Raw genomic sequence first — 144,179 nt, forward strand, 5'->3', positions numbered from 1 at the left:
GTAAGTTGTGGGGTTGTGTTCGGGATGGATTTTTAGGGTTATAACCCTAGGATATTATGGTTCTTTTTGGAGATGAATATATGTGTATTTATGGACATAGTAGAACTCTAGTATTGTATATATATATATGGTTGTGTAAATTATAGTTTTCGCTGCATAGACGATATGTATGTATAACCAGGTATATCCCTAGTACCTATGGGTCCAAGTTGACTTTGACTTGGTTAGTATATTATGACATCAGAGTTATTATGATAATTATTATGTGGAAAAAAAAATATAGCAAAAATTTCGAGTCGTTACGTTTACTTTTTGGATATTCTGTTTCTTCATCACCCAACATTTTGATCCATATAACATAACTGGTATTATAGCTGTCCTATAAAACTTTCCTTTTAATTTTAAGGGTATTCTACGATCACATAGCATACTTGAAGCATTTTACCTAACCTGCTTTAACTATGTGCATTACATCATCTTCAATTTCTCCTTCAAATTGCATAATAGATCAAAGGTATCGAAATTTACAAGTGTTATTTATTTTTTTATCATCAAGTTTAACTTTGTCTCCGATATTCCTCCTACCATTATTAAAATTACATTTCATATATTCAGTTTTATTTCTACTTATCATAAAGCCTTTATATTCCAAAGCTTCTCTTCATAATTCTAACTCAACCTCTACTCCGTCCCTATTTCATCAATTAATATAATATCATTTGTAAACAACATACGCCATAGAACATCCTTTTGAATACTCTTAGTCAGTTGGTCCATCACTAAAGCAAAAAGATAAGGACTCAAAGCATATCCTTGATGTACACCTATGGTGATTGGAAATTCTCTAGTTTCTCATCTATAGTCCTTACACTAGTCATTACTCTATCGTACATATCCTTGTGTTTAGAGAGTAAAATAAATAAATTATATTTTAAACGAGTGACCCGTTTATGACCCATTTATTAAATAGACGGGTTTGGATTTATGTAGCAGTCACCTATTAATAAACGGATCAACCCGAACCCGAACCCGTTTAACTCCGACTTGTTTATAACCCGCTTGAACACAGCTCGTTAACTCGTTTTGCCACCCCTAGGTAGGATTAAGGCTACAAATGAGTATAGTTGAGTTATGGTTAGTCCGAGCTCGACTCATTTATTTAAAAGAGAGCTCGAGCTTAGCTTAAGTTTAAAGTCTTTGGTTCAAACTCGATTTGTTTATCATATATTATAACTTGAGCTCAATTTGAGCTTAACTTGACTAAAGCTCATGGAGTGAGACTTTCTCTCACACTTAATAATTGACCACCAGTCCCTTCCACAACCGATGTGGGATAATCCCAACAAATTGCACAACCTTACTCACTATATAACATATGTTACACTCTAGTCGGACTTATATTGTAACGACCTGCTTAATTAACTGACTTTTTTTTTTTACACTAATATTCTACATGCTCTAATACCATGCTGGGGGTAAACCCAACCAAAACCTAAGCAACAAGAAGCGGAAATCATATAACATAACTATAAATCATTACATACAATACCAGAGTTCATAAATGTTTTCTCAAAATATATACATATCACTGTTTCCCCAAAACCCTCTACTAGCTAGGGCATACAAAATCATTCCCAAAAATGTACTCACTCGCTGTCAGGGCACTATAGAAGCCCTTCTATTTGCGAGCCTGGTCTGCTCGCCTACTTGGATCACCTGAAAAATATTTCAACACTGGAATGAGCCAATGCTCAGTAAGAAGAAATATGGTATTACTAGTGTGTGGCAAATGAGCTACTATATATATATATCATGAAATCTGTTCTCATATAAACATGATTAACTAAATATGAAAGCACCGCACAAATAATAAAATACACCACCCCTTTTCCTTATTGCTTAACATAACAATATTATGGTTATAATTCAAAGTACTTATAGTGTACATAAGTATAGTCCCTGTTTCCGTAAATCTGTACGTATGTAATAGTAACTGAAACTGTTCCCTATGTCTATCTGTGTGTCATGACTTGCCCCCCCTCATGACAGGGTTGTGCGGCCCGTAGGCTGGATTTACTCTAGTTGGCTAACCAGGAATAAATCACTGAACTCCATCAATCGATCTGCCCACCTCAACCCATATCTGGATGGGGAGCCTAACCTCTTCAAGGGCCTAGGTGATCAACCTTACAACGTATTATCTAAATAGGTGGTTGCACTAAATAAGTAACATAATATCTGTAGCAACGATACCGTGCTCTGTAACTGCAAGTCCAACAGGGTTTGATATCATATAATATATTTCTATATATATTTATCTGATTTATCATGATTCTGAAGTAATCGTAATAACCATGATGCTGCATAAACTGTATTGTAAATCTGAGAACTGTATAATCATAACACTGTAATTGCATAATCATAATACTGATATTCGTATAATCATGGTACTGAGATCCGTATAATCATGTTACTAAAGTCCATAAAATCATGGTACTGAAATTTGCATAATCATAGTACTGAAATTCGTAAAATCATGAAACTAAATTCGTAAAACATATCCCCGTACCATATACATATTCACAAGCCACACCATACTAAATACATAATTTTCATAATTAAATAAACTGTATCATATTTTAAGAAATGTCTAGCATAACATATTTCCCTTACCTGACTACTGGAAAGCCCCTAAGAACTACTAGCCTAACACTCGCAGGGCCTCCTACACAACACCCTGAAACCAACATATGCCAGAACATAATATCAGTATTTCTCCGCCTACATTATTTTTTATAATTGCCATAAGGTCAAAAAGGGACTAAAAGACCTTACCCTGAATTTGGGATGAAATTCAACTCTATTTTTCCGACGATCCGCTCCGGCAGATTTGCAGAGAACTCCGCCAGGAGTGTCGTGGTAGCTTCGGATCATCGATTCGGCGACTGGTGGGGCCTGAATCAAAGAGAGAAGGGAGAGGGAGACGTAGAGAGAGAGAGAGAGAGAGGAGAGAGAGAGGCGCGATGAAAATGATAAAAATCCCGGGTTTCCATTATTTATATGACCAAGTTCGTTGACGAGACACGTCACCTCGTCGACGAGCCCTTCATAAAATTCGTCGACGAGACCTCGTGTTCGTCGAAGAAATTAAAAGCAGCCCGAACCGTCTCTCGGTATTTTCTCGTCGACGAAATCTTTTATACCTTCGTTGACGAAACCCTGTGTTCGTCGATGAAACTGGATAATTTCCTGAAATTATATTTATCCCCAAAATGGAATGTTGTCGACGAATGTCCTCCTTTTGTTTTTGTTTCTATTTTCTCTCCCTCTTATTATTACTAAAATGCTATTATTCTTCGAGTCACTACATATATATATTTTAATTATATTTTTATTTTTTTAATAAGACGTTGTATGTGAAAAACACACATGAGATGAAATGTCAAATGAGTAATGCTATTCTTTGTGATTACGAGCATGAAGTGAGGGTACAAGCGAGACCCACATTACTTCTTTTTATTAGCTATTATTTCGATTTACAACATTAATTGGTTTGTGACTTTTTGTAGATTCCACCTAATAAAATAGGACTCATGTATTGTAATGGTGAGCCGTTCTTATTTTATGTAAGGTTTATTATTTTTCGGAGTAAAAACCATTTTAGTAAAAAGATATGAACATTTTTCGAGATTTAAAAAAATCTCATGACCTTTTTTTGAAAAAAAAAATTTCACATACCCCTCATAAGATTTATTAAAAAGATATATATATATATATATATATTTCTTATATTTAAAAAAAAAAAAAAGCCTTTTGAGGGGTACAATTGTATAAGTATCCCAAATTTATGAATTTTTCAAAATTTTAACAAAAATCATGTTCTTTCGCTAAATATTATAGCGACTATTGTGTTTTATCCAATTTTTTTAATTTTTAGAAAGCGTTTATTCAATAAACTAATTCCACGTTTCCACGCATTTCATAAAATCTTACGTGGCGCGATGCTATTAGATGGTTACTTACACACGCGGGGAAATGGTGTGCATTAGGTTCGAATTTCGAAACATATAAACCCCAAGTTTACAAAATTTACCCCGCTTTTTTCGCCAAGCCATCTTGGAGGATCGAGCGTCGCCTTCCTCAATCCTTTTCCTTTTTGCTCTGTCTCTTTCACTGTGCTCGATCGATTAAGGGAGTCTCTGTATCTCGATAAAAGCATTGTTCCAACAGATGATTCTTCTCGAACTCAACCAGAACTTCAGTCGATTAGTAAGAGCATTTCTCATCTCGATCACTTCCCCCTTGTTCGACGAAGTAATAAGTAGGTCTTAAGGTTCGAGAGCATTTGTTCAGCCTGCATCATATTTCATGTTTTAGCAGCTTGAAACATTCTTCAAAACTGCAACGTTTATTTTTATTTATTTATTTATTCTTTATGGTTGAACTTCTGAATCCAAGATTCAAATTTTTTTCTCCGGAGATTTCCCCACCTTGAACTCCTGATTTAACGGCTTTGAACATGCTTCAAACTAGCAATTTTTAATAGATGAACACCTGAATTGAATAAGTTTTTCGCAGAGGCTTATTTTCACGAATTCCTGCTATAGCATTTTCAGAAATGCTTGAAACTGGCAATATTTTTTATGGCTGAACTTCTGGATCCAAAATTCCCGTCTAATTTTCCGAAGAGGCATAGCAAGCACTCTGAACTCTCTCTCAGATTTTTTTTGTGATGTTTGGAATGAGTGTTAGTTACTGTACTGGCTATGTTTCCTGTTAAACTAATAGACTATGATGAGTTGAGTTTTTGTTATGTGGTTCGTGAAAAATAGAGACTTCGGCGCTCATAATCAAAGTACTATTTATTGGTCAATATTGTAACTACTGCTTCCTTCCACCTCCCCACCCCGGACAAATTTCAATTATGTTCAAATTTTTATTCTTCGTTTTTTTTTTGATTTTTCGCAGTTCAATTCAAAGGTTTAGATCAGTTAGGGTTTTTTGTTCATTGCCTTCTCAGCACGTTTGGTGAGGCCTTTAGTAACTTCCGCACATGCTTGTGTTTGTATTTACCTATCCAAAAGAGGAAAAAATATCTACACTACATTTTTTCTTGCATATTGATGTTGTATGTATTATGATTCTGCAAGAGTTACTCTATTCAAAGCAATGTTAATGAAGCTATATATATCACACATTATTCTTAAACAAGTTATGCCATTTAACCCCAAAATGACTAAAAGTCATTTAGACTGTACTTTACTTATTTCTGTAAAATATCTAGTTTGTCTTTAGATCCTGTCATTTTTATAAAATTTCTAACTCCTGCCAAAGCTTGCTGCTTTGTGATGTTTTGGGTTCTATAGATCAGGGATAATTGTATTCTTCATGATGTTGCAATGGATGGGAGGATCAAGGCGGAAAGTGACTACTGTAAGCATGACCTGAACTTAGCTTTCACTGTGCTTTCTAAATTGTGACATTAAGCTGATTTAGAATTGAGTATTTTTAGACGATTAATAGGTACGCAATGGTTTTATACAATTAATTGTGTTTTATAATGTGTCTCATCAAAATGCCTTGGTGTTGGTGTGAAAACGCTACTGGATATAATTTTTATAGAGATTATTAGATATTTTCCAGAAGGTATTGCTGCAACTTTCTGCAATAAGCTGCTACCATAAACAATATTTCATATGCTTGTGCAAATTTTCACAATTACGAACATTAGTAATGATTAAATTAGAGGGTTATAGGGCTAAAGCTTTTCAACATATTAGCTGGACTACTACTTGATGTTTTATACAACCAATTTCTTTTCAGGGAAGAACACCTAATGAAAGTAGGAAGTGAAGGCTGGAATTGGCAACAGTTCTTTATTTGTTTATGAATCTCATACTAAACCCTAAGGAGATCATAAACTGGATATATCACCAACCCCACTAAAATATAGTGCTCCTTTCCCTTAAAAATATTAGTAAAAAAGAAAGGTGGGAGAAGGAAGGAGTTTAGAAGCCATGTTACTATCTTCAATGTACTTTCCCTTAACATTTGGGATGGCAAATGTGATGTATTGCTCCATGCCATGGTGCTACTGAAGTGTTCTCTTCTCATTTTGCGTTGAATTTTGTAAATTCTTATTCATGTGTTTGAATGAAAAAAATAATATTCTTTAATTTTTCATCAATAACTTGAGATGGATTATATCATTAAATAGACTGTTCTAACTTATATATGAACATGCTATTCTAGATTTATATAGCAAGTTCAAAAATGAAATAAGCCATTATGGTTGTGAATTCACTTACTAGGGATTATTTTCTATAGAGTATGTTGGATTCTGTTCTGATATGGGCATACTTTTTTGTGCATGGAATATTTTGATTTTGCTGAGATGTGGAATAATTTAGTCAAGAAAGTCAACGCAAAAGAGGTATAGAGACATTTCATGATTTTTTCCCCATTTTTACAAATTAAATTCATCTAGTGTGAAATGTATAATTATGATACCATGTCTACAATTTTGTTTCCAAGCTTATGTCAAAAATGGAGATGCATATGCTGTAAATCAACCTGTCCTAACCATGGATTCTTTAATTTACAAGACAAAAGCAATATTTTGAACAAAAAAAGCGGCAACAGCAACAACTGTTGACAACTGGGATGGAGAGCTATGCTGATCGAATGAACACATCCAACCAACATCACAAAAAACAGAGATCGCTGGATATTCTTAGCTTGCTGAATCTGTCAACAGTTGCAAAAGAATGTGAGTCCAGTTGCCCAAATCTGGATGGTAAGTTTATTAAAATTTTTAACTGCTTGCTGGCTGCTCATTTTCTTTTTCTTGCCTGTTTTGAAAATAAAATTGGTTGATATTATGTATAAGGCTGGATTGCATTACTTTTTCATACGAATGGTTCTACATATTATGTTTTGTTGAACTGATGAAGCCCTTACATTTTCCTGCAAACTGCTCAGATGGTCAGATTTAAGCCGTGGCACCATTCGTTCCCCTCAGAGAAAACTGAGCAATGTTTCTTTGTCAAAATAGAGTTGATATGTTCTAGTTCATACATCCTGACTCATAATCAAAAAAGGTTGACCGAATTCGTTGGCCTGGGAAGGTGGATGGTAGGTTGGCTCACCCCCATTTTCAGAGGGTCTGGGAAGGTGGATGAGCACTTGCCATCATTCCCTGATTTTCAAATACGAGCTTTATTTTTTCTATAGATTAAACAGTTGACAAAATTTTATTTCAAGTGTCAGTTTCTTAACTGAGACCCTACTTTACTTTAAATGGTTAGCTTAAGATAGTAAATTTAAGGGCATGTACATTAGACAGGAAATCATTTAGTGGGAATCTTGTTAAGAATTTCAGTTGTGAGTATGTCTCACCTTGGAAAAATAGAGTGAAGGATGGGTTCTTTGTATACATGGTTGAGCCCAAGACCCAATCGGCATAAGTTTTCAGCCAAGTTGGTGCACATCCATGTATATCAAAGCCTCCATGATGAATCCCCCGAATTCTAACAGGTAGTATCAAAGCCAATATTTCATAACTCTAGGCAAACAACATCGTAAAATTGAGGTGTGTAGCTAATTCTCTTGATATGCTAATAGTTGGAGACAAAGTGTTTGATTGAGGCCAATAAGGATAATCTAGGCATAATAGAGGGATTCAATTAGGATCAAGATATGGGAGGTAGGATTGATTTGGAGGCATGTGGAATGCAATTCAAGGCACATAAGGCATGGGGGTAAGGCCCACTTGAGCAACTTTTGGAGAATTAGGCTTGCTCCTACGAGGAAGACGATGTCTGCTCAAGGGGGAGTTTGAATCGGGCTTGAGTTGTTCATGCATGTGTTCCTACGGATTTAGACCCGTGGGAAAGGAGCAGTGCTGAGAGAACTCCCATGGTTTCATGCTCTCTCCCATGGTTGAGTAATGGCTACTAATTGTTTGCGTGAAAAATAATGTCTTTTGCTCAAGGGGGAGTGGTTGGAATTCACAAGTGAAGGGGAGATTGTTGAGAATTTCATTTGTGAGTTTGTCCCACATTTAAAAAAAAAGAGTAAAAGATGGGGTCTTGTATTCATGCTTGAGCCCAAGACCCAATAGACTTAAGCTTTTGGGTCAAGCCCCTATGAAGACTCCCCCAAATTCTAACAAGTCTGAACACAGTTTTGGTTAGGATGCTCTCCCACATGTTAACTGCAGTTGTTTTGTTAAATATCAGTTTGATTCATTACACATTTCATAATTTTTTTCCTCTTATTAATTTGTGATGTTCAAAATCTGCATTTTTTATTTAAAAATAAAATAAAATGAAAAACCCATTTAAAATTTATTATAACCATGTTAGTGATGAAATTTAAAGTGCAATGCTTTGACAGTGAACAGTTGCATCACGAAGGGTTCACCGACAATAATTATCAGCAAGGTTACTGCTGTGGGCTCTGCTGACTTTGGGGAAGCAAGTATGTTTTTGTAATTATTTGCACAGCTGTGTAAATTACCAAGTTTTTTTAGCTGTGAGATGCCATGTCTCTCTCACTTTCTTAATTAGATATGGTTGTAGTATGTTTGATGTTATATGTTGAAGCAGGAGCTCCAGCTGACCACATAGAGAAGTTGTCCCCAAAGAAGTGAGTTTGTAGGCACAAGCAGATGTTATTATGGATCATTCACTTACACAAAGGCGCACATAAAACTCACCACCATTTGACAAATCTGTCTCCCGTCTTTTAAATGACACAATATTCTCACCAAGCAAGGAGAATGCAATGCACATCTGTATTTCTTCCCTACTTGTGGTTGCATCGAGCTGATTTCTACAGTTATATGATCAGTTTTTTGTTTCTGTTATATATGATTCTGCGCATTGCTCTACAATAGTGCATGTGGTCCTTGTGTGGAATTGATCATATCTTTGCCATCTAGGGTTCCATTTTGTGCACCAGATGGTCCTAACAATGCTTCCATTGGAAACAGCGATAAACCTGATTGTTGGAAGATTGCTGGTGAACACCGTAAGTGGCAAATATTTCTTGCATCAAACTCTTAAAAGTTTTTTACTTTCTATGCATCATATGTTTGATTTAGGGTCTACCAAAAATACGTCATGGAATGCTCGGACAGTTGAATTTGCTACAGCTAGCTTTGTTATTAATATTCTCTCAGGATCCAATTCACTTTAACATTTCATCCTTGCTGTATTTTGTTTACTCCAGAGCTATCTGTCATTGATCTGCTTGATGATGATGGGTCCAATAGTGAATTAGGAGGAAGTCCAACATGTGAACCTCATGCTGCATTTACAGTCGAAGGTATGCTCTCATTAATTAGCATTCAAGATCAGGTCTATATGTTCCCTCATTGTGGAAATGACTTATAGCTCATCATTCTTTTGAAGATACATGTATATACGTGGAGGTCTCATTTTATTCGTTACTAGTAGGAGGGGATTGCATGTTCTCAACTATTTATATCTTATATAATTTTTTTTTAATTTCTAGCTAAGAAAATATTCTTCCTTAGACTTGTAATTGATTCTTGTCACATAAAGAATCACACAAAACAATACTAAAAGGACGACAAATATTTAAGAAATATTTGTGAAGTTTAATTGATTAGAACTATGTTTGGTATGTAAGTGAATTCATTTGCAAATGAATTCATGAGTCTAGGATACCATAAGTTAAAATGTGGATTCATATCAATGCTCATAAAACATGATTTTAGCGAAAATTAATTGTGATATCTATTTTGTGAAATTCATTTGCAAAGCTTATGTAATGACCCAAAAAATAATATGTATGGAAATGTAAAAAAAAATAAATAAATTAATTAAAAAAAGTATTAATTAAATAATTAAATAATAATTATTAATTTAAATAATATAATATAATATAATAATATAATATTATAATAATATAAATATATATTAAGTAAGTAACCTGAAGGATCCTTCAGGATTTCATTTTAAAATCAAACAACAGAGAGCCTGTGCGCTCTCTCTCTCTCCTCCGTCCCTCCTCCCCTCTTTCCTTGATTTTTTTGGCCTAACAAGCACCGATCGGAAAACGGAAAATACCCCTGGGTTCCATTCTCCGCCACTGATATTTTAACTGGAGTGGATTTGTCGTATGAGCGACGTAGGCACTACTCCTGGGGTAAGGTAACCTCTCTCTCTCTCCTTAATTTTTCCTTAAATCTCCAGCCAAATTGACGATTGGACATCACCACAGGGTCCTAGGTTTGATACTCGTCATGTTAGCCGGAGCAGATTTTTAATTTGGATTTTCTAGGCACCACTCCTAGGCTAGGGTGAGGATAGTGGAATTATATTCGTTAATTATTTTTAAAGTTTAATTAGTATTGAGAGTGTGTGGGCCTAGGAAATATTAAAATAATTATTATTCTGGAGAGTTGAATTGATTGGTTTGGGGGAAATGTGAATTTCAGGGTTTTGAGTTTTGAATACCGCGAGCGTGAGATTGGGTATTTTAGCAGACCTCTCAGTAAGTCAGGTAAGGAGAATAAATTATAACAGTTATTTTGAGAACTACTGGTTGAATTAATACGTAAAAATGAGAACATGATATTTTGCCTGAAATTATTATGGTACAAATATCAGATAAAATTGGGTGGCATATGATTTATACTGAATTGTGATGTTTTGGGATTTGAAATATGGGAAATGATGAAAAGCAGTAAATAAAATTATTTTATTGAGAATGATGAATTATGTTATACCAACGTGTATTTTACTTGGAAGTGATGGAATATGAAATATGAATATGGAAATATTTTCTATGATAAACGAGGAAATAAGGAATTTCGATATGCTTTATTGAGAAATGTTGAAATATGTGAAATGAGACATATACTATTATGAGAATGGAATGTGTACTGAAAAGATGAGAAAGAAACAAAAAATGATGAGAATATTGAAATGTGATATATACTATTATGAGATGAGATATGAATACTGAAAATGTAAATATTGGCATGAGAATATTGAAAGGCAAATTCTGAAATGTGAATATTGAGTTGTGAATATTGAAATGTGAATATGAAAATGTGAGTATTGTAATGTGAATACTGCAATGTGAATGTTGAAATGTGAATACTGGAATGTGAATGTGGAAATGTGGAAATAAGAATCCTGATGGAAGATTGTTGATAAAGAGCACGGTACCGTTGCTAGTGGGATGATAAGTGCAAGCACATGGTCTCTCGTGGACCAGGGATAGCTAGGCCAATTGTACTATAGACGAATTGATGGATTTCTTATTTTGATCTAACTGAGTGGGCCACCGTAGTTTAGATCCAACCTTCGGGCCGCACAACCCTTACCATGGGGGGAAGCATGACGTGGAGAATATCCTCAGGGCGGCCATGAGTTACAAACGACACATGGATGGGTTACAGTGGACACTCATGAGCTAGATGTGAAATGAAAATGAGAAATGAAAGAGTGTGAGTTTAATTACATAAATAACTAAGGCGAAGTAAAACTCTCCGTCTGAGCGCTTACTAAGTAAGGTGAGTGCCTCGATAAGTATCAGTTGTAGTTGCACCCGAACTATATGGGTAAGGTTACAAACGATATTAAAGCAGAGGGGAGCTACATGTATGGACGTGTAATCTCCCATATCCTTGGGAGCTTTCGCTGATAAATATGAGTTGTATGCGCATAAATTTGAGAAATGGAATAAAACTTATAAAAGATTGTGTTTTATATCTATATGATTATGAATACGAATCTGTATATTTTCTCAAATGGTATTATCACTAAAATGAGTATATTATGATATAACGAAACTCATACTGCCACACACTGTAAATGATTTATTCCGTCTTACTGAGATGTGTCTCACCCAAATATCTAATATTTTAGGAAACCGTGACAGATCAGGTGATAGAGTTTCGTGATAGAGGGGAGCTGGTACCCTGATAGACAGGGTGAGTGTTTTGTTTAAGGATATATGATTCCTAGTGTATATTGTGGGTTTTTGGGGATGTGTATGGTTGTATAGAATTCTGGTTAATTGTATTCTAGATGGTTTGTAAATATTGACTTCCTTTGTTAGGTTTATTTGTATGAGATAGATTGATTACCCGGTACCCTATTTCGGGTCAGGTTATGTTGATATGGTATCAGAGTTTGTGACATAGCAGATGATTGATTTATGGTTTATTGTTTATAAAAAAAAATGTTGTATGAAAAATCAGGGCGTCACAGCTTATTCATTTTGATTGGATTTGTAATAAGAGGATTTTTTAGTTAAGATTCAAATCCTTGATTTGTATGTGTTAGGGATCTAGGAACAACAATCACACAACAATTAAAATAAACAAGCAAAATAGGAACACCAAATTTAATGTGGTTCGGTCCAATCTGACCTACGTCCACGGAGCACACCGAATTTCACTATAACTTGGGAGAAAATACAAGAGGAGGAGGAGGCACCACTCAACTCAACTCACCCTTTCTCACACTTTACTCTCTCTCTCACCTTCAGCACAATTACTCTCACACTCATATATCACATTCACGCACACACTTCTCCATTATATAGTTGAATAGGATGGATAGTAAAGGAAGGTATTTAATGGGATTCAATGGGATGGATTAGCATCGATATTCTCACTCCAGCGCATCAAAGCTGGCTTCTTAGCAACTCATCCTCATCCGTAACTCATCCTCATCAAGGCTCTTCAAGACTCATCAATACTCTCCGTTTCCATTTTAGCTTAACAATCTCCAACTTGGAGACGGAGACACCATCTCAACCAGTATATAGATAAATGATGTGCTTAAATCTGTCTTCAAGCATGAAAACCAACTGAAGTTGAGCACAACTTCAACTTCTCTGTAGTCACCACCTTTGCCAACATATTTGTTGGATTCCTACTACCTTGGATTTTTTCAAGTGTCAACACTCCGTCCTCTAACAGAGATATGACGAAGTGATAACGTAGTCCAAGTGTTTGGTTTTGGAATGAAATGCAGAGTTCTTTGCCTGATGTATTGCACTCTGATTGTCGCTGTGCAAAACATTTCTCTCCTACTTTATTTCGAACTCTGTTAACAAACCTTGAAGCCAAATCATCTTTTTACTTGTTTCTGTCACTGCTACGTACTCAGCTTCTGTAGTGAATAGGACAACAATATTCTGTATCCATGACATCCAACTAACAACTGTTGTGTCAACAGTGAAAACATATCCGGTGGTGCTTCTACGGTGATTAATTTCACCAGCAAAATTGGCATCAACATACCCTTTAATTTTCAAATCTCCTTTTCCGAAACATAGGCACTTATCAATAGTGCCACGTAGGTACCTCAATATCCATTTCACTGTTTCTCAGTGAGTCTTCCCTAGATTTGACATGAACCTACTGACAGCTCCCACTGCTTGGCCAATGTCTAGTCTAGTACTAACCATGACGTACATGAGACTTCCAATGGCTGAGGCATAATGTAACTTAGTCATGAAGTCCTTCTCTTCATCTGTCTGAGGAGTCTGATCCTTAGAGAGGCAGAAGTGATTGGCCAATGGTGTATTTATTGCTGTGGTGTTGCTAATGTTGAATTTCTGTAAAACACAGCTAATATACTCCGACTGAGATAACCGCAACGTTCCCTGTTGCTTATCTCTGGAAATCCGCATCCCAAGTATCTACTTTGCTGAACCCAAGTCCTTTATGTCCAACTCCTTTGACAATTGTTGCTTTAATTTTCTGATCTCTTCTATATCTGGTCTTGTGACTAACATGTCATCGACATATAGCAATAGAATGATATAGCTAGATTGATACCTCTTGAAGTAGCAACAGTGATTGACATTGCACTTATGAAAATCTTTCCTGCGCATAAAGCTATCAAATTTTTTGTACCATCGCCTAGGAGCTTGTTTGAGACCGTACAAGCTTTTTTTCAATTTGCAAACAAGATCTCTTTACCTTTCACTGAGAATCTTTCTGGCCATTGCATGTAAATCTCCTCATCAAAATCACCGTGAAGAAATGCCGTCTTCACATCCAACTGCTCAAGATGTAGGTCCTTCGAGGCAACAATGCTCAAGACTGATCTGATGGTTGTTAGCTTCACAGTTGGTGCAAAGATGTTGGTGTAGTCAATTCTTTCCTTCTGCTCGGAGCCTTTGACTACCAACCGAGTTTTGTACCTTCTGGATCCATCATGATCCTCTTTGATCTTATACATCTACTTGTTGTGAAGAGCTTTCTTACGTTTGGGCAACTTAGCGAGTTCTCACATTTTGTTGGAGGTGAGGGACTTCATCTTGTCCTTCATTGCAAGCTCCCACTTGCTCAAATCTCTTGCCTAACATGCTTCATCATAGCATTCAGATTCTCCTCCATCTGTAAGAAGTAAATAATTCATATACTTTTTATTTGTTACATGGAACCGAGAAGATCTCCTAAGCTTTGAAGCTGGAGTAGGAGGTGGTGGTGCTACGATTTGCTCCACAGGTTCCTTTGCTTGAGGATTCTCGGTGTTTCGCTGTTGTGTCTCGACACTTTCTAGGACATCATCCAAGTCTACATAGGTTGTTTCATTCTGAACTGGTTCTGTGGGTTCTGTTGTATGTCTGTCCTTGTACATCACCTTTTCATTGAAGATCACTTCACTGCTTTTGATCACCTTTTTGTTGTCATCGTCCCAAATGCTATACCCATACTCATCTTCACCGTAACCGATGAAGGTGCATTTTTGGGACTTTGGATCAAACTTGTTTCTCACATGATCACTGATATGCACATATGCAATACAACCAAAAACTTTCAAATGTGAAAGCCTCACCTCTTTTCCACTCCATACTTCTTCTTGTAAACTGTGGTCCAATGGTACTAATAGATTCCTATTAATCAAGTATGCTGCTGTGCCGACTGCTTTTGCCCAAAATTGCTTTGGTAAGCTTGACTGTATATGCATGCTTCTGGCTCTTTCAGTTAACGATTGGTTCATCTGCTCGGCTACGCCGTTGTGTTGGGGTGTACTTGACACAGTTCTTTCCATCTTAATACCATGCTCATAGTAAAATTTCTTGAACCTGGTGTCTTCATACTTACCACCGTTGTCGGTTCTCAGCTTCTTAATTTTTACATCAGTTTCATTTTCAACCATTGCTTTCCAAATCTTGAAAGCATCAAAGACATCTGATTTATGTTTCAGAAAGTAAACCCATACCTTCCGAGAATGATCGTCAATAAATGTCACGAAGTAATTCCCTCCACCTGTGGATGAGACGGTTGTCGGTCCCTATACATTTGAATGGACTAGTTCAAGTCTCTCCTTCTTTGGGGTACATGTGTATGTATGGAAATTAAGCCTCTTTTGTTTCCCGAGTATGCAATCCTCACACAAATCAATCTCTGCTAACTGTAGATCATTCATCTTTCCCTTTGTGTGCATTACCCTGAGTCCCTTCTCACTCATGTGACCGAGTCGTTGATGCCAAATGTTGCTATCATCATTTCCTATAGCAACTCAAATAGACATGTAGACAGTAGAGGTCACATAAAGTGTTCCACTTTTCTTACCTTGTGCAATTGTTAGTGCACCCTTTGAAATCTTCCATTCATCGCCAATGAATGTTGTGGTGTATCCTTCATCTGCCAATTGTCCAATTGAGATTAAGTTCTTTCTGAAGTATGGAATATATTTGACATCCTTTAGCTTCCATACGGACCTGTTCATCTTGATCTTTACAATTCCCTTGCCGGCTATGTCGCAAGGTTGATCATTGCTAAGGTATACCTTACCGATGTCACTTGGTATATACTCCTCTAGGCAATCTTTACTGCAAGTGACATGAAATGAGGCTCCAGAGTCTAAAACCCAAGACTCCTTGCTCTCCAAAGAGCATATTAACATATCATCTTTTTCTGAAGCGACATTTGCTTTTATCTTCGCTTCATATTCTTTTCTTGGACCTTTGCATTGATTTCTATAATGTCCGGTCTTTCCACAGTTCCAGCACTCAATGTTCTTTGTGCCCTGGAAACCTCTAGAATTTCTGGATCTGGACCGCTTGGACCTAGATCTGCCGCGATTGTTTGATCGTCTATGCTCACTTCCTTTCCATGAATCTTTCCCTCAGCTTTCCACATTCAAGGCTGAACTTGAAGTGGAAGTATTGTTTGACTGCATCCTCATCTCTTCCGTCAAAATCATGCTGATGACTTCGTCATTCTTCAGCTTTGATTTTCTTGTGGAACTACTGATTGTAGTAACAATAACTTTCCAACTCTCAGGCATCTGACTAAGAGCAAGTAAGACACGTATTTCATTGTCAAACGTGATTTCAACCGAGGCAAGTTGATCCGACAGCTCGTTGAAATTGTTCAGATGTCTACTAAAACTTTCACTTGCAGACATGTTCATAGTAAATAACTTTTTCATTAAGTGTACCTTATTGGCGGCTGATGGCTGCTCGTACATCTTAGAAAGTGCATTCATAAGAGACTTGGTGGTTGTCATGTGCTTGATATTGAAGGCAACAGACTTTGCTAGCGTCATCCTGATAGCTTTGAGAGCTTTCCGGTCAAGCAACTCCCACTCGTCATTCTTCATAGATTCTGACTTTCCCTTCAATGGTAAGTGTAACTCCTTACCAAACAAGTAGTCCTCAATTTGCATCTTCTAGAAACCGAAATTGGTGCTGTCAAACATCTCGATCTTTGAGTTCTTTTTGTTCGACATCTCGATTCGCCTATTTAGAGATGGAATAAGCTCAAACAGACAGCATGGTTGGATCCGGAATGGCAAAAAACCTTAGAAATGGTTCAAGTCGTTTGAAAAACAGACTTGAAATAGCTCCGAAAAGCTTGGTCAAACTTTCTGGTCAAACTGGTCAACCTTCTGTTAAACTTAACGGAATATTCTCCTATTTAATGGAATATGCTGACGCCGTTACTGTTGACGTGGCAAGTGGGGTCCAATTGCTGACGTGGCTAATGGTGTGGCAGTTGACGTGTCACGGTGGGTCCTGACTGCTGACGTATTGGCTGATTGGATGCACGTGGCGCTGACGCGGCCGGTGACTAGGTGCTGACACGGTGCTGATGCGGCTATTGATAGAGCACAAGCCGTGAGCTGTTCAGCATGTGATGGCGCGTGGAGACGCTGCAGAATCCTTGAAGCATGTGTGAGCTCGTGGGACCTCCGTTCGAGCTTCGGTTTGCACTGCTGGTTTCGTCTTGTCGAAAGGAATACGATGGTGTGCTCAAAACTCAATTTTGTGGGCAGTGGCTCTGATTTGGCGATTTGCTCCGATCTGGCTTTGATACCAATTATAATGGATCTTGGAACAACAATCATACAACAATTAAAATAAACAAGCAAAATAGGAACACTAGATTTAATGTGGTTCGGTCCAATTTGACCTACGTCCACGGAGCACACCGAATTTCACTATAACTTGGGAGAAAATACAAGAGGAGGAGGAGGCACCACTCAACTCAACTCACCCTTTCTCACACCTTACTCTCTCTCTCTCACCTTTAGCACAATTACTCTCACACTCACTCACATATCACATTCATGCAAACACTTCTCCATTATATAGTTGAATGGGATGGATAGTAAAGGAAGGTATGTAATGGGATTCAATGGGATGGATTAGCACCGACATTCTCACTCTAGCGCATCAAAGCTGGCTTCTTAGCAGCTCATCCTCATTCACTGCTCATCCTCATCAAGACTCATCAATACTCTCCGTTTCCATTTTAGCTCAATAGTATGCTTCCAAACAAAGAAGAATGTAGATTGGTAATGAATTTTTCACAAATTTTATGGAACTCATTTATTACATATAGAGCAAAATTTTGGAAAATTTTCACTTCTTTGAGTTATTTCAAATAGAGTTTAAGGTTCTATTTTGAGAGTTGTTAGGTTTTTCTTGTATTTTCGTTTCATCTATATATGCAATATATTTGGTTGACCTTTTAAGCATTGATTTGTACCTTAAATTGGAACATAGTCGATAAGCTAAGTCTCTGAGTTCTGTTTTTTCTTAGGTAAGATATCGAACATAACTTATCAAACAATTGATGTGAATAGATTTTATATATTATATGAAATTCTTTGAGGTTTGCATATGCCTTTTTCTCTTTGGTAGAACGGTTATTAGATTTGGTTCTTGAAGCTTGCAGTTGATTTTAAGAATTGACTAATCAATTCTGTTTGTCCCTAATGATTATACAGCTTGGTGCTATAATCTGGAACGAGTCAACCAGGAGAGAAACTCACATTAAAAAAATATATTTAAAAGAACGTACATGCATTTTTTCATTTTAATTTGGCTTCTCATTTTCCACCAAAAAAACAAAAGAAAAAAAAATAAAATTGATTGCAACCTTAGGACTCCTAAGTTGAGTTGCAACCCCGTGATTCATGTCTATTTTTCCGACTCTTAATAAGTTCTTTATGCCCTTCATTTGCTAACAAGAAACCTGCTAGTTGCAAACTGGGAATTCCTTTAACATGGTCACCCATCCCTCCTGTAGTAGACAACTTAGTAGTCATCTATTGAGCATAGTTTTGCACAATACATTGTCAATATTTTTATTATAGACTACCTCATTTACATCATAATTATAAAAGGATCTTGGACTCGCTTGTTAGATGTCAACAAAGGTAGGGACTACCAAAAAAGGAAAGTCTCTTATCGAGATATTTATTTGTGTATTTTATTTATTTTTATCTATTAAACAAATGAAAATTCAAAAAGTATATAGAAAAAAAGGATCTCCTCTTCAATTATTATTATGCATGCAATGTACCTGTAAACACATATTTGTAAGCATTTTTACCAAATTAAGGGTTATGCTTATAGGAATAGGTGTATTTGGAAACTATCTAGAATTGAGGATGTGTTGCGACATAGCACAAATTTGGATTTTCAACTTCCAAATGTTGTTATTTTAAAAATGTGATATTTAACACTTTGTAAATTTAAAACATGAATCTAGCTAATTTTTATTTTAATTTATTTTTAATTTTTTTTTACAGTGCTCTTAGAACCAAAAAATCAATATTTTTGTATCTTATATTATTTAAAAATCAAATTTTTTTTTTCAAAAAGAGAAATTTGAATTTTATGGATTTTTGAAAAAAAATATAATATCTCATTTTTACATTTATTTTGATTTTTAAAAATGAAGAAAATATGGACATTCTTGAATTAAAATTTTACAATAAAAATTGGGGTGTATAGTTTGATCAAAATAAAAATGAAAAAAATTTAATATGAGTTTTTTCTCTTAAAAAATGAAATGCGACATTTTTATGTTTTAAAATTTTTCATATATGTTTCATTTCAATTTTGAAAAATCAAGAAATGTAATTTTTTTCATTTAAGTTTTTTTAAAAATAAAATAAGATTGAGGTTTGAATTTTAAAAATATTAAAACTTCCAATGGTTACATTGTAGGGGTGCCAAATAGGCAACATACATTTATAAACCACCCATACTATTTATTTCCACCATCACCAACTTCATATATAGAGATTTTTCGAGAAACCCAAAAAAGCAATCTCCAATGATTACATTGTAGGGGCAAAGCAAGCTACATATAAGTCATACTTCCCCTTCCTTCATTTCTTTACCTGGAAAGCCCATAAGAAATGACCTCAGATAAATTATAGGGGCAAAATGGATTAAATGCATTTATTAACCATCTTGGCATCTTCACTATTCATTTCTTTTTTCTGCTCTTTTATATATAGAGAAAAGATAAAAAGTGATTCCCTTGCTACCATTTATTGCTTGAATTTTGATGATTTTCTGTTTAATCTCTTGCAAAAGATATCTTTGACGCTTGATAAGTTTTTAACATGAAGAATGGCGTGCTTGGTAGCACAGCCTAAAAAGCTTCGGCTTGGTTAGACTATGAGACCTTTGGTGCCATTTCTATTTCACATTTTTCTGTTTTCATTGCAGTATAGTGAAGAAACATGTGGGAGTAATGCATTTGTTTCATTGCTTGTTTTCAGTTTTTGTTGTTGATTTTCAACAGTTGTAGCAACAACTGAAATCTTGATTTTTTTGTTCACTTCTGTGGATTAAAATTGGGAAAAAAATAAAATAAAAATGATTCAACAATATTTTCACTAATTTTTTAAGCTTCCTGTATAATCATAAATTTAAACTAAAATGTGAGTTTAAAAATAATTAAGTTATTCCTATTATAATTATAATATATTTTAATATATATTTTCAATTTTTATTATTCCAATGATATTTTAGTTGATTTGAGCTTTATATTGATAGTGGTCTCTTAAATTTCTTAGGGCTTGATGCTAAAAATTTTGATGGCAATTGAAGGATATGGTATGATAAGAATTTGTAATTTTATTTAAGAACATTTTTTTTTAATAGGCACCCAGGAGCAAAATGAGCATGCTTTTTGTTTCAGTTTTGAAAATATAACCAATCAGGCTTGCCAATTGTTATTTTTGAGTGTCTGTTTTTGGCTTTTGTGTTCAGAATTATTGACCAAGAACCTCTAAGTTTTCCGAGACAAGTATATGTATAAGTTATTCTTGTTTTCTTCAAAGTGCAATATGGGACTATTTTCACTTGTTTTTGGGGTATCGTATCATCTTTTGAAAAAAATTAAAAATTGTAACCTAGATGTGATTACTGAGAGAATTTAGAAGGCAAAAATAGTGAAACTCCCAAAGCGGGGGAGTGATTATATTACTGTGAGGAATTTTTGACCAATCTTGAACTGTCAGGAAACTGACCAACCTTTTACATTCATTTCTTGTGAGTCACTTCTCCATGATAATCCATTTTTTCTACCTAGAGGCGATATTATGTAGTCTTCACATGGTGCATGTGACCATTGCTCATGCATCTCCATTATCACATAATGAATTCTTCACTTATATGCTTTTTCACTTTAACCTTCTGCTTAACAATTATTATCACATATAATCAAATGATGTTGCTTTACCTAAGAATGATATCAATCAATCTTTATATGTGGCAGTCGTGGCTTCTACTGTTTTGGCATACATAAGTGTGTTAATAGCTTGTTTTTGCTCATCAGGTTTAGGTAAAGTTGGAACCGAGACGCCAGTTAATTCACCGCCACAACAAGTCAGGTATCTGTGGTACATTCATATTTGAATTCTGAAGATTTTTATTGGAAAATTGAACAAAGAAATGAAGTTGAATCATGCATAAGCAACAGATTGAAGGGTGATTTCATCTTAGGAATGAAGACTAATGTAGAGTATGATTGTATGAGGGGACATTTGTTGGCAGCAATATTCAGCCAGCTCCTACAGCCTAGATACCCTGCATATTTTAAACTGGTGATGCACTTTTAGGCAGGGGGACTAGCCCTAGTGCAAGTTTGTTACGTTTTTGGAGGATTGGAAGTCAACCTGAAACTATTGGAATTCTTATTTCGCTAATCACTGAATTCATTTAGGCAATTTCAGAAATGATGAAATGACTTGTCTGTTGAGCTTATTCAAATTGATGTGCAGAATTTAAGTTCCTAATTTTGTAATGTTGAATGAGACCTTCTGGAGCTCAGTTTCTATATATATATATATACTAAATACACATGCGCATATGCAATTATTTTGCTTGCAGCTACAATGCTTTTAAACTAAGGATACATTAAAAAAAAAAAGTTAGGAGATGGGCACTTCTATGCATTGACATTATGGGCAGGATATGCAATTGTCTGATGCCTGAATCAGGTGCCATTAGTGTCAATTGTTTTTTAATTATAGAAGACAACATTATTAAACCTGATAGTCAGAATACATGATTTAGAGGACAAGGAGTCCCCCCAAACAAACTAGTAAGACATAAGAAAACTATAATATGACGAGGAAAGAACAGAACAGAAAAAAAAAAGAAACATTATGAAAAACCATTACAAAAGCGCTGCCCTCCAATCGCTGATGAGTTTGGAAAGCAATAGAGCCCAAAAAATTCCCAGAGTGCACCTACAAGGAGGCTAGGAAAGTTACTTTATCCCACAAAATATGTGAGCAAGTTGATCAAACTTTAAAAATCCATGTGTTCCTCTCAACCCACAAGGTCGGAAGATGGTGAAAACAGCTGCACACGAGAGAGCTCTGCCGTTTCTGTTCTTTCCAAAACCTCTGGAATTAACCAAAAGCAAGCCTCTAACCTTACTTGGAGCCACTCACTCTTCAGCCAATGAAAAAAAGGCATTCCAGAGCTGCGATGCCATCTTGCGATGCACGAAAATATGGGCTTTTGACTTGTTGCTTTCACAACACATGAAGCACATGTTAGGATTAAGAGCTTTATAGGGTCTTCTCCTCCAAGGCACTGTTAGGGGGGGGGGGGGGATCTAGGAACAATAATCACACAAGCAAATATAAACAATAAAAAATTGGTACACCAGATTTAACGTGGTTCGGTCCAATCTGACCTACGTCCATGGAGCACACCAATCTCATTATAACTGGGAGAAAAATACAAGGAGGAGGAGCCACTGCTCAACTTAACTCTCTTTCTCTCTCAACACAATTTTACTCTGTTCCTCTCACTTCTTTTGCACAATTCTTGCCACAGATTACACACTCACACATCTCCTATATATAGCCATGGATGGGGGGTGGAAGTCAAGAGTGGTTCGCTTAATTTCAACCATGGTGGGCAGGGTTGGTGGAGGTGGCTGCAGGTCTCCACTTACTGCAGCTCAACATTCAATGGAAGCGGTTGGGGTTGGTGCTATTGACGTCTCCACCTACTGTAGCTCAACAATCCCCCACTTGGAGATGGAGACACCATCTCAACCAGTGTTTAGGAAAATGATGTGCTCACATTTGTCTTTAAGCATGAAGACCAACTGCAGTTGAGCACAATTTCAGCTTCTTTGTAGTCACCACCTTTGTCAACATGTCTACTGGATTCTTGCTACCTTAAATTTTTTCAAGTGTCAACACTCCGTCCTCTAATAGAGATCTGACGAAGTGATAACGAAGTCCAATGTATTTGGCTCCGGATTCTTTGCCAGATGTATCACACTTTGACTATCGCTGTGCAAAACATTCCTCTCTTGGTTTATTCCAAGCTCTGTCAACAAACCTTGAAGCCAAATCATCTCTTTGCTGGCTGCTATCACTGCTACGTACTCAGCTTTTGTAGTGGATAAAGCAACAATATTTTGTATCCGTGACATCCAACTAACAGCTGTTATACCAACAGTGAACACATATTTGGTGGTGCTTCTGCAGTGATCAATTTCACCAGCAAAATTGGCATCAACATACCCTTTAATTTTCAAATCTCCTTTGCCGAAACATAGACATTTATCAATAGTGCCACATAGGTACCTCCAGATCCACTTCACTATTTCCCGGTGAGTCTTCCCTAGATTTGACATGAACCTGCTGACAGCTCCCATTGCTTGGCCAACGTCTGGTCTGGTACTAACCATGGCGTACATGGGACTTCCAATGACTGAGGCGTAAGGTACCTTAACCATGAAATTCTTCTCTTCATTTGTCCGAGGAGCCTGATCCTTGGAGAGGCGGAAGTGTCCAACCAATGGTGTATTTATCGCTTTGGTGTTGCTTATGTTGAGTCTTTATAAAACACAGCTAATATACTCCAGTTGAGATAACCGCAACGTTCCTTGTTGCTTATCTTTGGAGATCCGCATTCGAAGTATCTGCTTTGTTGAACCCATGTCCTTCATGTCAAACTTCTGTGACAATTGCTGCTTCAATTTTCTGATCCCTTCTATATCTGGTCCTGCGATTAGCATGTTATCGACATATAGCAACAAAATGATATAGCTAGACTGATACCTTTTGAAGTAGCAACAGTGGTCGGCGTTCCACTTTTGAAAATCTTTCCTGTGCATAAAATTGTCAAATTTTTGGCACCATTGCCTGAGAACTTGTTTTAGACCGTACAAGCTCTTCTTCAACATGTACACAAGATTCTCTTTACCTTTCACTAAGAATCCCTTTGGCTGGTGCATGTAAATCTCCTCATTTAGATCACCGTGAAGAAGTGCCGTCTTCACATCCAACTGCTCAAGATGTAGGCCCTCCGAGGCAACAATGCTCAAGACTGATCTGATGGTTGTTAGCTTAACAGTTGGTGCAAATATGTCCGTGTAGTCGATTCCTTCCTTTTGCTTGAAGCCTTTGACTACCAATCGGGCCTTGTACCTCCTGGAGCCATCATGCTCCTTTTGATCTTGTACACCAACTTGTTGTAAAGAACCTTTTTACCTTTAGGCAACATAGCTAGTCTCACGTTTTGTTGGAGGTGAGGGACTTCATTTCGTCCTTTATCACAAGCTCCCACTTGCTCGAATCTCCCGTCTGACATGCTTCATCATAGCATTCAGGCTCTCCTCCATCTGTAAGAAGTAAATAATCCATATAACTTTTATTTGGTACATGGGGCCGATAAGATCTCCTAAGCTTCGGAGCTAGAGTAGGAGGCAGTGGTGCGGCGATTTTGTAACGACCTGCTACTTCATGCCAAACTGCAACGACCTACTACTTCTTTAACAATTTTTTTTCTTTGTATATCATAAATGTCATCTGTCTGATATACTATTGATAAACTCTAGCTCAAGGGAGCACTGAGAAAACTCTATACGTCATACATAACTAAGCAGCGGAGTACAAAATTGGGAACTACTATATACAATACCAGAAAACTATAATGCTCTGAAATATATTTTTACAATACCAAATACCCAGTGACAACATTAAAATCTGGAAACTATCCCCAAATCACTAATACCAAAACACACTTACCCTTCCAGTAAGGGCAGCTCCGGTCAATCTCTACCCGCGAGTGTGACCTGCTCACCTAGCCGGATCTCCTTAAAAACAGTAAGTCACTGGGATGAGACGACGCTCAGTAAGTGGAAATATACTATTACTAGTGTGTGGCGGCTAAGTTAAACATTTAAAATACTAAAATAATACTGATACTATAATATGAGAAAGCTGATAAACTGTACAGAATATATATATCATGTAATTTTAAAGTACAACTATGTATCGGAGTTTGCTATTTGTACATACTGCTAATATAATAATATAAACTGCTGCTGTGTGATATATCTATACATTGGAACTTCTGCTATACCCTGGGATCTGTGTATCATGATATAACCCCTCATGATAGGGTTGTGCGGCCCGTAGGCTGGACTTACTCTGGTTGGCCTACTAGGTAAGTCAATCTATATTTGTACATCCGCCAATCTTGCCCACTGCAATCTCTCCGGGCAATCTCCAAACTCTAACATCGTCTAACCGGCCACCTCAACCCAGCTTGCTGGGGAGACTGCAATCTCTCCTGGCGCGGCTAGACGGAATCCACATACTATCCGAGTTATGTGGTTGCACTTTATTCTGTACTAGCAACGGTACCGTACTCTTCTGTTTATCTCTATCTGAAATTTTCATAGGGATTTCTGATATTGTGTAATACTGTATACATATGTAAATATATATTTATCTTGCTGCCTTTAACATGATTTCAAAAACAACCATAACACTATCATTCTGAGCTGTAATATCTGAGATATTTGACTGAAATATATATATAATATCTGTCTGTATCATCTGTAATTTCTGTTTGTACTATCTATATAAAACATTTGTATATAATATCTGTATACTTTGTATATAATATCTGTAATCTCTGAATAATCTAATTATAGCATCTTGGTGCTTTAATTGCATAATCTGTCTGAATAATCTGTCTGAGTGTTATGGTTTAGAAATCATGTTTTTCTAGGAAATATTATCAGTCTCATTTCTGCTATTCATCTGTAGATCTAAATATCTGTAATGTTACATGATCAACATACCATATTGTAATAAACGCATGCCACACATTTAAATACTAAAAATCTCATGCTCAATTTCTGTAATTTTTGCTGTAACATAATATTTATAATATCATGGAAAAATAACCTAATTTGCATGCTTGTAAATATACAATCATAATCTTATGAAATATATAACAAAATCTCTAGCATAGCATATTTCCCTTACTTAGATTATGGAAAAACTCCTACTGAATTCTGGCCCTATACCCACAGGGTTCCCAGCTCAACATCCTGAAAATAGCATCCCTCAGAACAAAATATCAGTATTTTTCTGCATACAACATTTCTTATAATTGTAGGGAAAGCAAATCCTGAATAAATTGCCTTACCCTGGAATTGGGATGAATTCCAAACCAACTTCTCCAACAATCAGCTCCGGCAGACTTGTAAAGAACTTCGCCAGGAGCGTCATGGTGACCTCAGATCTTCGATCCGATGAGAAATGGGTCCGAGATAGAAGAGAGAAGGAGTGGGGTGCGTTTTAGAGATAGATAGAGAGAGAGAGAGAGAGAGAGAGTTTGCGCCAGTTTTGATGGAAATATCCGATTTTCACTATTTATAGAGCCGGATTCGTCGACGAGACACGTTACCTCATCGACGAGTCCTGTAGAAAGTTCATCGACAAACTTGCACCCTCATCGACAAGTTTCAGTTTGCCTTAAACCCTCTCGGTATCTTCTCGTCGACGAGACGTGTCTTCGTCGACGAGATCTTGAAGAACTTTCGTTGACGAAATCCCTGTGTTCGTCGACGAGGCTTGGATAAATTTTTTGGGTTATTACATTCTCTCCTCATAAAATTTCGTCCTCGAAATTTACTATCTTTGTTAATCGCTATCCATGTAATCTATCATCCCATAGAGGCAAATGGTCTACTTATTTTATTACTTACCCTTACTTATGGCGGAGGAATACCGTGGTTACATACTATATTCTGGGAGATTACACATATAAAACTAAAAGACTACCTATTAATTAAATCAATACATGTACCTGTAAAAGAAACTTTATCTAACTACTTATCTTTTACCTATTTACCACTAACCTTCTTGGAACATCTGCGGGTATCTTTGTCTTATCTGTTCCTCGAGCTCCCAAGAAGCTTCCTCTATAGAGTGATTTTTCCACAAAATTTTAACTAACTGAATTTCTTTAGTGCGCAGTACTTGTGTCTTCCTATCTAAGATTTGAATTGGTACTTCTTCATAAGCTAATGGATCATTAAGCTCTATTTCTGCATAGCTAATTATGTGGGACGGGTCTGGGACGTATTTCCTCAACATAGCAACATGAAACACGTCATGTATTCTTGATAAAACTAGCGGCAGAGCTATCCTGTAGGCAATTGACCCTACTCTTTCTAGTATCTCAAAAGGGCCAATATACCTAGGGCTCAACTTGCCCTTCTTTCCAAATCTCATAACCCCTCTCAGAGGAGCTACCTTTAGGTATATACCTGATCTCCCACATCAAACTCTAACTCTTGGCGGCGAGTGTTTGCGTAGTTTTTTTGCCGAATTTGTGCTGCACTGATTCTTTCTTTAATTAGTCAGACCTTATCATACGCCTACTGAACAATCTCTGGACCCAAAACTCGCCTCTCCCCTACTTCATCCCAGAAGAGAGGAGAACGACATCTCCTACCATATAATGCCTCGTAGGATGCCATACCGATACTAGCCTGGTAGCTGTTAGTATAAGCAAATTCAACTAGTGGCATAAACTGAGTCCAAATACCCCCAAAATCTAGCACGCATGCACGAAACATATCTTCTAATGTCTGGATTGTCCTCTCGATTTGGCCATCTGTTTGGGGGTGAAAAGCAGTGCTAAATGCTAGCTGTGTACCCAGAGCCTCTTGAAAACTTTTCCAAAATCACGAAGTAAACCGAGGATCCCGGTCTGAGACTATGGATACTGGTACACCATGGACGCGAACTATCTCCTGAACATATATTTCTGCTAGTCTGTCCATGGAATAACTGACTTTAATAGGGATAAAATGGGCAGTCTTCGTTAGACAATCAATAATCACCCAAATTGCATTCAATCCTTATCGCACTGGTGGTAACCCCGTAACAAAATCCATAAAAACATGATCTCACTTCCACTCTGGGATAACCAGTGGCTACAACTGTCCTGCTGGTCTCTGGTGCTCAGCTTTAATCTGCTGGCACGTTAAACACTGCTGTACAAATTCAACAATTTTCCTTTTCATCCCACTTCACCAGAAATACTCTCGCAGATCCCGATACATTCTAGTACTACCGGGATGGACTGTGTATAGGGATTTGTGAGCCTCCTCCAATATAGTTCTCCTGATCTCAATATCCACAGGAACACATAGCCTGGTACGGAAACGTAGGGCTCCATCATCTGAAATGCTGAACTCCTCTCCCTATCCATCCCGCACTCTAGCCATCACCTCTGCCAATTCTGCGTCGTCACCTTGAGCGGCCTTAATTCTCTTATATAGGGTAGGCTGTACAACCAGGTTGACAATAAATGCCTAAGGACTATCTTCTACTAATTCTATGCTAAGTCTCTCCAAATCCATCAGGACCGGGTGCTGAATTTCTATAACTGCCAGTGCTGGTCCCACTGATTTCCTGCTCAGAGCATCTGCTACCACATTCGCTTTCCCTAGGTAGTAACTAATAGTGCAGTCATAATATTTAATAAGCTCTAGCCACCTTCTTTGTCTCATATTCAATTCTTTATGGGTAAAGAAATATTTCAGACTCTTGTGATCCGTGAAGATTCGCATTTTCCACCATACGGATAATGCCTCCAAAATTTAAGACCGTACACCACTGCAGCTAACTCCAAATCATGCACAGGGTAATTCTTCTCATATTCTTTAAGTTGTCTAGAAGCATACGCAATAACCTTGCTGTGCTGCATCAATACGCACCCAAGTCCCTTCAGGGACACATCATTGTATATCACAAACCCATCCTCCCTTGATGGGATAGCCAATAGTGGGGTAGTTACGAACCTCTACTTCAATTTCTGAAAGTTTTGCTCACAGTCATCAGTCCATTCAAACCTCAAATTTTTCCTCGTGAGTTGCGTCAACGGACTTTACAAACTGGAGAAACCATCCACAAAGCGCGGATAATAGCCTGCTAAATCTAGAAAACTCCTAACCTTTTGAACATTTCCAGGCTTTACCCAATTCACCACTGTCTCTATCTTACTCGAGTCAACAGATATACCTGCCTCAGAGATCACATGGCCAAGAAAAGAAACCCGCCTCAGCCAGAATTCACATTTCTTGAACTTTGCGTATAACTTTCTCTCTCTCAATGTTTGCAATACTAGCCTCAAGTGATGCACGTGCTCCTTAAAACTCTTTTGAGTAGACCAGTATATCATCAATAAATATAACCACAAACTGGTCTAAATACTAATGGAACACTTGATTCATTAAATCCATGAACACCGCTGGTGCGTTAGTCAACCCAAATGGCATCACCAAAAACTCGTAATGCCCATATCTCGTCTGAAAAGCCGTTTTGGAGATGTCTTTTGCCCTCACTCTCACCTGATGATAACTTGACCGCAGGTCGATTTTAGAATAGACCTGGGTCCCTAGGAGTTGATCAAACAAATCGTCGATCCTGGAAAGAGGATATATATTCTTAATTGTCAGCTTATTTATTTCCCTATAATCTATACATATCCTCATGATTCCATCTTTGTTTTTCACAAATAAAACTAGTGCTCCCCAGGGCAGCACGCTGGGCCTGATAAATTCTTTATCCAGTAATTTTTGCAATTGATCTTTTAACTTTTTTAACTCGGCTAGGGCCATTCGGTAAGGAGTTTTAGATACTAACGCTGACCTTGGTAGAAGATCCACAGTAAACTCAACTTCATGGTCTGGTGGCAAGCCAGGTAATTCTTCTGGAAATACATCTGAAAATTCTCTGACCATAGGGATATTAGTTTGTTTAAGCTCTTCTTTTGGCAATTACTTAATGTAGGCAACAAATCCCTGACATCCTTCTTGGATAAGTTTCCTTACCTGAATAGCTGACGCAAGTTGTGGCGAAGAACGAACCTGTGAACCAAGAAATTTGTATTCTGACTCGCCTGAAGATCTGAAAATCACTTCTTTCAAATGGCAGTTAATAGTAGCATGATTAATTGCCAACCAATCCATATCCAGAATTATATCAAACCCCTGCATATCTAATATCACAAGATCAGCTGGCAATATCTTTCCCTGAATAGTCACTGGAAAGTCCCTGAGTATCCTCCTACATTTCACTACTGATCCAGTCGGTGTAGCTACAGCTAACCCAACATCCAACAATTGTGCCTCACATGGTTTGAAATCGCGGTCGCGGGTAACGTCGCGTAACGGTCCCGGGTGTCACGGGACGCGGGAGATGCGGGTGTTACGTAACGGGAAGCGGGCGTAACGGTCGTGAATTTTTTTCATGCATGCCCAACCATGCCAAAATCGAAAAATAAGCATGAAATCCATTAATACATGATTTTTAATAAATTTTAAAGGTCTTCATTCAACCTACAAATGTTTTTTAATAGGCATTATGATTTTTATAATAATTTTATTGCGCTGTTTACAAAAAAAAAAACATATTTTTTAATAATTTACTTTACTTTAAAATTTACAATTTAACAAAATAAATATGAAATTGTAAATCTCACAATTTAATTATTTAAATGGTAATAGACTTGAACTTGAGTCACTTAAGAGTTGAGACTTGACTAATTGTGTACAAATTAGAATTTATTATAAATTGTAGATCTAATATTAAATTATTAATTGTCAAGGACCTCAAGGTATTAAAAAAAATAAATATGTAGAATATTAGTTAATATTTTTTTTACTAAATTTGTACTCTAAGTTTCTAAGTTCTAAGTTCTAGGTTCTAACTCTCTAAGAGTCTAAGTAACTCAATAAATTTTATATTTTAAAAACTTTATACTAATTTTTTTATTTTAATTAAAAAATTCTACTTATACAATCATTAATAATTTGCAATTGTTAATTTGTATTCTAATTAAATAATAAATAAACTAAATTTATATACTAATTATATTTACAAACTGAAATTATAAAACAAAATTTACAATTTATATACTAATTAGTAATTAAATAAACTGAAATTTATAATTTATATAAATTATAAATTGAAATTATAAAACAAACTAAATTTAAAACTGAAATTTACAATTTATATACTAATTAAATGAACTGAAATTTACAATTTATATACTAATTAAATAAACTGAAATTTAAAACAAACTGAAATTTACAATTTATATAAAGCAATAAAGCATAAATTGAAATAATAAAACAACAGACATACTACATACCACTGGCCACCACCCACTTCCCAGTTACCACTTACCCACTCCTGACTCCCACTCCCACGGAAGCTGCGACCCTGCGATTGCGAGAGAGCTGGTGGCCTGCTGCAGCTGCAACCTGCAAGCCTCCAAATTTTGGAGGAATCGAAGGTTTCGAATGGAGGAATCGAAGGCTTGCTGATTTTTGCGTTCTTGGACGAAGAAGACGAATGACGGACTGAGGGAGACGAAGCTGTATGAAGCAGATTTTGGGGTTTTAGGGATTTCGAAGCTTCAGATCAGTAGATCGAAGCTGTACATATGAAGGAGACGAAGAATCGAAGAGTGATTCAAGTGAAGAGGGAACTGAACTCAGCTTGCGGACGACAGCTGTAAGGGTTCGAAGGCTCAAAGCTGCGTAACGAACGTTACGTTCCGTAACGTTAGTGTAACGGCCGTTATGTTTCTGTAATAGTTGTTACCCATGTGAATTTTTGGCTCGCTGCTAATGCGGCCTGAAACGGTGTTGGAGACTTGTTTTTCCGTTACATAACGACCGTTATTTAATACCATGGTGCCTCATACTCCGTTAATTTAGCATATACCGATAAAATAAAAGAGTGGGTGACACCTGTATCAAATAAAACAACAGCTGTATATGAAGAAGCAGTAAGGGTACCTGTAACCACGTCTCCAGCTGCATCAGCATCACCTGATGTCAACGCGTACACTCTCGCCGGTGCAATATTCCTCTGCTGGCCTCCACGGGGCGCCTGATAACCACCCCGATATGGTCTGGGAGCTGGTGCTTGAGCTGACAATCCCTGAAACGACCAAGATTTGTGCCTAGGTCTCCCGCATCGGTAGCAGACGCCCTCCCCTATCCTGCATTCACCTGGATGTCTGTGGCCACATCTAGGACAGGTAGCAACAGCCCGTCCACTCTGAGAACCACCGCGGCTCGTCATCTGTCCCTGACTACCTCCATATCGATCTCCTCTCCATGTCCCTCTGCTAGAACTTGCTTGTAAATCCCGAGTTGCGGACCTCTTCCTCTGGTTCTGAGCTGCAACACCTCTCTGCATACTACTCTCAATAATAGCAGCTCTATCCACCACCTCTGCAAATGTCTGAGCCCTGAAGCCAATGACTTGCTCAAATAATTCTGTCTCAGACCCTCTTCGAACTTCCTTACTTTCTTTTCTTCATTTGGTGCTAAGTGTGGGGCGAAACGTGACAACTTAATAAATCGTGTAGCATACTGAGACACTGTCATCTGCCCCTGAGCCAAATGCAGGAATTCGGCTACCTTTATGCTCCGAACGATAGCAGGGAAATATCGCTCAAAGAATAATTCCTTGAACCGACTCCATGATACTGACACTGGATCTCACCTCTGCTCCTTAATCAAACGCACTGATCTCCACCAGCGCTTTGCCTCTCCAGTCAACTTAAACAGCGCAAATGCCACTTTCTGCTCGTCTGTACAGGCCAGTACTGCTAAAATTTTCTCCACGTCCTGAACCCAGTTTTTAGCTATAATCGGGTCAAGTCCCCCAGCAAAGGATGGAGACTTCATCTGCGTAAACTACTTAATCGTACAACCACGCTCTCCTCCGCTCTCAGCTATCTCAGTCATCACCTGCTGAGTGACGCTGCGTAAAACGATATCTGTATCTCCACCTGCCATACTGGAGGGTCTTGGTCTATCACCTCCGGCATTTGTACCACTGCTAATTGGATCCATCCTGAAAATACACAAAACACTATTTTAAAATCCTATACAGATCTACTTTACTCCATCCAACTAAAACCTCAAATTCACTGTCAACTATTTCCCTTGTTCCTGCCCCAAAATCCAATCTTGCAACCCAAACACACGACTCGTTGATAGTTTACTATAGTTTTCTTGAAATCGTCACCCCAGGAGAAACACAGAAACCACCATGATAATCCTGTATTCAGACCATAGAACAATTCCTTAAATTCTTTTCCTATATTCTGGTATTGTATCTGCTGCATTCTAGAGTCTACAGAACCTAACAACTTAGGCTCTGATACCAAACTGTAACGATCTGCTACTTCTTTAACATTTTTTTTCTCTATATATCATAAATGACATCTATCTGATATACTATTGGTAAACTCTAGCTCAAGGGAGCACTGAGAAAACTCTGTACGACTTACATAACTAAGTGTCACGGTCCGACTATTTTCACACCCTTGTGAAGGGCTGTGCGGCGCTAGTTAAAGCACTCTTGTTTAACTAACTAGCCTATTGTTTACCAACATTCATCCACGAAGCACTTTCATTAACATTCATTTAGATAGCAGCGGAAATAGTAATCAATTCATGAAAGTCGTGGTAAGCAAGCAGTAAACATTGAAGCAAACGTAATTCATTAACAAATCCTCCGTTGACATGGAGTACTTAGCGAGGGAGGCAAGTAGGCTAAGCACGTTGACAATTGCTAGTGAGTTTTACAATGACCGATGAACACTCACCTTCCCCTAAAGAGGTTTTTATGTAATTATCATCCTGGCACTAGGAAACATCAAAGTGACCGAGGAGTCATACTGCCTTATTTGGCTTACAAAGAATCTACTAGCAGAAAATAACCCTACACTAGTATTTACATGATGGAAACCCATCCCAAGCACACGAGATAAGCGGTCACAGGTAAGCATAATGCCCTGAACAAGCTTAGCTCGTGACACTAAGCAGCGGAGTACAAAACTGGGAACTACTATATAGAATACCAGAAAACTATAATGCTTTGAAATATATTTTTACAATACCAAATACCCGGTGACAACATTAAAATCTAGAAACTATCCCCAAATCACTAATACCAAAACACACCTACCCTTCCAGTAAGGGCAGCTCCAGTCAATCTCTACCCACGAGCGTGATCTGCTCGCCTAGCCAGATCTCCTGAAAAACAGTAAGTCACTGGGATGAGACGACGCTCAGTAAGTGGAAATATGCTATTACTAGTGTGTGGCGACTAATATTGATACTATAATATGGGAAAGCTGATAAACTGTACAGAATATATGTATCATGTAATTTTAAAGTACAACTGTGTATCTGAGTTTGCTATCTGTATATACCGCTAATATAATAATATAAACTGCTTCTGTGTGATATATCTATACATTGGAACTTTTGCTATACCCTGGGATCTGTGTATCATGATATAACCCCTCATGATAGGGTTGTGCGGCCCGTAGGCTGGACTTACTCTGTTGGCCTACCAGGTAAATCAATCTATATTTGTACATCCGCCAATCTTGCCCACTGCAATCTCTCCGGGCAATCTCCAAACTCTAACATCGTCTAACCAGCCACCTCAACCTAGCTCGCTGGAGAGACTGCAATCTCTCTTGACGCGGCTAGACGGAATCCACATACTATCCGAGTTATGTGGTTGCACTCTATTCTGTACTAGCAACGGTACCGTGCTCTGCTGTTTATCTCTATCTGAAATTTCCACAGGGATTTCTGATATTGTGTAATACTGTATACATATGTAAATATATATTTATCTTGCTGCCTTTAACATGATTTAAAAAACAACCATAACACTATCATTTTGAGCTGTAACATATGAGATATTTGACTGAAATATATATATAATATCTGTCTGTATCATCTGTAATTTCTGCCTGTACTATCTGTATAAAATATCTGTATATAATATTTGTATACTTTATATATAATATCTGTAATCTTTGAATAATCTAATTATAACATCTTGGTGCTATAATTGCATAATCTGTTTGAATAATTTGTTTGAGTGTTATGGTTTAGAAATCATGTTTTTCTGGGAAATATTATCAGTCTCATTTCTGCTATTCATCTGTATATTTGAATATCTGTAATGTTACATGATCAACATACCATATTGTAATAAACGCATGCCACACATTTAAATACTAAAAATCTCATGCTCAATTTCTGTAATTTCTGCTATAACATAATATTCACAATATTCTGGAAAAATAACCTAATTTGCATGCTTGTAAATATATAGTCATAATCTTTTGAAATATATAACAAAATCTCTAGTATAGCATATTTCCCTTACTTAGATTCTAGAAAACATGGTTCGAAATCGCGGTCGCGGGTAACGTCGCAAAACGGTCGCGGGTGTCGCGGGTCGCGGGAGACGCGGGTGTTACGTAACGGGAAGCGGGCGTAACGGTCGTGAATTTTTTTCACGCATGCACAACCATGCGAAAATTAAAAAATAAGCATGAAATCCATTAATACATGATTTTTAATGAATTTTGAAGGCTTTCATTCAACCTACAAATGCTTTTTAATAGGCATTATGATTTTTATATTAATTTTAGTGCGCTGTTTACAAAAAAAAGCATATTTTTTTATAGTTTACATTACTTTAATGAGTAAAAAGATGTAGAAATGTAAGAATCAATTAATTTAAGTCATAAAGTTACTAAAAATGAATCAATACTCAATAGACTTGATACTCAATATACACATTACACATACATGAATTTAAAAAGTGATTAATATCAAATATCAATAAATAATTGAAAATACATGAATACAATATTACAAATTTATAATATAACACATGTCACCACCAAAAAGAATGACGTGGAGGGTCTTCATAATTTGCATCTGTATCTTGAGATTGGGATGGGAAATTATCTCCCCATCCTTGTGGAAATACATAGTTGAATGAACCCAAGTTTGCATCATTTTGTTGTTGCTCTTGAAAATGTACTGGTGATGAAAATTCTCCTGAATAATGTCTATAAGTTGGGGCAGGGGCTGGCTCTGGGTAGTGTGTAGAAGAAGACTCACTAGATCCTGAGATTCCTAATCCACTGGGATAAAAATGTGAGTCACGAGATGCATAATGTGGATATGCTGGATGAGATCCAAATGATTGTGATGATGAACCATCTAAACCAAAGTCGCCAAAACTACGAACCACACCATATGAATCTTCAGTAGAATCGCTAGGGTCACCACGAGCACTCCTCCTTCTCCTGGGTTGTGAAGATTGGTTCCCTGGAGGAATACCCAAGTCATAATTTTCAGGTATGTCATGTAGTCCATAAGGATCAGAAGGATATATATCCCTTCCAAATGATGTCCCTGTATCATATCCATAATTATATTCTACACCGCCGCCTCCACCACCACCACTGCCACCCCCCCAACCCCAGCTCCAGCACCACTATTACCATCATCATCACTTGGTGGGCTCAAACCAAGATTGTCATCACTTTGTGTACGTTCAGGGCTTGAACCTGAATCATCATGTGCGTTTATTGGTGGTTGATCACCTCCTTCTGTAGTACCACCAACCTCTTCATTTAACCAATTTGAATTGTCCTGACCATCGAGTAGTGGTGTCTCTCTCTCCTCTAACCATTGACTTAAAGGATCATCTTCTTCGAAAATGTAGTCCAAATTGATAGGATTGAAACCCTCTTCAATTTCTCGTTGGCTTCTTCTCATTGTACGTCTTAACTTTAACCTCATGTTGTAATGTACGAAAACAAGTTTTTGTAGTCTCATATACTTTAATCTATTTCTTGTTTTCGTATGGATGAGGCTAAAGGTGCTCCAATTACGCTCACAGTTCGAAGCTGATGTGGTCTGGCTAAGAACTCTAATTGCTATTCTTTGGAGCTCAGGAGCACACAAGCCATAATGAATCCACCATTCAGCTGCATGAATAATTAAAAAGAGTTTTATGTTAGTATAGCGTATTTCAAAAGTCAAATTTGAACACAAAGAGAGAAAATAGAGTAATTTTCCATTATTTAGCTATATAGCCATATTTACCAGGATTTGTTTGTTTCACTACCCTTTGAGCCAACGGGGTTCCAAAAGTCTCCTGCCTATCTCGATATAGCAACAACTAAAAAATGATGATTGTGAAATATAATTAATTAATTAGATGTATTAATAATTATTCTTGAAAGTATTACAGAATACTAGAACAATTCATTATTCAATTTAATGGAACCAATACTTACTTGATTAATAGCCCGAATTTGAGTATCTATATCGGGTACCAACTTGGTTATCACTTTTTTAACTCCATCCATGACTTCTCTAGCAACTTCAGGAGAGGGTGGGGCACCATAAAGAAATTGTGGGTTCAAAAAATACCCTACAATTAAATTTAGAAACATATTAATCAATAGTTTTCTAATGCAACTATGCATAATTTAAAAGTTAAAATAATAAGAAATTGTATTTGATTTACACTTACCAGCAGCGTGCAAATCTTGGTGCAACTGAAAACTCCACCGGTTGTCAATAATTTTCCAATAGTCTTTGTAAAACCGGCAATCTTTTTGAATGGCCAACTTCGCCCTATCAATTGCCTCGTATATGAAGCCCATGGTTGGTTTTTCATCACCATCAACCAATTTAAGAACTTTCACCAAGGGTTCTTGCACTTTAATTATATCAGAGGCCTTTTGCCAAAACTCTTTGCCTAAGATAATTTTCTTTGAATCATATGCTGGGCCTGATTTTGCCATTCCAAACCTTGAGTTTTTCCAAGCATCAGATGTAAACATTTCCCTTAGTGCTTGTTTATGCCTGACAATAGTCTCCAAAGCAATGAAATTTGTGGCAAATCGAGTGATGGCAGGGCGAAGTAACTCTCTATTATTTGTGAATTTCTTCATGAAATTCACTGTCCATGTGTGGTTGTAAATAAATGAGGTTATTGTTCTTGCATCTTCTAAGACCTTCTTCAGGTTACTTTTCTTACCAATATCTTCAAGAATAAGGTCTATGCAATGAGCTGCACATGCTGTCCAATAGAGATTGGGCCTCTTCTGCATTAATAATTTTCCTCCTGCCTTCATTGCAGCTTCATTATCAGTCACTACTTGGACAACATTCTCCTCTCCAATTTCTTCAACCACCTCATCCATTAATCTGAAATGAAATTATATATTCAATAATTACTACTATTTAATTAAAAACATGCAAGTCCATAATACTATTTGTATATACAATTAAAATTAGAAAATTACCTGAAATAATATTCAGCTGTTCTGCTTGGCACATCAGAGGCATCAACTGATTTATGAAACACGGTGCCTCTATCACAATAAACTAAAAAGTTTATAATGTGTTTTCTAGTTGGTCCTGACCAACCATCACACATAAGTGTTACACCTCTTTCCTTCCAAATTCCAGCAAAAGAAGCTATATAATTTTTCATTTCTTGATACTCTTGCTCCAAATAAATTTCAGATATCTCATAGGGTGATGGACCCTTCACCCCCTTTCCAACCTCTGCAGCAATATCAAGCATAGGCTGCATAAATGGAGAGTCAGCTACATTCGCTGGAATCCGATTATAAATTAGGAATTTTCCAACCGCTTTTCCTAATTTACTTCTTAAACCTTTCAGTAACTTTGTGTTGAGTTTTGGTTGTTTCGCACTCTTGCTTCTTTCTAAAATAGGATCCATTGCCTTTAGTCTAGCTTCAGGGGCATCAGGATTGATCCATTGTCGTCCACTACCTCCAGCTTCTCGACCACTATAAGATCGAGCTCCTGCTCTATTGAAACCACTGGTAGCACCACTGCCAGAGCCACCTCCCTCTTCATAAATATTACCCCTTCCAGTTGTTCTTGCTCGAAATCTTTGTCTATCTTCCCATTGTTGTTGTGATCGCATGCTTTCTTGTCGAGCAAATCTCATACTTTCTTCTTCCAAGTCTTCTTCATCGCTCAAATTCTCAAAATCTCCTCTAATTTGGGCTTCTGCTTCTTCTTGCCTTTTTTGTTTATCTCTTTTCTTCTCAGCATACTGTTGTAGATGTTTCATCATTTGTTCTCTTACTTGTGTGGTCACATTTGAGCATCCAGCTACTTGACCCTTTTTATGTGCCAAGTGTTGTTTCAAGCGTGTAATGCCCCCTTTGATTATCTTCCCACATAATTTACACATAATAACATGTCTATTACCGTCTACCGCAGTACCAAAATGCCATCCAATATCTTCACTAGGTAAGTTTTCATTTCCTCTATCACGTGACATATTGATAGACTTAATTTGATGATCTCTACACAAAATATAAAGAAAATACAAAGTTACAACTTACAACCTTCCTACAATGACAGGAATAATATAATTAGTAATTTAGTAAATATTAAATAATAAGTACTAAATAGTCCTAATTTTAAATACTTATTACGTAAAAATAAGTATAATATTTGATTAAAAATAATAAGTAATGTTTATTATTTTTATATTTAAATAAACAAAATTATAAAATATTAGATATTTTATTACAAAAAAAATATATTCCTTTATCTTTAAAAGATATTTTCATTATTTTTTATAGCTTGATTTTATTTTCATTTATAACTATAAGAAATTAACAGGTGAAAAAGATTTTTACTCTATTTTCATATACATCATAGCATCACAAATAGAGATCCATACATTACAAATTGACTATTTAATTTTTTAAACATTTTCTCAGTATATGGATTAAAATTAAATTTTTCTACAAATTCTAGTAGTAATTAGTAAAAATCAAATTTATTAATGTATTAACTATTAGATTAATTTTTTTTTATTAAGTTATTAATTTTTACTTTATTTGATAACTAAAAACAAAAAATAGATGTAAACATTTATTTTACCTAATTTTAAATTTAAGGTCAAAATAATGTTTTAAAACTTAAAAATATTAATAAACAGGGTCAACCTACTCAAGAAATGGCAAGTAGATACACATGTAACATAAAATGGGTGACAGATGTTATTTAATTTTTTTTTCTTTTATAATATGAATATTATTTAATATTTTTTTCAATAGATGGGAGTGAATATGATATCTTCTTTATCAAAATGACCACTTTATCCAGCTGACATAAATAGTATGTTAGCCAATTGGTGCCATGAATTAATTTTATTTCTATAAGTTTGGCAAATCCTAAGACTAAATATTATAATAATTGTGCAGAGTATTCCTTGGAATTCTTTAAGAATGGTGAAAAATAGAGCTCAATTAAGCCTAGATAATATAAAATGCCATCACATGGATGTCTTGTGTACATACATTATTTTAATGCTTTGTTTAGATGGTGAATGCAGTAGTGGATTATTGATATTCAAATATTATTATAAAAAAGGCTTCAATTATTATTGGTAAATATTAATTATTTACTAACCTTAAAAAATATTAATTATATAATATTAATAATTGCTTGCTATGTCATGGAATTAATTTTCATAATTATCTTTTAAAAAATATAATACAATTAAAATATTTATAAATTAAGAAAATTTTATTTTACATAATTATTAATGATTTCTAATTTTTTACTCTATTAAATTACTTTTTTTTTAATTCAATTTAACAAACCTATTTTACAACAAAATATAATTTAAAAAAATAAACAGAATGAAAGGAATGAAAAGGGCTGTGGCCTGTGGTGCAACAAAATATAATTTAAAAAACAAAAAAAACATAATGAAAAGTGCTGTGGGTGTTAGAGTGTCTCATACGCTGAGGCCTGTAGTCGAGTCAGACCGAGAGAGAGGAGGGATTCGAGGGAACTCAGAGGAGCCTCGAACAGTCGAAGGAGCGAAGCAAAAGCAGCGAGCCAGCGATGACTCCAAGCTCCAAGTCTCCGAAGCTGAAATTGAGAGGCTGGCTGGTGCGACTGCGACGACTGGCGGAGGAAGGTGCCGACTGCGATGACTGACGGAGCTGCTGCAGACCTTTTTCCGTCGCCGGTGACTCGCCAAGTTGCTGGAACTGGAAGCCTGGAACTGCAAGTCTGCAATTCTGAGTAGATCTGCTCGGTAGCCTCGAAGCCTTCTTATTGCCGAAGGCCAACAAATTTTCAAGGTCAGTTTGTAACTTTCCTTTTTAGCCTTTGAATGGCAGATGGGTGTGGGGACTGGGGAGAGGGGGAAAGCAGCGTTGCTGCCTGCTGCCCGTCAGCGAATATGCTACCTGTCGGCCATGTAACGGTCCGTAACGGACGTTACGACATGTAACGTTGGAGTATCGGCCTGTATCGGTTTCGGGCCCTCTGATTTCCGTTACGTATCGGCCGTTACGCTACGTAACGGCCGTTATTTAAAACCATGCTAGAAAAACTCCTACTGAATTCTGGCCCTATACCCGCAAGGCTCCCAGCTCAACATTCTGAAAATAGCATCCCCTAAAACAAAATATCAGTAAAATTTCTGCATACAACATTTCTTATAACTGTAGGGAAAGTAAATCTTGAATAAATTGCCTTACCCTAGAATTGGGATGAATTCCAAACCAACTTCTCTAAGGATCAACTCCGGCAGACTTGTAGAGAACTTTGCTAGGAGCGTCGTGGTGACCTCAGATCTTCAATCTGGCGAGAAACGGGGCCGGGATCGAAGAGAGGAGTGGGGTGCGTTTTAGAGAGAGAGAGAGAGAGTTTACGCTAGTTTTGATGGAAAAATTCGATTTTTCACTATTTATAGAGCCAAATTCGTCGACGAGACATGTCACCTTGTCGACAAGTCTTGTAGAAAGTTTGTCGACAAACCTGCACCCTCGTCGACGAGTTTCAGTCTGCCTTAAACCCTCCCTCGGTATCTTCTCGTCGACGAGACATAACCTTCGTCGACGAGACATGTCTTCGTCGACGAGATCCTGAAGAACCTTCGTCGACGAAACCTTTGTGTTCATCGACGAGGTTTGGATAAATTTCTTGGGTTATTACAGATTTGCTCCACTAGTTCCTCCGCCCAAGGATTCTTAGCATTTTGCTGTTGTGCCTTGACACCTTCTGGGACATCATCCATGTCTACATAGGTTGTTTCATTCTGAACTGATTCGGTGGGTTCTGTTGTTTGTCTATCCTTGTACATTACATTTTCATTGAAGATCACATTACTACTTTTGATCATCTTCTTGTATTCATCATCCCAAATGTGATACCCATACTCATCTTCACCGTAACCGACGAAGGTGCATTTTCGGGACTTTAGATCAAGCTTGTTTCTTACATGGTCACTGATATGCACATATGCAATACAACCAAGGACTTTCAAATGTGAAAGCCTCACCTCTTTTCCACTCCATACTTCTTCTCGTAGACTGTGGTCCAATGGTACTGATGGATTCCTGTTAATCAAGTATGCTGCTATGCCGACTGCTTTTGTCCAGAATTGCTTTGGTAAGCTTGATTGTATATGCATGCTTCTGGCTCTTTCAGTTAATGATTGGTTCATCCGCTCGGCTACGCCTTTGTGCTGGGGCGTACTTGGCACAGTTCTTTCCATCCTAATACCATGCTTATAGCAAAATTTCTTGAACTTGGTGTCTTCATACTCACCACTGTTGTCAGTTCTCAGCTTCTTGATTTTTAAATCAGTTTCATTTTCAATCATTGCTTTCCAAATCTTGAAAGCATCAAAGACATCTGATTTATGTTTCAGAATGTAAACCAATACCTTCCGAGAATGATTGTCAATAAATGTGAAGAAGTAATTCCTTTCGCCTTTGGATGAGATGGTCGTCGGTCCCCATACATCTAAGTGGACTAGTTCTAGTCTCTCCTTCTTTGGTGTACGGGTGTATGTCTGGAAATTGACCATCTTTTGTTTCCCGAGTATACAATCCTTGCACATGTCAATCTCTACTGACCATAGATCACTCAACTTTCCCTTTGAGTGCATCACTCTGAGTCCCTTCTCTCTCTTGTGATTGAGTTGTTGGTGCCAAATGTTGCTATCGTCATTTCTTGTAGCAACTGAAATAGACATGTAGGCATTGAAGATCAGATAAAGTGTTCCACTTTTCTTACCTCGTGCAATCGTCAGTGCACCCTTCGATATCTTCCATTCATCGCCAATGAATGTTGTGGTGTATCCTTCATCTGCCAGTTGACCAATTGAGATCAAGTTCTTTCTTAGGTCTAGAATATATCTGACATCCTTCAGCTTCCATATGGACCCGTTCATCTTGATCTTCACAATCCCCTTGCCGGCTATGTCGCAAGGTTGATCATTGCCAAGGTATACCTTGCCGAAATTACTTGGTGTATATTCCTCTATGAAATCTTTACTGCAAGTGACATGAAATGAGGCTCCAAAGTCTAAGACCCAATACTCTTGCTTGCTCTCCAAAGAGCATATTAGTGCATCTCCTTCTTCTGAAAAAAAGGCAAGATTTGCTTCAGTCTTATTTTCCAACTCCTCCTTCTGGGATCGACATTGATTTTTGTAGTGCCCAATCTTGCCACAATTCCAACACTCGATCTGCCTTTTGCTCTGAGAGTTGTTGGAATTTCCTAGAGCTTTTGATTTGGACCATCTAGTCCTAGACCTGCCGCGGTTGTTTGATCGCCCGTACCCCTTTCCTTTCCCTTGGCTTTCCACGTTCAAGGCTGAACTTGAAGTGGAAGCATTGTTTGACTACATCTTGATCTCTTCCGTCAAAATCATGCTAATGACCTTGTCATACTTCAGCTTTGATTTTCCTGCGGAGCTACTGATCACAGTAACAATACCTTTCCAACTTTCGGACAACTGACTAAGAATTAGTAAGGCACGAATTTCACTATCAAATGTAATTCCAATTAAGGCAAGTTGATCCTTCAGCTTGTTGAAATTATTCAGGTGTCTACTAAAACTTTCACTTGTAGACATGTTCATGGTAAATAACCTTTTCATTAAGTGTACCTTATTGGCAGCTGATGGCTGCTCGTGTATGTTGGAGAGCGCATTCGTAAGAGACTTGGTGGTTGTCATGTGCTTGATGTTGAAGGTAACAAACTTTGCCAACGTCATCTCGATAGCTCCGAGAGCTTCCCGGTTAAGCAACTCCCACTTGCTCTCCTTCATGGATTCTGGCTTTCCCATCAATGGTAAGTGCAACTCTTTAGCAAACAAGTAGTACTCTGCATCTTCCAGAAACCAAAATTGGTGCTGTCAAACATCTCGATCTTTGAGCTTTTTTCGTTTGACATCTCGATTCGCTTATTTAGAGATGAAATCAGCTCAAACGGATAGCACAGTTGGATCCAGAACGGCCAAAAGCCTTAGAAATGGTTGAAGTTGTTCAAAAAACGGATCTAAAATGGCTCTGAAAACCTGGTCAAACTTCCTGTTCAAACTCCGTTAAACTTAACGGAATATTCTCCTCTTTAACAAAATATGCCTAACGTCGTTACTGATGCTGTAATTGATGTCGTTTGCTGACGTGACAATGTGGGACCCACCTGTTGATGCGGAAAATATGGGTCCTAGTGCTGACGTTGCACCTGACGTGGTAGTGGGTCTTGGCTTTTGACCTGTGAAAGACGTGTTTGGTGGGTCCCGGTTGATTGGACAACACGTGGCGTGACGCGGTGCTGCGGAGTGCTAACTCGGACGCTAATGTCAGCCTTCTTCAACCTTCTGCTCTCGCTGTGAGCTCGCCGGCGCGTGAAGCTATGCGCCGACTACCTGGGGGTGCATGGAGGCGCGTGGAAACAACGACTTATTGTCGGTGGCGTGTGTGGGCTCTTCTGACCTATGTTCGAGCTTTGGTTTGCATCGTTGGCTTCGTATCAAAGAGAGGAACACGATGGTGGTCTCAAAACTTAGTTTTGAGATATTTGGCAGAGGCTCTGATCTGGTGATTTTGCTCTGATCTATCTCTGATTCCAATAGTTGGGTTAGGATCTAGGAACAATAATCACACACAAGCAAATATAAACAATCAAAAATTGGAACACTAGATTTAATGTGGTTTAGTCCAATCTGATCTACGTCCACGGAGCACAGCAATCTCACTATGACTGGGAGAAAAATACAAGGAGGAGCCATTGCTCAACTCAACTCTCTTTCTTTGTCAACACAATTTTACTCTGTTCCTCTCACTTCTTTTGCACAATTCTTGCCATAGATTACACACACACACATCTCCTATATATAGTCATGGATGGGGGGTGGAAGTCAATGGTTGGCTTAATCCATGGTGGGCAGGGTTGGTGGAGGTGGCTGCAGGCCTCCACTTACTGCAGCTCAACATTCAACGGAAGCCGCTGGGTTTGGTGCTGCTGACGTCTCCACCTACTGCAGCAACAGGCACATCATGCATAGTAATACTTTCTAGGATTACGATCCACAGAAAAGCCTGAATCTTCCCTAGCACCTTAGCCTCAAAAGAAGCTGTTCAAAGGAAAAGGATTAGAAGTGCAGGTTTTTAGAAGGTGAGACAGTAAGATTTGGAAATAGAGGCACCTGAAGAATCCCCTTTCCACACTTTCTCATCCTCTCTAGAGGAGGGAATGTGCTGGTCCAACAAGGAAATAAGGATAGCAAGCCTGACCTCTTGTCATCAAGATTGCTAAAGAAATGGAAATCTCAAGAAGAATGGGCCCCCTCAGAAGAAATAAAGGAGCTGATGGGAGCATTGTGAAGCGATGACAACTTAAAATGACAGGGAACCTTAAGATCTAACAAAGTCTCCCTCAACCGCACATCTTTCTAGAAATGGACTTTTTTGCCATTACCCACATTGAACCGATAAGAGGAAACAACTGACTTGCTATGAGGGAGACAAATCTCTAGGGGCATGTTTGACAAATGATGCTGTTACCCCTTGTCTGTTACCCATTCAATCCCATACTTACTCTTAATCCCCTTACGCCATAGGGATTCAATTTCTAGGGGGAACCTCCAAAGCCATTCACCAATACCCAGGCCCCCCTTAGAATTAGGTTTACTAACCACTTCCTACTAACTAGATGGTCTCTCTTACCCTCCCTAGGACCTGACTAGAAAAAGTCATGCATCATCCTCTCTAAAGATTTGTCTACTCTTAAGGGGATTCTAAGCAAGAAGAGATAATAAATTGGGATATTAAAGAGAGAAGCACTAATGAGAGTGTCCCAACCATTGAGAGAGAAGTAAGTCTGCTTCCAACCCTCCAATCTCCCAGCCACCTTTCTAGAACGGGATCCCAAAATGATTCGGAATTTGGGTTTCATCCAAGGGGGAGGCCAAGATAGGTTAGGGGCCATTGAAGGGAGTCACAACCTGCACTTAGTTTGACATTGATGCGCCCTCTCTCCTATTGGGCTCAAGGACCACCCACACCAAATTACAATAAATAAAAAACACAAAAAATTTACGTGGTTTGGCACTAGGCTTACATCCACGACAATCGGGCAAGAATTTAATTACTATCAAGGTGTAGAGAAAATAAAACCATCTCTCCAAAATTGTGAAAACTACAACCCTTTTCTAACCCAAGAAAATATAATTTGTGTAGGAGGAAGAACCCAAGGTGAACCCCTTTTACAATTTACTCTCTCAAGTCTCATGAACTTAAACTCCCACTCTACTCCATCTCACACATCACATGACAATGAAACCCCACTCCTTATATAGGGATTACATGTATATAATGTCCAACCACCCAATAGATGGCCATGCCACAGCTGTCAAGACAATTGCACCCCCAAAGTCAATGCATGACTCTAAAAATTCACTCTTGCATGCTTGGGAAGTTAAGTCATACGCATCAACCAAGGATTCATCAAAGAAGAACCCATCATGTTGCAAAAAGTTAATCAAGTATGCCATCAACCAAGACTAATTAATTAGCCTTGAAATCAAGCTTGGTATTTTTTTTTTGATAAACAAAGAAGTTTATTAGAAGAGATAAGAATGTACAACAAAAGAAAAAAGCGGAAAAGAAAGGAAAACTTGAAGCATAAGAAATCCTACCTTTACAACAATAACAAAAATTACAACAAGAGATCATCATAATTTGAAAGCCAAGTCAATGAAGCTGAGAAAATCAATCGTGTTGTAGGTCTCCTAGAGAAACGTGGCGAAAACAGCCGTAATCTGTCACCCACAAAGATGCAAGATAACCACTCTACTCCAAATCAAATTATTAGCTGTGACTGCCCCTTCGAAAATTTGGGCATTTCTCTCCAACCAAACACACCAAATAACAGCCATAATAGTGCAACTTATGGCTTCCTTTTTCCAAAATCTCTAAATGTGATAGAGCAAAAAGCCTTCAAAGTGGAGCGAGATATAGTCTTCACCACATATATCAAATAATTTATTCCAGATAGCCCAAGTAGAGGTGCAATGAAGAAACAAGTGTAAGCAAGTCTCCAAACTACTCAAACAAAGGACACAAACATCAGTGATAGGGCGTAGTCCTTCTCTTTTGAAGCACATCATTAGTATTAGTTCTATCCAGTATCGTAGTCCAAATAAAAGCTTTTATTTTTGAGGGACCTTTAGTTTTCCAAGTCAAAGAGTACAAACCAAAAGGATCCCCATCAAGGTTATGAGTCAAATACAAGAAAAAAACATTTACAACAGAAATCCATAGAAGGATCTAAAATCCAAATACTTTTATCATTCCCCAAATGAACGTGAAAAGAATCAAGCAAGAGTCAACTTCCAACGCCCTTCTGCCTTCCATTTTATTTTATTATTATTTTATTTATCTTTTGTTTTAGTTAAATCCCACCACATGGGTGGGACCATCCCCACATCTCCTATGTTGATGCTAGCTATACCACTCTTGGATAGGTTGATTTTTAAATATTTTGAGCAATAGAATGGCTTTTCTAAATTTTGCTAAACTGTTCTCAAGAAATAACAGGGTGTCATTGACAAATTGAAGGTGTGAGATCTCCACTTCCTCTCCACAAACATGCCTTTGATCACCCTCTAGCTTGAGCATGGAGAAACAAACTCCTAAGCGTGTCAACTACTAAGCTGAACAGGAAAGGGGATAGAGGAACCCCTTGTCTAAGACACCTAGAGGTCCTCAACCAATCTCTTGGTAGACCATTAACAATGGCAAACATGTGGGATGAAGTAAGACAACCCTTGATCCACTTCCTCTACAAATCTCCAAAAGCTTTTCTACTCAACATCTTATCTAAGAAACCCTAATTAACCCTATAGTAGGCATTTTGAAAATCCACTATCAAGAGAATCCCCTTTTTACGCCTCTTCGATGAAAATCTACAAGGACTTTAGTCAGGATTTTGCAAAGGCTAGTAACAAGGCTAATCGATTTCAAATCTTTGCCTCATCTAGCTTCTACCTTTTTAGGGATAAGGTGATAAACATGGAATTTGCACTAGTGTCACCTCACCACACCCTTACAATAAAACTATTAAATTTTAGGGTATCAGCATCCAATACGCCCCAATTTTCTTAAAAGAATGCTATCGAAGAGCCATGTGGATTAAGAGCCTTGTCTTTGCTCATGTCAAAGTTTGTTTTTCAAATTTCCTCAACCTCTAAAGGCCTTTCCAACCACCAAGTAGAGTTCTCCTTAATGGGACTCCAATCAAGGCCTTCCACAATTAATCTATTTGGAAATTCCTCATAAAAATTGGATATTAGTGATCTCGACTATTTGGCGACTTGACTAGAGTCCAAGATCAACTCCTTGATGTAGCCTTTCCTCATGTTTGCAACTTTGTGGAAGTAACCAGAGTTGCAATCCCCCTCCTTAACCCACTTCACCATAGACTTTTGGAACCACCACAACATCTTCTCTCAGTAAGATAATTTCTGACTCGTTACTAGGATTGACCCTCCTACTCCTACCCTCTTCCTTGAGATGACCACACTCATCTAGCCTATCTAAAGCAACAATATTTGATACGATTTTTTTTTTTGCAGATGTGACATTCTCAAAAGTCTCCGAGTTCCACTTTCAGCTTAGATTTTAGGAATTTGAGATTCATTATTAATTAAAAACCCTCCCACCTCGCCACCAGATACTCACTCCACCAACTTCTAACCTTCACTTGGGAGGAAGGATGGGTTAACCACATGTTCTCGAACTGAAAAGGAGTGAGCCCCCCATTGCATAGGGTTGGATTCAAAAAGAAGAGGGCAATGGTAAAATGCATCCTCCTTGTTCCTCCCACTCATTAGTGAACAAAAATTTGTCATTATGGGAGCAAGCCCTTCTCTTCCCAAGCCCCCCTAGCACCCCCCAAGTAAAACGACCATTGTCCATAAGGATATTTCTAAGCCCACAATGCGAAATAAAATAGTCAAACTTCCTTCTGCTCATGGAAGTCATAGGGCTCCTCAAGATTTCTCTAGAACTACGAACCACATTGAAGTCCAGCCGCATTACCATTGAGGGCTGGACGAACAAAAAATGTCTCCCAACTCCTCAAGGAATTGAGTTCTCAAAGAAGCAAGCCCACACACCGAGTTAAACCACCACTCTCTTACATCTCTAATATCAAGGAGAACAGAGAGGGGAAAGGACCTCTCAAAGACTTCCTTAAAGGACGCTACTCTAGAGTCCCAAACAATTTTTTGGCCCTGAATGCCCTAGTCGAAGGAAGGCACACCTAGTTTTATTTCTAATGTCTTAAACACTTTTAATTAGGAACGAATCAAGATCCCTTAGCTTGGTTTTTTTTTTTTTTTTTAATTATTATAAGAGCCGGTAGTCCCACACATAGTGGCCCCGTCTCAAGTTTATTGAAAAACCCTCACATACAGTGGAGGAATACCGTATTTACAACCTTGAGACTTGGGGATTAACAAAATCAAACCCCAAGAATCTAAAACTGACTTAACCAACTTATTCAAAACCAATAAACCAATGACGAACAACCAGACAAATAAACAAGAACTATACAACTATAAGTGGAAAACAAAACAAAACTCTGGAAGATCTTGAGAAATAAACCATCCACTCTTCTTTTACACATACTACCTATAGACCTCTCACATTCCAAGAATGGAGCTTCATTTTGAGTGCAGAAAGGCCTTGGATGGAATTCCACCCTTGTCACATTTAATTGATGACACCAACCTCCTCAGCTCCCTCAGTTTTTTAGCCTTTTTTCTATCCCCTGAACTCCCCTTTTTTTAGCCTGATTCTTCCCCACCTTGAGTTAATCAAACCTAGGTCCTAGGCAGTTAGGTTGTCCCTCTCATCCTCTAATAAGTCCAAGGAAAATGAAGAAGCCTCCTTCAATGGATCCCTATGGCAAAGAGGTGCATTCAAGCTATTCTGAGATACCAATGGAACAAGTGGATTACTACCTGTTAGCCATGACAAGTTCCATTTTTTGAATGTTGGTAGTGATAATTGCTAGTGCTTTGGTAGTTTTTTGAGTAAGGATAGTTTAGATCGTTTTGTTTGAATATTTATACAAGTGAATCGTTGAGTAATGCTTATGATTTCCAGTCCCTGGTTTTTATTATGAGGATGCCTTCTTATTTGCTTTAGACCTTTCGTTGACCATGTCGCTTGACTCGCTTCATCAAAATCTTTTGTATGCCATCTTGTCTAAATAAGAATATCAAGACCACATTCAAAACTTGGATTTTGTAACTTCCTTTTTATGGATGAGTTTGATTACAACCAAGGGTCACCTTGCAATTTTTTTTGTGAATGCTGGCTCGCTCAATCTTTGGTTTTCTGTGCTGCATGCAAATCTTATATTCAAATTGATTTTATGCTCCTTAGCAGTAGAATATTTTGCCATTAAGCTGAAGATTGAGTTCAAAAGAAATATTGGAACTTTATCTGAATATATCTTAATTGTTGTGTTGTCATAGAATATCCTATGGTTGCTCATTGCCACTGAATGCTGCAAGGAGATCTTGTGCATCCAAGAACCATAAGTTTGTGCTGGATGACTGTGATCTTGGAGTGGTGAGAGCATTACAGAATGCCTACCACCTAAAATTTCTGCAATTGACTATTTTCAATAAGACTATGCTGTAGCTATATGTTTGTTATGGGTGCCACTGGCACACAGTGGTTTTCTTTGAAGCATTAATCCTTGCATATGGGGATGCAGTTTATCTTCATATAGAAATCCTTTTATTTTCATCCTCCTTTCTTTTTCTTCCTTGTTTTAAACCTTATGAGTTAATTAAGCTATCAATATTTCCAAATCTTATGAGTTAATTAAGCCATCAATATTGCTGTGTTTGAATCTTTCAATCAACGTAGCTCCAGCCATTTGGTAGCGTATATGCACATTCTGTCACTGATGGTTTTGCACCCTTAAATGCATGCATGTCAAATGCTTTATGCACACACACACAATGTAATGTGTTTGGTGAATTATTTATTCATAAGCCAGCATTCAATCGTTTTTACTCTAACTGAATTGAGTGTTAGTGAGGTCATATTGCAATAGGAAATTGTGTTGCTTTTTGCTAGGGTGTTTTCTACAGCTGAGATGTTGGAAAAGGGAATGAAAATTTTTTGTTGTTACAAAACATGAGTGAAGAGTGCAGTAAAGTACCTTGCCTGACTTGAAAAAATTTTTGTTGTTGCAAAACATGGGTGAAGAGTGCAGTAAAGTACCTTGCCTGACTTGAAAGGTTTGGTTGGGATCTTTTGCCCAACAGCACAACATTTGTGCGGTAGGGTTCTCTTCTGTTTTGTGCACAGCCCTTGGTTGGGAGAAATGGCAATATGGCCAGTGATAATAAAGAAGATACAACTCTAGATAACTTAACCTAGATGGTGAAATTGGCAAGTTGGACCAAAGCTTTGTTGAGATGAGCTAGGTAGCCTGGGATGAATTGGTGAATTCAGTTATAAAAATAAAGTTGATTTTAAAGTTTTAAAATGAAATGATATTTGACTAAAGTGATCAATTGGTTAATCCTTGAGGCCTTGACAGTCGAGTTTGCATGAAAGGGATTTTTAGATGGTTGTGCAATTAATTGTTGGGGGTTATTATTATTATTATTATAAATAAGAGAAACTTGAGAGAACTTGAGGCTTTCATGTGCTTGATGCAGGACAAATAAGGGAAAACCAGGAAATTTATTTAGGGTAGATGCTGGGGTTGAAATTGAATATAGGCTAGAAAATTGGGGATTCAATCTGTTCTGGAGGCTATTAATCAAAGAAACAGAGGTAAGATAGCATAAAACTATTAGCATCACATTATTGGGTTCTAGGAATCATTCCTAAGAGACAGAAGTCTCTCACCTTCTAGGGTTTAAGGTTATCAACTAATGTAGATAATTCTCATTAATATATGCCTCTGGTAGCCTAACCCTGAGTATAATTGATCTCGATTATCAGAACTGCACTAATCTTGACCATAAAAATTGAATTAGATAAAATAAAATAAAACTCTAGAAAAAATCGAAAATAAATACCCAAAATACCCCTTAACATAAGAGCCCTAGTGGGAAGTGGCTGTACACCAAGTTCCGTACATATATGATTCACCTCATTTGTGCGTTCCAATCAACGTGCTGCCTTACACGCAATGTTTGCCCACCTTGCATAAACTCCTCTCATCATGTTAGCATGAAAAAAGGGCGTTTTTTCATCCCCCTCCCCCCCCCCCCCCCCCTCTTCTTTTTTTGGGTTGGTTGCAGTAGGTATATCAGGGCCAACAATTCTGCAAGTCTCAGTAACTAGGTCAACTCTAATGATTACCTAGCTATATAAGCTTTGATTTTTGATGACTGATGAGCATGTGCCCTTTTTTGTGCACTTGAATCAAAAGAACTTGAAATGCTCAAACTTCAATGCACTAATTTTAAATTACAGTTTTGAGTATAAAATTTTTATTTTGTTGTGAATTCAAAGTTTTTTCCTTGTTTGTTTGTATAAGGGAGTAAATCTGAGTTTAAATTTCAGAACTGAAATGTACTTCATTACTTCCACCTGCAACTCCGTCTCCCCACAAAAACAACCAAAACAAGAAAGAACTCCTGGTTCAATCCTTTAGAACATACCAATGATGTCTATGTTGAAGTGTGAGTTGCTGCAATGAAGGGAAATTAGAAAATTGATATGTGGTTAAAAGAAAGTGATGCTTATCAGCTTATAGTCTAACTAAAAATATGATCCTTTTTAGGCTGGGATAGGGAGAGAAGGTTTGTGACGCTCTTAAATAGCTGTAAAATACACTGCTGATGAGGTTCACGTAAGGATTGATTCCCTTATTTTAATTTTTAACGGAGCACTATGATGTGTATGATTCATGCTGTTTTATCTCAACTGATTGTGCTATATACCTCCTTGTGGTATATATGCTATTTTTTTGTTGCTCTATTGCCTGGACTGAATGCATTCTATGGTCTGCAGTTTGTCAGTGTGTAATTTGGTGAATTACTGTTAACAATTGAGACTATAGTGTGATGGATCAAATGCAGGATGCAATAATGCAAGATATCAGTATGCTCCCTAGTGGCAGCTCTTTGGAATCACCTTCATACTCAAGGTGCAATCTAAAACAAAAAGTATCTGCGGTTGAAGACTTGGTGCAACTTGATGGCAGTGGTAATAAGATCAGGAGCTCTTTTGATGATGAAATCTTCTTCAGTACTGAAGACAAAAGTGAAAATATATGGGATGGTAGGTTTTTCCTTCCTTGTAATATTCCCCTTAAATACATCTGGTAGTTTCACACATTTTTTTCTTTTCTAATATTCTGTTCTTATCTCATTTTTTGGGATTGGACTGCCAGGTAGGTCTAGCTTCCTAGATGATAATTTTCTTGAGGAGATGGAATATGATAATTCTTGGAACTGTCCGCATCGAATGGATGATGACTCTGCTGAATTTTTGGAATTTGAGACGTCGGATTTTGTTTTTGAAGATTCCTATCGACTGAAACCACGGTATTCACTTAGAAACTGACCACTTTTCCCTGTTCTGGAAAGGTCTCGCTATTTGGTGCTTGACCACGTTGTTATACGTGTGCAGCAGGGGTGCTACAAACCTGAAATGCAGTTTCAATATCTTAGGTGCTTCCTTTCTCTACAAATTTATGAAGTATTTGCTATATTCATTTTTTTGAGCTTTCATTCTTAAAAAAATTGACAAACAATAAATGCTTACACTATTATTTCCATTTTCTTAGTTCCCAAGTGTATTTTAGATTGTTTGTTCTGCTGGGATGTCATGTACAAGAACACATGTTATTTAATCTTTTGGCAAGTTCGGCCATACTTTTTCCCATTACGTTTGTAGGATTACACCAAATTCAATGAAATAGTGGTAGTTGGTTTACTTTTTGAAAGAGAAGTGGTGGTATGAGCAGACTTTTGTGTGTACCTTCATCCCTAATTCCCTATCTTGATTTGACTGTTCCATCTGCATATCATTGATTAAGAGATAAATGGATAATTCTCTTCTCCTTGGCATTCTAATATTTAAAAAAATGGTATCCTTGGGGACAGAAAGTTGAATATTACAGAGTTAAAGGAAGATAAAGTTTATGGTACAGCAGCCTTCTTAAGGCCTGAGTCAAAAGAGGATCAAGTTTATAATGCTGGAGACTTCTTAAGGTCTTTTCAAAGAGGTTTCTCTCTTTTAGATTCCTTGGAAGAGTATTTTTTTGGGTATCATGTGCAACCTTAAGATTTAATTTGTTTTTAGAGATGGTGGATGTTAAGCAACCCCTTTACGTAAAAGCTTAAGCTGTTAGATTGTGGGCCAATAAAGTATATCGAGCCTCTACACTCCCCCGCATGTACAGCCTGATTGCACAAGGAGAGATAAACAAACAATAAATACAATGCATTACAAGGAATAAGATAATTTTAACCACTATACAATAAATGTAGGCAACGAGATTAGAACCTAAGAGTTCTTGGCAACCATGTGTCTGATAACCATCTCAAGGAACCACTTAAAAGCTCAAGCTGTTAGGTTGTGGGCCAACAATTCACATCGAGCCATAACTGGGGGAAATCTTAATGAATTAGTTTCTCCAATATGATGAGCATAGGATGTAAACTGTTATTATTTTAATGTCATGAACTATGTCAATGTTGAGGATCACACAGCTCATCACACAGCTCCATCAGAGGCTTCCCAAATATAGATTCATTGACCCGTGATTGTAGCTCATTATATTGATTCTAGGAGATTAGTATCCATTATATTTGAGATATCATTTAATTGTGATTATCTTCTGTAATTATAAATATAGCATCCACACCCACGTTTAAAGTGTGGTGGTTTCTCAAACCATAATATGGCATCAACCTCACCGATCATTCCTATTTTCGTTTAGCGCAGGAATTTTTTCCTTTCCCCATGCTCGTGTGCACGGCAACACACTCACCTGCCCACACACAACACCCACGTACACAGAGAGTGGGACTAGGAGCAATTGAAATGATGTCGCTGAATAGCAGCCTACATGCCTACATTATAAAGCTGCAACCCTTGCGAAGAAAAATGGGATGTAAGGAAGTTAATTTAAGAAAATGTATGTGTGTGTGTGTGTGTGTATTTGTTACAGTAAATCAATAATTTTTTACCGATAAATAATTGCCCATAAAACCATCCACTGAGTTTTTAAACCTACAATAAATTAAAATCCTTATCAGGAAAAAAAAAATTGAAAAAAGTGGGATGGGAAGAACCACTACAATCTTGCATCTATTTTTTGTTTCAGCAGTATTTGGATATTTCTTCATTTATACTTAAAAGCCATTCTGAGATGGCAAGGATCAAACTTTTTTGAGAATATTGACTTGAATTGTGCAGAATAGTCGAAAAGGTTTAGTATAGCTGAACCCACCTAACGCTTGGTTGTTGTTGTTGTTGTATGCATAACAGTCATTTTTCATTATCAAGTCTTTAGGTCTTTCAGTGAGTTTGTACATATTTCATAGTCAGGGAGATCATTGGCTGGTTCATGGACTTCCGTTGATATTTTGCTGTCTTTGGTAATCAGATTCACCTGTTCCTCATCCCAAGCATCAAAGATCAAAAATCATCAATAATTTCACTGCTTCCGATGGGGCAAGGTATCTGCTTTTTGCTGAAGGATTATGTCAGTAACCTAGGTATTTATTTATTTGAGAATGTGTTGTATGATGGTAGGTACCCCACAGAAGAAAGATGTAGTGATTTTGGAGGCATAGCCAACCATCCAGCTTGGTCAAAATTTATGGTAGAAGACACCAGGGATAGTTTAAGCTTGGTCAGGTGAAAGCTTTCATTGTTCCCTGATGATTCTGCTCGTTCCTTGTTTTCCATGTAAACTGATTTTATATTTTCTTTATTGTTTGCAAACTTTGACAGTGAGGAGTCATGCTCGTCCAGTGCAGGTTATTTTAATTCATTAAGACAAATGGTTTGATGATGCAAAATAGTTTTTTTTTTGTTTCTCCATTAAACTGAAGAGATTTTTTAATCCACATTACAAAACAGTGAGGGGCGAGGCAACTACTGATTTACCGAAAAATTCAATTGCTGGAGAGAGTATCGGAAGACATATCAATGATTTTGGCAGTGGAGGACACAAGCATGATGTAAAACATTTATATGACGAGGAAACAAGGTACAGTAAGAAGGATGTAATTCGAGAGCAGGAGAATGTAAATGGATCAAAAAAATATTCTCAGATATCAAATCTGACAAGGTCAAAATTACCGTGTGGCTCGAACTTTAATTTCTGGAAAAAATCAGAGAATGAAAGTTGGTTTTATGAGAATGCATCTCTTGACAGAAATTCAGGCATCAATTCTTTTGGCCGAACCTCAGAGAGGGTATCCTCAGGTTGGACTGATACCTTTGGTGCATTCCCCATTCCTGAATTACATAATAGTGCCAAATTGCCTTCTGATAGATATAAAGATAGTAGTACTATTGAATCCTCTCCATCTGGGCACCTTTCCTCCAGAGAACGATCATTCCACCAACCCTTTGGTCATCTGCACTCTCATAATTCTCCTATTTTCTCAAACATTGGGTTGGGGCTGGGAAAGCCAGATTTATCATCAGGTTCTAAGATGGCAGGCATAGCTCCGGAGTCATCCCTGTCTGCAGATCCTCGTGAAGATGCAGAGTTCCCTAATGTAATTGTGCAGGAAAGTCGTAGCAGTGAAAATAGGAAGAGTAAATCAAATATCCCGCCAACCAACTGCCAGAAGTTTGAATTGGAGAATGAAGCTTTCATGGAGCACGCCAATGTGATTTTTGAAAATGCAAAGCCAGTGGATGCTTGTGAAATAATGGACATCGGTGGCGAATGTGAGAAAGCAAGAGAGAAAACTCCGGAACAGATAGAAAGTCCACCGGTAATGGGGAACCCCAAAGTAGCGCAATTTTCTGAACGTACAGAGGAGACATCATCTTCATCACTGAAGGTTCATGACACATTTTGCACGAGTGTTGATGAAAAGAAGTATGTAGACACATAAATTTATCTTCTGAATCTATTTTGTTTTCTTCTCAGTCTGTCTGCATTGTTTATCAGGTATCATCATGATTCTCAAATTTTGGTTCCATTTCAAGATGGGATTAAAGGTGATTTTTTTATTCAACTTTGCATTTGGAAGCAGAGAATTCAAACCTTCGATTTTAAATTATGTGAATTTGGTTGAATGTTATTCTTTTCACTTTTACTCCCATTGATTAGTTTCTCTGTTTTCATTGATTTGTAAATGAAGAGAGAGGAGATCCTGGGCCTGGAAACGGAACAATAGTAGTCAAGGGGCAAAAGAAATGCAGCGACTCAAGTCACCAAGTGATGATGCTTGAAAGCTATGTTCTTCAACTTCTTTGTGTGCAGAAGGTATTGAAGGAGGCATCTGCACAGGACACCTTGAAGGAAGTATGACTGCCCTTCCTCAAATTTAAAAGCATTTTAATTCTCTGAAACTCGCCCATCAAGACCTGAGAACACGATTATATTGTTGGCTGTTGGAGCTGGCGGCAAAATTGGCTTGTAATTTCAGTTGTTTCGAACTTCTTAAAGCAACCAAAGGGTTCGAATAGCATACAAACACATGAGATAACATGAAGGGTCCTGCCCCCTCTTAATGAAAAAGCTTACAGATTTACTCTGAACATAAAGGAAGAGCAAAAGCTAATTGTCTGAGCAAAATACAACCCACTACTGTTGGTTAACTGCATAATAAAAAAATTTAAAATGTAAACAAGATTTATGATGTAAGGATCGTATACAAAGGGTTTTCAATACATCTATCTCACAATGTTCTTGTTAAAAGGTTTTGATGTGTTGTTTGATTTCTTTTCTCCTGTGGCCTTGGCTGATCCTTTTAGTGCATGTTCTCTTTCACTGTAACAAGTGGGGGGCTTCGTTTACCTTCCCATGCAAAGAGTTCCCCGGTTGCCCAAATTCATAATGTGACATCTCAACTTCTTCACATCCGATTGCTTTAGAGGCTTGAGCATGAACTCTTGCGCTCCCTCCTCCAAGCACCTGTTTGGCACAACCAAACCAAATTTGAAACTAGCATGAGCAAAAAATGACCTGTGCGCGCGAACTAGTTTTCAACTATGGGTAAACAACCCCCACGACCCTCAAAAAATAAAAACAAGGAAAATGGTTTGAAACATTGATTACTTTTTGATTCTTGTGGGAACGTTTTCAGATGAAACAATCACTACTGGTATCTCTCTCATGGTGGATGATTCCTGTTTTGCAGTTAAAAAGACAAAAGAATCAGCATCAATTCGTACTTGAAATGCCATATGGAAACAATGATAAAACTGAGCTATCAATTACTTTTCTATGCAAGGTATGGTTACTCTATTTACATTTTTATTTTTTCATTTGGAAAAGGATGGATGCATGCGTAGCACTACCTTAATTTTTTTAAGCAGATCATATCCTGTCATTCCAGGCATACAATAATCAGTAATTATCAAGTTTACCTTTGTACCCTGCAACAAGATATAAAACCCTTTAAAAATATGGGAAGAGTGGTTTAAAGTTTAAAATCAACTCCGAGAAAAATAGCAAAACTTACGTTATTCTGCGATACGTGCTGGGCATGATCTCCGAGGCCCAACAGTTCTAATGCCCTATGCCCACTCTCCGCTGTTGTCACTGCCAAACACATTAACCCTCAACATTTTAACAATAAAATCAAGCCTAAGTCCACCAGATGGAATCAGCATATTAACAGTTTAATTATTTTTATTTCACATATTAATTACAATATGATATCTAAGATTATTTAAATACTTGATTAATTACTATATTTATTGAGATGGTCTCTTATGTTTAATGTTTGTTCACTTAAAAATATATATTTTTTATTTTACTTAAAATGTTGTAGTTTTAAAACTTGAAAATTTAACATACATTAATAATTTTTTTTTTTTTTTTAAAAGAAAACTTGATTTCACCAAGTGACTAATCTTAGTGTTAAAATTTGATATACATTGTTCCCACAAACTAATAGCACAAACTGATAGCCCAAACTTTTAGATAAAAAGTAATAATCTAACATGGTATCAGAGCATAACTTATCCACCCTAAATTTCTTTTTGGTGGCGCTGCTGCAACCCTAATCTCTTCCTCTCTCTAAGCTGTCGTCGCTGCACCAATCTCCCACAATCCCACTCGCAATCTCCCAATAATCTCCTTGGTGTGCTGTGTCAGTGGAGATCCTGGTGTGTGCAGATTGTTGGATTATCGCACATCAGTTGTGGAAAGAACTAATGGTTAGTTATTGGTCTTCACTCATGAGCTAATTTTTGGGATTGAGAAGGTTCTAAACCATCCAGCGTAGGTATCAGTACCAATACCAAGAGGTCCTGAGTTACGTCTTAGACCGACAAACCTCACATGCTTTGGACGTGGGACCGCGGACGCGCACTCCCAAGGCTAAGAAAAATTTGAAATTCAAGCTAAAAAGTACAGTAATTATTAAAATTCTACTATTATAAAAATGCAAGGCGTCATTGCTTCCACACGAATACGCCATTTCTTATTTTCTCATCAACACATTACACATGCATACGGAAAAGAGACCAACTTTGGTTACATCAAACAGCCTGATCTCTTGGGAGATGAAACCATAAAAAATTCACTTTTAGAAATAAATAAGAAAGAAGAAGTCCCATGAAAGATAAACTAATGAAGAAAACTTAACCCCGCAGGGATGGATTCAGAGAATAGAGACATGCGATTAACTGTTCATAAAAAAACAAAATATACCCACAAAACAAAAACAAGAAATGAAGAACAGAGGGAACTAATGACGTAAAAAAAATGGAGGGAGGACGGGTGAGAGGGGAGGGAGTACCTTCGCAAGAAGAGTTGGTGAGGAGCTTTTCGAGGAGTTTGCGGTCGACGAGACTGTCATCGACGGCCAGCACATGAGGTTTCTCCTCCTCATCATCCAATAACCCCATTGACGACAAAGAGCACGAAGCCATTTCTGTTTTTCTGTGATCTCAGAAATTAAGATCCCCACACAGCACGAACACAACGCAGCAGAAAACCCACCTCAGAAAAAACTCTTAACGCCCAAATAGAAGAAAGAACAAAAGCAAATTCCTCTCTCGCTCTCTCTCTCTCGCTCTCTGACGCAAACACCAAACAAGTAAGAGCCTATAAATAATATATATATATATATATATATAATGATGATGGTGATGAAGGAAGACTGCCGTGAGGAGATCGACAGAACTAGAAGAGAAGAATATCTATGGGGTGCGGGGGCGTGTTGGTAGTAGCTTGTACATGGCAGATGAGACCAGAACTGACCACGTACAATGGATATCTCAGCCGTTCGTTTTTTTTTTTTTTTTAAAGTGAAATTACCTGTTGGACCGGGAACCCCCTTGCCTAATTAGCGACACACCCGAGAGAGGAGAGAGGAGAGAGGAGAGAGGAGAGAGTCAGAGAGAGAGACGACATAAAGAGCTCCAAATTTGGGTTGGTTGGTCTGATTTATTTGGCAAATTCCATTCTCCAATTTAATGCTTTGTTCTTAGTTTTAATTAAATTTTTTATTACATTATAATGTGCTTTTGTTTTTATGATTTCGTGTATATATTACTTTAGCTTATATTTGATTGATATAATTTATTTGAAAAATTCAATTCTCCAATTTAATGTTTCGTCTTTATTTTTAATTAATTTTTTATTACATTATAATGTGATTTTGCTTTGACGATACCTTAGTACGACATAAGTATATGATAAGATTGGTTTAGATAGAAGATCTTGACTTATTTACTTATATAATTGTGTAAAATTGATTAATCTTCTTTTTTTTTTTTCCTTCCCGACTATCTAAAAGTATTTAGGCAATTTAGACAATTAAAAATAAATAATTAAACTAGACTATCATTTAATTTTTAAAGATATTTTTAGTCCTTAGATGAAAATTCAACCTTTTATAGAAAACAAATTGACAATCCAAATGCAAGATGAAATGTATGACTATGGAGATACTATTAACATTTCAAATTTTTTTTTTCTCACAAACGACAAAATGACATATCTATCTACAATTTTTTTCTTTGCCTTATAATTTCATCTCTCGTAAAGTGAAAGCCAAAGACAAAAGTAAAAATTAAAAGAGTAAAATTATTATTTAAAATATTAAAAATAAATGTAAAGTATTGATAATATTTCTTAAAATCAATGTACGGGTGATAATGGCTTCATTTTTCTAGTTTAGTGTTACTTGGGTGGGTAGGACTTGTCCATATTGAAGTTTTGGATCACAAATTTTTTTTTTAAAAGAAAATATCAATAATACTTCTCAATAGCTATTATAATTCGTCCATTTGATTAGTAAATTCTAATCATTGAAAACAAACACGCATTAAGCATGTAAGGAGAAGTTAATTAATTATAAAATTAATTGTCTTGTTACTACCAATTTCTTAGAATTTCATGACAATAAAATGAAGAAAAAGGGCTATCTTAGTACGTGGGGCAATATAATTACCTACACTCCAGACCTATGGGTTGCTGTCCTTTGACTTCATCAAAATCTTTCTTTAACATTAACACGTATGATCAGTAGTCAGGGAAAGGATATGTAGAAAAATAAATCAATGCGTGTATATATATATATGGGGAGGGAGCAAAAGCAAAAATTAAGAAGTGAAAGTAATATCACAGAACGAATTTAAGGCATGCTTGCCTGCACATATATATATATGTATATATATATATTGCCTAGGAGATCGGAGGGATCACACAGTCTGTCTGTCCCTGTCACAGATATTCCGTGATCTTCTTTGTGTCTTTGTGATTTGATTTCAGAGACAGCAGCCCTCCTCCCTTCACCACCCAAGTCCACTTATTCCTTCCTCTCTCTCTCTCTCTCTCTCTCTCTCTCTCTCTCTCATCAGTATTAATTAAAGTGGATATACATACAAATATATATAGATATATATATGTATATGTATATGTATGTATCTTATTCTTCTTCTTCCCCAATCCCCGATAATATCCTCTCTCGGATCACTCCCTCAGTAGGCACAGTACTACGTGCTCTCCAGCGCAGCTCAGTCTTCAGCTAGCAGCCTCCCCGGTCAGCTAGCTCTCCACCTCCACTACGTAACTAGCTTGTACTGCACTTAACTTTTTCTGCTCCCCATGCATATATATATATATATATATATATATATATATATATATATATATATAGTGATCGTCTTAATTTCTAATTCTAAAATATTCATTTTTGAGTTATGAAATATATAATATGACTGAATTGGAGACAATTATTTTAGGAATTAATCTGTATAAAGATTTCGAATTTGATCAAGTGTAGATTACATGTGACTCTATTTTATTGGTTCAGTGGATAAATTCTGAAAAGTGCTCGGTTTGAAACTTATGGGAATTATAAGAAGAACTTATGCTAGTATTAAGAGGCATATAGTTTAGAGTGGAACATGTTTACAGGGAGGCGAATAAAAGTGTAAATTTCTTTCTCAAATATGATAAATCTGGTATTTCTCGATCATATAGTTGTCAAGATGATCTCCCTCAGTAAGTTAAGGGAATGATTTGATTAGACTTGTTAGATTTTCCTTCTTTGCGCTCATGATATTTTGTGTTATTACACTTTTAGTGGTTTAGTTTTCTTAGTTTTTTGGTTACTGGTGTTTGGTTTTTTGATTTGGTTTATGTTGGTTAAGTTAGTTTTAGGGTCTTAGAATTTGCTTTTATTGTCCCATAGTCTTAAAATTGTAACCACGGTTTTCCTCCGTCATAATGAAAGGTTTTTTAATAAAGTTAGGAGGTGCCGCCCTCTTTTACCAAAAAAAAAAAAATCCCTAGCCTATACCCTCCAACTTTCCAATATTCTTTATTTGTCCGACTAATTACACAACTTCAAGCATTCGTGTTTGCACCAAAAACCCATTGCATGATATTCACCCCTATCCGATCCCTATCCCTTCAATTCAGTACGCTGATCCAAAATATCAGTCATGGTTTTAAAATAGTAAGTCTAATTTAATCACCTTAGGTATCGTTCTGAATTAATTTGTGAGTTTTTTTCTTTGTGTTGGCTCTCAAGTTTTAAGTTATATTACTATTGAAAATCAATGATTTTTTTTTTCACATTATATTACACTGTTGTGTTTTAATTGAGATAGTATTTTGTCGGTCTGTTCATTTTCATTTCAGTGTCATGGGATCATTTTTCTTATCCTATTAGTGTATCAATATTAAAGCATTTAATTTTGAGTTCATAGTAATTAAAAAATGTCTATTAATTCATTACAAGTACATGTATGTGAAGAAGAACAAAAAATAGAAATCAACTTATTGATGGGCCTGTTTGAGTTCTCTGCCATTGAACATTGGATAGTAATAAAATGAAGTAAAAATCAACTCAGTTTTATGAAGAATATGCCCGCCCAAATGAAAAGAAGACAGAATAAAGAAATAGTATGGAATTTAATAAGCGATTGTTAATCAGCGATTGTTAATCAATGCCAAGTGCGCTTGGATTCACTATTATGTTGATTATATTCCATTAGCCTTACGATGTAATTAATAAATATGATTTCATGGAATTGAACGAGTCATTTAAAGATGTTGAACTAGTAAAATATAATCCTCTTATTTATATGATGACGGCCAATTAAATTAAGTACTATATACTAAGATAGCCATTTTTCTTCATTTTATTGTTGTGATATTTTAAGAAATTGACAGAAACAAGACAATAAATTTTACAATTAATTAACTTCTTCTTACATATTAATGCGTGTTTGTTTTCTATGGTTAGGATTTACTAATCGAATGAGACTGATTATAATGGTTATTAAGAAGTGTTACCGATATTTTCTTTAAAAAAAATTTATGATCCGAAACTTTATTATAGGCAAGTCCTACCCACCCAAGTAGCACCAAACTAGAACAATGAAACCATTATCACCCGTACATTGATTTAAAAAAATATTATCGATACTTTACATTTATTTTTAATATTTTAAATAATAAATTTTACCCTTTTGATTTTTTACTTTTGTCTTTGACTTTTACTTTACAAGAGATGAAATTATAAGGCAAAGAAAAAAAATGTAGATAGATTTGTCATTTTGTTGTTTGTGAAAAATATTTTTTTGAAATGTTAACAGCATCTCCAGAGTTATACATTTCATCTTACATTTTGATTGTCAAATTGTCTTCTATAAAAGGTTGAATTTTCATCTAAGGACAAAGTACGTTTAAAAAATAAATAGTAGTCTAGTTTAATTATTTATTTTTAATTGTTTAAATTACCTAAATACTTTTAGATGGTCGGGAAGAAAGAGAAGATTGGTCAATTTTACAGAGTCATATGTAAGTAAATGAGTGAAGATCTTCTAACTAAACTAGTCTTATCATATACTTATGTCGTATCAAATATACACTAAGGTATCATCAAAACAAAAACACATTATAATGTAATTAAAAATTTAATTAAAAATAAGAACAAAACATTAAATTGGAGAATTGAATTTCCCAAATAAATTATACCAATCAAATACAGGCTAAGGTAATATGTATTCCAAATCATAAAAAGAGAAGCACATTATAATGTAATAAAAAAAAGTTTAATTAAAAATAAGAACAAAGCATTAAATTGGAGAACTGAATTTCCCAAATAAATTATACCAATCAAATATAGGATAATATATATTCCAAATCATAAAAACAAAAGCACATTATCATGTAATAAAAAAAATTAATTACAAATAAGAACAAAGCATTAAATTGGAAAATTGAATTTTCCAAATAAATTATACCAATCAAATATAAGGTAAGGTAATATATATTCCAAATCATAAAGACAAAAGCACATTGTTTTTTTTTACTCCCAAAGTGTGGTTTAAGTGATAGTGCAGGCTGCGGGAGTGCCTCTCATGAGGTCAGGTATTCAAACCCTCTCGGGTTCGTTTCCACCCCTAGATTCCTGAAATTTACCTCCATTTCAAGTTGTGGGATCGGTTTCAAGGGGCGCGGGATTAGTCACGTGAACCGTAAAACGGACACGAGAAAATTCGATGCGTAATCCAGAAAAAAAAAACACATTATTTGTGGGTGCATGTTGTTTTTTCATGAAGAGTTAATCACATGTCTCTATTCCCTGAACCCATCTCTAAGGATTAAGTTTCCTCCATTAATTTATCTTCCATCGGATTTCTTCTTTCTTATTTATTACTAAAAGTGAATTTTTTTTGGTTTCATCTCCCAAAGATCAGGCTGTTTGAACTTACCAAAGTTGGTCTCTTTTCCGTATGCATGTATGTATTTGTGTGGTAGCAATGACGCCCTGAATTTTTATAATAGTAGGGTTTTAATAATCACTGTACTTTTTAGGTTGAGTTTTGAATTTTTCCTAGCCTTAGGGGTGCGCGTCCGCGGTCCCATAGTCCGAAGCACATGTGACCGTGTGAGGTTTGTCAGTCCCACCTGATCTAATTTTTGTTTGCCGGCATTCTTGACGATTTCAATTGTATTAGATTATCATTTTATTTAAAAGTTAAAATGCTCGCTTAATAATATATATCAAATTTTAATATTTTTTATTTAAAAAAATAAATACATGATAAATAACACTTATTATAGAAAAGATAATAATCTTTTTTTTAAATACCACAATAAATACAGACAATAAGACTTAAATCGAAAATCTCCTAGTAATCAACTCTGATACCAGTATCGGGTGATTTAGGACTTTCTCAACCCCAGTGTTGGGTGCTCTAAGACTTTATCAATCATAAAAGTTAGCTCATGGGGTGAGAATTTCTCTTACACTTAATAGCTGATTATGAGCTCCTTCTACAACTGATGTGAGATAACTCAATAATCTCCTCCTCACACATCAAGATCTTTCTCGACAAGGCATCAGGGTCTCCCCCGGCACGGCACACCAAGGAGATTGCGAGTGGAATTGTTGGGAGATTGGTGTAGCGGCGACGACTTAGAGAGAGGAAGAGATTAGGATTATGGTAGTGGAGCCAAAAAGAAAATTAGGGTAGATCGGTTATGCTCTGATATTATATTTAATTACCACTTTACCTAAAAGTTTAAACTATTAGATTGTAGGTCAAAAATGTATATCAAGCTTTAACATTAAGATTACTTAGTGAAATCAATTTTTTTTTTTTAAATTATTAATGTATGTTAAAGATTCAAGTTTTAAAACTACAACTTTTTTATATTTAAGTGAACAAACATTAAACATAAGAGATCATCTCAATAAATATAGTAATTAATCAAGTGTTCAAATAATCTTAGATATCATATCGTAATTAATATGTGAATTAAAAATAATTATACTATTAATATGTTGGTAGACTTAAGACTTGATTTTGTTGTTGTTGAAATGTTGAGGGTTAATGTGTTTGGCAGTGGGCATAGGGCATTAGAACTGTTGGGCCTCGGAGATTATGCCCAACACGCATTGCAGAATAACGTAAGTTTTGCTATTTTTCTCGGAGTTGATTTTAAACTTTAAACCACTCTTCCAAGATTTTTAAAGGGTTTTAATATTTCTGCTGCAGGGTACAAAGGTAAACTTGATAATTACTGATTATTGTATGCCGGGAATGATTGGATATGATCTGCTTAAAAAAATTAAGGTAGTGCTATGCATGCATGCATCCTTTTCCAAATGAAAAAGTTAAAATGTAAATAGAGTAACCATACCTTGCATAGAAAAGTAATTGATAGCTCAGTTTTATCATTGTTTCTACAGGGTGTTTCATGTACGAATTGATGCTGATTCTTCTGTCTTTTTATCTGCAGAACAGTAGTCATCCACCATGAGAGAGATACCAGTAGTGATTGATAACGTTCCCACAAGAATCAAAAAGTAATCAATGCTTCAAACTGCATTTTCCTTGTTTTTATTTTTTGAGGGTCGTGGGGGGTTGTTTAATGTTTACCCATAGTTGAAAACTAGTTCGAGCACATAGGTCATTTTTCGCTCATGCTAGTTTCAAATTTGGTTTGGTTTTGCCAGACAGTGCTTGGAGGAGGGAGCGCAAGAGTTCATGATCAAGCCTCTAAAGCAATCGGATGTGAAGAAGTTGAGATGTCACATTATGAATTTGGGCAACCGGGGAACTCTTTGCACGGGAAGGTAAACGGAGCCCCCCACTTGTTACAGTGAAAGAGAACGTGCACTGGAAGGATCAGCCAAGGCTACAGGAGAAAAGAAATCAAACGACACATCAAAACCTTTTAGCAAGAACATTGTGAGATATATGTATTGAAAACCCTTTGTATACGATCCCTCCACATAAATCTTGTTTTACATTTTTTATTTTTTTATTATGCAGTTAACTAACAATAGTGGGTTCTATTTTGCGCAGACAATTAGCTTTTGCTCTTCCTCGGTAAATCTATTAACTTTCTCAGTAAGAGGGGGCAGAACCCTTCATGTTGTCGTTGGGCCCATCTCATTTATTAAAATGGAGGCAAGAATATTAATTGTTGTACATGGTGGTTTCACGTGGAAAAGGAAGATGGCTGCAATTTGGTGGTCAAAATTTGACTATTGTTTGGTGTAATAATCTCCCCTCACCTCTTTGAAAAAGAAGAAAAATTGATCTTTGGAGGGAATTGAGCTACGATGATCTCCTCCTATAAAAAGGAGTGTTTCCCCTCTATTGTGTAGATAAGAGAGTGAGTGTGAAAATACAATAATTATGAGTGCACAATGAGTGTGTATTAAGGTGAATGAGTTGAGTGTGTTGTAATCATCTTCTTTCACTGTATATTCATATATATATAGTTAAGTTACTCCTCTCCTGTGAACGTAGGCTAAATTAGCCAAACCATGTAAATTTTGTGTGTTATTTGTGTGTGTGTCATTTGATCTTGGGCGAGATTCATATCCCAACAATTGGTATCAAAGCTACTGGTTTACCGCTTTGTTGGCAGGTTTTATTTTTTTATTTTTGTATATTAATACCGCCTTGATGGCAGGTTTTATTTCTATATATCAATATCGTTTTAATGACAGGTTTTATTGATGTGTATTGATACTGCCTTTATGACTGGGTTTGTTCGTAATTTTTGAGACTACACTATAGCAACATTATTCATTGCAATTGTCCACGCACAATACCAGAGCATATTAAATGGAGGAAAGTACAAGTCTTGGCAGTAGTTCCATGATCAGACTTACAGAGACAAATTATTCCATCTAGAAGACAATGATGGAAGATTTGTTGTACTGTAAAGATCTGTTTGATCCCATTGAATGCAAAGGGATCATGTCAAGTGGAAAAATTGAGTCTGATTGGAAGAAATTCAACAGAAAAGCTGTTAGTGTTATAAGACAATGAGTTGAAATGAGGGTAATTCATGATACAACCAAAGAAACGGATGCCTACAAACTTTGGCAACATCTGGGAGAGATGTACAAACCAAAGAATGTCCAGAACAAAGTCTTCATGATAAGAAGACTTGTGAATATAAATTATGTAATGGACAAAATGTTTCAAATCACTTGGATAAATTTAATGAAATTCTTGATAATCTAACAAGCATGTAACTAATTATTGCAGATGAAATTCAAGCATTGATTTTGTTAAGTTCATTACCAGATAACTAGGAGACGTTGGTGGTAGCTCTCAGTAATTCAGCACCAAATGGAAGGTAACCTTGAGTATGGTGAAGGATAGCATCACAAGAGAAGGCAAGAGAAGAGCTGAGCAAGGCTTGCCCACTCACTCTTAAGGACAAGTGATGGTTACTAAGAGGGACAAAAGCGGATATTCCCAAGGAGATAAGAAGAACACATGCATGTAATGACCCGAAAGAATAATTGTATTTAAATAATAAAGAGGGAGGGAAATGGAAACAGAAACAGAAGGATGCGTTCAATGACAATATTGCACTTTGAATATAATAATTCAGAAGATTTTTACACAGGGTTTCGTCAACGAAGACAGGGAGTTCATCGACGAGGGCATAAGTAGGCCTTGTCGACGAAGCCACGTCTCGTCGACGAGAAAATATCGAGAGAGGTTTTTGGGCCAGTCTGAAATTCGTCGACGAAATTCCTTAAGGACTCGTCGACGAGATGATGTGGCTCGTCGATGAATCCAGATTTATAAATAGTGAAAACTCGGATTAAATTGAAAAATTTGGCGCAACAATCACTCCCTCTCTCTCTAAAACGCACCCCTCTCCTTCTCTCTTCAATCCCAGCCTCGTTTCACGCCGGATCGACAATCTGAAGCCACCATGACGCTCCTGTCGAAATTCTCTGCAAGTCTGCCGGAGCGGATCGTCGGTGGAAGAAGTTTGAAATTCGTCCCAAATTTAGGGTAAGGTATTTTGTTCAGAATATGCTTCCCCTACAATTATAAGAAATGTCGTAGGTAAGAAAATACTGATGTTTTGTTCTAGGAGATGTCGTTTTCAGGGTGTTGAGTGAAAAACCCTACGGATATAGGGATAGAGTACAGTAGAGACTTTTCAGAGATAAGGTAAGAGAAATATGTTATGCTAGGAAATTTGAATATGTTAATAGAAATTTTACCAATATGTATGTATACTAGTTATTATGTAGTTTTTCAGAATATGTGTTCTTAAAGTATGCGTGGCCTGAGTAGATAATATTTGATGTAGAACTTTATGCAGTTTTTCTAGTATATGAAGTTATACAGAACATACAAATATAGCCAAATATTCAGAGGGATTATACAGACAAATATACGTACATATACAACTTTTATTCAAATAGTTTCACAAAACAGATATATATACATATATATGTGTAACGACTCGAATAAATGGTAGTTAAATAATAAAAGAAAAGGGATATAAAAACCAAAAACAGAAGGAGGCCGTATTTGCGTTCGTCGACGACATTGAACTTTGGAAGGACTAAAGGAAAGGGGGTCAGCAGGGCTTCGTCGACGAATATAGGGAATTCTTCGACGAAGGCTTTAAAGATTTCATCGACAAACACAGGGCTTCGTCGATGAGAAAATACTGAGAGGGGTTTTTGGAGCCGACTGGATTTCGTCGACGAAATGTGTGAAGGACTCGTCTACGAAATACCCTGCTTATAAATATGAAAATTCGAATTTTTTTATCTTATTAAGGAAGCCAACTCTTTTTTTTTTCTCTCTCTCTCTCCCCTTCAGCTCTCTCATCATTTTTGGGTTAGATATACATCGGATCGACAATTCGAGGTCACCACGACGCTCCTAGCGGAGTTCTCTCCAAATCTGCTGGAGCGGATCGTAGGAGAAAGCTAGTTGGAAATCATCCCAGAGTTGAGGTAAGGCTTTTTAAGCCATATTTGGTCTTGCGCTAGTTATAAGAAATATTGTGCACATGAAAATACTGAAATTTAATATTGGGGGTTTTCAGTTTCAGGGTATTGGTCAGGGAATCCCTCAGGTGTTAAACTTGAATGCTTTTGGGTAAAAACTTTCTACTCAATATTTGGGTTTTTGACAGTTGAGGAAAGTATTGTATGCTTATAAATACTGAACTTTAATACAGGAAATTTCCATTTTTAGGTTGTTGAGTTGGGAACCCTGCGGGTACGGGGAAGATTTTCTTAGGAGCTTTGCAGGAATCAGGTAAGGGGATAAACTAAGCTAGTTTGTTTTGAGAAAATGTATGTATATATATTTAGCATCTTATTTGCGGAAAATGTATATATATTTATATATATGTTCTATATTTGCAAAATATTGTGAAAATGATTGTATGATCGAATATGTGAAAATCAGTTTGTGTAGCATGAGTATAAAATGTTGTGAAATACTGTTTTCTAGGAATGTTGATGATATGGATTTTTATGATGGAAAACTGGCGTACAAGCTGAGATTTTTATATGTTTTTCTGGCATACGGGTCATGCTATGTGACTGTGATTTGCTAGCGTACGGGCCGTGCTATGTAAATGAGATTTGCCAGTGTACGAGCTGTGCTATGTGGTTTGTCGACGTACGGGCCAAGCTATGTGATTTGTCGGTGTACGGGCCGAGCTATGTGATTTGCCCGTGTACGGGCTGTGCTATGTGATTTGCCGGCGTACGGGTCGAGCTATGATAAAATGTGAAATACCGGTGTACGGGCCGATGACTTTCATAATATATGTATATGTGAAAAATGATATGAATGATTTGAAAATTAATGATATGAGTTATCCATGTATCACGATTTTAGTATATGTATATGATATCAGAACCTGGTTGGTTTGGTCTAGGCTAACACTTGCACGGTACCGTTGCTATATGTCCATGGTCTTCGTGATCATGATATTTATGTTAACGCCGCTGTACGGAGTGGTGTAAGATTGGATGGTCAATGTGGTTATTTTCAAGAAGTGTGCTATTATCGCCCCTGGTGTATGGACCAGTCTGGGTAGACCCATCGAACCTACAGACTACTGTTTGACTTGGTAGTGATTGGCCAACCATTGTCAGGTCCCGCCTTCGGGCCACACAACCCAGTCATGTGGGGGTAATATATGACAACAGCCAACTAACCTACTAGGATTGTTTTATGATATTATTATATGAGATGAAATATGATTATGAAAAATGGGGATGGTATATGTATGTTTTCCCAGATTTGATAAACAGTACTGAACATGTTATGTATGATATATGTTGAACACAAAATACTCATGTTGTCACACACTAGTATTAGTTTATTTCCCTTACTGAGAGGTGTCTCACCCTTAAAACTAATTAATTTTTTAGGAGCCCCGGATAGGAGAGCGGGAAAGGCCTTGAAAAATTAGTGTTGTTTATCTGCCCTCTGTGAAAGGTAAGTTTTTGTAGGGACTGTTAGATTTTTGGGAAAATGTCTCTAGATATGATTTTTGGGATGTATATTCTGAGATACAGTGATTGTAGCAACTTTGGTATATTGTAATATATATGGTGTTGAGATGTACATTATTGTATGTTTTTTGCTACTAGGGCTTCTGCTGTATGTTCTGATATATCTCTGGTACCCACGGGTCCAGGTGGACCTGCTGAACTGGAATATGGGAAATGTGCTGTTGATACGATTTTAATGTGGAAAATGAGCAGGTCGTTACAATATGTATACATATGTTTACTCATATCAGTATGTTATAGTTTTATACAGATCAATATGTTACAGATGTTTATCCAGAATAGTATATTACAGTTTTACTTAGATCAGCATGTATAGCATTTGCAGTATGTCATGTTTCCTATTACCATAACATTTAGAGTATACGGACAGAGTATATAGATATATATTTTATAGACAAATATACAGAGATAGCATCAAGATGTTACAGATACAAAATATAGAGGTTACAGAATTTACAGTACATAAAGATAGCTTTATGGTAATTTTGGAAACATGATGAAAATAGTAAAAGAGTATATATGTATATATATATATAGTATAAGATCCCTGAGGAATGATCACAGACAAATACAAATACAGAATACAGAGCACGATACCGTTGCTAATATAGATAGAGTGCAACCACATATCTCAGATAGTGTGTGGGCACCATCAAACTGTGCTCAGAGAGGATGTAGCTCCCCAGTTCGTTGGGTTGAAGGGGCCAGTTTGACGAGGTAGCAGCCAGTCCTGAGCTTAGGAGTGGATGCAGTTTGGCCGGGCTTAGGTAGCGTAGAGTATGATGACCTACCTAGAGGGCTGACCAGGTTAAGTCCCGCCTACGGGCCGCACAACCCAATCATAAGGGGTCAAATAATGACATACAGAGTTTCAGGGATAAAACACAGTTATGTATATGTATACATTTTTACAACTTTGTTGTATATTGTATGATATTGGCAGTATGAATGATAGAAATTTTAGATGATACACATATTTTAAGCTACTATACATGTGATATATGTATTTTTATAGATTTACTAGATCATGCAGTTTTACATACTATATTTATAGTTTTACGACTCCGTCACCACACACTAGTAATAGAATATTTCCACTTACTAAGCGTTGTCTCACCCTATTATTTAACCATTTTTCAAGTGAGCTAACTAGGCGAGCAGATCATGCTCGTAGATAGAGTGATTTCTTGATAGCCCTGGTTTCAGGGTGAGTTTATAACTGAGTTTTGTATTTTGGGATAGGTGATACTAGAGGGAGTTGTTTTATATGACTATGGTCTGAATGTATTGAACTCTGGTATTGTATAGTATGTATGGATGTATGGTTTATGTTTCCACTGCATAGGTATGAATACTGTATACATGATTACCCCGGTGCCTGCTAGGGCCTGAGTTTCATAGCAGAGGGTATCAGAACAGTTAATATATATATAATATGAAGAAAATTTTGAGGTCATTACATGCAGGTCCAAAGGCAGATCAAAATCAAGGGGTAATTTCACCTATTATCAAAATCTTGGGTGTTGTCCATGCAAGAAGAATTAAATCAATTTGAAAGAAACAAAGTATGAACTTTAGTTCCCAGACCAGAGGATAAGTCAATCATAGGGACCAAATGGATATATAAGAATAAGAAAGATGAACATGGAGTAGTTGTGAGAAATAAGGCTAGATTAGTAGCTCAGGGATATAATCAAGAAGAAGGTATAGATTTTGAAGAAACATTTGCCCCTATAGCTAAGATGGAAGTTATACGAATGCTTTTAGCATATGCAGCTTTTAAGGATTTCATGCTATATCAAATGGACGTCAAAAGCATTTTTAAATGGCTATATAAATGAAGAAGTATATGTAGAACAACCCCCAAGCTTTGAAACCATAAGAATTCAGATCACATGTATAGACTGATGAAAGCCTTGTACAGTTTAAAGCAAGCTCCTAGAGTTTGGTATGAAAGGCTAAGCGGTTTTCTATTAGAAAATTGATTTATAAGAGGAAAGATAGATACAACCCTGTTCATAAAGTCTAAGAAAGATGATATTCTTCTAGTGCAAGTATATGTAGATAACATCATATTTGGTGCTACAGATAAAGAATTGTGTAATGAATTTTCCAATACAATGCAAAATGAATTTGAGATGAGCATGATGGGTGAACTAAACTTCTTCCTAGGACTTCAGATCAAACAAGAAAATCATGGAATATTCATAAATCAATCAAAGTACATTAGAGACTTACTCAAAAAATTAAATATGGAAGACGGAAAAATACTAGGTACACCTATGAGCGCTTCATTGAAATTAGACAAAGATGAACAAGATATACCAGTAGACGTCAAGTTATATCGTGGAATGCTAGGTAGCTTGTTATACCTGACTGTCAGTAGACCAGATATAATGTTTAGAGTATGTTTGTGCGCAAGATTTCAGTCTGCACCAAAAGAGTCCCATTTACTAGCTGTTAAACGGATACTTAGATATCTGATAGGAACCGTGGACATTGGGTTATGGTATCCTAAGTACACATCCTTTGCGATTTTTAGTTATTCAGATGCTGATTTTGGGAGTAGCAAAGTGGATAGGAAGAGCACTAGTGGTACTTGTCATTTCTTAGGTCACTCCTTGGTCTCTCGGTTTTCCAAGAAACAAAATTCAGTTGATCTTTCCACAGCTGAGGCTGAATACATATCGCCAGGTAGTTGTTGTGCTCAAACGCTTTACATGAAGCAACAACTGAAGAATATTTGGATTAAGTTATGAAACAATCCCTATAAGATGCAATAATACGAGTGCAATAAATATATCAAAGATTCCCATATTACATTCATGAACTAAGCACATAGAAATACAACATCACTAAACACTTTGTGTATGAATATGAGTATATTGTCATTCATTACTTATTTGATGCATTAATTGAGGGGGAGCCTTGTTAGGTGTAACCTGTAGTGACCTGAAGAATAATAGCATTTTAATAATTAGAGGGAGAGAAAATAGAACCAGAAATAGAAGGAGGCTGTAGACGGAGCGTTCGTCGACGACATTGCAATTTGGAGAATAAAATAATTTAATTTAATTTTAAGAAATTTGTCAAGCCTCGTCGACGAACACAAAGTTTCGTCGACGAAGGTCTTCAGAATTTCGTTGACGAACACAGGGCTTCGTTGATGAGAAAATACTGAGAGACGGTTCGGGTTTCTCTGAATTTCGTGACGAACCCGGTCCTATAAATAGTGGAAACCCGGGATTTTTGTCATTCTCTCGCCGCTCTCTCTCTCCTCTCTCTCCCCTACGACTCTCTCTCCCTTCTCTCTTCATTTCTAGCCCCCCCAGTCGTCGAATCGACGATCCGAAGCTACCACGACGCTCCTGGTGGAGTTTTCCACGCATCTACTAGAGCAGATCGTCAGGAAATCAGAGTTGGAAATCATCCCAAATTCAGGGTAAGGTCTTTTAGTCTCCTTTTGGTCTTGTGGTAGTTATAGGAAATGATACAGGCAGAAAAATACTGATGTCTAGTTCTGACAAATATTGGTTTTAGGGTTTTTGTAGGAGGCCCTGCGGGTATCGAGCTAGAGTACAGTAGGGGCTTTTCAGAGATAAGGTAAGAGAAATATGCTATGCTAGGAAAATCCCAAATATTATACAGTGTATGTATTTATGAAAATTATGTATTTTAGTATGGTGTGGCTTGTGATTATGTATATGGTACGGGGATATGTTTTACGAATTTAGTTTCCTGATTTTTTTATGAATCTCAGTATTATGGTTATACGAACTTTAGTATCATGATCTTATGGATTTCAGTACCATGATTTTACGATATTTCAGTACCATGATTTTATGAATCTCAGCACCATGATTATACGAATTCCAGTATTACGAATATACAGTTCCATGTTATAATTATTCAGATTTCAGTACGTTACGCAGCATCATGGTTATTTCAGTACTTCAGAATCATGGTAAATCAGATAGACATGCATATAGAAATATATTATACGATATCAGACCCTGTTGGACTTGCAGCTACAGAGCATGGTACCGTTGCTACAGATACTATGTTACTTTATGAGTGCAACCACCTATTTAGATATACGTGGTACGGTCAACCACCTAGGCCCTAGAAAAGGTTAGACTCCCCATCCAGATATGGGTTGAGGAGGGCAGGTCTACTGACGGAGTTCAGTGATTTATTCCTGATTGCCCAGCCAGGGTAAATCCAGCCTATGGGCCGCACAACCTCGTCATGAGGGGCATGTCATGACACAGATAGCCACAGGGACCAGTTTCAGTTACTATTACTTACGTATTGATTTACAGAATTAGGGATCCTACTATATACACTAGAAGTATTTTGAATTATAACCATAATACTGATATGTTAAGTAATAGGGAAAAGGGGTGGTGTGCTTTATTATTTGTACTGTACTTTTTTACTCAGTTATTCATATTTATATGAAACATATTTCATGATATATATAGTAGCTCATTTGCTACACACTAGTAATAGTATATTTTCTCTTACTGAGCGTTGGCTCATCCCAGTGTTGAAATATTTTTTCAGGTGATTCGGGTAGGTGAGCAGATCAGGCTCGCAAATAGAGGGCGTCTGTAGTGCCCCATCAGAGAGTGAGTATCATTTTGGGGAATGATTTTGTGTAGCCCTAGCTAGTTAAGGGCATTTTTGGGGATACAGTTATGTTGTATATATTGCAAAATATTTCAGAACTTTGGTATTGAATGTAATGGTTTAGGTTATGTTTATATGATTATGCTTCTCGCTGCTTAGGTTAACACAATGGTATCAGAGTATGTTAATTGCTAATATGGAAAAAAAAAAAAAACTCAATTAATTAAGCAGGTCGTTACATAACCCATTATATATTTTTACTCATGCATTTGTCATCATCAAAAAGGGGGAGATTATTGACTCTACGAGTCTAATCCATTTTTGATAATGACAAATCACTTGGTATTTGATTTGTGCATGAAGTTTGTGAACAGGAACTACAAGAACTATATTAAGCATGCCTGGAAAGATAACGAGTCATGGAAGCCTTCAAGTAAAGCTAACAAATTTTGGCAAGATCCATGGCACTTAAAGAGTACGAGAATCAAGATGCAAGCGGCAAAGTTCAAGAACATCTTGGGAATGGGTATTTAGAACTCATGTACCTACATTGTCATATGATTTAATTTGAGACTCAACATAACTTAGAATGATTTTAGGATTCATGCATTTCATGTATATCATTAGGGAACCTTCATGGACTTAGAAATGTTTTTAAAATCATTAAAATTTTGTTTTATAAAAGACCCAAGAAAAGGAGCAAAGAAGAATTTTAAACTGGAAATGAATAATTGAGAAAAGGGGACTTCGGTAGCCTGAACTCAACTTCAGTCGCCTGAAGAATTTCTTCGGTTGCTTGAAGAGTAAGTTCGGTAGCCTGAAGAATTAATGGGAAACACAGAACCTGAAAGAGGCACTTCGGTTGCGTGAACTGAGGACCTCAGGCGCCTGAACTTGCCACTTCAGGAGCCTGAACCCCACTTCGGTTGCCTGAAGTCGTAGGAAAGTTTAAAAATCAAATTTTTATTAAAAGGACTCGCAAGCTTTTTCTTTGATCCAACTTTTGAGATCAATTCTAAGGGTAAGACACTATATATACAGAATATCTAAACCCTAGAACGGAGGTTAGACACACAAGAAAGAGAAGAACACACCTTGTTGAAAGAACATTGAAAATTTGCTCCTATTGCTGTACGATTGCCTACACTTCAATCTCTAATCTTCGAGCTTGGGAAAATCAACTCAGATTCTCAAAGGGAACTTGTTTACTCAACTGTACTTCAATCTAATATTGATGTTTGATCTTTCAAGTTATTATTCTTAAGAACTTCTCATCTTATCTCATTACGTGCTCTTGATTATCATTAGAAAAGTTTTGATCTTGAGTGTACATATTCGTATAAAAATTGATTTTTGAAAAGATCATTACTTGAGAGAGCTTAATTAACTTGGTTGATTGATTTTTGATTCAAGAGTATATAAATATACATACATATCATTCATTGAGCTTATTATTGAAAAACCTATTTTGATTAAAAGGTTGATCTTGAAAGTGCCTATACATATACATAGTTATTCTAAACAAAATCATTACTTGATTTAAATTGTGTGGTTGATTGAAAGGTTCGATTTAAGTGTGCATTTTCTAAAGGAACTATATTTTAGTTATAAATATCCTTGGTACTTATAACTATACATTTTATTCAGAGATATTTTCTGAAAAACAATATACTTAGTTTGTGATTGAATACTTGTAAGAAAAATTTTGTGATTTTGATTGATTTAATATTCAAGACAAAGTTTTTATTAACAAGTTCACTTCAAATATATTTGTGCATTTTTGCAAAGTGATCCAAGAACCCTAGTATACTCCAAAATATTTTAAATATATCTTTACTTGAGAGTTTTGGTTAAATAGGGATTTGTGTGTTGAAGCATATCATACATTAAAACGATTGTATCGTTTTCATACATTCATGAGCTTCAAGTTATATCATATGTTAATGTATTAGGAATTTGATTTGTACTCACAAGCTTTTGTTAGAAGCATTGTTTTGAATGTTATTTTTCAGATCTTATTGTATACATGGTTCGGTGTGTGAACCGGTGTGTGAGGAGAGAGCTGTATCTCTTGTAAGCAGCGGAGTAGGAGGGAGATGTACCTCTTGTAAGCAGCGGATTGTAAGGGAAGCTCCATCCCAATTTGAGGAGTAGGGATTTAGTGAATCCTTGAGTGGTTGCTTAAGGCGAGAATGTAGGCCAAGTTAGCTGAACCTCGTAAAACTGTGTTTGTCTTCTCTCTTCCCTTTACTCTTTATTTTTCAGCACTGCATTTAAATTGTGTATATTGTATGTATAGGTTGGATAGCCTTACACATAAATAATTAAGTAACAAGAAGTTTTTGGTAAATATATAAGAAGTGTTTAAGAGGTAAATAAGTGCCAAAGAATTTTTTAAATACCCAATTCACCCCCACTCTTGGGATTACACCTGATTCAACACAAACCATCCACCAAATCTCTTGGTAACTCCCGCAGTTGCGTGAACCCTTGATTCATCTTGTGTAAACCTTTACTTGAAATATGAAATTCTATATTTGACGAGCACATTTGAACCATTAGATTTCAATATTAATACTTGCTATTTAAAATCAATTGCATGAATGTTAATTTGCTAATATAGAAATTACTTTCTTAAATTTTTGAAATAGCATTTCTTCTGCATATAACTTGATTCCTTTGTGAAAGGCCAATTGGGACGTAATTTCTGGACAACACATACACCTTTTTAAAATTCGACAACTTTTGAAAGGTAGCATAATTTATAATGTTTATATTTGGTTAGTTGAATTCTTATTCCAAAGTGTTTGATTGTATGTGCTTGTGTGTGGGTTAAACCATAGGATTAGGTCGACCAATCTCGTTCTACATCAGGTTGTTGGAAATGAAAGGCAAAACAAACTAGCGAAGATAAGAAAGAGGAGGAAAAAAGTAGTGCAGCTATGACTTCTGATGAAGGTGAAACTTACATGGTGTGTGAGGAAGGACGCATTAACCTCACTTGCGAAGACACAACATGGACGATTGACTTTGTAACATCATTCCATGTAACAGCACGAATAGACTTCTTCTCATCTTACAAATATGGTGATTATGGCCTTGTTAATTTGGGAAATGAAGTAAAATACAAAGTTGCAGGTAAAGGAGACATGTTGATAAAAACAAATGTTTGCTGCAAGCTACCACTGAATGATGTTCGACATGCACCAGACATTCACCTTAACCTGATCTGCACAATTCAACTTGATGACATGGGCTATGAAAGCTATTTTAGTAAAGGAGTATGAAGCTCAAGAAAGAAAATTTGGTGGTGGCCAAAGGAAAGAAGGATGATAGCTTATACTACACTTAAGCTAAGCAACTTTGTGCAGGAGATGTGAATGCTACAGAACATGAAGTCACCATTGAGTTATGGCACAATAAACTTGGCCACATGAGTGCGAAGGGACTCTAGATTCTTGCAAGGAAAAAGCTTCTTCCAACTTTTTCAGGTAATTCTTTAAAGAATTGTACTCATTGTTTAGCTGGTAAACAATATAGAATTGCATTTCGAAAGAACCCCCCATTTAGGAGAAAGCATATTCTAGATCTGGTTCATACTGATGCGTGTTTTATAAATGATAAAAGTATTGGTGGATCACTGTATTTTGTTACACTCATTGATGATCACTCTAGAAAAGTGTGGGCTTATCCTTTGAAAAGTAAAGACCAGGTGTTAGATATGGTCAAGAACATTCAGGCCAATGTTAAAATACAAAATGGAAGAAAGCTCAAATGTGTTCGCTCAGACAACGATGGTGAATACATTGGGCCATTTGAAGAGTATTGCAGAATCCAAGGTATCAAGCTTGAGAAGTCAGTTCCCAAGACTCCTCAATGTAACGTCAATGCACAAAGGATGAATATTGATGAGTTCGGCTTCAGATTATGAGATCTAAAGAATAGGAAAGTCATCTGAAGCAGAGATGTGGTATTCTTTGAAGATCAAATTATTGACGATTGCAAGAAGGCCGATAATCCAAAGCATGTCCTCAGGAATCCAATCGAGTTGATTCAATATTCTCCACCACAACCACAAGAAGAGCATGATGATAATAGGGAAGTTGATGAACCAATAATTGAAGGTGGTCAAGAAGCTTTAGCAATAGAACCCCAAATAAGAAGATCCATTAGGAAGCATCAACCTTCTAGTAAATACCTCCCAAATTAAGGGAACTTTGTACCGAGCAGCTCTTCTTGGGGCATTTTGTGCCAAGCAGTCACTCTTTTGGGTTGGTTTTTCTTTGTCTCATAAGTTGTGCTCATCTTTTGGGCCAATTTTACTTTGTCAAATGAGTTGTGCTCATCTTTGGGTCGTTTTCTTGCCTAATGAGTAATGCTCATTTTTTGGGCTGTCTTTAGGCTTCATAAGCACTGCTCATGAGTTGGGCCGTTCTTCTTAATATAATGAGCCGCGCTTAACTTTTGGGTTCTTTTCAGGCCTCACGAGCATTGCTCGTCAGTTAGGCCATACTTGTAGAGTTTCGACATCTTTCATCATTTCGGCTATACCTGCAGAGTTTCAAGATTTTTTGTAATAACCCAAAAAAAAAATTAATTAAAATTATTAATTGGTTAAACACTATTAAATTAATATATTAAATAAACAAATAAAGGAAATAAAAAAATAAATTAAATTAAAATTATTTATTAGTAATTAATTAGTTAAACATTATTAAATTGGATTAATTAAATTAAATAAAATGAGGTTGTATATATATATATATATATATATATATATATGTGTGTGTGTGTGTGTGTGTGTGTGTGTGTGTGTATGAATATATAAGGATAACATATATATAAGTATATATAATATAATATGATATTGTTATAATTTATATTATAAAGTAAGTAAAAGAAAAAAAAAAAAAAAAAAGATAAGGAAGTAGAGGCCCAGAGGCTTCCTGCGAATTGCAGGAGCTTCCTGTGCTAGCCCTCTTCGTTCTCTCTCTGTCTCTCCGCTGTCTCCGTCTCTTTCTCTCTCTTCGATTTTGTCGGCCTAACGAGTGCCAATCAGAAAACGGAAGGTGTCGTTGGATTCCTAACTCTGCCACCGACATTTCTACTGGAGCGGATTTGTCGTGAGAACATCGTAGGCACCATTCGTGGGGAAATGTATATTTTTTCTAATTTCTCAATTTCTTGTTAAATTTGTCGTTAAATCAACGATCAAGTACCACCACAGGGTCTTAGTCATCGTCGTCGTCATTTTGGCGTATGTAATTTTTCAATTGGGGTTTTCTAGGCCCTACTCCAAAGCGAGAGTAAGATTTGGGAAATTTGGTAATTTGACTATATTTAAGGGTATATTTATTAATTTAGAATTTATGGGCCTAGAAAATATTAAAATACTATTTTATTCAGGATTAATTACATGGAACTAGAATTTTTAATTTCAGGATCTGGGTGAGCGCCGCAGGCATCTTTTTGGGATCCCTGTTGGCGTAGTTCAAGAAATCAGGTAAGGGAAAAAATATATATTAAACCAAAATTTTTATGAATTTAATGAAAAAATAAATTGTGTTATATATACATGTATATGTTTCGGTATGAGTTTAAAATGTCAACCATTTAAATTATATTTTTTGAGTTTAGGGCTGTTTATTAGATGTGTATATGCGAAAATGAACTAATGAAAGTGGAAAAATATTTTCAGGATAATTATGTGAGGAATGAGAGGTATTTTCGGTATATAAACATTAAATGTTGGTTAGCGTATTTTGCAGGTAATGTATGAATTTTATTACTAAACTATGTGGCATAAGATTCTGTACAAATATATATTAAATGTATAAGATGTTGGTTAAGTAAGCAATGCATTGTGAATAAAACATGATATGAACTATGTTGCTTGTGTGTGTTAATGCAACTATGTAAACAACTGAAAAATGCTGGGTAAACCAACTGAAAGATGTTGGGTAAAGCAGTTGAAAGATGTTGGGTAAATGTATGACAACTGAAAAATGTTGGGTAAAACAGCTGAAAGATGCTGGGTAAAATAGCTGAAAGATGCTGGATATGAAATGAAATGAAATGAAAATGGAAATGAATGGAACAGAAATGAAGTGCGAAATGTGAACAATGTAAAATGGGAAAGAGTCACTTAAAGTAAAATGAAGTGAAATGTTAAAGTTATAAACATGAACAGATATGAATGGTTGAATAATGACAGAAGGAATAATGTATTATGATATTAGAAGTACTTATGTACGTATAATGTGCTATGATTTGGGCGGGGCATAGTCTTCGCCTGAGGGCTTGCTGAGAAAGGCGAGTGCACTAGTAGCTTCAGATGTGGTAGTAGATGCATAACGTACTAGGGTAGAGGGAACCTATTTGTATGGGCGAGTAGATTTCCCTATTCTTGGGAGCCTTCGCCAGTAAACCTTTGTCTGAACTGTGTGAGTACAAGATCAATTTAATACTTGAGGGCTTACTGAGTAAGGTGAGTGCCCTGATGTGCTTCTGCTGTGACCTTTGGGTTGCCTAGGTATCAGAGCAGAGGGGTGCTACTTGTATGGGTGGGTAATCACACCTATCCTCGGGTAATCTCATGGGTTAAATCTTTTGCATGTGTTTGATTAGGATCAGAGAATGATTTTAGAAATTGTGTTAACGATTTTCAAATGTTAAATATTATGTTGTTATATAAACTCATGTTAGCCGCACACTGTTTTAATATATCGTTTCTTCCTTTACTGAGATATGTCTCACCCAAATATGAATTTATCTTTTTCAGGATTTCTTTGAGATCGAGTTTTGAGAGCTCGAGGTTTTTATAGAATTATTGGGAAATAGAAAAAGAAAATGGTATATTTCTATGTTAATTTTAGGTAATGTAAATATTTTATATTTTATGTCTTATGTTTTAAAGATGGTAAGAAAGGAATGATTGTGAATACTGGATGTTTTTTTTTTGGGATATGTATATATGTTGAATATAGGTGGAAGCAAGGTTTATTACGATATGTAGATAGATTTTAGAAAACTCTGGTATTATATTTGTGGAGATTATATTTATGTTTTCCGTTGCATATATGTTGATTATAGATTATCAGGGATTTAATCAGGTATAACGCATTGGACCCGGGTTTATGGGTTTGGGGTGTTATATTTTTTGTTATTTAGGTCATGTCTGTAGAGTTTCGAGATCTCTTTCGGGGATTGCGGTTACGTCTATTTGGTGTCCCATCTATTTAGGATGCGTGTAATAAATACTGAAATGCACCTATGCAGCGGAAAACATAAAACTATACAACCATATACACAATACCAAAATTCAGTATCTCCACAAAAATATACATACACAAAAACATAACTCTCCAGTATTATCTTTCAAGATTCCCGAGATCTACCCAAAAATACTTTTCTCCTAAAAACACTTTGTAACTCCTCGACCCTCTACGTGGGCCCGGAGTGTTACTAATCCATTCATTTACCTGATAATCCACATTCTAATATCATGTACACAGCGAAAAATATAAATATAGTCTCCACAAATATAATACCAGAGTTTACTATTCTTATCCATAATCCAAACTAACTATTCACCACCTGTAATCACATATATACATGTCTCCAAAACATAATCCCCAAATATGAGTATTCTCAACCATCCATATTTCAGAAAACTTAAAACATAGAACATAAAACATAAATTTATACATCTTAAAATATCATCAACATTATACCCTTAATTTCTATAACTAAAAAATGCGATCATGTGGAAGACCTCAAAAAGATGAATTCATATTCGAGTGAATTCATATTAAAACTACATGTGGCTAACATTAGATTTATAAATATCAGTTTAATAATATTTGCAAAACGTTATCATAAACACTGAAATCATTCTCTGAGCCTAATCAAACACATGTAAAAGATTTAACCCACGAGATTACCTAAGAATAGGGGTAATTACCCACCCATACAAGTAGCACCCCTCTGCTCTGATACTTAGGCAATCCTAGGGTCACTGCTGAAGCATACTAGGGCACTCACCTTACTCAGTAAGCTCTCAAGTATTATATTGATCTCGTACTCACACAGTTCAAATAAAGGTTCACCAGTGAAACCATACGAGTAGGTTCCCTCTATCTTAGTACGTTATGTAGCAACTGCCACATCTGAAGTGACTAGCGCACTCGCCTTTCTTAGCAAGCCCTCAGGCGAAGAGTACGCCCCACCCAATTGTAACATGTTCTACGAGCATAGATACTTCTAATATTATACTACATTATTCTTTCAGTAATTATTCAATCATTTACATCTGTTCATGTTCATAACTTTAACATTGCATTACATTTTACTTTAAATGGCTCTTTCCCATTTTACATTGTTCACATTTCACACTTTATTTTCGTTTCATTCATTTCTATTTTCATTTCATTACATACCCAACATCTTTCAGTTGTTTTACCCAACATCTTTCAGTTGTTTTACCCAACATCTTTCAGTTGTTTTACCTAACATTTTTTAGTTGTTTACATGGTTGCATTAACACACACAAACAGCATAGTTCATATCATATTTCATTCTCAATGCATTACTTACTTAACCTGAATCTCATACATTTAACATATATTTGCACAGAACTTACATTTACTTATGCCACACAATTTAACAAGAAAATTTATACATTGCCTGTAAAATAAGTCAACCAACATTTAACATTATATACTGAAAATACCTTTCATTTCTTACATAATTATTCTGAAAATATTTTCCACTTTCATCAGTTCATTTTCGCATATACGTATCTAATAAACAGTTCTAAACTTGGAAAAACATAATTTAAATGATTGACATTTTAACCTCATACGGAACATATACATTTATATATAACATAATTCATTTTTCATTAAATTTATAAAAACTTTGGCTTAATATATATTTTTTCTATTACCTGATTTCTTGAACTATGCCAAGAGGGACCCTGAAAAATACCTGCGGCACTCACCCGAGCCCTGAATCAAAAATCCTAATTCCATTAAATTAACTATAAATAAAATATTATTTTAATATTTTCTAAGTCCTTAAATACCAAATAAATAGTTATACCCTCAAATATAATCAATTTACCTAATTCCCCAAATCCCACTCTCACTTTGGAGTGGGGCCTAGAAAATTCCAATTGAAAATTTACTCTAGCCAAAATGACGACGATCACGATTAAGACCCCGTGGTGGTGTCTGATCATCAATTTAATGACAGATTTAAATAGAAATTAAAAAATTAGGAAAATATTGTCTTACCCCAGGGAATGGTGTCTACACCGCTCTCACAACAAATCCGCTCCAGTAAAAATATTAGTGGCGGAGTTAAGAACCCAACTATACCTTTCGTTTTCTAATCGGCGTTCGTTATACCAATGAAATCAAAGAGAGAGAGGAGGAGGAGAACGGAGGAGTGAGTCGGAGACAAAGAGAAGCAAAGTGACGGAGAGTGATTGATCTTCCTGAGGAAGATTTCTTTAGATTTACTTCTTATATAAATAATATATATGATTATATTATTAAATCTTATATATATATATATATACATACTTTAACTTATATAAATATATTATAATAAACTTATATATATATATATATATATATCTTTATTCCAATTTTTTTTACTATTCCTTTTTATTTATTTATTTTATTTTATAATTTTTAATTAATTAATTAATAATTAGTCTTAATTTTTTTCATACTATTTATTTTTACTTGTTTATTTAATACATTAATTTAATAATATTTAACTAATTAATTGATTAATAATTTTAATTAATTATTTTTATTTATTTTTTCCCGGGTTATTACACACTTACCCTACAAACAGGGTAATGCGACCTCTCTATCTTCGAGCCTAATTTGCTCATCTAGTTAGATCACCTGAAAAATGTTAAATTACTGGGATGATACAACGCTTAGTAGGTGGGCCATATATATTATTTTGGGTTTGGTAGATGTCATGGTTGGGTTAGTACTCTAGTTGGTATGCTATTAGGAAAAAATATTTGCTTCCGTTGTTTGTTTAATTAAGTTGTGGACAGTGATACCTCGGACCCCACTAGGTTCTTTATGATATGACAATCGTGGTATTATGGCATGTATGTGTTGATGGTAGTTATGATATGACATTCCGAGTATTTATGTATATGATGCGTTGAAGTTTTTTGGGGTTGTGGTAAGTGGTATCAGAGCATTTATCTGATGGCATCGTTAATCATGTTATTTGGTTGTTTTAAATTTTCGAGTCGTTACATCTATGTTGAGGAAGTACGTCCTAGATCTCTCACATGTGATCAGTTATGAGACACTGAAGTTTAGAGATACCCTATCATATAAAGAAGTGCCAATGCAGATTCTGGATCAGAAGGAACAAAAACTACACACTAAAAAGATCCCACTAGTAAAAGTACTCTGGCGCTATCACGCAGTTGAAAAAATTTCATAGGAATTGGAGGATAACATGCGTCAGAGATATCCACATTTGTTCAGCGGGGGGCCAAAGTTGAGTTAGATTGTTTTGTTTATTGATTTGTACAGTGTAGGGTAGTTAGTGTTTTTGGTTTTGGTTATAAATGGTTTTAGGAGAGTTTTCTTTTTATATATTGATTGTAATCTCATAGGACCCATTTTTGTAACCAAGGTATTCCTCCGCTATAAGTGAGGGTAATTAATAAAATTACAATGAGTTTTTCCTCAAAGATTGATACATGAGATAGATAGAAAATTTCAAGTACGAAATTTTTTATAAGGAGGGGAGGATGTAGAAACTTGAAAAACAGAAATAATGAGAAAAATAATAAAAATGAGGAAAACAGTTTGGTACAGACCAAACCGTTGATGGTTTCATGGAGACTCAAAAAATCGTCAACAGTTTTGTGTAATCGTGGCCCAATAGTGGTAAAACGTTGAAAAATAGAGGGGTTTAAAATCTAAACCGTCGATGATTTGGTCGACGGTTTCATCTGACAGTACTTAATAAAGGAAATCCTACAGCTTTGCTTTGGTTAAACAAAATATAAATTCCTCTCTCTCTCTCTCTCTCTCTCTCTCTCTCTTTAAAAACCTATTGAAACCCTCTTCCTTCTCTCTTCGATTTCTCTCTGATTTCAGATCGATTCGACGATCAAACACCACCACAGGGTTCTAGGGTCAATCCTCGTCAATTTGATCGGAGTAGTTTTGTGTTTTGAGGATCCTGGGCACTTCTCCAAAGCCGAGGTAAAAGATTTGATTATGTTGTTGTTATAAGGTTTAATTGGTTAACAAAGTGTGTGGGCGTACGCATGTTAGATAATTATAATTTATGGGCATGGAAATTAAGATTTTTATATGTTTTACATATTCGGGAAAATTCAGAAATTTGGATTTCAAGAAAAACCCTATAGATGATATATATTATTTTCATACAGCAAAAAATATAGTTTTCCCATACGGTAGTAAAATATAGTTTTCCTATACAGATTATAGTATTATGAACATCACTCAAATTGTGTGGCATGAGATTTAGTACATAATTTTAATAAAGAATTTTTATACATTTATTACAGAATCATGATATTACAGTTATTACAGAATCATGATATTACAATTATTACAGAATCATGATATTACAGTTATTATAGAACCATGATATTACAGTTATTACAGAATCATGGTATTTTAGTTTATACAGAATTATGGTAAAACAATAATATACAAGAATAGTATTATATAGTATCAGAACCCTGATGGACTAGAATAGAACACAGAGCACGGTACCGTAGCTAATACAATATAGTTAGTGCAACCACGCATCTCAGATAGAGTGTGGTAATGACATTCAACTTTGCCTCAGAGGAGAGTAGAGGAGCTTCTGGCAGTCCGAACCAGGTTGAGTAGGCCAATCATACTACAGACAGATTATAATTTAACTTAACATGGTAGGCCAGCAATGGTTAAGTCTAGCCCATGGGCCGCACAACCCAATCATGTGAGGTTAAATCATGATTAGAATTATCCATCCAAGGAAATTTTCACAGTTATATATATACGTAGATTTATAGAAACAAAAACTATGTATTACAGTCAAAAGTATAATCGAATAGAAAATGTGTATTTACATTGAATTGTTATCTCAGTTGCAGTTTAATTAATAGTTACGTTATTTGTGTAAAAGTTCATCTGCCACACACTTGTAATAACTTATCCCATTTTATTGAGAGTTGTCTCACCCCAATAAATATCTCAACATTTCAGGACCACGAGGGGATCGAGCTTAGCACTTCACGACAAGACTTAGATAGAGTTATTAAAAGTAAGTGCTGGTGAGACCTTTTATGTATATAGTGATGTTTTTGATACATTTGGGGTTGTAATGTAAGTACAATAATTGAAGAGTAACCTGTTTAATTATGATGGCATTAGTACTCTGGTATTGTATCTAGGATGTTATATGTATTTTCATTTCGCTGCATGGTTAGACTTATGTGATGGACAAGTTAGCTCGGTATCCATTTCGGATTCAGGATAGTATAGCATGGTATCAGAGACTGGAAAAAAAATTGTAGTAATTTGGGGTCGTTATAGTTTGGTATTAGAGCAAAGGGCTAGTTGTCCCTGATCCCCGAGAACTCTCGCTTATGAATGATTATGGAAAATTAAGACTCTCCACCCGAGGGCTTGCTGAATTGAGGGACGACGATATGTAACGCCTCAATCTCAGTGAGTGCTCTGATAGGTACCCGTTGTTGCCACGGGCGCAAGGCCCACCAGGTAAAGTGACAACGCCCAAAAAGGGAATGTTACAGATAACTTCTGGGGACTACGTTAATGTTGAAAAGGAGTTTCATCTTCCTTACAAGTTTGACCTAAATTAACACAAGTTTAAATTATGATCCAAAAAATTCATGCTTCCAAACAGAATCTATTCAATACGTTAGACCACATAATCATCAGTTGCACGCTCATATACTGACATGGGTAAAAGTCAGTAATAATTAATATATGCAGACCTAGAAAAATGGATAAAAATCTGTAAATCTAAACTAAATATGACCCACTTAAATTAACTCATAACCGATCCACACATTAAATGATTCGAATGTGGTTCGAACTATTTTTATCCGCCTCTAAATGAGTCGGTTGGCGGATTTAAGATTTTATCTGATGGATATCCGCCTATCCACTAACAATTAATGTTTAAATTCATTGATAATCTGATATGCTCATGCTTATTAATTAGGCATCAAATCAATTAGTATAAGTTCTATTGGCCAAGGCCTAGTCCCACACTCTCAACTCTTGCAAAACTATATGCATCTCTATGTAGCGACCCAAAAATTATACTGCTATATATATATATATATATATATATATATATATATATTCCACATATTAAACTCTAATATCATGCTATAATATCCTGAACCCCAAGTGGGTATCGGGCTGACCTGTTCATCACATATTTCTACCATGCAGCGGAATCATACACATAATATCCTAGATATAATACCAGAGCACTATTTTCATCATAATTACATAAGTTACTCTCCAAAAAATAATACTACAATACGACCCCCAAAAGTATAAATATCACTATATACATAACCAACCTCACCAGCACTTACTTTAAATAATACTATCTATGTCCTGTCCTGTAGCTCTAGGCTCAATCCCCATGTGGTCCTAAAATGTTGAAATATTTATTTGGGTGAGATACCTCTTAGTAAGATGAAATAAGTTATTGTCAGTGTGTGACAAATGAATTTTACGTATTTAAACATAGCTATTAATTAAACTGTAATTGAAAAGCATCTGTATAACAATCATAACTCACACCTATACATTTCAAGGTACATATTTCTACTTCAGGGCTAATCGGCTTTGACACCGACACTTTCTGAATAGTGTGGCAGCACTATCGGCTATACACCCAACCTGGTCCACCCATTCTACTCTTCTTAACACTTCTCGGGTCGGCACACAGGGGAATTACATTGTCTGATCTTACTAACTAGATACGGTACCGTGCTCATAACATACTTAATTCATCAGGATTTTGATATCATATAGTACAGTTTATATAATATATCTGTAAACATGATCCCATTTCTTAATCGTCATTTCATGAATCTGTATAAATCATGTTTTCACTGTCATATCATATCTGTCTCGATATTAAAACCAGCATAACATATCATACACGGTTTAAAGACGTCATTCCCTAACTTAACATAAATCTGTCATGTCATATTATCTGCATAAAGCTGCCATATCATATTTTCATCATATTCATAAAATTATAAAAGCAGTATAGAATCATGTACGTAACATTTCCTGTACTCAATATAAAATCATAATTTGCTGTATATCGCCATAAAATATTCTAATTGTAATCGTATAGTCATTTCTCATGCCACACAGTTTGAGTAATAATTCTTAATATAATAATTACCCAGGAAAAATATAGGTTTTGTTGAAAAATAATATATAACCTTTTCTAGGGTTTTCTCAAACTCATAATACCAGGTTTTTCCCAAAAATCTAATTTAATCAAATCCCTGCAATTTAACTTAATTCTAAAATATTCCCAAAAATCTAATTTAATCAAATACTACAATTTAATAAATAAACCATAATTTTCATACCCATAAAATTACTTAGAAAACCATATACAATATTCCAGTAATCATATACCAAGATTTAACCAGGTGAATTTCTAAAATAACTAATATAATCTATTCCCCTTATCTTAACCCTAGAGTGGTGCATAGGAAGTCCAAACCTAAAATTTGCTCTGATTAACTTGCTAAGGATTGAAATCGGGACCTCGTGGTGGTGTCTAATCATCGATTCGACTGAATATTGGGGAGAAATCGAAGAAAGAGAGTGAGGTGGACAGAGGAGAGAGAGAGAGAGACGTTTTGAGGGGGGGGGGAACTTGTCTCTGGATGTTATCTCAGGAAATTTTAATTCGAGGAGCTTCAGGATGAAAGCTTTTATATATATATATATATATATATATTATTTAATTAATAATTATTATTATTTAATTGATCTAATTAATTAATTATTTAATTTATTTATTTATTTATTTATTTTTTGATTACTACACTCTAGGTCTACTCTATGCCCACATTCAAACTCAAATCTAAATACTCAGTTTTTTTGTGATCTAAATAAAAGGTTTCTACATTATTGGTAATTTTGGAGAGCGTACTAGAAATCTAGTATAACAAGTGTAGGGGCGGAAATAAAAAGAACAGATTAGAATAAAAATTAGTATAATATTCGTTAGCTTATATTTGTATATTTTGAATTTTTTTTTTCTGTGATGGAAATTTTAAATATTTACGATTGTTATGCAGTTAATTTGCACTCTAGTATAATAATATTGGAGGTTTATTCACTTCTGTTGTAAATCATTAATAGAAAGTAACACCTTAGACCCTACCGGGTTCGGGGATTGACATGTAGGATGTAGTAGCACTACTTGAGAAGAACAAATGAAGCACACATTCATGGAGCTTATTAATGAGAACAAAGGAATTTTTAATCATTTTTTTTCATGTTCTTTCAATTTCCATTATAAAAACATGAGAATTTGAAGACTTGTATTATTTTCATTTTGAATGATAAATATTAAGTACTTGGAACGGAACATTTAATATTTTATTTTAAGCAAATTAATTTTGTTGCATTAATATGAATTTCTTTTATTATTTGTGTCATTTATTGGGATGATAGCTTATGAGAAAATAATGACCTAACATAAGAATTAGAAAATTGATATTCAGGAGAGGGAGTTAAGAAGATCTTATACTAGTTTTGGAACTGTTCATAGAGACGATGTGGGACTAGACACACGCCAACACTCCCCCTCGAGCCCGTGGAGAAAAATTAAGCGAAAAGGAGTCCAACCCAGGGAGGAGCTAAGCAATTCAAGGTCCAACTCTAATACCAAGTTAGGGAGTTCATTCCCAAAACTTAGATATTCAGGAGAGAAAGTTAAGAGAATCTTATATATTGACTTTAAAAGTGCCTGCACAGACGATGTGGGACTAGACACACACCAATAATAAGTTCAATTAAAAATGCAACATTGAATATTCATTCGTCCCCAATCAAGATGAAAATAGCGTCTTATATCTTCATTAGGGAAGACCTATGCCCCCATTGATCTTTACATAGCACTTAATTATGTCAACCAGACCAAAAGTGGGCAGAGAAGATGAAATTCATTCCTAGAATATCCAAGAATAGTGGACCACGTTCATCTCAAGAAGTAAGCATAAGGGACGAACTTTATCCCTAAAAATAAGTATGCATAGGAGATGAAATTCGTTCCTAATTGTTTTATGCATATATAATTCAACAACTTCAATTAAAACAAACATGTGCTCTACTGTAACTATTTTGAAAATCACAACAATCACCCTTCTTAAATCTTCACCCTTCTTAAATCTTCAAGAGTGGATAACTTCTAGGTACAACGTTAATATTGAAAAGGAGTTTCGCTGTCCTTACAAGTTTGACCCAAATTAACACAAGTTTAAATTATGATTCCAAAAAATTTATGCTTCCAAACAGAATCTATTCAATACGTTAGACCACATAATCATCCGTAGCATGCTCATATACTAGCAGGAGTAAAAGTTAGTAATAATTAATATATGCAGGCTTAGCAAAATGGATAAAAATCCGTTAATTTGAACTGAATCTGACCCGCTTAAATTAACTCATAATTGATTTGTACATTAAGTGAGTCGAATATGGTTTGAACTTTTTTTATCCGTCTCTAAATGAGTCGGTTGGCGGATTTAAGATTTTATCCGATGGATATTTGCCTATCCGCTTTAAATTCTTTGATAATCCGATATGCTCATGCTTATTAATTACGCATCAAATCAATTTGGATAAGCTCTATTAATCAAGGTCTAATCTTACAGTCTCAACTCTTGCACTGCTATATGCATATTTAGGTCTATCCTATGCCCACATTCAAACTCAAGTCTAAATATTCAATTTTTTTATGATCAAAATAAAAGTTTCTAAATTGATGCTCTAAAAATAAAAAGAAAATTTATAATTCAATTATTAGTTATTAAATATGTAATATATTAACAAATTATAATTTTAAAAATAACTTTAGTTATTATGTTATAAAATAAATTGTTCATTAGATAGTAAAAAAAATTATATTAGGGATGAGAATTACGGATTATTCGCCATCCGTCACAGATTATCCAATTCAAATTGTCATAAATTTATAATTTAAACGAGTTGAATATTTATTATAATATTCTCACCCGATGATTTGCTTAATGCATCACGGATTATTCATCCTAATCTGCTTTTTTAGGCCTAAATGTATGGTTAAATAATTCTATCATTTAGTCGGCAACTACAACAGAAATTATGTGAACCGGTTTACGTACACTATCATAATAACGCAGGGTGGGTAAGAAATTAAGCATCGTCCATTATTCATACATTGAGAGAGAGAGAGAGAGAGAGAGAGAGAGGGGTAGGTCATGATGGAAATTGGAAGAGCACGTACTTTTTGGGTAAGCAATGTGTCCTACACTCTTAAATAATAAGGCCTATATATATACACACAGTAGCTGTAATTAATTGCATGCCAGCCGCAGCCAGCTGCTTCCAGAAGACCCATTATATCTAATTAATTAATTAATTAAGCAGTAAGTAGCGCATGCATGGGATACATGTGTTATATATATTTGGCCACGCTAGCTAGCTACGTACCTATCTCCTTCAATTCATTAACTATTATGCATTACATTAATTGGGCATTTGGCGTTTTAGGCGTACTCCGCCAACCCATATCCACCAAACTAACCATATGTGCTTTGCTGCTGCTGCTGCTTCTCCCACTCACGGCCTCTCTTCCTCTCCCTCCTTAATTAACCTTCTCTTTATGAAATAAATTGTTATGGAAATGTAATGAAAATTATTAGGTAAAAGATTTTTGCAGCCTTTTTTAAGTTTTAAAAATTTCAAAAACTTTTTTTGAGGTTTCAAAAAATTTAGGAATATTTTCTGAGATTTGTAAAAAATATAAGGAAAAATTTGTGTCTTTTTTAAAAATCTAAGTGAAGGTATGTGATATTTTTTAAATTTTTTTATTTTTTGATTATATAGGAACTTCAGCCACCAACAAGCCCTTTGGATTCCCTAATGCGGCACCAAACTTACGGATCAGCGTCCTCCCCCTAGATCTCACTGATCAGGTAAAGTCCGGAATGCGAACACGGCTTCCGTGCATTACTTGGACGTTCGACTAACCCGATCAACGGGATACATCTCCATTACCATCTCATCTTATACTAGCAATTTTAATAAATGCTATTAAAAAATCCCTGTTAAAGTTTAGATCTTTTGAAGTTGGTATTTCATAATTTTCACTAATTAAAATATCTTTTTCAGTATATATATATATATATATATATATATACACTGGGGCGCGTGCACATACATATATTTGGTCAATTAGAAGTTGATACGGGGCTTGAGCTACACAATGGAAGGTAACCCATCTTCCATTTCATACTTTTTCTTACCCTTCTTAAGATTCGAACCCACAAATTTTTTAATAAAAATGTCTTAAATTTTGATTATTGAAATCCCTATCTAGAGTTCCTCCATTAGAAGAAAACAAGGCCTATGACAAGTAGAAACGATTCATCTTGACAACACTTGTGCATAAAGAATTTCATAAATATATATATAAATTAACTATAAAAATTTATAAAAAATAATTTCTATACGTAAAATTTAGAATTCATTAATTTATAAAACATTATTTAAAATTTGGACTCGGATTCATTCCAAAGCATATACTTTGTTAAGTGTTGATCCAAGTGCTAATCTTGTCATTTTATATGTAATTAATTAGAAAATTTTTTTATTTAGCATGAATAATTGTTCTTTGAGCTTGAGGCTATAGTGTTTGGGAATGTGAAATTCGTATCCTAAGTTTAGATCTGTATGGATTTATAGGAAATTTAACACAACAACAACAACAATAAACCAACTCTTAAATCTCGTTAGATGAGATCATTTATATGAATCATTTTTTTGCCAATTTATTTTATCACTATTACTCACAATCTCATACCAAGTTATTTTAAGTTTATCATTATTTCATTTATTACTCCTCATAATAACTAATTCACTTTTCATTACTCTCACACTATGTGACTTTACGTTACAAGCACAAAAAGTGAAAGATACTTTTCTCAATTAAAAGATAGAAATTATAGTCCCAAAGAAAAAAAATTTAAAAAGTAATTAACTTTTTATTGTTGTACAAAAGTGGGTTTGATAAAGGTTACCCCCGCCCTTAGCCCGCCCACCGGTTCACCCCTAACTTGGAGTTCATTAAATTTAGATCCTAAATTATTTGAGTAGAGTGGGATGAAAAATTATATAAAATTATAAAAAATTATTTTATTTCATTTCATTCCATCCGAAAAGAATTTCACAAACTTATAAATTAATTAATCAAAAAGACTTATAAAGAATTGTTTCTATGTTTAATATTAAAAAATTCATTAATTACAAAATATTATTTAAAATTCAGACTTGCTAAAATAATATAGGACCTATAACATTGAACTTGCACCAAAACATAAGCCGCCTCATTTGTGTTGATCCAATTGAGTGCTAATTTTGACATTTTATATATAAAGAGTTAATTAGTAAATTTCAAATCTTACGCGAATTACTATTCTTTGCGATAGTGTTTGGTAGCATGAATTTCATGTTTCTAATTTGAATTTATATGAATTTGTAAGAAATTTAATACAACTTAAGTAACGTTTTATATAAATTGACATAAATCTACATCAAAGGTCAAAATTCACACGCCCAGATATAAGGTGAAAATATATATTTCTTTAAATTAAAAGATATAAACTAGGACCCAACAATTATATAGTTTTATATATAAAAAAAAGAGTCCAAATTTATAAGAAAAAGTAATTCAAAAAGTAATTCTTTAACTATACAAATGTTATAATGTTATGTTTATGAGTACGAATTTTGAACTTTAAATTTAAATTTAGGTGAGTTTGAACAAAAAATTAATATACTTTTATATTATGTTTTCTTTAAATTCATACAAATTTAAATCTAAATTCTCTCCCTCAATATGAGACAGAAATTAAATTCTTTGATAGAATTATATATATATATATATATATATATGTATATATATATATTCTTGACATGATAAATTAAATGTTTTTGTGACTCTATTATATATAATAAGTTGATGACGATGCATTGTAATTTCATAAAAACATTAATTGTTTTGTTATAAACTTAAAACCACTTTTGTTTTTTTATGATGTGGAAACTCCAGCCACGGATGAGTCCTTTGGACCCCTCCGGTGCAGCATCACACCCACGAGGTGGAAATGTTGCCGTCCACCCATTGACGCACCCCTGGTAATTTACCGTGCAAATTAAAAGTGGGCAATCGAACCCATGACCTTGAAGTCACCAAAGTCACAAGTCCGTCCTTACCGCTTGAGCAAGCCCCCACCGAGCTTAAAACCACTTTAGTCGCACTTTGAAAACATAAATTTCATTATAATCTCAAACTTTTGGATACAAAGTAATATAAATTTGAATTCAATTTAAAAAAAAAATTTCTCCCAATAATTTCATATTTTGACCCTCAAATTAACTCACATTTGGAAAAATGGCATGCACTTAATTAGGTTGCAATATATTATATAAATATATATTGAATGAGGTAATGCCCATTTAAAGTGCATTGCACTTCGCACATAGTGAATACATATGAGGAGGGGGGGGGGGGGGGAGTTGGGCTACAAATAGAATGGCATGGATGGTGCATGCATCAAATATTCAAATACCATTTATAGCAGGTTGTTCAAGCTGAGGCTGGCATGTGGTTGGGGTCAGAATTGAAGCTCTCCCCCATTAATAATTTCCATTATTCATTTTCATCAATGACCTCAGTCTCAATGCATGCACATATAATGCCAATATAACCTATAGACCATGCATGCATGCATGCATGCTATGATGATTAGAGGTCAAATACTTAATGCCCCTTGGTTAGAAAAATAATTTTTTTTACTATAACTCACTAGTTAGAATTTCAAAGAGGCCAAACAAAAAAATCGAAAGGGCTTTTATTTGATCAGAGCCCAAATGCTAATTTATGTTTTACGAATCTAATTCCTAAATTAAACTACGAAATTAATTATACCATTGATTCACAAAGCTATATTGAAAAATATAAAAAACAATGTGATAATAACAATTGATTTGGTAATATATAATGGTCTAGCTAGAGAAATGAGTAAAAGGGTTTTTAAAATAATATTAATGTCATGTCAATTAATGTTCTAAAAATTCTCCTGAATTCTATGGTTGTAAAAGAAGAATACAAACTTATTTCATTCAAATTTGTATTACGTTTTTTTTTATTACTAGTGTTTTTTGATAATAAGATGATGGCAAGAATGCTATTGCTCAAGGGAAATGGGTATTAAATAAATTATTGTATATGAAAAGAAGAAGGTCCAATAGTGATCTTACCACTTGAAACCCGTTACTTTCTTTGAACAACTCATCAGCAATAACTCCCACTAATATTCAACAATCGCAGATTATCATTTTAAAATATCTCAAAAAAAATAATTGTATTGTGCAGATGCACGTATTTGCAAAACTATTGATTCTATTATACATCAAAGTTTAAGTTGTACCCGTTTTTGTTTGATTTATAATTATATCGATATCTAAAAGTTATGTGAATGCTTTTACTATTCAAGAACAACCCTTACAGTTATAACAAATGAAGGGTTAAATCTAATTCCATTCCCTTCAGAATCTTTCACTATCTTTTGAACAATTTAATATATAACTGTTTTCTACTAGAACAAACTCATGTAGTCACAAACATGATTTAATATGATCTACTTCACTGAGAAGTGTCTCGTCTCAATATACAAATCTTATTTCAGGTCCTACAAGAAACTAGTCTTAGACTGCTAGAGGGATACTGGGGTATAGTGTTTTGATAATTTATGTAAGTTCTTGTATATATATTGGGCTTTGACCAGGTTACCTTTTTGGGTTTGTAATAGCAGATTATGTTTTAGTATGTATGGATGCATAAGGAAATAGTTAGAAATTTGGATAAGTTTAATTAGAAAATGTATATATATGTTTATGTTTTCCGTTATGCATGAATATGAAGATCAGTATGAAACACCCGATTTCCTTTGTTTGCGCAGGTAATATATATATGGTATCAGAGATATGTATGATACGTATGTATAGTAGTACTCCGGGCCCATCTAGAGAGTTGGGACGTTACAGGTAGACGCGTTGCTCTTAGGAGGCAGTGTTAGGGCATCTCAGTTTGAGTCCGAGTAGCAGCATAGCATAACATCTTTTAAAATAAACGAGATACATTAGGTCCTATAATGAATTCTATTCTTGATTTCCATTTCAAACTCTTTCTTGTTTTATTGAAATTTAAAATGAGATGCACATTAGATTAAAAAAAAAAAAAAGATATACAATACAAGATAGATGAAAATTACTTAAAAAACTATTTGTTTGAAAATTTCCAATAAAGAGAAGGGGTGATGTGAAAATATGTCAATTGGTTTGCATTTTGTATTTAAAAAACCTTAATTTTGAATTTATTATTAACTATTTGGCACATTTAAACAAATTTATAATAGTATTAATTGATATGATAAAGAAAATTTGTAAATCTGCAGAAATATAAATAAATTCACGCTCAATGCATATTTTGTAAGTAATTGCTCCAAAATATTTCTATATTATTTATATTTATTTTTAGATAAATAATAATTACAGCCTAATTATATTAAATTTCATTGATGATTTTTAATATTCACGTGATAATCATTACACCTTCTCACAAAGAAAAAAGCGATTGAAATGATGAAAATAGTATTCTTTAAAGTAAAGATAAACCTTTCCCGTAATTATAGGCTTTTGGTGATAGACTTAAATCGACTCAAAAGGGTAGCCCTCAATATAGTCCCGTTTCATTCGACCAAATTAAAACTGTCAGAGCGCTATTTAATAATTTTTTAAAATTCAAATAAATTATTAAATAAAACAAATAAACACGATATGCAGCGAAAATAAATCTTAAATAATAAATACATTAAGAAAGTAACAACTTGGCAAAAGCTATACTATTCACTCACTTTCCTTTTTCCTTTTTACCCACACTTCTCCTCATAATTGCAAATGATAAAGACTGCGAGGGCCAGCATGCAATTAACACAAATCGCACCTATATACATATATATATATATATATATATAATATAATATAAAATTTTATATATATATATATATATATTTCTGATTTGGAGGATGAACAGAGCTTATCCTCATGGGGTTTGCATTGGTTTGCCTTATGTGCATGATACAGGGCAACCCCTATGTCGTGAGTCGTGATTTATTTGACCGTCTTTCTCTCTCCCACTCCCTAATTTGATTTGTGATTTTTATATTTATATATAGTTAATTGTTTGCGAATTTATAAAAAAAAAAAGAGAGAGAGGAAGAAAACCCGAAGCCCTAGAGTGAGGAAAATGCATGTTGATACGCGTCGGGGAGCGATTGAAAAGGAGGGGCGGTCATGGGACTGTGAAGCAAGCACGAGTCATGCAAGTCCACGACACCGCCGGGTCACCGTATCACTGTCCGAACCAGCCAGGCTAGAGAGAGAGAGAGAGAGAAAAAGAAAGTGAGTGAGAGACGACTTCGCGATGTCTTCAAGTGTCGTGCATGCATTTTATGCATCTGTTTGCTTTGCATGCATACACACACACGCTTAATCTCTGCTCTCTCTCTCTCTCTCTCTCTCTCTATCTGTCTCTGTTGGGCTCCGCCCCCGAAATTAGACTACGCTGCCGTTACGCCTCTCTCCGTCGCCGGAACCACCCTCTCCCCGAGCCCCCGCCGCTTCTCCAGGCGAGATTTCCTCCAAGATTCAATCTTTGTTCGACGAACAGCAGAGGGGAGGGAGCTATGGCGGAGCAGGGATGGGGTGAGGTTTATGGTGTTGACTGACGACGGGAGACCCATCCGAGATTTATTTCGTCTAGCAGGTTGGGACAGGGTTTGTGATTCTGCTGTCTTGGGTTTAATTTCTCTCCCTTTCAAATCTCAAATGTTGTGCATGTGCGTCTTTTTTATGGTTATTTTATTGATTGATTGATTTAAGGAAGAAATATGGTCAAAAGGGGTTTTAGGGTTTTGGTATTGATTTCGTCTTCTATTTTTCCCCCCCATCTTTCTTCTTCTCTTTAGGAATTGATTTAGTTGAATGGGGTCGATGATTTGCATGAACGCCCTATGCCGGGCGACGACCTCGCCGGAGTGGAAGAGAGGCTGGGCTCTGCGATCTGGTGGATTCGCCAATCTCTGTTGCGACTGCGGGTAATTTTTTCCCTTTCGGCCCTTACCTTCTTGAAATTTCGTTTATCTGCTGTTCTTAGGTTGATTTGATTCTGCGGGGGTAGTTTGGGGCTGTGGATTTTGAATCTACTGCTGTCCTAGTATATATGATTCTAATATCCAGTCAAGATGGGATTTTGACTTGACGAGTTGTTTTTTGACTTGTTTCTTTGTTTTTTCTGCTTGAGTTCGATATTGGAATTGTTCTGTTCATGAGATTTTAAACTTCACGCTTCTTTCTCATTTTATGCATCTTATAATTTTAGCTGTGTGCTTCTAAAACGAAGGGCATTATAGTTGCCTGATTAATTGGAAAACAATAGCAATCTTTACAAGATCCCACTCTCAAATCTCAGTGTTCAAAAAATGCCCAAATGCACAAGCTTCGGTCGCAGAATTCCAAACTAATTATTAGCTCTTATGATTATTTGGCTGGAGGTATTTATCTAATTTCTTCACAAATCAATAAGGTATTAATTTGATTAATGATTCTAAAGGGTGACCAGAGCTTCAAAGCCTATAGCCTATTAGAGATATATGCATGCATAATTTTTGGAGAAACTATCGCAGTATCATAGTCTTTATATTTTCTGATTAATTTTTGTATATATTTTTTCATATTTGAATGTTCAGTTTGAACATTCTTTATCATTCATGCTTTAGACATTACCAGTTTGTAGGACTTGATATTCTAATTTTTATTTTTGCAAATATCTCAACTAGTTACATTGTACATATTGCCTGCCTTCAACTAGCAATTGCTAAATTTTTTTAATAAATTTATGTGCTATTGACTGGCGAGGGACTCGGGCAGGAGTAGTTAGCTATGGAGCAGAAGGAGAAAACCAACTAATTCTCTTGTGCTAAATTTAAAGCATAATGCATAACCAGGGGATATTGACTTGTATTTACACATGCACACATTCTTATACACAATGCTCTGACACCATCAGGGGAATGAGGCAAATCTACCATAGGGGCAGAAAGATTAACTTCCCCCCTGAAATTTGAAAAAATTCAAAGAATATAGGTATCTAGATTTTAAATTTTCAAAAAAAAATCTTCAAATGTAACTCTATTGATTTTTTCCCTTTGTTGATCTTTTTAAAGTAAATTATATCTTCTTTGAATTTGCACCCATGACTTTGCAGGCTTCTGTTCTATAACTTTTTTTTGTCTCTTGGCTCTTACTTTTCATGCAAATTAAGAGAAACTTATCCACCTTTTGATAGCTGCAATTGATCTTTGAATATGAATATTTCCCCCTATCTCAGATCTGATTTGAGCTGAAGCACCCACCGTTTCTGCTTAGAACTGCCAATTTATTTGGCGTGTATTCTTTCTTTTTTTTTCAAAAAAGATATATGAATATGGCCTATTTTCATCTATTTTTATATCTCTCTCTGTATATATACATATGAAGAGTGACATTTTATACGTGGTGTAGTTTTAATATTTTTTATTTCACCATTATGCATTTAATTAAATAATTACTTAAAAGAACTTCGTTTGTAAAGCCGAATGTTTTTCTTCTCCATTGTACTTTTATGTTCTTCTATTCTAATGTTGTATATCAATTGTTAATACGATAAGTTACATCATAATATCTTATTTTAACCTTTCTTTACGGTTCTATCATGTGTTCATTGCACAATATATAGTTGGTGATAAGACATGATCATTTCTTAGAGCTTTCACCGTGTGCATGTCATTAGCAATTTATTTATATTTAAACTCTTATTTCTTAATTAATTGCAACATTTTAGCCTAATCAATTTATCATTGATTTATCAATAATCTTAATTTTCATTTGATTAGCAAGTTTTATCAGTGCATATTGTGCAGTTTGGCCAATAAAACTATATATTCAAAGAAGAATACCATTAGTTCATTTAAAAACTAAAATACAAAGCATTTCCAATTGATAAATACACAAGTATTTGAATGCTTAGGTTCATAACTAGCTAGTATTTTATAATGTAATACTATAAAATATGAACGGGGACCTTTTTTTTTTCAATTTTTGTTTTCATAATATGGCTTATATAAATGTAAGAGAAAAAGAAAAGAAAATTTTTATGCTAGATCCTTGGAATATCCATGTAAGTTCAATGTTCTAATTTTTACACATTTATAACATATTAGAAATATGTTTAGTTATTGTTTTGCTCTTTCTCACTTGGAGTCCCAGATCCACTTGTTTTTGTACATGTGGTGTTCATATATATATATATATATATTACATATCTATCTTGCACATTAATTTAAACCTTTCTATTTGGTTTGGTTGACGCGACCACATGGACTTCAGATCTGCATATGAGAATTTAGTTTTCTGTGATATGTTCCATCTGGAGGAATCTGGTTGGAGGGAATGCAAGTTATGCAGCAAGGTATGGCGATGATCTTTCATTTTTTCAGTTTGGCTAAGCTGTTTTATTTTCTGTGTTGCCTTGTAAATCAAATTGAATTTGGTCTGACAGCGTCTCCATTGTGGATGTGTGGCTTCAAAGTCACTTGTGGAGCTCCTGGACTCTGGGGGTGTTGGGTGTATTAAATGTGCAAATAACTATACCAGGGATGCGGGACTTCTCTCGGTAAGACCATTTCAGGTAATTGGTTATGTCAATTGTCATAACACTAAAATGTCTTGATCACATCTGCTTTAACTTCAGTGAATTTGGGTTTGCAGGCATTGAATGGTTATTTTCTTGCCCAGTTAATGATTATCACCAGTCACTGTGTAGGACTATTAAGTGATGCGTTATTAGTTGTTATGGTGTATGGTCATGTGCAACAGAGGCTACTAGATGCACTGTTACGTTAGTGTGACTTGATCAAAGTGAAAAGCACTCTTAGCCCATGAAAAAGAATGGAAAAAACTTGGGTCAGGGAAGTTAAAAAGGATTTTATAAAATTTAATGTTGCAGAAAGGGTGCCCGTAAAACAAAATGAATGAAGAAAAAGGATCTCTTTACCCAACTCCAAATGGTTCAGATAAAGGCTTTGTTAATGTTTTGTTTTCTTATTTGATTTAATTTATTGGGTTACTGTTTGTCCTTCAATGAATTAATTGACTCTCCTGGCATGAGTACTCCAATGAATGTCAGTGGGCATTTTAAATAAATATTCTTCCAAAACGGGTAGATGTTTTAGATTCTTACATAACTTTGTCATGCATATCCAGAGTGATGAATTTCCCAGTGAGCTTGGTAGATCAATAGATGGTATCAATGATCTACGATCTACTTTCGTTGAAAATAGAAGTGATGATAATGGTGTTGACAAAGGGAAGCTCATTCGTTTTGGGAAGTTTATGGAGACCAGTGAGCCCAATCACGTAGCTCCACAGCAGAGAGTTGATCCAAATGCATCTCTCCAGCTAATTAAGCGAGAAGAAATCACACATTCTACCCGGGAAGTTTGCACAGGCTTTCCAGATCTGACGCAATTATCTGTTGGATCATCTAAATTTGCAATATCAGACAACAAGATGCATGCATTGCCAGTGGCTCAACCATCCTTGAATATGTCTCTGAGTGCTCCTTTGGGGTCTCCAAAATTTGTAACACCTGTTCCTGCTGGTGTTACTGAAGGAAGAGAACAAAGCAAAGCACCTTCTTCCTTTCAACAAGGACAAAAGCCACGCCCTATCTTGCCCAAGCCCTCAAAAGCTGGTCAAACAATAGGTTCAGATTCAAATAAAGTGTTGGTTCCTCAAATGCGTGTTGCAAGGCCACCTGCTGAGGGGCGGGGCCGGAATCAGTTGCTTCCCCGTTACTGGCCAAGGATCACGGACCAAGAATTGCAGCAATTATCTGGAGAGTATCCTTGATTATGTGCTTTTTTTCTTGGCACTTCAAAGTTAATTATTGGCTGGAAGAAAAAAATCTGCAGTTTTGTGTATATGCTTGCTTTTTCTTCTCTCTCTCTTCTTTTTTTGAAAACATGTGTTTCCCTTCAATATTTTAAACTCCAAGCTTGAATTCCACTATCGTGCCATTATTCGAGAAGGTCCTGAGTGCCAGTGATGCTGGTCGAATTGGCCGGCTGGTCCTCCCAAAAGCATGTGCTGAAGTGAGTTTCCAGAAGTTGTATTTCTTCTTTATTTTTTCTTTGAAAATTATCTCTTTATTTTCCTTCTTGCTTTGCATCTGTATAATCTGGAAATCAGTGCAGGCATATTTCCCTCCTATTTCTCAATCAGAAGGGCTTCCGTTAAGGATTCAGGATGTAAAGGGGAAAGAATGGACATTTCAGTTCAGATTTTGGCCCAATAATAACAGCCGGATGTATGTTTTAGAGGGTGTAACCCCTTGCATACAGTCCATGCAATTACAAGCTGGTGATACTGGTACTTATCAAGCCATTTTTGCTTATAGAGTGAAATCTGATATCTGCTTGCATTTGTATTATTTGTAGCATTTACATTGTACATGTTAATTAGCAAAATGCTAGTTACCAACTATTGTGTGAGGGCTGGAGCTGGAATGGGAGAGTAAGATATTTTGGATGTACTATAGGGTTCAGATGGATGGTTTTAAATAAAGGCCACGGCCATTACATAACGCCGTTACGTAACAGTTTTTTGGGTTACCTATCCCATTACACACCGCGAAATCGGTGGGAAGAAAAATCACAGCCGTAGCAGCCATTACAAACCACGACCGTTACGTAAAGGCCGCTACGGCCGTTACATAACTGCTACTGGACTGTTACACCAAAAAATTATTTTATTTTTTTACCTTTTCTTCCCGCTTTTTCCCTCTCTTTCACGTATCATTCTCAATATACCAAGTGGCAAGAGGGGGAAAAGATTATAAAGAGGATGACAATGATACAAAATTTACTATTTCTTTAAATACTCACAATAGATGCATCAATTAACAATTTGAAAATACTAACTTGTTAGGAGAATATTTTATTTTGATAATATTAGTACTGTGGTATTTATGTTTTATATTTTTCAACTTCAACCTTCTTTCTTTTTTAACTATTTAATATTTGTATTATTCGTATGTCTTATGTGTCTAATAGATTAATGAAGTGTCTAATGTATTTTGTTTTATTAATTAAAGTAGCACACATAAGAATTTATCACAGATAAGAACAATGAGAAGTATAAATATGCGCACACACATAATTTTTCTATCAATGGTGGTTTAAAACAAATGTAAACTTGTTGCCCTTACCTAATATCTTAGTTACTTGAACTAAAGGATCCAAAATACACTAAAACTTTTTTCTAAGAAGGGCTAAAAGCTTAAAACATGCAAGTAAGCTAATATGCACAAGGTTGTGTGTGCTTCAAAAAAATTCACGGCCGTTACACCCACTTCCTGGTATGTAACATCCGCTACTCCCGCTTCCTGTTACACTCGCTACTGTTACGTTACGCTACCCAGTACCGCGATTTAAAATCATGTTCAGATGTCTCTTGAGGGTATAATTCATGGACAAATTTATATGGTTGAGATGTACATTGAACTTAGATTACATAAGATAAAATTGCTTATATTAACCATGAAGTTTGTCTATTTACGGTGGTTGGTAGTTGGAGCCTCCAGCTTAAGGTCTCAACATAAAACTTCTAGAACAGCAAAATGTCTCCTAATTTTCTCTCTCAGCTGGTGGTGTATTTCAGGAGTGCTGCAATTTTTGCTTCTGCATAGCACAATACACAGACTCATCCATAATCCTTCAATGTGTAGATTGGAACGGGTGCATGCATCCCCAGTTTCCTAGTTAATTCTCCCCAACAAAAAAATGAAATAACCCAGGAACTGAGGTGGACATTTATTTGTAACTAGTGCTTCTGTGAAATTTTGTCTTGCCTAGTTTGTATGTTGATTTGGAAATTATGAGTATATACTATATGCAACAAGTTCTGTTTGCTTTTTTATTTTTTTTTGCCCTCTCCATTTGAATTTAAAGAATGCACACCAAGATATTATCGTTTCGAATAATTTACTGCTTTCTCATTTTATTGTGAATATGTTTCATTTTAGGAATTGAACTTCCTCTGCTTATTCTGAAATTCTATTTATACCTGTATGATCTTGTTCATTGCAGTAACATTTAGCCGGATAGATCCAGGAGGCAAACTTGTTATGGGGTTTCGGAAAGCATCAATCTCCGTTGATACACAGGTCAAGCTTTGTTAGCGTATTTCACTTCTCTTCCATCCACTACCCCTGCTTTGGCATCATTCATTCTCTTTTGGTTTTAGCTGCCTGATGCATAACTTACAATGATTATACAAGCAGGATGCCCAAACATCTGCACTTCCTAATGCTGTTTCTTCTGGAGAATCAGTTCTCCCTGGTGATGGAGAAAACCTGACTACTGGAAATGGTTTGTCTGGCCTTTTCCAATCACTGAAGGGAAGCAAGGATCCTCACTTAAATGCTCTGTCTGAACGATTAACTTCAACTGATGGAAATATTAATTGGCTTAAGAATGAGAAGCACGGAGGCAAAGCAAGCAAGGAATCCTCGCAGCAACTTATGCTTGTTCCTGAGAAGAAGAGGTCTCGAAACATTGGTTCCAAAAATAAGAGATTGCTGATGCATAGTGAAGATGCACTGGCACTGAGAGTTACATGGGAAGAAGCACAGGACTTGCTTCGTCCACCCCCATGTGTCAAGCCAAGCGTTGTCTTGATTGAGGACCAAGAATTTGAAGAATATGACGTAAGTATTATTCCTGATGCTGTTTGTCGTGTTTCTTATACATTATGGTGAGTGCCCTCCTCTCACACTTTCAACTGATCAAGTCAGTCTTCACAACGTTCACTAATGGTGTTTTGAGTTCTAGGAAATCTTGGATGTCAAATTCCCTACCTTGTCATTTAGGATTTTATGCAATTGATTTTGTTGTTATGTAGGAACCCCCAGTTTTTGGAAAGAGGACCATTTTTACAACTGGCTTATCTGGGTAAGGATTTTCATAATATATTTTGTTACACTCTAAATTAATTGAGAAATGTAAGACAACTATAGGGGCCAGTTTGGCGTATATGTCCTATTAGGCTATTACCATGATTTTCTTGTTTTTGGTGTGGTCACTGTGGTGTCTTTGGGGGGCTGTTGGAGTGTTGTATTTAGTTCCCCAGTATTCATCAGGTGAACTGGGGGCTAGGTTTTGGTTGGAAGGCTGTGGCCAAAATTTTCAAATGGCAACTCCAAACCTCTACCCCCTTCATTCTCTCTCATTTATTTATTTATTTATTGTCAAAGAATCAAGGAAAGATGTTGAGATAAGCTCAGCTTGAAAGAAAAAAAGGGAACAGCAAAAGAAAAATAAAAAGTTTCAGTAGTTTATATGTATGTGTGTATATATATATATATATATATATATATATATATACATATATATATTGCCAGATAGTAAATGCATTCCCTGAATATAGAATGTGCTGCCATCCAGGGAACAGGAACAATGGGCTCAATGTGATATCTGCTCCAAATGGCGAAGGTTGCCTGTAGATGCTCTGCTCCCTACAAAGTGGACATGCTCAGAAAATGTTTGGGATTCAAACAGGTACACATTTTTTTCCCTTTCCTTTTATTATCTTGATTCTGCATGAAATGATATATATATATATATATATATATATATATATATACATATATATTGTTTTTGGTTATCAATTCAATGGTTTATGGTGTCATTCCAGGTGTTCGTGTTCTACACCTCAAGATACCAGACCAAAGGAGCTGGAAAATCTTTTTGGAGTGGGGGAAGGTATGACACAAGATTCTTTCATTTGTTTCTAACTTCGGTACGTTACATTTAGAAAATGATTTTCATTATTCAAAAAATTAAGGTGATAATGATTAATTCTTTCAATTACTTACAAAAAGGTAAATGCTTGCAATAGCATTTTTTGAAATTCATGCATGGAGCACACATGCATGGCTTATGGCACCAAGGCAGGTTTATGTAATCTTTGACCAACAATTTCATGAATTTAAGATGAAAATAAGGTACCAATGGCAATACAGTGGCAGTAAAGCACGGTTTTCAATCACTTCACAAAATGACCAAAACAATGACAACCGAACCCTGTTGGACTTGAAATTGAGAAGCGTCCAATAGTACTTTGGCTGCACAATGCTTGTCATTTCAGATGCAAATTCCTCTAGTTTCAAAAACCCAGTGTTACCTTTGTGTACTCACCTCTTTCACCCTTTTCCTAGATCTTAAGAAGCGAAGAACCATGGAAAACCACAAGCCAGCATTAGCCCAAGAATGCGAGCCTTCTGGCTTAGATGCACTGGCCACTGCTGCAGTTCTTGGAGACTCTGCAGAGAACTTGGGTGACCCATCAGTTGGAGCGACCACCAAACATCCCAGGCACCGCTCTGGCTGCACCTGCATCGTCTGCATCCAACCCCCAAGTGGGAAGGGGAAACACAAGTCCACATGCACGTGTAACGTGTGCATGACTGTGAAACGCAGATTCAAAACCTTGATGATGCGGAAAAAAATTCGACAATCGGAACGGGAAGCTGAGATGGCCCAGATCAAGAAGCCCCAGACAAAAGATGAATTAGAAACAAATGGCATATTAACAAATGGAACATCGAGACATGCAGCATCGGATATGAATCAAAATCACTCCGAGAATGGAATGAGTCAAGGAAAAATCCAAACTCTGGAGGCAGCTGAGGCCAGCAGTGCTGGACAAATAGATTTGAACAGTCATCCTTACCGGGAGGATGATATGCAGATAGAGGCAGCAGCAGGAGTGCTGAGCATGACCAGCCTTGTTCAAGCAGCAAGCCTTCCATTGGAGATGTATTTGAAGCAGCATGGGCTGACAAGCTTGATGAGGGAGAAGCAGGCAACCTTGGGGTGCTCTAATTTGCTCACACAAGGCGGAGGAGAGAGTGAGGGGCACATGGGTGATGAAGGATCCCTTGGGTCGTTGGTTTGGGAGGGTGAAGGGAGAGGGGAGAGCAGAGTTGATGAAGAGAGCTGTGAACCTGATTTGGACTGAAAGAATCATAATAGCAACCTCATTTCACCTCCCTCTTCCAAAACATAATTTTTTTGTTCTTTTGTTTCGTTGGTACCATATGTAAATCTTAAAAGTTCCCGAATGCACTCTTGTTTATTCATTAATTTAATTTTTTTAAACCTCTCTCTCCCTCTCTCTCTCTCTCTCTCTCTCTCTTCAGTTTGGAAATATGACAAGCTCGAAGTTTGATTCACTAATTATTATAAATAAACTTGTTAATTCTTCAATTAAAATTTTATTAAAAAATAACGTGTTCAATTCATCAACTCACTAACATATTTTTTTAGTTTTACAATTCAAGCTGTCAATTTTAATTCATTATGGAAAGAATTGATTTTATTGTTGAATTAATTTTATTGTCTTGTTAACTATTAATAGTTTTGTGTTACGCGATAAATTTGATTAAATAAAAAGATCAATTAATTTGTAAATAAATTAAATAAGAATATTTGAATTCAAAAATATGCCCTAAATATATAAATAATATAATGAAATATTTCAAAAAAAATTAAAAAAAAAATTACGTTTGCTAAAATTTAAGTTTTTAAGAGGCAAAAATACTCTTTTCAACTATATTTGATAATATAATTATTTATCTGAGCATTATTAAATGTAAAATATAATTATTATATTAAATGTATTCATATAAACACTAGTTAATATGTTATGCTGCCCAATAATAGATGCAACTTGAGAGCATGATGGTCAAATGAGAACTCATAATTTATATTTTTGTAGGCCCACGCTAATAAAGTTTCAACAGGAGCAAAATTTGTTGACAAAACTCAAAATTTAGTTATTTGGTTTGGCATATATGAACAAGTGATAAAAATATTTATAGTGCTATGTGACTCTAGTGACCCCAAGGTCACGAGTTCGATTCTTCCCTAAGAATTTACCCTAGTGAATTGCCAAAAGTGCGTCAATAGCGGACGATTTTCATTCTGAAAGTTTGGTGACAATTAAATAGAGACAAAATGTATGAAGAGGAAGGGAACTTCACGTGAAATGTAGTGTATAAAGATTTGTTGTTTTCTCCTAATTAGATATATATTTAATTTAAATTTCTATTTTAAATAGTTATATCATACAAAATATGTGCCTACAGATTTCTTTAAATAAATTTTTATCAAAATATATTATTAATTCTATACCAAACAAAATGCAGAAGATTTGTTATACACATTGATCTTCTTATATTTTTAAATTTTAGTTATTATAAAAAATTACGCTAACAAGACTACAGTAATTAAACAGTTAACCAAGTTATACAAAAATGAAGACATCTATAGTAGAGGTATGATTTGGCAGTTTAATTTACCTAAATACATTTAACAAATTGTCAATAATAGACACTTTGAGTTCTTATGTCATATTTTTTCAAAACACGAGCAAGCATGAATGAAAAATGTCTGATGAATTACATAATGTAATTGTTACGGGATAAAATAATGATGACCTGCAACGTTGCTCTCTGACTTCCGATTACCTGAAAAAGGATGAAAACAAAGCAGGCTTGGAGGACCCGAGGTGTACTCCGGGGGTCACTCCAATGCCTACGTCAGGGAATGCTTCCAAGAGGTTGAATGCAACAGTCAGATTGGGTTGAGAATTAACTACCTTAGCTTGTTTGCATTACCCTTCTTTATAGGCAAGGTTTGACCTTGGGGTGATCCGTCATTATGACGCGGGGGCGTGGATCACTCTGGAGGTTTAAAGCGCTAGCGTGGATCTCTCCTTTCATTATTGGATTAAAGTTAAATGCTCTTACTAGAGGATTGAATTTGGATAGTGATTGATAGGTTTTGACTTCCTTTTATAAGCTGATATATTTAGGATATATCGGTAATTATAAGGTACGTTTTTAGTTAAATAGTTTACTACCTTATGACATTAAAACTTCATATTCACGTAATAATGTTAATTTTATTTGTATTTTTCTAACAGGTATATTGAAAAAAATAGTGGGAAGCAATTAGAAGGATATGAGTTCTTTCAAGCAAAGGATATCTTACAAAAAAGAGTAATTATAGTAGTTGAAATTGTAGAAGGGAAAGATTATGTATTGATTAAATTAAAAGATAATGTAGGAGATAGAGATTAAAATAAGATCTAAGATCAAGAAGAAGATAATAAAAACACTAGAAGATGAAATTGATGCATGGTGATCAATACAGTATGTTTAATAAATGGCATAGGAGGGCCTTTTATTGTTGTCACAGGGATATATAAATTGTCCGAGTATAATCTCAAATTCTATGAGATCCTTCCAATTTCTTACAATTCAAACCTTAATATTGTTGAATTTAAGCCTACAACTAACCTTGCAAATCAAATCTCATATCTTAATTGAATCTAAACATGTGCCCATCCTTAAAAATTGAGTCCCGTGGTTTCTTTGAATTTGAAAATCCATAATCAAAACCCAATTATCTCTAGAACCTAGTTGCATTTGAACCTTGATTTATTATTCTATATGAAGTAGTTACTAGGAATATTTCGACGAGCAACAACTCAAACAAATCCAAACAGACGCTTCAACTACTCCCTAGTTAGCCGATGGACTATTCTTAAAATTTAGTCATTCATGATCAAAATAATCAATAAAACGAGTGATGTGTGTTGCGCGCGATTGATTGTATGTAAACAATATTATGAACAATATTTTAATAATTCTTATTGAAGTTTAAATATGTTTTTAAAAAATAAATATATTGACATTGTTTGATTAATTATTTTTGTTTACTCAATGATCGATTAATGAGTAACTAAATGTTAAATAAATTTAAATTTTATTTTTTCAAAAAACAAGAATTTTTTTGCACAAAATAATTTACACAATTTATAAGTTTCTATATATAGCATAAAATTTATTTTTTAAATAATATTTAGTCTTATTATTTTAAAATTTTTATTTAGTCTTACTTTTAAAAAAATTTTGAGAATAAGAACTGTTTGAGTTTATTGTTGTGGATATAATGTAAATCTAAAACTCAATCAGGTCATTTCTATAAAGGTATTTTTTGGAAAATGCTCTATTTTCAAACGGCCTGCTGCTGAAATTTCTAAAAATTTTTCCAATCTTATCTTGTATTTAAATGATTCATACTAAAATGTCTTGCTTACATACTTTATATTTATATCCCTTTTTGTTGTTGCCAAAAGGGGGAGAAGAGGCAAAATTTGGGTACTTGAAAAATGTTTGCATTGACAAATCTTTAACATTATGCATATTGTCAGGGGAAGCCTTTCAAGGCTATACCCTCTTTTTGCATAGTGTATTTGTCATCATCAAAAAGGGAGAGATTGTTGACCTTATGGGTCATTCCCTGTTTTGATTATGACAAATACTCTGATATTTAATGTCTATCTAGTTTGTGTGCATGTTTATATTAACAAACCAATTGATGGCACATGAAGACTTGAAGATTAAAGACCCTGAAGACTTATTGTAATTTATATTTTGTGTAATTTGGGTCTGTAATTGTAAATAAGAAAAAGGTCTGTAATAATCTACACTGCATGCATGTAGGAACTAAAGCTCAAGACCTTAGAGAGACCTTAGGGATCACCCAGTCGACCGACGCCAGGTTTTTTGGCATACTTAAAAAGACCTTAGAAAGACCCTAGGTCCTAACACTTAGTGCACAAAGTCCCCAATATCACTTATAATGTCAGGGGAATTAATTGAAACAAAAATTGGACTTAATTGAAAATATATGAGAGGTCGGGTGACCGAACCCTTAGTGTATAAAACACTCGGGCGACCGAACCCTTGCCGAGTCAAAATGTTGACCAGGTTTCGGGCGACCGAACCTTTTTGAACGTATCTTCCTCGGGCACCCGAACCCATGTTAGAGTGCTTTTCACCAACCCGGGCAACCGAATTGTATAGTTCAAAATGACCTCGAGCGACCAAACTTGTGAGTTCGGGCTACTGAACATATGACCTTGCTCCCAAACCTCAGACTTAACTCTCTGACTTTTGTTCAGCCAACCAAATGACAATTTGGGCACCCAAACTATTTGATATGAATTTTCAAGATGAGTCTACTCGGGCGACCAAACTTAAGTTCAGCCACCTGAATTCTCTCAAGTTGATTAACATTTTTACTGAGGTTAAAGGGTTAAACAGGGTTAATTTTTGCTAAACTTTTTTAAAAAATTTAAGAATACCCTATATGTCCCCCAACGGTCATAATTTACCCTTTCTCTATATATAAGGGTTCATTTGTCAAGATTAAGTGTGGATTAGAAATTGGATTAAGCCAAAAACTCTCAAATTTTCCAAACCCATTTTTGCTCATACTACCTCCATACACTCTACAACTTTGATTTTATTGATTAACCAAGTGAGTGAGAGTGCTTAGAGTGTTTATACATCATTCCATATTGCTTATAACTCTCATTTGTATTGTTTATTGATTGATTTTGATCTTGAGAATTAAGCATAAGTTTTCCCACAGATTTTCTTTGATAAATCTAGTGTTGGGAAAAACTTATTAGATTAAGGATCTTTGCATTGTCATTACAAGATTCCTATAGCTATATTTTTGTATGCAAAGAATTTTACAAGCTATAATTTTTCAAACAATTCTTGTGCCTATTTTATTGAGGAAAATATTTTTGAGTTGGTTTGATTATTGTTTGCAGCATCTTTGAAACCCTAATCTAGTATTAAGATTTGATATCTAGTTTCAAAGAAATAGCTTGTTAGAACACTCTTGAGCATACTTGTAATTATTCCTTGCTGAGTGTTGATTGCACACTAGAGCACCGAGCTTATAGTTCGTACATGTTGAGATGCGTTGATTATTGCATGTGTTGAATTGGCACATAATTTGCTTGTTTAGAAGCACTTTGATTGTACGCAAAATTTTATACATTTTGTTGTATTTTCAGGCGTGGCTTGAGAGGGTTTGATCTAGCCCGGAAGGATCAGGTTGGGGTCAACCCTGTGAATTTGACCTAGGGTCTTCTCCGCTCCACAAGGAGAATTTGTAAAGGTTGAGATCAACCCTGTGCTAATTGACCTAGTTGTATTAGGTGCCGCTCCACCCATTAAGTAAGCCTTAGTGGAATCCTCGGGCTTGCGAGCTAGAGGCAAGGACGTAGGCACAGTTGGTCGAACCCCAATAACATATCTTGTTTGCACTGTATCTTTCTGCAATTTACATTCCTGCACATGTATGTTATAGTTGGTGGATGCTGCGTATGATTTTAATTTCCGCACGTTATATTTATCAGCGCATTTGGAACTGCATAGACAAACCTTAGGTTATGAATATATTGCTACTATTTAGGTCAAACCTAGGAAAAAATTTTAAATGTCAATTCACCCCCCCCCCCCTTTCTTGGGAATATACCAAAGCTAACAATGACACTTTTATTCATATATGAATGTTTTATATTAACAATTTTTAATATTATTTTTTAAAAATAAAGATATTTTCCTCTACAAAATAATTTACACTATTCATACTTTAAAATATATGGAAAATAATATTATCTAAAACATCCTCTCTTGCCCACATCTCCATTTTCCACCCCTATCTTAGGGGGAATCCTAATCCTCCATAATTAATAATAGAGTCCCCACAAAACTTTTTCTGATACAAATGGATTCTGGTTCAAGTAAAATGGCACCAAATAGTTCAGCTTCCAAAACAAGAGCAATTAGAATGACATGAGTCAGTGCTTAAAAATAATCAATATTGTTATAAAAGATGTAGGAAAATAAATAAAGATGAGACAAAAATTTACGTGGTTTGGTTATGCCTATTTCATGGACAGATGTAATAAAAAACTTCACTATCTTGGGAGGAATTACAAGATGATTTGGAACCGGCTTTGTACAAAAGATCTTCGACCTTGTACAAGATATCTCCCTTTTCTTTATCTCTCCTCTTCTTTCTATATATCCTACTTACTTTAAGCATGCAATGTGTGTGTTCCAAATGTGAGAGGGGGTGGGGTGCCCTTTTATAGGGCAATATGGAAAACAAAGAATTTATTGGGATAGAAAAATCGAAGTGGTGGAAGATGAAGGAGTGGAAGATAAAGGGTGACATACATATTTTTCATAACACTCCCCCTTGGATGTCACCCATATGTAAACTCTTTTTTGTTAATATCTTTAAGATTTCTCATTCAGATGAGATGAACTAATTTCTTGAATGTTGTAGTAGGTAAAATTTTGGTGAACAAATCTACTAGATTATCACTTGATCGGATCTATTGAACATCTATATCATCATTCTTCTAGAGTTCATGTGTATAGAAGAATTTTGGAGAGATATGCTTTGTTCTGTCACCCTTTATATACATACAATGTTGTCTTTATATAAAACTGATGGAATATCCTTGATTGATTGAAGACCACAATTTGTTTGGATATAAGAAATCATTTACCTGAACCACACGCATTCTCTACTAGCTTTATGGATAGTTAGAATTTTAGAATAATTAGAGGATGTTGCTATAATCGTTTTCTTTACTGATTTTCAAGATATAACAGTTTTTACGTAAATAAATACATATCCAATTTGAGATTTAGTATTGTGAGGATCAGATAGATATCCAACATCTGTATATCTTACTAGTTGAGATTTGGAATCAAATAAGTAGATTAGACCCAAATCAGATGTGCCTCTCAAATGGTGTAGAATGTGCTTAATTCCATTCTAGTGTTGCCGAGTATGAGCAAAACTATATCTTGCCAGTAGATTTATAGCAAATGTAATATCAGGTCTTATACAATTGGCCAAATACATTAAAGAGCCGATAGCACTTAAATATGATACTTCAGGATCAAGCAATTCCTCCCCCTCATCATAACCTCAAAATGGATCCTTCTTAACATCAAGTGATCACACCATCATTGGAGATCCCAAAGGATGAACTTTGTCCATATAGAATTATCTTAATATCTTTTTCAGTATATTTAGATTGATGAACAAAAATTTTGCCATTTACATGTTCAATATGTGGGCCAAGACAATATTTTGTCTTTCCTAAATCTTTCACCTCAAATTTCCGCCATTAAATAATTGGTAGCTTTAGTGAGCTCTTCAAGAGTCCCAACTAAATTCAAATCATCAACATAAACAACAATTATAGCTTAATAAAAATGCATGGACAAATTGGATCATTTATGAATTCTTATTTCACAAGGTACTCACTTAATTGATTGTACCACATGCGTCTAGATTGCTTTAATCCACATAAAGAACGTTGGAGTTTAATTGAATATAAATTTTTGGGTTTTGCTTCACATAATTTAAATCCTTCAGGGATTTTCATATATATTTCATTATCCAACGATCCATCTAGGTATGATGTTACTACGTCCATAGGACGTATACTCAGTCGTTCAGCGACTACTAGCCCAATTAAGAATCTAAAAGTGATTCCATCGATTATGGGAGAATATGTAGGAACCCAAACCAAGAAAAGAAAAATAAAATAAAAGAGAAAATAAAAATAAAAAGAAAAGAAAGTAAATGGTTTGGTACAGCACCAAACTGTCGACGATTTTGTAGGACTCAGGAAAACCATCAACGATTTTAGCAATCTCAGGAAAGCTGTCCACAGTTTCAACTACTGAGAGGTTTTAAGGAAGATTTTGGTTTGGTACGTGGCCAAACCGTCGACGGTTTTAGGAAAACCATCGACAGTTTCCTCCGGGCCAGCTTACCTATAAATAAGTGTGAGCTCACTTTTTTAGAAAAATAATTTCCTTCTCTCTCTCTCTCTCCTAGGGTTTTATAGTTCTCTCTCTCTAAAGCTCTCCCGAGTCTCCCTCGTGTTCTCCGATCCTCTCTCCTTCCTCTCGGCTTGCCGGTTTCTCTTTCCTCAACGAGTTTAAGGAAAAGCTAGGATTCGTTCCAAGGAACATCGTAGGCAAATTTTCAGGAACAGGTAAGGGGATTAGATTATGTCAGTTATTTTTGAAATGTGAATCGATTAAACTGTAGTATATGATACGGGAATGTTATATATAATTTTCTGATTTAATCAGGTGGATGAAAATGCTATTTTGGTTATTATACTTGGTTTTGGGGAAAAACAAAATGAGTGGGGTGATCTCCATTATACCAATAAAACATGTATTTTGAGTTGAACTAAATTTATGGATGATCATACCCTTATTTTTCAACAAAATATATTTTCTCCAAGAAGTTTATTATATTACAATTTAATATCCAAATAGTGTGGCATAAGTAAGATTATTTCAATGCATAATTAACCGGTGGATTACTTGATATGGTATTGCATAGCAAAATTGGGATTTTTATACTGAATGGTGGTTTAATATACGGAATACTGGTTTTATACTGAGATCTGGATATAATGAGCTTTACGCTTGGAAATGTTTTGAATAATGCAAAAATTGTGAGTCCCTAGTGATATACTTGTCACGTGGTTATTCAAAAATTATCGTTAAGACGATGGGGAGGAATGCTTACGATATATGTGTTGAAAATTATGAATATGAAATATGTGTTGAGAAGTATGAACAGATTATTTGTTTTATTATGTAAATTGCAATGTATGTTTTAAGAACCTTAATGGACAGTGGATGCTCATAACCGTAGCTACAGACGAGATATATATATATATATATATATATATATATATATATATATATATATATCAGTGCAACCACACTCTGTTGAGAGTGTTGGTAGTGGATGTCGATTTGGCCCATGAAGAGTTGTGGACCGCCCTTGAAGTCTGGACCAGGCTGCGGTAGGCAAATCAGACTAAAGACACATTATGTTTGACTTAGCCAAGTGGTAGGGCACCAGGGCTAAGTCCAGTCTTCGAACCGCACAACCCAATCACATGGGGTTATTACATAATGTGATTATGATAGTCCAATCAGGGAGGTTCTTATTTACATAATTATATATTTATATAATGGGGCTACGGATGGGCTGGGTTATGAATTGGAAAGAAAATATACGTATTTTTAAATATATAGATGTGAGTGTAGTTTACAATACTTTGCATTTTAATATAACTAGATGAATATATTTGCTACACTAAAACTCATGTTAGCCACACACTGGTAATAACTTAGTCTGTCTTATTGAGAAGTGTCTCACCCCAATGAATATATCATCTTTTTAGAACCTACAGGAAATCGAGTCTAGGAGCTCCAGAGCAGGACCTAGACGAGCTAGCTGAGAGTGATTGTTAGTAGGACCTTGTTTTGTTATATTCAGTTGCTTTTGGGCATTCAGGGTTGTATTAAATTTTGGGAGATATCGATACAAAAGTTGAGGATTAGTACTCTGGTATGTATGATATTAGAATAATATTTTCTTCCGTTGTTTGTTTGGTTATTTAAATAAATTATGGGATGGTATTACCCTAGACCTCACTGGGTCCATGTATGTTGCATGTATGGTATCAGAGGTAGCGTATGATGATGTCATTTTTATAGTTATTATGGAATATATTTTGAGGTTTTTATAGAATATGTATCCTCATAATCAATTTCGAGTTTCTACGAAAAACCTTGTGCCACAAGTCTTGCTTTATATCGAGTAATTTCATTATTTTTATTTCACTTGTGCACAAATACCCATTTGTATCTAACGAGTGGGATATCTTCTGGTGTCTAGACTATAGTTCCAAAAACTTTTCTTTTTGATAGAGTTTAATTCTGATGTGATAGTCTCTTTCCATTTTGGTCAATAACTTCTATATCGACATTCATTAACATATTTAGGTTCAGGATCCTTATTACTTCTGATAATGTTAGCTACTGCATATGCAAATGCGTTGTTGACAACAACTTTATTTTTATCCCACATTTCTCATGTGTAATGAATTGAGATCTCATTATTATTTCCAAGTACCTATCCCTTTTCAAAGGATGTCTCTTCAGGAGTTTTCTCTTTTGGAGATTCCTCTTCAAAAGGTTCCACTTCAAGAGGTTCCATAATAGAGATTTCATTTTTAGGAGAAACGGGTTTGTGAAATAGATTATCCACCTCTATAACCTCTTATGGAGTGTTTACAGATTTCAATTTTCTCCTTGTGGGATTTTTATCTTTTGCACCAACAGGCCTTCCACGCTTAACTTGCGGTTTAGGTTCATTAGCCGGCTGTTGTCCTTCAAGAACATCAATACGTGCTGGAATATTTGCAGCAAGTATATAAGATTTTAATATGGCATTGGTATCTACAAAATAATATGGTAATTGATTTGCAACCCCTTGCAAATTTATAATCTTCTGAACTTCAAGTTCACTTTGATTTGTGCGAGAATCTAAATGAGATAAACTCATAGCATTCCATGTGATTTCATGTTGTGCTTCAGGCACTGATTTTGCTCCTCTTAATGTAAAAATGATAATCTTGAAGTTGTGATTTAAACAAATCACTTGTTAAAGGTTTGAGATATCTAATAATAGAAGAGAAATCAAAACCAACATAGATACCAAGCTTACGTTAAGGACCTATTTTAGTTCTTTGAGGAGAGGCAATAAGAACATATACTGCACAACCATAATTTCTTAAATAAAAAATATCAAGTTGTTGCCCGGAAACCAATTGCATGGGTAAAAGATTATTGTAAGTAGTTGACCTTATACAAACTAAACATGCAACATGAAGAATAGCATATCCCCAAACAGATAAAGGAAATTCGGTTCTTATAATCATAGGTCGAGCAATAAGTTAAAGTCTCTTAATAAAAGATTCAGTTAGACCATTTTGTGTATGGGTTTGAACAACGGTATGTTCAACATCTATTCCAAGTGACATGTAATATATAGTTATCAAAAGTTTGGGATGTAAATTCACCAGCATTATCCAAACGAATTGATTTTATTGGATAATCAGGAAAATGAGCTTGTAATCTAATAAGTTGAGAGTCTAGAAAATGTAATATTACGAGTAGAAGGTATAGAAACATCCAACCATCTAGTAGATGGATCAAATAAGACCATGAAATATCTAAATGGTCTAGATGGTGGATGTATTAGTCCGTATATATTACCATGAATTCTCTGTAAGAAACTGGGTGATTCAAGACTTACTTTTGAAACAGATGGTTTGACAATTAATTTCCCTTGAGAGTAAGAAGTACACATGAAATGTAACGACCTGCCATTTTACCATAATTTTTTTTCCATATTTAATATAGCAATAATTCTAAAATCCTGTTCAACTGAATAGCATAATCAACCTGGACCCATGGTACCAGGGATAAACCTGTAATGCAACTCTATTACCTAAGCAATAGGAAACGTAAAATCGCATACATACCCAATCATCCAACCAACACAATATCAGAGTTTTACTACAACTGTCATATACATACACATATTCCAAAATATCCAAAAAGTGCCCTAGGGTCGCCACCCAAAAATCCATCAGACCCTAGAAATGACTTACTGTGACAACCTGAATAAAATAAAATTTGAATAATTAAGAGAGAGAGAAATAGAAATAGAAACAAAAGGAGGCCGTAGACTTCGTCGACGAACGCTCCACAACATTGCATTTGGGGGATAAAAATGATTTCAAGAGATTGCCTAGGTTCGTCGACGAATATAGGGGTTCGTCGACGAGAGCAAAAGAAAATTCGTCGACGAATACAGGGCCTTGTCGACGAGAAAATACCGAGAGGGGTTCTGAGGCAGCCTAAATTTTTTCGACGAATATAGGGTCTCGTCGACGAATTTAATGAAAGACTCATCAACGAGGTGACGTGTCTCGTCGACGAATCTGACCCTACATATATGTAAAAATCCGATTTTTATTTCATTTCCAAGCTTCCTCTCCACCCACTCTCTCTCTCTCTCTCTCTCCTCTTCGTCCCTCTCACTCTCTCTCTTCGATTTTGGCCCCGCTAGTCGCCGGATCGAAGATTTGAGGCTACCACGACGCTCCTGGCGAAGTTCTCTACGAGTTTGTCGGAGCGGATTGTTGGGAAAACGAAGTTGGAAATCATCCCTGGATTGAGGTAAGGTTTTTTAAGTCAAATTGGACTTTATGGTAGTTATAGAAATTGATGTACGCATGAAAATACTGATGTTTAATACTAGGAGTTTTGAGTTTCAGGGTATCAATCAGGAAATTATACGGGGGTTAGCTTAGGATAATTTGGGGGCTTCCTCAGTAGCCAGGTAAGGGAATAAACTAACGCAGTTATTTTCCACGCAAGTTATTATTAATTATGAGCACATTTATTTTCAGAAAAACATATGCTATATTTTTTTATCATATATGAAATGTATGTTTGGAAAATACTGCTACTCTGATTAAAAAGTATATGTATGTATAAGATGCTAGAAATGATGATTTTAGAATATGAGGTATGACTTTAAACGGCATATGTGTGGCATGAACATTATTTTTTATGTGAAGTGAATCATAATATGAATGATTTTACGAGTAAAGCATATTTTCAGGTATTTTAAAAAGACGAGTTATGCTATATTGAGTTTGATAAATATATAATAAATGAGTTATTTTCATAATGTAATACTTGAAACGATTTCGGCACAAGGCCGTATTTTATGTTATCGGCACGAAGCCGAATTTTATGTTATCGGCACGAGGCCGTATTTTATGTTATCGACACAAGACCGTATTTTATGTTATCGGCACGAAGCCGTATTTATGTTATTGGCGCGAGGCCACGTATTTATGTTTTTGGCACGAGGCCATACTTATGAAATTATGAACGATGCTATATTACCATGTACTATATGTTATCAGAACCGGGATGTTAGTTTAGTTCAGTTCATGAGCTCGGTACCGTAGCTATATGTAGATTAGATATCTACGTTCAGATTAGTGCTAACCATCCCACGAGGGGATGGGAGATGGATAGTCGATGTGACTTTCAGTAGAGTGTGGACGTCCACCTGGTAGTCCGGACCAAGGTGTGGCGGGTCCATCGTACTTACAGACATATTTGACTTGGTAGTGGTCGGCCAGCCATTGTCGGGTCCTGTCTTCGGGCTGCACAACCCGTCATGGGGGGTAATACATGACACCAACTAGTTATTCATCCTGGATATATTTTCAGTACTATTCAGCTATAACAGATGTTTTATGTATGATATGACTTATTAGAAGATATGAAAGCACGTGAATATTCAGTATGATATGGTGAATTTTTATGAAAATATGAAATGCACTGTATATGTATAAATGCCTTAAATGTTTATGTTGTCACACAACTGTATTTAGTTTATTTTCCCTTACTGAGAAGTGTCTCACCCCCAAACTTAATTAATTTTTCAGGAGCCCCTGAGAGATCGGCGGGTCAAGGCTGCCATTGAACTAGTGAGATTACCCTGTGAGGAGGGTAAGATTTTGTAATAGGGTCTGTGTTATTTTGTGTTTGACCCTAGAGATATTTTGATATAAGAGGATGTATAGAAGTACAATTTTATAATGTTATAGAAAGCTCTGGTATTGTGCTTTATGGATGAATGTTTGGATTTTATGTTTACTACGGCGTAGATTTTTGCTGTGTTTGACAGGTGTCCCCGCTACCCACGGGTTCGGGTTGACTTTTCCATTTACTATGTCATATTTCTTATTTAGGAAATTGAGATCGCTACACTTACCCTTCAGACAAGGTAGAATAGTCGAACTCTAACGCTGTGAAGCTCTATCCACTCTTCTTTTTTGGGCTCCTAAAATGTTTATATATAGTTGGGGTGAGACATCTCTCAGTAAGGGAAATAAACTAATATTAGTGTGTGGCAACATGAATAATTTAGTGTTTTACATATAACAGTATAATAATCATTTTCGACAAAATTGTCTGTAACATATCTGGGAAACACATAATTTATTATAACATGGTATAACATACTAAATTTCTATACATATAAATCATCTCATATAACTGTACATGAAAACACCCTGGATGGATAGCTGGCTCGGGTCATGTCTTACCCCCACATGACTTGGTTGTGCGGCCCGAATGCGGGACTTAGCAATGGCTGGCCGACATCGCTAGATCAACATAATTCTGTAAGTACGATGGGTCTGCCCTTCCTGGTCCAAACACCAGAGGAACACCTGCACTACCATTAAACCACATCGACTGTTAATCTCCCATTGCTCCTTACGGAAAGCGGTAGCACTAACATATACATGATCGTGATCATATAGCTATGGTACCGTGCTTCGTGAAACCCTAAACCAAGCCAACCAAATTATAATAACATATAATATATTTCCAAATAATGATACATGGCTATTTCATAATAATATATGTCATGTTAATATTTTCATAAAACCTTACATAACATATCATATAAAATTTACGGCCCTTACGCCGGCATAGCATATCATAAAAACCCTCAACCCTAACCTCGGCCCTTACGCCGGCATATCATATAAAATCCTTAGTTTGAAAATCTCTTTTAATATTTTCCTGAAAGCAGTAATAACATACTTATACTAAAAACATAATACTTCATCATCATAATTTTCATGATAAATGTTACTCATGTCACACTAAAGGGGAAATATTTAGAACATAAAACCTATCCTAAATCATATTTTTGATATTATACATGAAAACCATATTTCTGATCAACAACATTATTCCCAACATAATCTTACAATATACATATTTACTTGAAATTAAATGTAGTAGAATAGTAAATGTATTTTCATAAAATAACTGACTTAGTTTATCCCCTTACCTGACTTATGAAAAACTCTACGAATTACTCCAAAATCACACCTATGTGGTCCCCAACTCAACACCCTGAAATTGATATTTTCCCAACAAAATCTCAGTATTATCTTACATAACATATTATTCTTAGTATAGAAACACAAAAAACCTAATAAAACTAAAATTAACTAACTTACCCAAATTTTGGGATGGTCCCCAACTTAGCCTAACCGACGAATCACTCCAGCAGATTTGTGGAGAATCTTCCCGAAGTGACGTGGCTGCTTGTGATCATCAAACCGACGGAGAATGGGGCCGAAAACAAAGAGAGAAGGGGTGGAGGACGAAGAGAGAGAAATAGGACAGTTTGCATGCGGGTTTTCTCGCTAAAAACCGAAGTTTGAACTATTTATACACCTGCCTTTGTTGACGAGACACGTCACTTCCTCGACAAGGCCAAGTAGGGAGTTCGTCGAGGAACACTTATTCATCGTCAATGAATTTCAGGCCCTATAATAGCCCTCTCGGTAATTCCTCGTCAACGAGACACGTGTCCCTGTTGAAGATCCCAATAAGCCGCTTCGTCGACGAACGCGAATTCCTTCTTCTCTCCTTCCTTTTATTATTTAATTGCTATAACTCACCCGGTCTCTACATGAAATCATTTGATAAAAAAATCTTCTTGTAATAATCTGGATAATTATTGGAATTAAATAATAAAGGAAGAGGGGGAAAAAGAATCTTAAAGGGGGGTCACAGCAGGGCATCGTCGACGAACACGAAGCGTCCGTCGATGAAAAGTTTTCTTGGGCTCGTCGACATGGATGCGTGTCTCGTCGACGAGAAGTTACTGAGAGGGCGTTTTCAGGGCCTGAATCTTATCAACGAGGAGCAAGCATTTTTCGGCGAGACTACAACTTGGACTTATCGACGAGGTGACGTGGCTCGTCGACGAGGTCATGTGGACAGCATTTTATATATAGCCCTGAAATGGATTTTTGATGGGAAATTCATTTTATAATTCTTTTCTCTCTCTCTAAAATGGTTTCTCTAAGATTTCAACTCTGTCTCTCCCCGACTCGACAATCAGAAGCTACCATAATGATCCAAGGGAGATTCTCTACAACCTAACTGGAGCGGAATTTCAATTTGAGCAGTTTGGAAACCATCCTAAAATTTGGGTAAGTGAATTTTTAGATATTTTTAGTATTGCCAGTATTATTTGGGGTCATATTTTGTATACTATGAGAATGTACAAGTATTTTGTGGAATAAATTTAGGGTGTTATATTTTCAGGAATAGGGTGTTGTGGGCCCCTATTGTAACGTCTCTCAATTTCTTAACATAAAATATCACATAATAAATAAAATAGTCAACCCGAACCCGTGGGTAGCGGGGACACCTGTCAAACACAGCGAAAAACCTAGCAGCAGTAAACATAAAATCTCAAACATCCAATCATAAAACATAATACCAGAGCTTTCTATAACATCAAAATACTGTTATGATATACAACCTCCAAAAGTCAAAATAACACTAGAACTAAATGACAAAAACTCCCGATCCTAGTTCAATGCTTACCCTTCTAGTAGGGAAGCTCCAATCACTCAATGGTGGCTCTAGCCCGCCGGTCTCACTGGATTTCCTGAAAATCATTTAATGTTCGGGGGTGAGACACTTCTCAGTAAGGGAAAATAAAGTAAATACAGCTGTGTGGCAGCATGAATATTTAATGCATTTATACGTATATAGTACATTTCATAATTTTATAAACATCATCATATCGTACTGGATAAACATATATTTTCACATCTGTTAATAAATCATAACATACATAAAATCATCTGTTATAACTGTAGTACTGAAAACAAACTCAGGATGAATAATTAGCTGGTGTCATGTATTACCCCCCATGACGGGTTGTGCAACCCAAAGGCGGGACCCGACAATGGCTGGCCGACCACTGCCGAATCAAATATGTCTGTAAGTATGATGAGCCCGCCACACCCTGGTCTGGACTTCCAGGTGGACGTCCACACTCTACTGAAAGCCACATCGACTATCCATCTCTTATCCCCTCGTGGGATGGTTAGCACTAATCCGACGTAGATATTTGATCTACACATATAGCTACTGTACCGAGTCCCTGAACTAAACTAAACTAACATCCTGGTGGTGATAACATATAATACATGATCATACATATAATATCATTACAGCCTCGTGCCGAAAATATAGTAATTACGACCTCGTGCCGAAAACATAAATACGTGGCCTCGTGCCAATAACATAAATACGGTTTTGTGCCGATAACATAAATACATGGTCTCGCACCAATAACATAAATACGGCCTCGTGCCGATAACACAAATATATGGCCTCGCACCAAAATTGTTTCAGGTATATATATTCTGAAAATACATCATTTATCACATAATCGTCAAAACCATCACAACATAACTCATATTTTCATAATACCTGAAATCATGTTTTGTTCGTAAAATCTTTCACATCATAATACATTTCACATGAAATAATATTCATACCACACATATGCTGTTAAAAGTCATACTTCATATTATAAAATCGTGAATTCCTTACATCTCATACATACATATACATTTTAATCATCATAGCAGTATTTTCCCAATCGTACATTTCATTCGTAATACACAATATAACATATGCTTTTCTAAAAATAAATTTACTCATAATCAATAATAATTTATATGGAAAATTACTATTTTAGTTTATTCCCTTACCTGACTACTAAAAAATTCGTTAGGACGCAAAATTTCACGCCTTTGGCGCTCAAAATTTAACTCTTGAAATTTACATTTTTCCCAGATTAATTAATTTATTTCTCCAAAATAATACTCATCTATCCTTCCCTAGGCTCCATATACCTCAAATTAATATTTAAATTATTATTTAATATCCCTACTTAATTTTTCAAATTTTGCCTGTGGATCTCAAAATTACACCTGCGGCGCTCACCCGGGCCCTAAATTTCAGAAATCCTACTTCAGTTCCAAATGCTTAATATTTTAACATTTCTAAATTAATGCTAACTAATTAAAAATAAGCCCCTTAATAATCGCCGCACCCTAAATTTGGGGCTTTGGCCCGACACCCCCACGAGAATTCTGTCCCACTAGACTTGTAGAGAATCATCCCTAGATTCTCGTGGTGGTGTTCGTTCGTCAATTGGGTTTATATTTTGCAAGAAATTAAAGAAAAGGGGAAAAATGGCTTACCCCAGGGAATACGCTTACGCCGCTCCTACCACCGATCCGCTTCGGTAGAAATGACGACAGCAGCGAATGGAGTCCAGTGGTATCTTCGGATTTTCGATCGGGCGAAAATCCATCATGAAATCGAGGAGAGAGGGAGAGAGAACGTGAGGAGAGAGAGAGAGATTTCAGTGAGTTGCAGAGAAGAAAAAAAAAAGAAGAGAAAAGAAGAAGAAGAAGAAGAAGAAGAATAATAATAATAATAATAATAATAATAATAATAATAATAATAATATTTAATTAATATTAATAATTATTATTTTTTTAATAAAATAAAAATTATATTTAATTAATTTTTTTCTCTTTTTTTAAAAATTCGTTTAATTAAATATTTATTTTTTATTTTTTTATTTTTTTATTATTTTTTATTTTTTTTGAAAATCATTCCACTAATCTTTTATATCTCTTTTGGTGGTTTTTACACCTATAGTCATGGGTTGAGGAGCGCAGCAGGTATTTATTCGGGAGCCCAGGTAATTATAGTTCAAGAAATTATGAACAGATAATCTCAAGAAATATGGCTGTGTTGATTTACTAGATAATTGTATATGTAAATGTAAGTTTTTGGGGTTGGTACACCGAGGGTGCGAGAGTTGAGTGGAGGCCAGCCTCCTAGTAAGATAGGTAAAGGAAATATGCTATGTTAGGAATTTTAGAAAATTTACCAAAAAACTATGTATATATCAGTATTATTATTCAGTTTTCCATAATATTGTTATTATTATATCAGGAGATGCAAATTCTAGAACATGGGATTTAATTACTCAATTGTATGGCATGAGTTTATTGCAGTTTAGTATAGTATTTATATAGTTTTACAAATATTCTGTTTTACAGTTTATTAGCAGAAAATATTGATATGCAGTTTTCAGAAAATATGATTTATAGTATTATTCAGAATGTCATGACTTCAGAACCATAACACTTAATTATTTAGTTTATTCAGTTATTCAGTCAGAAATTCAAATTGTGTAGATCAGTTTAAAGATGTTATGGTTATTTCAAAATCATGGTAAAAACAGTAAGATAATTATATATATCAGTACTAAATAGTATCAGACCCTGAGAAAATATTCATTCAGATTTAGACAGCAGAGCACGGTACCGTTGCTATTTCATATCAGAGTGCAACAACATATCTCAGATAGTGTGTGGATTCTGTCTACCATGCTAGGAGAGATTGCAGTCTCCCCAGAGAACTAGGTTGAGGTGGCCGGTTTGACGAGGTAGACTAGTATCGTGCCCAGAGAGACTATAGTGGGCCAGATTATTGATTGGTAGAGTTTTAGATTGACTTACCTGGTAGGCCAGCCAGAGTTAAGTCCAGCCTACGGGCCGCACAACCTTGTCATAAGGGGTTAAATCATGACAATCAATTTTCAGGATATTATTACAGTTGTTTCTATATACACAGATATACAGTACAGCAGTAGATTTATTATAATTCTAGAATTATATGCAGCTAGAAAACTTAGATATACAGTTGCATTTTAAATTATAATAAATATAATTTGTACGGTATACTAGACTAACTGTATCACAGTTTCAGTATTGTATTAGTATATTAATTGTGTAACTCATGGGCCATATACTAGTGATAGCATATTTCTTCTTACTGAGCGTTGTCTCATCCCAGTGACTTAGCATTTTTCAGGTGATCCAGCTAGGTGAGTAGATGAGGCTCACGGGTAGAGAAGTTCTTGTTCTGCCCTTTTTGGAAGGGTGAGTGTGTTTTGGGTGTTGGTTGTTTGGGGTAGATCCCAAGGTTTTTGATTGATATCACTGGGTATTTTGTGATGTATATTTTGGGACTTTTTAGATTTTTGGTATTGTAAATACAGTTGTAAGGTTTATGTTTACCGCTGCCTAGAAATGTAATATGAACAAAGTTTCCTCAGTGCTTCCTTGAGGCCTGAGATGTGTTGGCAGATAATATAGAGAGTTTTGCTATATATGTTTATTAAGAAAAAAAAATGGCATGAAAAAGCATGTCGTTACACTTCTGGTTCTTTAGTAGATAACCATGTGAATTTTCAATGATTCTTCTCATCATTACATATCCAGGATGTCCAAAACGATCATGCCAAAGTGTAAATAACTTTGGGTTATTACACTTCTAGAGCAAGACATTATATGATTCAACTACTTTAATCTTTGTATAATACAATCTAGAAGATAAAGTTGATAGTTTTTCTAAAATTTGTTTCTTCTCAAAAACAATAGAAGTAATATAAAGGAATTCTTTATTGCTTTCATTTATAGTTTCAATGCGATATCCATTGAGTCTTAAATCTTTAAAGTTTGACATATTTATTTTGAATCTGCTGGAATATAAAGTTTTATCAATATGTAATAAAGTACTATTGGGTAACTTTATATTAGCTTTTCCGAAACCTTCAATCAAATTTTTAGAACCACATATTATATTAACATTTGTTGAAAATATATTCAAGTAATAAAAATATTTCTTATCTCGAAAGAATTGTGTGTGTTGTAGTACTATCAGTTAAACAAACTTCTTCCAAAGACATTTTAAAATCAATCAAAGCTTTAAGACAATTCACACTACAACACATATTTTAAAAACTCATTATTATAATTGATCATAGCAACAATAAATACGATAATTTATTTATTAAAATCAAAAATAGAATATTGTTTACTATATATCTTAAAATATTACATCATTATTTTCATCTTGATTTACAAGGAAATCAGCAACATCAAGATAAACAGAGTTGGATGGTCCAACGTTAAGATCTATTGGAACAACATTATCAGCAAAATTTGTTTCAACTTCTTTACTCTTTTACCTTTTATTTTATAGAGGCTTGGTATACATCTACCAAGTGCCTAAACGTACGACACGTACGCAACCAATGATTTTTTTCTCCGCATATGTAACATTCAGTTTTATGCTGTCTAGGTCACTAATTTTGATCACTAACCCACTTCTGGGGGGGCATCCCTCTTTTTGCGAATTGCAGTATCACGTTGATGTCAGTGATTATTTTAACCACAGCCACGACCATGCCCACGACTATGCTTGCGGCCTCGTCCTTGACCACAAGATGCATTCATATTCACTTTAGGGAATGGGGTTGAACCAGTTGGACGAGTTTGGTGATTTTTCATCAAAAAACTCGTTATTTTGCTCAGCAATAAGAAGACATAATATAAGTTCAAAAAATTTAGTAAATTTTCTCTTCTTATATTGCTGTAGGAGCACATTAGTGGGATAGAAAGTAATAAAAGTGTTTTCTAGCATGTCTTCATCAGTAATATTTTCACCACATAATTTTAACTTCGAGCTAATCTTATGCAGAGTTGAGTTATATTTGCTAACTATTTTAAAGTCTTGCAACCTCAGGTGCAACCATTCATATTGAGCTTTTAGTAAAATCACAGTTTTTTGGTGATCAAATCTATCATTTAAATTAATCTATGGGATAAATGGGTTTTTAACAGTGAGGTATTCAGTCTTTAATTCTTCATCTAAATGATGACGGAGGAAGATCATAGCTTTTATGCGATCCTACAGGGATGCAGTATTTCCATCTAAAATAGTGTTTCGCAAGTTCATTGATATAAAAAATTCACGATAAATAATTGTTGCCTTTGATATTAAGGGGAACAAATTCAACTTTACTTACATTCGACATCTGAATAAATTAACAATAATAAAACAATTTAAAAAACAAAACGTAAAAACTAAAATTAAACTGAGATAATAATATAATATTATTTCCACCCTTCCGGGGTACTTAAATATATTTCTTCAAGAATATAATATTATTTTCTAAATTTATACTCTTCAAGAGTATGGTTCCAATTTACAATATTAAATTTAGTAATAATTTACCACATCTTTCGGAGGTTAAATATACTACCTCATCTAGAGGATAAACGTTTCACCTCTTCAATAGGTTGAATTTAACATCTCTTCGGAAGGTAAATATTTACCATCTCTTCTAGAGATTAGATATATAGCCTCTTTAGGAGGTCTATCTCTTCGGAAGATTAAATATGTAGATGAGAGATTTAAATATATTGTCTCTTCAGGAGGTCTATCTCTTTGGGAGATTAAATATGTAGACAAGAGATTTAAATATATTGCCTCTTTAAGAGGACTATCTTACCATCTCTTCTGGAAATTGATACTCTTTAAAATTTAAAAGACATATTCTCTTCTGTAGAATATTATATTCTTGTGGAGTAAACCTTACAAGAAATAAATAAATTAAATAGGAATACAAAAAATATCTCAGTTGGTTAGAGCCTCGTAGTGATAACATGTTATAAAAGATGTAGGAAAATAAATAGAGATAAGACAGAAATTTACATGGTTCGGCTATGCCTACTCCACAGGTGGATGAGATAAAAAATTTCACTATCTCGGAAGAAATTACAAGATGATTTGGAATCGACCTTGTACAAGATATCTCTTTTTTCTTTATCTCTCCTCTTCTTTCTATATACCCTACTTACTTCAAGCATGCAAGTATGTATACAAGCATGCAATGTGTGTGTTCCAAATGTAAGGGGGAGGGTGCCCTTTATAGGGCAATATGGATAACAAAGAAATTATTGAAATGGAAAAACCAAAATGGTGGAAGATGAAAAAGTGGAAAAAAAGGGGCGACATACATATTTTTCATAACAAATATTTAATTCTTGCCTCAGCAAGAATATCTTTGCAAGAAAAAAAATAAAAGTAAGGGAAGTGGAAGTGAATTTTATTGGATCAAAGCTTCTTCATTAGTTAATCATTATTAAAAATAAATAATAATTAATTGATTAACAAATATTTCAACGCCCCGTATATGGACAAATTATAAAGGAGACACGTCCCTTATGTGCTTGTTTTCCATATATAAAACAAGTGTTAACAAATCGCATACTTGTTAACATGAAACATATGAGAAGTGAGATCCATGCCTGCATGTTTTATATTTAGAAAATAGATAGACGGACAACACGGAGAAACAATTCTCCTGTATAATTTCTTTCATAAATTTCGACTATTCTTTTATTGGGTTGAAAGTGTATTTTGTTGGATCAAAACTTCTTCATTAGTTAATCATTATTGCAGATAAATAATAACGAATTTATTAACAAATATTTCAATACCCCATAAATGGACAAATATTAAAGGAGAATGGCCCTTCTACGTGCTTGCGTGTCTGTTTATAAATATATATATATATATATATATATATATAAATTGTAAAATAGGTGGCAATGGGTCTCATACTTAATTATTTGCAACAGACATATGTATGAAAAGTGAGACCCATATCCACATATTTTACATTTAGAAAACACGCAGATTGACAACATAGAGGGACATATCTCCTGTATAATTTCTCCCATAAATAGCAACTTAATTGATAACAATCAATTATTGTCCATGTTTGGGAAAGGGGATAATAATTAATCATCCTCTAATTCTTCATCTAGTTGTTTCCTATAAGTTCATGTTCTTAATTGATTAAGAGATTACCAAACAAGTTACAATACCTAATCCCTTTAGTTAAATGTATTACTTTATATGCTCTTTAATAACACTACTTTTTTAATTTATGACTTTGGTACAAATAATGATATAAATTGAGATAGTTAAAGCAATATAATTTTAACTAACCTCGTGTAATTAATCTATCTTACCCTAAAATTATATACAAGAGTTGTGTTGAAAAATCCACTTGTGAGTTTGTGTCACTTTGGAAAAATAGAGTGGATGATGGGTGCTTATATACATGGTTGGGCCCAAGACCCAATAGACTTAAACTTTTGGGTCAAGTTGGTGCTCACCCATGTGTATCAAGTCAACCCATGGACTCCTCTGGTACTTACAAGTGGTAGCAGAGCCAATGATTTGTAACTTTGGACGAACAATATCATAAAAAGTCAAGACATGAAACTAATTCTCCTTACATGTTACCAGTTTGAGGATCAAGTGTGTGATCAAGGCCAATAAGGATAATCTACGCCTAAAAGATGGTGTTAGCCTTGGGGGCTACATAATCATGGTTTATATGTTTTGATGATATTAACTTATATGTTGTTCCTAGTGCATTCCATCTTTGTAGATCATGTTTAGTACAGGTTCATGTGAAGAACACATGAAGTACTGGATCGAATGCAAAGATTGGACCGAGTTGACGTCGAGAAGGAAAAATCAAAAGGACACTCACTCAGGAGGACTCAAGCACACCAAAGGAAGTTTAATGTTGTATTATATGTAATGGGCCATGTGTTTGAGGTAGTTTATTTTGTAACTCTTGGGATTTTGTTTCATACATGATTTCTGAGCAAGAGTTGAGTAAACACATGCATACTATGACACATGAGTTTATAGGATCTCACTTAAGTCACAAACTCGACATTCATGGTTTTCGAAGTTAAATCAAAGAGTTTGTCAAATAAATCCTAAAATCAAATATATTTTCAAAAGAGAAAAGTTTTCAACATCTTGGTTTCATAAACATTTTCATACTTAGTCCCGATTGTGTCATAAGCATGTTTTATGTACTAAAGCCTCAAGAAAGCCAAGTATACTTTTATAAAGGACATACTTAGCATATAAGATATTAAAATGAGCTTTCAAATATGTTTTCATAAATAAGATATCTTATATTCAAAATAAATTTCATAAGGACAAGTTTTAAATTATATTAGTGTTATGGTCTTTTACAAACTTGGTCCTGATTAGGTTTAAAACCTCGGTTATGCACCTATCAAATTTCTTAAATACCCTTTGGTATTTGGGGTATAACTTTTGTTAGAAAAGTCCAAAAAGGACTATTTTGGTGTCCCTAGAAAGCTAAGAAAAAATTCCACAACTTTCATGTTGATAACTTTTTCTTATTCAAATCACTCGTTGAAGATTGGGTGCAACTCGTCGACGAGTCAAGGCAGAATGTTTACGATTGAATGCAGAGTGCCACTAGTTGACGAGAGGGGGTCACTAGTCGACGAGACACATCATGAAGAGCGCAATAATGAAAATGGCTAGTTTCTTTTGAAAATTGCTCCCAATGGTCTAACAACGGCTAGTAAGGGTTTTTGGCTATAAATACAAGTTCATAGACTTGTTTAGTATGGTTTTGGTGATTTATACAAGTCTATAGTGAAAAATATCATTTTATTCAAAACCTAACACTTTGCATTTTAGTTATTCATTCCAAGTGCTCAATCTCTCTTGCACACTTATCTTGTTTGAATCATTCCTTGAGAGAGTAGTGCGAGGTTTGATTGTATTTGATGTTAGCTTATTGTGACGAGCATTACTTTGCATTATCCATCATCTTGTAAAAGGTTCTTTGTGAACCGTTGTTGGTGAAGGTTCTTTGTGAACCGAAGACTCTTTGTGAGCGAGTAGGGATTTGTTCCCGATTGTAGGGTTTGGTACCTGAGTTGTAAGACTTGCTCCGCCAGTGGAGAAGTATCTTAGTGGATTGTGGAATCCTTGACTTAGTGTTAAGGCGTGGACATAGGTTTGGTGCCGAACCACGTTAAAATATCGGTGTTAAGCTTTCTCTCCCTTCATTCTTTAATTTTTGTCTTGTGCTTGATTTTCATTATATATTGTGATATAATTGCTTGCAATTTTGCCAAGAGTTTTGTTATTTAGAAAAAGCTCAAATACGCGAAAAGAGTCCCTTCACCCCCCCCCTTGGACTCCATATACTCTCGGGTGAGACGATTAACATATGGATGCAAATAGGATCAAGACGTGGAAGGTTGGATTGATTCGAAGGCACGTGGAATGCAATCTGAGGCATGTAAGATGTGGTGATAAGATCCACTTGAGCAATGTTAAAGAATTGGGCTTGCTCCCATATGGGAGACAATTTTTGTTCAAAGGGGAGCAATTGGAGCTCAAATGATAAAGCTTAAATGACTATTGCAACAAACTATGACGAAATCTCAGTACATGCACAAGATGGATCCCATGCATATGACTCACATTCAAGTGTTGTAGAATTTATACATTGTTAGGTTGTGAAAAATAGCCATTGGGTATACATTGTTGGGTTGTGAAAAATAGCCATTGGGAGTCTTCTTCCATTCGAGTGTTGGTCAAATGTAAAAGGTCTTAAACTTGTTTTGTTGAATGTGAGTTGCTAGAAGGTTGAGTGCAATTTCTAAATCTTACAACGACAAACTCGTGATGAGGATTTCTTAATTACAAGCATCCCTTGCAGGCTCCCAAATTGTCTATGTTGCTATATATATGGACATTTGCTTCATATGAGCTATAATCCACAAAACTATGGTAATTTAATTATTAAATTATCAAATTTCATGCCTAAAAAAATAGTCTTTTTAAATTTAAAATATTAATATTAGATAAAATAAAAATTTATGCATGAAAACAACCTCTTATGAAACAGAAATATCACACTTATTTTTGTCCATTACTTCATTTGCATATCATATTATGTGTATGATACAATTGTTTAAAACAGTTGATAAATATTTGGATGATTAATATAACACTACTACTTATGAAAACGTAAAGAACGATTATATAGACAATTATCATTTGTCCCTTCTCGAAACTCCACTACGGCTTCCTGCACCAAGTTGCTTTTCTTTTTCCCTTTTTTTTTAGTTAACTAATTACCTCCCTTGTCACCCATCTCGTCTTCTTGAGAACGTAATGAGAAACCACCACACATTAACATGGGTGTGGACACTATATTTATAATTACAAAGAATAATTACAATTAAATGATACCGTATGTATAATGGAAACTAATATCCTAGAATGAATGAAATTATCTACAATCATGGGGGTCAATGCAGCTATATTTAGGAAGCCTTGGTGGAATGATCTATGTGATCCTCAACACACCCCTGACAAGCTGAGTATTGGATTTGAATAGACATAAAGCTTGGAATGAAAAAATTCAAATAGTGGCCGAGGAATACTTTTGGTGAAGATGTCGTAAATTTGAAGATGAAAAGGTACATACTGTGTGTGAATTTTTCTAGCAAGGACAAGTTCACGTAGAAAATGATAGTCTAATTCAACATGCTTGGCATGCTTATGGGTAACCAAGTTAGAGCTCAAAAAAATTGCACTCTTGTTGTCACATAATAGGAGAGATGGTTTGGGTATAGGAACCCGAAGATCAGATAGAAGATGAGCAAGCCAAAGCAGTTCAGCAGCAGTGTGAGCAAGAGCATGATACTTTGATACACAGCTAGAACGAGAGACAGTAGGTTCCTTTTTAACACTCCATGAGACCAAATTGTCGCCAAGAAAAATAGAGTAACCAGAAGTTGAACGACATGTGTCTGAGCAACCGGTCTAGTCAACATCAGAGTAGGCAATGAGACAACCAGCAGTAGCAAAGTAGCGAAAAGTAAGACCAAAATGGAGAGTGCCCTTGACATAGCGAAGAATACACTTAGCCGCCTGAAAATGATCTTTAGTGGGAGCATGTAGAAATTGGCTAACTGTGTTGATAGCATGAGAAATATCAAGGTGTGTGGTGGTCAGTTATTGAAGAGCACCAACAAGAGACCTATATAAAGTGGGATTAGAGAACGAATGGCCATTAGTAGACAGATTCTGAGAGACGACCATTGGAGTAGGAACTGATTTATTGTCAAGCAACTAGGCACGAGTGAGGATATCCTGGGCATACTTGAGCTAACTAAGAAATAGTCCATCAGTAAGAGGTGAGGCTTCAAGACAGAGGAAATAACTGCGAGAACCCAAATCTTTGGTGGCGAACTCGAAATGGAGTTTGTGAGTAAAGTTGTCAAGAAGAGATTTATTGTTCCTAGTAATGATTATGTCATCAACGTAAAGAAGTAAATAAATAACTGTAGAATTCTTATAAAAAACAAATAGAGATATGTTAGCATGACTGCAAGTAAAACCAAGTCCGTGAAGAAAAGAGTCAAAGCACTGAAACCAGGTCTGAGGAGCTTGCTTGAGGTCATAGAGGGCTTTCTTCAATTAACATACATGATTAGGGTAACGAGGATCAATGTAACCAAGAGGCTACTCCATATAGACATTTTCATTGAGAGTGCCATTCAAGAAAGCATCTTTGACATCAATTTGTCGAAGGGGCCATTAGTTGGTGACAACAATTGAAAGTACGACACGAATAGTAGTAGCCTTGATAACAGGGCTGAAAGTATCAGTGTAGTGAAGACCTAGGACCTGGGTGTAACCTTTCGTAACAAGTCATGCCTTGAGTCGTTCAATGGATCCATCAAGAAGATATTTGGTTCAGAATACCCATTTGGATCCCACAATGTTGGTGTTGGCAGGGCAAGGGACCAAAATCCAAGTTCAATTATTCTGCAGGGCCCGAACTTCTTCATCCATTGTAGCAAGCCAGATAGGATTCTTAGCAGCAGATTTGAAACCTTTAGGCTCATGAGAGGCAAGTATAGCCAAAAGAAGGCCATAGGAATGCAAGACACCAAGATTCTCAGGATGACAAATCTTAAAAATACCAGACTTAGCACGTGTGATCATGGAATGAGAACCAAGCAGGTTAGCCGAAGTAGGAACAGGAGGAACCGTTTGTGTCTCTGAAGAAGCTGGTTGTGTCTTAGGAGAGAGGGGGCTAGAGATCAACGTGGGCGATGAGGGACCTACAACGGAATCAGTATCCTACAACGACTCATAGTCTGGATTAGTACAAATAGCACACGAATTATAGTAGGACTGAGTAATTGAGGAAGATTGTAGCGCAGGAGATAGGGAAGGGGGTTCAGTACAGGGAAGACTGGGTTCTAAAAAACTAGAATATTGAAGGGAGATAAGGGGCAGAGATTGAGATGTAGTGATATAAGAAAACTGTAGTTCATCAAATTGAGAATGGCGAGTGATATAAAGCTTAGAGATTTTTGGATCAAAACAAGGGTAGCCTTTATATGAGGGACTGTAACCTAGAAAAATGCAAGGAACACTGCGCGGAGAAAATTTATTATGCATATAATCACGCAAACAAGGATAAACTCAACAACCGAATGGGTGAAAATTAGCATAATTGGGTGATGAACCATATAAAAGCTCAAAAGGGGACTTACCTCCAAGAAGCGGAGTAGGCAACCCAGAAACGAGTTGAGAGATGAGAGTGGAAAAGGAGAGCGAGACCAGTTTCAGTCACGTGGCGGTGTTTTCTTTCAGTGCGACCATTTTGGGCTGGTGTATGAGGACATTAAAGTTGATGATGTATGCCGGAGGACCGAAGATGTTCAGTAAAGCAGGTGCTAATGAATTCACCCCCACCATCACTTTGGAAAATCTTAATATGGGCAGAGTATTGAGTTTCCACAAATTTTTAAAATTGTATGAAAACATAAAAGAAATCATATTTGAACTTTAAGGGGTATAGCCAAGTAAAACGAGAGTAATCATCAAGGAAAAGAACATTATACATAAAACCCGAATTTGATGTAACGGGAGAGGGTCCCCAAAGATCGCAATGTACGAGGTCCAAAACTGAGGAGGACCATCGTTCATTACATGGATAAGGCATGCGATGACATTTTGCAAGTTGATAAGTGCTGCATAATTGAGGAGATGGCAAGATAGATGTAAAGGAAATATTGTCATGCCCCGAACTCGGTAATGGGACCCAGGGTGTGATGTAGTAATCTAACCTGTCCCTGTATCATACAAAACACAAATGATACTATAATGAATGAGGGTCTAACCCCGTGGGGTCCCCGTACACCCTATACACATTCATATACATGACATATACGCAGCGGAAAGTTCATTCCTTACATACATTGTACCATACCAGAGTCTATACAAATAGAGTCTAAGCTCCATATTACGAAACATAACCCAGGGTGCCACCTATACCCAAAATGACAACCCTGTTACAGTCCTACTACTTACACAAGCACTTTATGCAGTAAATTGACCGCCACGCTCCCAACACAAGGACGCTAGTTCCAGTTACTCGAAGGACCTAAAAACATGTACTTATAATAGGGGTGAGACACCTCTCAGTAAGGAAGAATCAGGTTATATCGGTGTGTGGAATATGAGTGTTATCATGACATAAAACATACACAGTTCAATACAGTTCTAGTATTTTCATAAAACAGTTCTAGTATAGTTCTCAACACACACATGATCAAGCAACTTGGTGTTGTCACACCCTTCGGCACGAAGCTAGCCCGCATTACACGGCGTCCCCGGCATATGACATAGCCCCAGGCTCCCATGACATCGTATTGATACATCTGGTGGATCCACAACCTTCGGTGATCAGCTGGTAAGAGGCGATATTTGACGCCCTCGAATATAGAGCAGGACACTCTTGCCACTAGCAGGTGTTATTTCACATCCTCGAATATAGAGCCAGACACTCTTTAACAACCTGGAACAATTTGGAACTCACGTTCCTATATCTCATTTCAACAAATCACAACTCAATGCATGTTCATATAACAGTTCATTCCACACTCATTTGGTAATCTCAAAATCATGATTTTCCAAAATACAGTTTAAAATAAGTCAAGGCACGACCATCTCCATAACACAATATATCTACGGTTTTCCAACGAAACTAGAGATGCATCCCGATGCTCCCTTTTCCCAAAACTGTAAAAGGAAAACTCCATAATTTTACCCGTTAGATTTTTCCAAATAAGTAGCCAAAACATACACAGGACCGTGAACCACAGTTCTACCGAATTCTATTTCAAAAATAAGCGATATAAACAGAATCCTTTTACCTTTCCCCAAAAATCCAAACACAAACTCTATGGCTCCTAAACAGCAAACCGAGTTTCCAAAACCTATAAATCACAGTACAATAATTACTTACAATCCTATGCTCTATAGATATATCGAAACGAAGATGAAAACCGAGCCTTACCTCGATTTTTGGGTCAAAACCCGAAGACCTCAAAACGAAGATCCGTTCCACAGAATGCGTAGAGATTCCTTCCCTGATCCTCACAGAAACGTCGGTTCGTTGATTCCAACGACGAACGACGAAGAAATCTAGAGAGAGATAGTGGAGTTTCGAGTTATAGAGAGAGAAAAAAATTTTAAGTATCGTAGCTTCTAAGCAAAGAAATAAATATTTATAGAACCCTTGACTCGCCCAACTTCTTTGACGAGGCAGCGTCTTTGTCGACCAGCCAGTGAAGGAAATTCGTCGACGTAGTGGTGGTCTCATCAACGAGCCTAAGATTTCAGGATTTCCTAACCTCTCGGCTTCTCTTCGTCGATGAACCTCTACATTTCGTCGTCGAACAATAGAAGGGTCTTCATCAACGAAACTCTGGCTTCGTCAATGAAGCGTGCTCAAATTACTATTTTACCCTTTTCTTATTATTTATTCCATATCTCACGGGTCGAGTTCTTACAAATATGACCTTTTTTATTTAACGAAGAGATTAATGAATGATTTACATGTCCTAGGCAAGCATGCCATAAATCATAGGAAGCATGTAATGATTTATTTTTAGGAGTAGAAATAAAAGTCGGGTTGCCACGCTTTAACACATATAAGCTGCCATCCCGCTTACTGGTTGCTACCACCCTTCCTGTTTGACGGTCCTGGATAGAAAAAAGATCTTTAGTAAAAGTAACAGCCAAAGGAAATCAGATGTTAATTTACTAATTGAAAGTGGATTTTTGGTGATTTATGGAACAACGAAGACATCTAATAATTTAACATTAGGATCAGGGGTTAGGCAACCTGTATGAGTAATAGGTAAGGATGCACCATTTCCCATAATTACAGAGTCCTTGCCAACATAGGTAGTGGGCTCATACAGAATAGAGGGGTCATTAGACATGTGGTCCGAAGCCCCAGTGTCTATAAACTAGTCAGAGCCTACTGAATCATTGATAGAACAAGACCCAGTGAATGCTTCGGCAAGGTGGGCAGTAGAGTCATTGTGGGTATAGTGCTGATCACATTGGTTAACATAGTGGCCTTTAACATGGCATATTTCACAGCGAGGAGAACGACGCCCATGAATGGAGGAGGAACGACCCCGTAAGGAGTGGTTGTGGCCATTGCCGGAGGTGCGACTAGAATTTGTGCAGGAAGAAGTCCACTAGTGTTGGTGGACGAATCTGCGAGAAAAATCTGTAAACGCAGTAAGAGGAGGTAGTAGGCTCAAGGGACCGCTGAAAAATGGCAAGGTCTTTAAAGGTGGGCAAGGGCGTGAAAGCCATTTGAGCAGAGGAGAAGCTCGAAAAATTAGTGCCTAGTCCAAGAAGAAACTAGTGCACCTTGTCTATGGCATCAATGGGACGACCGATGGCATGAAGCTGATCACTGAGGGTTTTGAAGGCCCGAGCAAACTAAACCATGGGTCTGGAACGTTTTTTCATTAACTGGAATTCATCTTTGAGTTGAAATCTCCCTAGCCTTGGACCAATGATTGAAGGTAGTCTCCAAGGTAAGCTAGACCTCTCTTGCGGTAGAAAGGCCAACAATTTCAGCTAGAGCCTCTTCTATGAGAGAGGCACGAAGAAGACAAAGGAGACATTGGTCAACAACCCTCCATGCTAGATAGTTGTCATTCAAGTTTCTCAAAATTGGTAGGGTCAAATTTTGAAGGCAAGTCAAAGGAACCATATAGATGACCAAGCATCTTGTCTCTCAATAAGGGGAAGAATTTGACTATAACATAGAAGATAATTTGTGGGCGATAACTTTATTGTGATCATGTGAGTAAGTGCATGGAAAGGTAGAGGAGCAGAGGAACCTGTAGTTGTCATGGTTTTGACAGGATTTCCAACAATTGCAAGAGGCAATGAATCGGATCACAAAGAGTGAAATATGGCTCACGAAGATACAGCGACGTCGATTTTTGTTGACGGCACTAGTTCGTTGAAATAGAAGTGCTAGCAGGAAAGAACAAATATCTGAGAGATGGAGGAAGTGTTGGTGACAACATCAACGAAGATGGTGACAAAGACAAAGGAAGTCGGCGACGAAGAGGACAGAGAGTCATTGCGAACACACAGTTTGCAGGGAATCTGCAGCAACTGGGAAGATTCAGATTTGGTGAGGAGAGGCAACTTCGTGCTGTCGAGAACGCACAAAAAGAGTGATGATGTGTCCCAAGTGGTTCAGACTGGCACCATCGTCAAACAGATCTGGCGACGGTGTCAACAAAGCTGTAGGCGTGAAATCATGCTGCAACGGGAGGTGGAGTAGTGGCATTGAAGATGCTAGGGAGATGGCAGCCGTCGGTGATGACAACAGAGACGAAGATGTCAGAGACGTAGGCGAAGGTAAGCAGATCCGATGAGAAGATGATGGGAGGACTGGTCAGCATCTTTGCAATCAGAAGTGAAGGCGCAAATCAGGGACTGGTGACGAAGAGTCGAGGATGACGTCGGCGTAGGACGAAAATAAAGATGACGACGTGGGAGAATGATGTCATTAGAGGTTGGAGAATGATGTCGTCAGAGGGTGATGATGGGAACAGGGGGTGACAGAGATGCAAGGGTGGTGTTGTTTGTCAAGTTTGATGTTTGGTTTACAAGAGACCAATGATGGATCTTTAGAGACGACGTTGAAGATAAAGATGTCAGCGATTTGTGACAGGAATAGAGGGCAGCGCAAAAATATGGTTTAGGGATTTGTAGAATTTAATACCAAATGATATGTTCGACATGAATGATATAGGTCCCACATGTAGGGTATATGTCACATATGATAAGGATATGAATTAATGATTGTATGGGTTAACTAAA

General features: G+C 35.8%; 4 protein-coding genes and 1 long non-coding RNA gene across 11 annotated transcripts; 3 read left to right on the forward strand and 2 right to left on the reverse strand.

The window, feature by feature from the left end:
* Window positions 1-4,096: 4,096 nt before the first annotated feature.
* Window positions 4,097-58,890, forward strand: LOC131149799 (uncharacterized). 3 transcript variants are annotated; one of them, XM_058100555.1, is made up of 18 exons: window positions 4,097-4,269; window positions 5,367-5,433; window positions 6,411-6,433; window positions 6,606-6,796; window positions 8,398-8,481; window positions 8,610-8,649; window positions 8,945-9,033; window positions 9,235-9,330; window positions 21,095-21,149; window positions 53,375-53,595; window positions 53,708-53,861; window positions 53,947-53,987; window positions 55,931-56,003; window positions 56,080-56,184; window positions 56,281-56,306; window positions 56,410-57,385; window positions 57,458-57,507; window positions 57,651-58,056. In XM_058100555.1, the coding sequence occupies exons 2-18, from the start codon at window positions 5,389-5,391 to the stop codon at window positions 57,818-57,820; spliced, it is 2,439 nt and encodes an 812-aa protein (XP_057956538.1). In that variant the 5' UTR covers window positions 4,097-4,269; window positions 5,367-5,388; the 3' UTR covers window positions 57,821-58,056. The 3 variants fall into 3 exon arrangements, with proteins under 3 accessions (XP_057956538.1, XP_057956539.1, XP_057956540.1); XM_058100556.1 differs by lacking the exons at window positions 4,097-4,269; window positions 5,367-5,433; window positions 6,411-6,433; ... (2 more) ...; window positions 8,610-8,649; window positions 8,945-9,033 and adding an exon at window positions 58,653-58,890 and having other exon boundaries at window positions 9,266-9,330; window positions 53,394-53,595; window positions 57,437-57,507; window positions 57,651-57,814; XM_058100557.1 differs by lacking the exons at window positions 4,097-4,269; window positions 5,367-5,433; window positions 6,411-6,433; ... (2 more) ...; window positions 8,610-8,649; window positions 8,945-9,033 and adding an exon at window positions 58,653-58,890 and having other exon boundaries at window positions 9,266-9,330; window positions 53,394-53,595; window positions 53,950-53,987; window positions 57,437-57,507; window positions 57,651-57,814.
* LOC131149798 (uncharacterized) lies at window positions 35,750-39,362 on the reverse strand. The gene is made up of 5 exons (XM_058100553.1): window positions 38,269-39,362; window positions 37,491-38,170; window positions 37,252-37,388; window positions 37,058-37,133; window positions 35,750-36,939 (listed from the first exon to the last, which is right to left on the reverse strand). Exons 1-5 carry the CDS (start codon window positions 39,282-39,284, stop codon window positions 36,386-36,388), a joined length of 2,463 nt encoding a protein of 820 aa, XP_057956536.1. The 5' UTR covers window positions 39,285-39,362; the 3' UTR covers window positions 35,750-36,385.
* LOC131149800 (two-component response regulator ARR17) lies at window positions 57,922-60,802 on the reverse strand. 2 transcript variants are annotated; one of them, XM_058100558.1, is made up of 5 exons: window positions 60,261-60,802; window positions 58,977-59,056; window positions 58,813-58,890; window positions 58,571-58,641; window positions 57,922-58,426 (listed from the first exon to the last, which is right to left on the reverse strand). In XM_058100558.1, the coding sequence occupies exons 1-5, from the start codon at window positions 60,391-60,393 to the stop codon at window positions 58,306-58,308; spliced, it is 483 nt and encodes a 160-aa protein (XP_057956541.1). In that variant the 5' UTR covers window positions 60,394-60,802; the 3' UTR covers window positions 57,922-58,305. The 2 variants fall into 2 exon arrangements, with proteins under 2 accessions (XP_057956541.1, XP_057956542.1); XM_058100559.1 differs by lacking the exon at window positions 58,813-58,890 and having other exon boundaries at window positions 60,261-60,767.
* A 6,060-nt stretch (window positions 60,803-66,862) lies between these two features.
* Window positions 66,863-67,907, forward strand: LOC131149801 (uncharacterized). Its single transcript, XR_009135304.1, has 3 exons — window positions 66,863-67,298; window positions 67,449-67,683; window positions 67,801-67,907. It is a non-coding gene; the product is annotated as an uncharacterized LOC131149801 (long non-coding RNA).
* A 32,691-nt stretch (window positions 67,908-100,598) lies between these two features.
* LOC131149802 (B3 domain-containing transcription repressor VAL1-like) lies at window positions 100,599-110,617 on the forward strand. Of its 4 annotated transcripts, none has more exons than XM_058100563.1 (13): window positions 100,599-101,131; window positions 101,323-101,451; window positions 103,781-103,862; window positions 103,953-104,066; window positions 104,657-105,294; window positions 105,450-105,546; window positions 105,649-105,823; window positions 107,542-107,618; window positions 107,736-108,161; window positions 108,356-108,405; window positions 108,898-109,011; window positions 109,148-109,215; window positions 109,671-110,617. In XM_058100563.1, the coding sequence occupies exons 2-13, from the start codon at window positions 101,339-101,341 to the stop codon at window positions 110,471-110,473; spliced, it is 2,757 nt and encodes a 918-aa protein (XP_057956546.1). In that variant the 5' UTR covers window positions 100,599-101,131; window positions 101,323-101,338; the 3' UTR covers window positions 110,474-110,617. The 4 variants fall into 4 exon arrangements, with proteins under 4 accessions (XP_057956546.1, XP_057956544.1, XP_057956545.1 ...); XM_058100561.1 differs by having other exon boundaries at window positions 100,601-101,131; window positions 103,953-104,081; XM_058100562.1 differs by having other exon boundaries at window positions 100,601-101,120.
* Window positions 110,618-144,179: the final 33,562 nt, after the last annotated feature.

The sequence above is a fragment of the Malania oleifera genome, chromosome 2, assembly GCF_029873635.1.
Source record: "Malania oleifera isolate guangnan ecotype guangnan chromosome 2, ASM2987363v1, whole genome shotgun sequence".
In the NCBI taxonomy this organism is placed as follows: domain Eukaryota; kingdom Viridiplantae; phylum Streptophyta; class Magnoliopsida; order Santalales; family Ximeniaceae; genus Malania; species Malania oleifera.

Bases quoted from the DNA above. Each gene is read 5' to 3' on its own strand.
- LOC131149799 (XM_058100555.1), top strand. From the start codon at position 5,389: ATGATGTTGCAATGGATGGGAGGATCAAGGCGGAAAGTGACTACT. The intron at 9,034-9,234 runs GTAAGTGGCAAA...TGTTTACTCCAG, and splicing joins GAAGATTGCTGGTGAACACC to AGCTATCTGTCATTGATCTG. The intron at 53,862-53,946 runs GTATTCACTTAG...ATACGTGTGCAG, and splicing joins TCCTATCGACTGAAACCACG to CAGGGGTGCTACAAACCTGA.
- LOC131149802 (XM_058100561.1), top strand. From the start codon at position 101,339: ATGGGGTCGATGATTTGCATGAACGCCCTATGCCGGGCGACGACCTCG. The intron at 107,619-107,735 runs GTCAAGCTTTGT...TTATACAAGCAG, and splicing joins CAATCTCCGTTGATACACAG to GATGCCCAAACATCTGCACT. The intron at 109,216-109,670 runs GTATGACACAAG...CCCTTTTCCTAG, and splicing joins TCTTTTTGGAGTGGGGGAAG to ATCTTAAGAAGCGAAGAACC.
- LOC131149798 (XM_058100553.1), bottom strand. From the start codon at position 39,284: ATGTCACGTGATAGAGGAAATGAAAACTTACCTAGTGAAGATATTGGA. The intron at 38,171-38,268 runs GTAATTTTCTAA...ATTTCATTTCAG, and splicing joins ACAGCTGAATATTATTTCAG to ATTAATGGATGAGGTGGTTG. The intron at 37,389-37,490 runs GTAAGTGTAAAT...ATTTAATTGTAG, and splicing joins CCAAGATTTGCACGCTGCTG to GGTATTTTTTGAACCCACAA.
- LOC131149800 (XM_058100558.1), bottom strand. From the start codon at position 60,393: ATGGCTTCGTGCTCTTTGTCGTCAATGGGGTTATTGGATGATGAGGAG. The intron at 58,642-58,812 runs GTAGTGCTACGC...ACTGCAAAACAG, and splicing joins ATCTGCTTAAAAAAATTAAG to GAATCATCCACCATGAGAGA. The intron at 58,427-58,570 runs GTAATCAATGTT...TGTGCCAAACAG, and splicing joins GTTCCCACAAGAATCAAAAA to GTGCTTGGAGGAGGGAGCGC.